Source organism: Haliotis rubra, unplaced genomic scaffold (genome assembly GCF_003918875.1).
Source record: "Haliotis rubra isolate DU_JTF1 unplaced genomic scaffold, ASM391887v1 Scf373, whole genome shotgun sequence".
Classification (NCBI taxonomy): domain Eukaryota; kingdom Metazoa; phylum Mollusca; class Gastropoda; order Lepetellida; family Haliotidae; genus Haliotis; species Haliotis rubra.
The window spans coordinates 143,992-256,291 of NW_025767050.1; the positions used below are offsets into that span (position 1 = coordinate 143,992).

A 112,300-nucleotide genomic window follows, 5' to 3' on the forward strand; every position below is an offset into this window, starting at 1 on the left:
CAGAGAAGTTGCATAACAATGTCGTTTATGTTGATATAATTCACTACATATCCCTTTATATATCTATGCCAGGCATCAAGTGCATCTTTATCTCACATACTTCCCGCTATCTTATTATTGAATCCTAAAAATGAATCAACTTACCCGCTTTTCTACATATCGCAATATCGCAATGTCGCTGTATCGCCATATCGTGTCACCATATCGCAATATCGTCTTTTCGCGTTATCGCCATGTCGCAATGTCGCGTCGTGTTATCGCCATTTCGTGTCGTATTATCGCCATTTCGTGTCGTGTTATCGCAATGTCGTGTCGAGTTGTTGCCATTTCGTGTTGCGTTATCGCTATATCGTGTCTTGTTATCGTCATGTCGTGTCGTGATATCGCTATTTCGTTTTTGTCTGTATCGCTATATCGTGTCGCCATATCGCAATATCGTGTCGTACTATCGCTTTGTCGCGATATCGCCTAGATTTCTTCAGGGCGATAAAGCGATGGCCCGATTGAGCCACCATAGATTACTATTGCATAAAATCCATTTGCATACACCGAATATTATCATTACGTGAAATCCCTAGAAAGTATTTTCTTTCTCACTTAAACTAATACGATACTAATTCAAATACAACATGGACGAATCACACGCACATACACGTACGCACATACCACATACACACAAACTCATATAAAGATGAATATATCGCTTTATCGCCATATCGCAGTATCGCTGTTTCGCCATGTCGCGTAACCATTTCGCATTATCGCAATTTCGCTTTATCGCAGTATCGCTATATCGTCATATCGTTATGTCGCACTATCGCCTTTTCGCCTGTTTATATCGCATTATCGCCGTATCGCTATGTCGCAATATCGCCGTTTCGCCATTTCGTGTTGTGTTATCGCCATTTCGTGTCGTGTTATCGCCATTTCGTGTCGTGTTATCGCAATGTCGTGTCAAGTTATCGCCATGTCGTGTCTTGCTATCGCCATATCGTGTCTTGCTATCGCCGTATCGTGTTCTCGCTATTTCGTTTTTGGGCTGTATCGCAATATCGCTATATCGTGTCGCCATATCGCAATATCGTGTCGTACTATCGCTTTGTCGCAATATCGCCTAGATTTTTCAGGGCGATAAAGCGATGGCCCGAATGAGCCACCATAGGAAAGTGTCAATAAGAAAAATCTGACAAATATTGCTGAAATGAAAGAAGAGGTGCTCCGATATTGGGACAGCATGGACCACGACGTTCTAACTTCTTTGATCAGTAGTATGCCCCGCCGCATTGAAGCCTGCATTGCTGCCCATGGTGACTTGACATAATAGTAACTGTTCACCTGTCTTTGAATCTGGAGTTATGTTCTGCTAATATTCACATTAATACGTGAGTAATGAGTGAAAAAATATATAAAATTTACAATCTTCAAATTCTCAATAATTTCTGGTTGTGCTGGTAATGTTTCCCCAGATTGTCTGGGTTTTACCGCTTGCTCCCGGTTATGTCTCTGTTTCTCAGCACCATATATACATGTTTGTGGATTTGTTCAAAGTAGTAACTGTCTGAGACTTGTCTCATTTTGGGCTCCCTCCAACATTAAGCTGACACGCCTTGATGTAACTGGAACACTGTTAAACGTGGCGGTAAACCGAATTTACTCTCACACTCATTCTTGTGTTTAATGCCTCACTCCGCAGTGTGCCAGCTTTATGAACCGTGGTCTGTAAATAATGGGATCCTGACCAATCTAGTCATTAGCAAGTAATGAACAAACACCATCGCTGTCATTGATCTATGAGACGCAATCAGCAATCAATACTTCGTGGTCATAGTTCAGGTCAGGACAGGTACTTACATAACCAGGTTTTGCCTATTTACCGATCTAGATTTCTTTGGAAATAAAAATATGTTCAAACCAAACGTGGTCAATAACTCGATCTAGTAGGTCGATTAGCCCGTCAAGCACAGGTTGGTAGGGACCTTCTCTCACCCTGAATCCCAACGCTGTAGGTCAGCAAAAATTCACTTGGGACATAGTCTAACTCGAAAATTCAGTGTTGTAGATAGATCATCACATGTTTCTGGGGACCTCCTCAAACCCGGAACCCCCAAGTTGTGGATCATCACAAGCTGCTAGGCACCTACTTTAACATGGAACTCCCACGTTACATGTCATCACAAGCTGCTAGGCACCTACTTTAACATGGAACTCCCACGTTACATGTCATCACAAGCTGCTAGGGACCTACTTTAACATGGAACTCCCACGTTACATGTCATCACAGGCTAGGGACCTACTTTAACTAGGGACCTACTTTAACACATGGAACTCCCACGTTACATGTCATCACAGGCTACTAGGGACCTACTTTAACATGGAACTCCCATGTTACATGTCATCACAGGCTACTAGGGACCTACTTTAACATGGAACTCCCACGTTACATGTCATCACAGGCTACTAGGGACCTACTTTAACATGGAACTCCCACGTTACATGTCATCACGGGTCATCACGAACTCCCACGTTACATGTCATCACGGGCTACTAGGCACCTACTTTAACACGGAACTCCCACGTTACATGTCATCACGGGCTACTAGGGACCTACTTTAACACGGAACTCCCACGTTACATGTCATCACGGGCTACTAGGCTACTAGGAACTCCCCTACTGTCATCACAGGCTACTTGGAACTACTTTTAACATGGAACTCCCACGTTACATGTCATCACGGGCTACTAGGGCACCTACTTTAACATGGAACTCCCACGTTACATGTCATCACGGGCTACTAGGCACCTACTTTAACATGAACTCCCACGTTACATGTCATCACAGGCTACTAGGGCACCTACTTTAACATGGAACTCCCACGTTACATGTCATCACAGGCTACTAGGCACCTACTTTAACACGGAACTCCCACGTTACATGTCATCACGGGCTACTAGGCACCTACTTTAACATGGAACTCCCACGTTACATGTCATCACGGGCTACTAGGCACCTACTTTAACACGGAACTCCCACGTTACATGTCATCACACTACTAGGCTACTTTAACATGGCATGTTACATGTCATCACGGGCTACTAGGGACCTACTTTAACATGGAACTCCCACGTTACATGTCATCACGGGCTACTAGGCACCTACTTTAACACGGAACTCCCACGTTACATGTCATCACGGGCTACTAGGCACCTACATTTTTAACACGGAACTCCCACGTTACATGTCATCACGGGCTACTAGGGACCTACTTTAACATGGAACTCCCACGTTACATGTCATCACGGGCTACTAGGGACCTACTTTAACACGGAACTCCCACGTTACATGTCATCACGGGCTACTAGGCACCTACTTTAACATGGAACTCCCACGTTACATGTCATCACGGGCTACTAGGCACCTACTTTAACATGGAACTCCCACGTTACATGTCATCACGGGCTACTAGGCTACTAGGCACCTACTTTAACATGGAACTCCCACGTTACATGTCATCACGGGCTGCTAGGCACCTACTTTAACATGGAACTCCCACGTTACATGTCATCACGGGCTACTAGGGACCTACTTTAACATGGAACTCCCATGTTACATGTCATCACGGGCTACTAGGCACCTACTTTAACACGGAACTCCCATGTTACATGTCATCACGGGCTACTAGGGACTTACTTTAACATGGAACTCCCATGTTACATGTCATCACGGGCTACTAGGCACCATCACGGGCACTACTTTAACATGGAACTCCCACGTTACATGTCATCACGGGCTAACACGGAACTATGTTACATGTCATCACGTGCTACTTTAACATGGAACTCCCACGTTACATGTCATCACGGGCTACTAGGCACCTACTTTAACATGGAACTCCCACGTTACATGTCATCACGGGCTACTAGGCACCTACTTTAACACGGAACTCCCATGTTACATGTCATCACGGGCTACTAGGGACTTACTTTAACATGGAACTCCCATGTTACATGTCATCACGGGCTACTAGGGACCTACTTTAACACGGAACTCCCACGTTACATGTCATCACGGGCTAATAGGCACTTACTTTAACATGGAACTCCCACGTTACATGTCATCACGGGCTACTAGGCACCTACTTTAACACGGAACTCCCATGTTACATGTCATCACAGGCTACTAGGCACCTACTTTAACATGGAACTCCCACGTTACATGTCATCACGGGCTACTAGGCACCTACTTTAACACGGAACTCCCATGTTACATGTCATCACAGGCTACTAGGCACCTACTTTAACACGGAACTCCCATGTTACATGTCATCACGGGCTACTAGGCACCTACTTTAACATGGAACTCCCATGTTACATGTCATCACGGGCTACTAGGGACTAACTCAGTCCTGGATCTCCCCAATTGTAGAGCATCATAGGTTGCTAGGGACCTCTAGTCAAACGCGGAACCCTTCGTTGTAGATCATCACAAGCTGCTAGGCACCTACTTTAACATGGAACTCCCACGTTACATGTCATCACGGGCTACTAGGCACCTACTTTAACACGGAACTCCCATGTTACATGTCATCACAGGCTACTAGGCACCTACTTTAACACGGAACTCCCATGTTACATGTCATCACGGGCTACTAGGCACCTACTTTAACATGGAACTCCCATGTTACATGTCATCACGGGCTACTAGGGACTAACTCAGTCCTGGATCTCCCCAATTGTAGAGCATCATAGGTTGCTAGGGACCTCTAGTCAAACGCGGAACCCTTCGTTGTAGATCATCACAAGCTGCTAGGCACCTACTTTAACATGGAACTCCCACGTTACATGTCATCACAGGCTGCTAGGCACCTACTTTAACACGGAACTCCCATGTTACATGTCATCACGGGCTACTAGGGACCTACTTTAACATGGAACTCCCACGTTACATGTCATCACGGGCTACTAGGGACCTACTTTAACACGGAACTCCCACGTTACATGTCATCACGGGCTACTAGGCACCTACTTTAACATGGAACTCCCACGTTACATGTCATCACGGGCTACTAGGCACCTACTTTAACATGGAACTCCCACGTTACATGTCATCACGGGCTACTAGGCACCTACTTTAACACGGAACTCCCACGTTACATGTCATCACAGGCTACTAGGCACCTACTTTAACATGGAACTCCCACGTTACATGTCATCACGGGCTACTAGGGACTAACCCAGTCCTGGATCTCCCCAATTGTAGAGCATCATAGGTTGCTAGGGACCTCTAGTCAAACGCGGAACCCTTCGTTGTAGATCATCACAGGTTGCTAGGGACCTACTTAAACGTGGAACCCCTTCGTTGTAGATCATCACAGGTTGCTAGGGACCTACTAAAAAGGTGGAACCCCTTCGTTGTAGATCATCACAGGTTGCTAGGCGCCTAGTCAGACCCGGAATCCCACGTTGCAGATCATCACAGGTTGCTAGGGACCTAGTCTGACCCAGAACCCCCACGTTGTGGATCATCACAGGTTGCTAGGCGCCTAGTCTGACCCGGAACCCGACGTTGTAGATCATCACGGGTTGCTAAGGGACCTAGTCTGACCCGGAACCCCCACGTTGCAGATCATCACAGATTGCTAAGGGACCTAGTCTGACCCGGAATCCCACGTTGCAGATCATCACAGGTTGCTAGGGACCTAGTCTGACCCGGAACCCCACGTTGTAGATCACCACAGGTTGCTAGGCGCCTAGTCTGACCCGGAACCCGACGTTGTAGATCATCACAGGTTGCTAGGGACCTAGTCTGACCCGGAACCCGACGTTGTAGATCACCACGGGCTGCTAGGGGCCTATTCTGACCCGGAACTCGACGTTGTAGATAACCACAGGTTGCTAGGGACCAAATCTGACCCGGAACCCCCACGTTGTAGATCATCTAAGGGCTGCTAGGAACCTACTCAAACCTGGAATGTGAGGTTTTTGTTGACTGCTTTATATTTGTTTTGTGTGAGTGTGTTAACTTTGAAGCCATAAAAGTAAACGAACTGAAGTAGTGCATTGTTTAACTCATCGTTTTTATTTAGTTTGGAGAAGGAAACAGTAAATGCATTAAGTGCGTTTTAAGTTTATGTGTTTGTTTTCAATGCTTCACTTAACAACACTTCTACATGACCGTGACATGTATGTGACATGTATGTGACATGTATGTATGTGACATGTATGTGACATGTATGATGTTGTTGACAGCGAGGTGCGGCAAGCCACCAGGCAGTGTTTGCTCTCCAACCATCTCTTAGTCCTTGCCTGAACTGTACCTGATTGATTATAGTGATTGCTGCCCCATTTACACAACTCTAACTGGACAAACATGATGCAATTAGTTCATTCCAGCTCAGAACATCCATACTAATATAGAGCTAATTGGATTCTTCACCACAGGGGAGATCGGTGCATGCAAACTAGTGGACGATTTTTGGTATGATTTTTTTTTCTACAATACTCTCTTCGCATTATGGCAGAAATGGACCAACGTGCGTTTAAATTGTAACTTACTTAATATGGAAGAAGACAGCTTATCCTCCCGTTGGAGGTATGACGTTATAATGTTTTCACTTAATATTTTCTGCAAATATACCACAGGAATTTAAAGTAATGCAATATGACAGAATTCCTTGGGTTGTGATTGAAGTCTGATAAGCATGCATGATGACAGCTAAGATCGATAGCACTATAAAACGTCCTTGATCTGGTATTGTAATCCTCGTTATAAACGAAGGTTATATAAGAAATGCAAACAGCATGGTTTATTAACGGAATGGGAAACACAGTCCATACGATAATTGATAAAGATGTATAACGATGCCCTGTATATTACACACTTCGATTTACCCAACATCAAGGTTTGTCCCTACACCTGCGCGGAAGTCTGGAAGTAGAACGAATGCAATTTAGTAACCCTGGTGGAATTGGTTTAGTTTCTTTGGCTTCACTGTTGGCAATTGCATAGTATCGTTGTCACATACACAAAGATTTCATATTTCTTACTCACATACTTTCACGAGCTTTAGGTGACTTATAAGCACCAAGAAATTAATCTCCGTAACGGCGATAAAGGCTTCCATAGAAATTACAAGTTTAAGTACAGAATTAGCAAACTTGATAGTCTGTCATACAGACCCTGAAGCAAATATATCCAAGAAAAGCCCATGCAAGTCTAGAAAATGTGGCAAGTCTAGATTCCCTCAGCTTCAGCTGAAAATGAAGAAAGTCTCAGGGCTCCTTTTCATTATATGATATTTTTTTTTACTATGAACTTTTTTCAGTAAAATATGTTCATTTCAGAGACTAGTTGTTAGTCTACAAACTTGATTGCAAATGGTGTTTACTGCATCATTAAAAACTGATACAAACACTTTAAACAAGGAGAACGGTTCGTGTGTTTCTTATTTAGACCTTGTTACGGTAAATAAATTTGCCTAAACATCCACTATTAAATCATATAATTCTCTCTTCTAAAAGACATATTTACATTTGCACTAACAAAAAAATGTACCCAAAATTGGATAGTTTCTTAAAGTTTTTAAAAGATACATTCAAGTTTGAAAAGTTTATTTCCAAAAGAAATAATGATTTTGATAATTTCTATCTAAAATGGTCTCCATTGTTCCCAGTATTTGAACCTGATGACCCTTGAATTTTGTATATGTTACTGGTTGCTATCTGAGAGCCCAGTTGTATCTGCAATGTACACCTGTCTATATGTACTTTGTATACTTGACTTTTCTCTCCTCCTTCTTTCTTGTTTCTTTCTGTCTTTTTTTCCTTCTCTTTTCTTTTCTATTCTGTTTTTCTTTCTTTCTTTCTTTTTTTGTTTTTCTTTAAAAAAAGTTGTACGCATTTGAAAGGTGAACATTTATCATTATCTAAAGTCACAAACCAAACAAGGAATTTTGTCAGTTGCAGATGCTGTATATTTTGGCTAATCCAATCTTGAAGGTGATTCCAAAAGGTTTTGGTTCTATCATACTCCCAGTATACACGGCATACGTCCTCATACACATCATTACTGAAAGAACATAATGCATTGTCAGCTAGTTTCATCTTCACCAATTCTTTTTTAGTATAAATAATTCCGTGTAGGAACTTATATGCCTGAAAGTTACTAGCCAACAAAATAATTCACAAGCCCGAAGGTAGAAACTAAGCAAAATGTTTAAAAATAGATGAGAATAAGATATTGTCGGCATGACACAGGTTTCATCCTTAAGCTGCTAATATGGTGAACATGTTCATCAGGTCATAATCTTGCATGATTTAAAAGTGTATTATAACTTAACAAGTCGGAGAGAGTGATATATTTACAAAATTAACCCACGAAAATTCACTAGCCAGTCGGGACAGTGACTCTGGAAATTTACTGGCCCCACTTGATTTTTACTAGCCACAGGCTAGCGGACCAGTTGCTATTTCGCACACTGCGTAGGAGGCAACTTACGGAATCGGCTGACTTGGTTGAATCCCTGAGTGACCTCCCCTGAGTAACATGCGAGAAGACGAGCTCTGAATGTTATTTTGCAAAAAGTATATAAAGAAGATCAAAAGAAGATCAAAAGCGATATGGGTGTCGACGTATACATCTGGAGAGTCAACATTGTGCCCACGAAAACCGCGCTGTAAGTTTCGTGTGGTCTGTGTATGTTTGTCACTATGCGTGGCCACAGTTTTCGTGCTCGCCATGTTGACGTTAACTCGGTATGGTGTGTGTGTGTGTGTGTGTGTGTGTGTGTGTGAGAGAGAGAGAGTGAGTGAGTGTGAGTGTGATGATACAATGTGAATGCCCCCCTAAAAATTTATGTACAAAATAAGTGACCCCCTGCATGCCATGTACAAAATCAATGACCCCCCGTCCCCTTCCCATAATTTCTAAGCATAATTTTAAACATAATTTAAACAAATTTTTATGTACAAAATTGCATATTTTCTTGGGACTGTCACCCACTCAAGAGACACTTTAAAGACAACACTCTGAAACATGAACTTTCTAAGTTCCCTTTAGTTTGTCTAACTGAGACTTGGTTCAATGATCACTCTGATTATAATGGTTGTCTCCTCTCACATGCTGTATTCCCTGTGTGTAGGGATACAGGTAAACATGGAAGGGTGTGTGTATTTGTGCATAAGTCCTATAAGGATGCTGTATTTCTTTGTCTAGATATGATATATTTTGGTTTAGGTCATGACATTATTATTGGGCTTGTGTATGTTTCACCAGAAGACTCATCTCATTACATAGATATAGAATGGGCTTTGTATGTTTCACCAGAAGACTCATCTCATTACATAGATATAGAATGGGCTTGTGTACGTTTCACCAGAAGACTCATCTCATTACATAGATATAGAATGGGCTTGTGTATGTTTCACCAGAAGACTCATCTCATTACATAGATATAGAATGGGCTTGTGTATGTTTCACCAGAAGACTCATCTCATTACATAGATATAGAATGCACCAGTTGGGATCTTCTTGAAGATGCACTGTGTGAAATAACTAATATGATGCAGAAGTCAGGATAACAGGTGGGTTTAACAGTAGAACAGGTGAGGAAGAGGAACTCATATCAGATGATAGTGCTGATTATCTACCTGGTATGATAGTGACAACTTCTCTTTACCTCGTTCGAATAAAGACAAACAAGTTAATAATTTTGGAAGACAACTACTTAACATATACAAGACCTATTCTATTCACATTATTAACGGAAGAAGTTCACAGGATCAAAAAGGAGAACATACACTGTCCGGCAAAAAAAAGTATACCAAAAGTGACCATTTCTCAAATTGTAAAGAAAGATTTTTGTAGGTAAATTATACATTGAAACATGTCGCCCCAGCGTAGAAATTTGATACCTGCAGTGAAATTCACGTGCACGTCGTGAATAAAACGTCGAAGTGGTAAATTGGATAAACCATGATTTGGGACCTCTGTCAGAGTTCCACATGCACTAAGGGTATAAAAGTTACAGGTTACACATGCAGTTTAAAAAGATCACCACAGATATGCCACGACTATCAGCAGTTGAACGTGAGAGGGCCATAGGTATGCTCCAGATGGGGTCGACACACGCCAACGTTTCAAGAACCGTCGGCTGCACCCGTGTAGCCATCTCTAGACAGCTGCAACGTTACAGGCAGACGGGCCAGACACAGGACAGACCAAGAAGTGGGAGACCGCGAGTAACAACACCAGATGAAGACCGGCATTTGAGGACGTTACACCTGAGAAACCGTTTTCTGACGGTAACGTCATCAGCGGCGAATTCCCTTGATCACCGTGTCAGTCGATACACGGTGGCTAGACGTCTTCGGGCAGTAAGTATCAGAGCCAACAGACCCTTCAAAGGACATGTGTTCACCCCTGAACACAGACGTCACAGATTGCGTTGGGCCCGAGTTGTTCGTCGTTGGCTCCGACGAGAGGAACAACGTGAACGTTCTACAGTGGCCAGTAGGATCACCAGACATGTCCCCGATCGAGCACATGTGGGATGCACTAGACAGACGCGTGCGGAAACGCCCTAACCCACCACAGAATAGACAGCACAAGCCCTCCGGGACGAATGGCGTCGCATATAGTGTTGGAAATTGGTTCAAATCTCATAATTGATGATTGGTTCGAAAATAATTGGTTAGCGTCATTTATGAAATTTGTAAATGCACATAAAAATAAGGAAAAAACATGTAGTTCTTTTAGGGGTTTTTGGCAAAATTTCACATCTTTAAAGGATGACTAGTATGTTGGGAACATAAATTTCTTGGAATCTTTAAGATAAATTCAATCATGACTTGAAACGAGCTTGCAGTGCTTGCAAAATGTAACAGACAAAACCAACCATGTGAAAAATATTGTTAATGAAAACAAGTGTTCCAGAATTGTTTGTGTTCGATTATGAGAAATTATGATCGATTGCTTGGTCGTTTAGTCACTGCGACCAATCTTCGATTATTTCAATTAATCGGACCACCACAAGTCGCATACCACGTGACCTTGTCCGACGTCTGACGTCTTCGGCTAGAAGGAGGCTGCGTGCCTGTATTGATGCAAGGGGTGGACATACAGGACACTGTTCAAGTGATACAGGATGCTATAGTGATGGTAGTGAACATTTATTGTGTGTAACTCAGTACCTGCTTATACTCTAGGTGATTGAACACTGGTTTTCAGGACCCCCAGTGAACTTGCGCATGTCTGACTCCACGTGTTTCTGTAGTATGCGTGTGATATTTAGCTCAGGTTGAGTACAGATGTCGGCAACACCACTGCATGATGTTTTGTGTGTCTAGGTAGTCTGGGTCAATGGTAGTGACCTCTTGAAAACCTTGTATACTTTCTTTTGCCGGTCAGTTTCCATGTACTGCAAATAATGGTCTCAGTGTTGTGGATTACTTCATTACATCGTCAACCATGTTTGCATATATAGAAAAATTCAAGATAATGAATTTGGATAAGTCCGATCACACACAAGTATCAAATATTCATGTTGATGAGGACCACCTCCGTGGTGTAGTGGTTAGAGCGTCCGCCCGGAGAGCGGAAGGCCGCGGGTTCGATGCCCGACCGCGTCATACCAAAAGACGTTAAAATATGGTATTTGTTGGTCCCTGCCTGGCGCTCGGCATTAATGGGTACAACAAGGACTGGTCGGCTCGGAGTCAGTATAATGTGTCTGAGTGGGGTATTCATGCTTCACTGTGGCATTGTATCTCAGTGGGCTAGCACTATAAAACCAGCTTAAGTCATGGGCTAGTACAAGCAGCCACACATACACATACACACGCATGCACGTCGTCATATGAGCGAAATATTCTCAAGCACGACGTTAAACCCAATTGATTTAAACAATATTTATTCATTATTAAATGAACGGATTGGTAAACAGGCTATAAGCCTATAGAAATACCTCTCCGAATACAATGCGATGGGAAACATTTTATATACATTCATCATTACAGACAAGAGAACCCAATTTCACCTCACCTCATGTTGATGAATCTGTCTATTATACGTTTGTTTGGAACAATGATCAGGCCACCAGTTTTATTACTTTACTTCATGATAATTCTTCTTCGAATATTGTAAATGACATAAAAGAAGCAGTCGCTGTGAACGTTGACAATGCAGTATTTATGATATGTGGACTGTATACGAGAGCAGCCGCTGCGATGAGCAGACGACACGGGTCACGTGACCCGCAGCGCGGCGGGACTCGGCCAGTGTGGTGGGACGCGGACTGTGACAGAGCGAAGACGGACAGATTGATAGATTCACAGGATTTATTCCCGGTGTGGCCCTTCCCACAGTGGCCCCTCAGTTTTCACGCCTTGTTAACGACCCTTCCCAGAGTGGCCCCCGAACGCTTAGTGTTCCCACGCTGGCCCCTCTTAATCCAATCAGCTTGTTACGTAATAGACAGAGGGGCCACTCTGGGAATACACCATTCACAGACACGGATAGGGATGAAGACTATCAAACATTTCAGCATTACAGAGAGTCTTTAAAAATATATGCAGACAGAAACAAGATGAATTTCAGCGTTTATTGAGAAATAGATTTAATGAGATTAAAAGTGATAACAACAAACTGTGGAAGGAAATATAGAAACTAAAATGTCCTAAGAAAGCAAACAGTATTAGCTCTGGGGAATGGTTCTCATATTTCCAAAAACTTTTAAACTCTCCCAGTTCAAAATCGTCCATTGAAGATTTTGTTGAATCGGAAATAATTGAGCATGACAGTGAAATATGTGAATCTTGGGAACGTGGATCGCCTGAAGAGGTTAACAGAAAGATATCAGGTGATGAAGAGACAGCCATACTTAATGTGAAAACAAATATAGCACCAGGATGTGATGGAAACCCCTTCAGAACTAATTCAGAATTCTCTTGATGTCATTGTTCCTATATGTGTGCAACTGTTTAACGAGATAATGAAGTGTGGTGTATATCCGTCATCATGGTGTAGAGCTGTTATATGTCCGCTGTATACAGATGGCGATAAGAACAGTGGGGATAATTAGAGGCATTTCTATATTACCTGTTTTGGGGAAAATATTTACTAAAATTATCAACGAACGTCTTCAAAGGTGGTCTGATGACAATAATATAATATAATATATGAAAATCAGTTTGGTTTCAGAAAAGGACGCTCAACAGTTGACAGCATTTTCACGTTGCATGGAATGATACAGAAATATTTGTCTAAATCAACAGGTGGATGATTTTACTGTCTCTTTATTGACTTTAGCAATGCGTTCGATTGTGTTTGCCATTACCTGCTCTGGCATCGTCTTATGAATTTTCCATCATAAGGGATATATATTTCAATGTTAAAACTGTTAAGGATCTTTTTAATACTATTTAATTTCATTTAATTCTTGCTTTTTTAAAAGAAATTGATTTAATTAATAAATTTTGATTAATATGTTCTGTAGATAGATGCATTTTAATGATTGGTAGTTTAGATTAGTAACTTAGATTATCAGTGGCTGTACCCTCAAAGGGGGTTAAAGTACTGTAAAATTATTGCCCTCCTGAGAGGGGACGTAAGTCCCAAAAACATTCAAAGACAATTTAAACCTACTACCATTTTAATCGTAGAATATATGTTCGTTTACTTTGTGGCTAGATTATCTAACATTGCTAATAGCTGAAGGGACGGTGTAAATCCAGCTAGGGTCCATGCAGGAAGCAAATGTACTCTAAGTCCCCATGCTCCCTAGTATGGTGATCTACCTTCAGTTGTTGGCAAAATATAGCCTGTTTTTACCTTGTATTGTCATCTATAGTTAAACTGTTTTAGATTTCATTACTAGTTTTAAATTCGAATCTGTGATAATCTAGTTATTCTACTGTCCTTCGTTGACAGGTTTTTACAATTTACCATTACTTACTATGAATAAACTTAATTGTTTTCGTCACAATATGGCTAATTATACGCCGATGACGTTGTCAACGCTGCTGACAGCACTGGAAGACTACAAGAATAAATTAACTGTATCAGTGAATTTAGCAATAAGTAGAGACTTTCTTTAAACATGAACAAATAAAAAATAATAGTTTTCAGGAATGGTGGACGTTTAAGTCATTATGAAAACTGGTTTTACAGAGAAGAGAAAATACACACAGTTTCATTCTATAAATATCTGGGGCTATTCTTCACTCCTAAATCGGTATGGACAAAAGCAACATCAACGTTGGCACAACAAGCGGAAAAGGTATGTCTCAACATCTATAAGATACACTACTTATCTGGAGATCTACAAATTAATACTGCTATCAAGATGTTTGAATCCATGGTTTTACCTATATTTCCAATATAATGAAGCAATCGAGAAGATACAGACTAAATATTACAAACGGATCCTTAACCTGCCTATAAATGCAAGTAACGACGCTGTTCTTGGTGAAACTGGAAGACCACGATTGTTTGTTTATTATATGACTAAATGTATTAAATGTTGGACAAAATTGATTTTGATGAACAATGAGCGCTTACCTAAGCAAACATATTTAATGTTGTATGGATTAGATGAAGCTGGTCGTATATCTTGGGCAACGTATACAAGGAATATTCTCTTCAGATATGGATTTGGCTACGCCTGGATATTTCAGGATGTTGGAAATCCGCCAATATTCATTTCTCACTTTAAAAATCGTATCATGGACTGTGGTCAAATAGAATGGAATGAAAATATATCCCAGAAATCAAAACTTAAAACCTATGCCACTTTCAAGTCTGTATTAGACACCGAACTTTACCTACAACTGATAGTTACCAAGGTATATAGAGAAACACTAACAAGATTTCGGTGCAGCTGTCATAAACTGATAACTGGCCGCCATCAAAACACAGAAGAAGACAAAAGATTATGCCCACTGTGTCAAATAGCAGGATTTAATTTTATTGAAAACTAATATCATTTTCTTCTTATCTGTAATTCTTATTTAGCTTTAAGACTTAATTTTATCGATAAATATTTTTATACTAATCAATCAAAGGAAAGGTTTGTACACCTAATGTCTTCTAAATGTAAACAAACTCTTACCCAACTGTTGAAATATCTTTTTCATGCTTTTAAACAGCGAGAGTTACTAAAAAATTAATGATTATATTTCGTTGTGTTATACACCATTCATTTGTATTTTTGTGTAATCTGTATGTTCTATGGGCTTGTGGCTTGAAACTTGAAATAAAGTTTTCTTCTAAAATAAATATCCCAATTGTGTGGGTCGATGCTCATGCTGTTGATCACTGGATTGTCTTGTTGACACTCGATTTATTTACAGACCGTCGCCATATAGCTGGAATATCGCTGAGTACGGCGTAGAACAACCAACCAACTAACTTTCCTCAGAGTGGCACAGGTCTAACACCTGCTGCATCACTGGGCCATTCTTTGTACACACGGGTTCTCTAAGGAAAGACACAAGCATGAGTGTGATGCCTGCAAACCTACAAACATAATCAGAGCCAACAGGGATACAAGGCCTGGTTCACTGGTTTATGGTTCGCCCCACAACTCTGCAAGGCGAAATACAGTGCATGAGAGGAGTAGGGAGTTTCACAAAACCTCAGAGATGGCCTTGACTTTGTGTAACATAGGCTTACTGACTGAGTATTGTTTTACGCCGTCTTTAGCAAGATTCCACCAATATCACGGCGGGGGACACCAGAAATGGGCTTCACATATTGCACCCATGTGGGGAATCGAACCTGGGCCTTCGGCGTGACGAGTGAACGCTTTAACCACTAGGCTACCCCACCGCTCCTTGTGTAACATAGAACCAACGTTAGATATGATCGGGTTGTAAAACTGTAAATATATAGACTGACCGGCAAAAGAAAGTATACAAGGTTTTCATGAGGTCATTATCATTACCAGACTAACTAGACACACAGACCGCCTCCGTGGTGTAGTGGCTAGAGCGTCCGCCCGGAGAGCGGAAGGTCGCGGGTTCGATCCCCTGCCGCGTCATACTAAAAGACGTTGAAATATGGTACTTGTTGGTCCCTGCCTGGCGCTCGGCATTAATGGGTGCAACAAGGACTGGTCGGCTCGGAATCAGTATACTGTGTCTGAGTGGGGTATTCATGCTTCACTGCGGCATGGTATCTCAGTAGACTAGCACTAGTCTGGGCTAGTACAAGCAGCCGCACATACACATACACACGCATGCACGTCGTCATATGACTGAAATATTCTCAAGTACAACGTTAAACCCAATTTCACCTCACCTAGACACACAAACATAATACAGTGGTGTTAACAACATCTTTACTGAACCTGAGCTAAAAATCACGCGTGGCGTCAGACATGCGCAAGTTCACTGGGGGTCCTGAAAACGAGTTTTCAATCACCTAGAGTATAAGCAGGTACTGAGTTACACACAATAAATGTTCACTACCATCACTATAGCATCCTGTATGTCCACCCTTTGCGTCAAAACAGGCACGCACTCTCCTTCTAGCCGAAGACGTCAGACGTCGGACAAGGTCACGTGGTAATGCGACGCAATTCGCCCTGGAGGGCTTGTGCAAGTTGCTGTCTATTCTGTGGTGGGTTAGGGCGTTTCCGCGAGCGACGAACAACCCGGGCCCAACGCAATCTGTGGCGTCTGTGTTCAGGGGGTCAACACCTGTCCTTTGAAGGGTCTGTAGGCTCTGACACCTGCTGTCCGAAGACGTCTAGCCACCGAGTATCGACTGACACGGTGATCAAGGGAATTCGCCGCTGATTACGTACCGTCAGGAAACGGTTTCGCAGGTGTAACGTCCTCAAATGCCGGTCTTCATCTGGTGTTGTTACCCGCGGTCTACCACTTCTTGGTCTGTCCTGTGTCTGGTCCGTCTGCCTGTAACGTTGCAACAGTCTAGAGATGGGTGCAGCCGACGGTTCTTGCAACGTTGGCGTGTGTCGACCCCATCTGGAGCATACCTATGGCCCTCAGGCTCACGGTTCAACTGCTGATAGTCGTGGCATATCTGTGGTGATCTTTTTCAAACTGCATGTGTAACCTGTCCGCACACTAACTTTTATACCCTTAGCGCACGTAAAACACACAGAGGTCCAAAATCATGGTTTATACAATTGACCACGTGCAAGTGAATTTCACTACAGGTATCAAATTGCTGCGTTGGGGCGACATGTTTCAGTGTATCATTCACCTACAACAATATTTCTTTTTGGTATACTTTCTTTTGCCGGTCAGTTTAGTTCCCCTTCTGTAGAGAGCTAACCATGCATCAGAACCTTACAATGACATAACCGTGATAGTTAAGTTTTACTAAACGATGAATGCTGACTTTGACCTTGTCTGATTTTGATACATACCTATTCAAAGCAGAGACTCATCCTTGAGAGGGTAACCAATGTCTTTATACTTTTTGGTGAAGTATTTCTTATTTGTGAGATATTTCTATTCCATTTCTTGACTTTTGGCCTTTCCCTGACATCATCACATGTGCCAAACAAATTCCAAAATGCCATTTAGAAAACATCCATGAAAAAACATTCTCTATTGTCAGTATTCTTTGGGTAGTGATCATTACAAAAGTCTCCATGCTAAAATTAAAGCAGTTCCATCCCCTTTTCAAAGGGCTACAAATTGCTACAATATATAAGTGCTTTAACATTGGCCCTTTACACCATCGTCCTAGATTATCAAACACATATTACATTAGACTTAGACTTCATCACCTACCCCTTCTTTGTAATGTGAGACGAAAAGATGATAGTTACGCCTCAACAATATGTAAAATGTGTAACAATAACATCCCAGAGGATGAAATACATTTTCTTTTTGTCTGGGATGCATATGTAATGTTACGAATTTATATTTACCACATTTTGATCAATGTCCAACTATCATTAAGTTTAATGCAATGTAATGATACCAGTTTTCTTCTAAAAAACAGTGCAGTTTATATCATATGATTGTACATGGGCCGATGGCCTACCATGACCTACACGGAAATAACTCATTCATTACACTGAGAGACTGAGAGATATCCAGAAACACACAGTATCACAAAGTTTTATTAACATGTGCAAGACACTTACAAACATTTATCATATCTGTAGTAACATTCTGCACAAACAGGTCATCATGCTGTTAAACAATATATCAAGCATCTGTTAAACAAGACAACAAGCAGTCTAAAACAACTGATGATTGGCAGGAATCAGGGTCATCAATAAGGTCATATAGTTTACAGATAACTGGCAAATGTGGGAATCACCATAACATAAATAAAACAATACACAAATAGACAGTAACAACAACAATATTCACACAGCTTATACCCAAGCCTAAGCTGAGGCTATAATGTGTGGCCTTGGGGATCGTACATCACTCTACCTGATGACATCAATCGATTGTTGCTCATGCTGTCAGTCACCTGACCTTGACCCGGCCTTGGTGTGGCCTTGACCCGGCCTTGCTGCAGTGATATGGCTGGAATATGACTAACTGGAGTTGAAACAACTCTTACGAACTGAAGACTCATGCTAGCAGCCTGTTTGGGAATGCTCAGTTCATCATGTTTGGTGCTGGGAGGAGTTCACAACTCTGGCAATTTTCAATTTAACATCAGTCTAAGGGTTTTTGCGTCTAAAGGCAATATCTAACAGCTATAATCATCACAAGTATAACTGAATGGCATCACCATGAGATTGTTCCAGTTTGATAACCTATTTGTAGATTCTGACCCAGTTCTACAGCTTGACATGTGAGCAAGTTAACCACTACAATCTGAAATGTATTCAGGACTTTGGATAAGATGAGCACTACTGTACTCAAGCCATGATGAAAACAAAAACAAAGGAGAGGTTGGTACATGAAGAAATGGATGCTGTCACCCCACCTCTTCCCCCAGAATTGCCAGTCACTTCAAGAATGCTCTGTTAGTGACTTCAAGAATGCTCTGCCAGTGACTTCAAGCATGTTCTGCTAGTGACTTCAAAAATGCTCTACCAGTGACTTCAAGAATGCTCTGCTAGTGACCTCAAGAATGCTCTGCCAGTGACTTCAAGAATGCTCTGCTAGTGACTTCAAGAATGTTCTGCCAGTGACTTCAAGAATGTTCTGCCAGTGACTTCAAGAATGCTCTACCAGTGACTTCAAGCATGTTCTGCCAGTGACTTCAAGCATGTTCTGCCAGTGACTTCAAGCATGCTCTACCAGTGACTTCAAGAATGCTCTACCAGTGACTTCAAGAATGCTCTACCAGTGACTTCAAGCATGTTCTGCCAGTGACTTCAAGCATGTTCTGCCAGTGACTTCAAGAATGCTCTACCAGTGACTTCAAGCATGTTCTGCCAGTGACTTCAAGAATGCTCTACCAGTGACTTCAAGCATGTTCTGCCAGTGACTTCAAGAATGCTCATACAATCCATAAAACAAACAAAACTGTTAAATATATGTTGTGGCAATGCCTCGTCACCGATGGCTGTAGCCCAACGGCTGGTCAGTAGTCCGTGGTAGAATGACTAATACTGAACCAGGCCATACATGCAGTCCTGTGACTAAACAACAGCCAGAAGCAGTTTAACACACTCACAACCCTCCTCCACTTCAGCTGTATAGAAGACAAGGAAACAGAAAGCTACATGTACAAGAGCTCAAGATTCAGACTACACACTACGCCAACATGATCATGAGACAAGCAAAGTGCAGAAAATAATGATAAACACACTTCTGCTGGGACCACAAGGCTACCAAAGCATGTCAATATACAACTTTTCATATGTCCATGAAATCTGAGTTATCAAAGTTTCTCGTTATCATGAGATGTCAATTATTCTCTTACTCAGGTTCCTTTGCTTCTTTTTCTCAGTATATAGTGTTATGTCAATCATAATCAAATAATACCTCAGTACGTCCTTGTAGAACATAAACATCCATATAAATAAACCTGCTACAGTAGAACATGGTTATTACACTGATATAACAATATCAGTTATAACAAAGATGTAACATACAAGCATCTATAACAAACAATTTCAAAATTCCCCACTGCTTCACTATACAGAAGGGTATAACAGTCATGCAAGTAACAAATATATAACAAATTAACAGCTATAGCAAACTTCACACTCAACAATCCTAAAACATAAACATTTCTTGTGCTGGGAATGAACTGGTCATACAGAACCAAACACTGTGCCCACAGTATACATGTCATCATCCCACTGTCTCTACACAGTATACATGTCATCATTCCACTGTCTCTATACGGTATACACGTCATCATCCCACTCTCTCTCATCCCACTGTCTCACGGTATACATGTCATCATCCCACTGTCTCTCATATACAGTATACATGTCATCATCCCACTGTCTCTACACAGTATACACGTCATCATCCCACTGTCTCTACACAGTATACATGTCATCATCCCACTGTCTCTACACAGTATACATGTCATCATCCCACTGTCTCTACACAGTATACATGTCATCATCCCACTGTCTCTACACAGTATACATGTCATCATCCCACTGTCTCTACACAGTATACATGTCATCATCCCACTGTCTCTACACAGTATACATGTCATCATCCCACTGTCTCTATGTCATCATCCCACTGTACACAGTATACATGTCATCATCCCACTGTCTCTACACAGTATACACGTCATCATCCCACTGTCTCTACACAGTATACACGTCATCATCCCACTGTCTCTACACAGTATACACGTCATCATCCCACTGTCTCTACACAGTATACATGTCATCATCCCACTGTCTCTACACAGTATACATGCGTCATCATCCCACTGTCTCTACACAGTATACACATGTCATCATCCCACTGTCTCTACAGTATACATGTCATCATTCCATACATGTCATCATCCCACTGTCTCTACACAGTATACATGTCATCATCCCACTGTCTCTACACAGTATACATGTCATCATCCCACTGTCTCTACACTGTCATCATCCCACTGCATACACGTCATCATCCCACTGTCTCTACACTGTATAGTATACATGTCATACATCACTGTCCACTGTCTCTACACAGTATACATGTCATCATCCCACTGTGTCTCTATCATCCCGGTGTCTCGTCATCATCCCACTGTCTCTACACAGTATACATGTCATCATCCACTGTCTCTACACAGTATACACCGTCATCATCCCACTGTCTCTACACAGTATACATGTCATCATCCCACTGTCTCTACACAGTATACCGTCATCATCCCACTGTCTCTGTCACGGTATACGTGTCATCATCCACTGTCTCTACACGGTATACATGTCATCATCCCACTGTCTCAGTACACAGTATACATGTCTCATCATCATCCCACTGTCTCTACACAGTATACATGTCATCATCCCACTGTCTCTACACAGTATACATGTCATCATCCCACTGTCTCTATACTCATCCCATCATATCCCACTGTCTCTCATACATGTCATCATCCCACTGTCTCTACACAGTATACATGTCATCATTCCACTGTCTCTATACATGTCATCATCCACTGTATACATGTCATCATCCACTGTCTCTACACAGTATACGTCATCATCCCACTGTCTCTACATGTCATCATCCCACTGTATACATGTCATCATCCCACTGTCTCTACACAGTATACATGTCATCATCCCACTGTCTCTACTACACAGTATACATGTCATCATCCCACTGTCTCTATACAGTATGCGTCATCATCCCACTGTCTCACTGTCTCCCACTGTCTCTATACATGTCATCATCCCACTGTCTCTATACAGTATACACGTCATCTTCCCACTGTCCCGACACAGTATACATGTCATCATCCCACTGTCTCTTCACAGTATACATTAGAATCTAGTGAATATTCCAACTATATGACAGTGGTCTGTAAATAATCGAGTCCGGACCAGACAATCCAGTGATTGACAACGTAAGCATCAATCTACACACTTGGGATACGATGACATGTGTCAACAAAGTCAGCAATCAAAAACCACAAGAATCCAAGCTTTCACTTGGAAACAAACTTGAATGAAACAAAACTCTATATCATCATAATGTGAGAATGTTTCCATATGCTTGATTGGCATTTTAGAAGATGCTATTTGATGAACATGAAGAATTTTCTGGATTTTATTCTCTTATTCTGAATATTCTTTATGTTCATCAATGTTTCCATAATTTTGGATTATTTGGGAATAAATCTCACAAGCTGAAAAGGTGAAAACCCATTAACCATTTGTTGTATATGTAACGTAACATCTAATTAGTACTAACAGTCTTGTTTCACCAAACTCCACATCCCATGGGCATACACAGACACTGGGCACTATGATAAGTCAGCTGTATATGAAGGTAAATGTGTAGCATGGACACTCAGCTGTAACAAGCACATCTATAAAGTCTTGCTAATCATTTACATGACTAAGAACACATTTCAGTAATGAACTTTGGAGTATAGTCATTGTAATATCATATAGTTGGCAGTTTCGACAGCTCAATATTTCCATCATTTCTTGCATAGGGTGTAAACGAAGACTAGTTGAAATGTTTGTAAATCTTGGGAAGAATGCTGTGTTAGATGTACTATGTACAGCAAAATGCAGTACAGAATATCTGCCTGCCAGTTATCCTGTGTCTAGTGACATCTAGATGGACTACCTGTTATTTCTGTCTCCTATTCTGTCTCCATACAAACACCTTTCAAGTGGTGAAATTATTCTCAACCAATCTGAATTTCAGTTACAAATTTTACAAACACTTCTCACACCGGTGAAAACTATGGTCACCTTGTGTTTGATATAAAGCATAGTCATCATTGGCACTGTTGACTGCATCTTGGTTTAAAACACTTGGACAATAATGCTTCCATCTTCTCGCTTACCTTTCAAGGTAGACAACCATAGTCAAAACTGTGCACTCTCTTCTCACAAAAGTGCACAAGTAGTTCACAGTAGCATAACAGTAAGTTCAATCGAAATCCAATTTGAACAGCAGTTAAATGATAGAACTTTGTGTCAGCTGGACTTGGGAGGAAGACAATGCAGGTCGTATAGGGAGACAACTCTACACCATGTGATGCAGCATCTCAAACAGCTGGGCCAGCCATGCACCTGGTAGTGTTTACAGGGACATGGTGTCAAATATCACAACCAAACAGGGTGGTCCTCTCTGTCCACCATAGTACTGGGTCATACGGGCAGTCATACATGTAGTCATACAGGCAGTCATACTGTGCAAGGGGTTTTCCCAATTGCATGTGACCCTGTCTGTTTGTTGTCTAATGCCACACTCAGCAATATTCCAGCTATATGCTGGCTAGTGATGGGAATTGGTTAAAATCTCATAACTGATTATTGGTTCATTACAACTGTTCAATCAATGAAAATAATTGATAAGCATCATTGAGCATATTTTCCCGTTATGTTAACGCACACACCCCAAAAAGATGAAAAAAAATGTAGTTGTTTGAGTGTTTTTGCAAATTGAACAAAATGCATTTGTAAATTTCACATATTTAAATTTCCTGGAGTCTTTAAAATAAATTATATCATGACTTGGAACGAGCTTGTAGTGCTTATGAAATGTAACAGACAAAACCAACCTTGTGAAACATATTGTTAAGGCAAACAAGTGTTTCAAAATTGTTTGAGTTCGATTATGAGAAAACATGATGAGTTGTTTGGTCATTTAGTCACTGCGACCAATCTTCGATTATTTTAATTAATCGGACCACCATTAATGGCGGCAATATAATTGCAAGTGATCTATACAGAATAGTACTGTTAATATTTACTTGTCTGACTAGATACATTTTGACAGAGTTAAAAGCTAATGTCGCACAGGTTAGAGCCATAACACAATTAACTCTTAATTACAAAATATGTCATCAAAACATTGAATTATATATATCACATTTGTCTCATAGATAACCTGTTTACCATAACAAAACACATTTTGTGACTACATAAGGCTGTAATGTTGACATGTTGGTTACAGGAAAAATCGTGTTAGAGTACTGGAGTATGGAAGTAATATGACAGCACACTACCATCCCAAGGAGCTATTTCCACTGTTGGAGCTATTTCCACTATTCAAGATATGTGACAAATTATTAAGTGGGCATTGAAGAAATGTTTTACATGGATTTCTGGTTATAAAATGGCTATTCAAGATATGTGACAAAAGGTTTCAGGGTATAAAAGAAATGTTTTACATGGATTTCTGGGTAATAAGTGGCTATTCAAGATATGTGACAATTTTCTATAAATTTACATTTTCTATGCCAGTTATTTTGCAGGTTGCTGAGAGAGCAGAAAACATACATAAAAATATACGACAATCTGACTATTGCCTTCTACAGTATATATGATATAAACGGCATGTAAAAGGTACACAAACACCAAATGATTACATTCTCAAATATCCTACTATAAAGCACACAGTTTAGGTAATAAGCATCACAGTATAACACTGGTCGGAATAACTGTGGCCTCAGATTTTTTAGCTCTTTTTTAGGCCAGACCAATTGTATTTCTTGTTTTATGGATTTTTGTCATCAGAAAACCTAAAGGCAGGAGGGAAATAAAAATTGAAAAAACACCAGTCACAGTAATATTCCTTTTAAATACTAAGAGTATTTTACACTTGGCAATTTATGAAGTGTATATGGGACAAAAAGCAATCGTAAAAACATTTCTTGTAAGTTTACATTTTTGGCCAATAAAAACATTAGGATTTTAATTTTGTGCGCGGAAAATTAATTTTGACTTTTATCTTATTCTTGAAAATATACCTGCGGATCCATAAAAATAAATAATAAAATTGATCTCGCCTTAACAGATTTCACAGATAAACTCAGAGGTGAAAACAAACTAACTTTTCTACGATCCCCGATATGTGTTGTTACACTTGACATAGCACTGGTTCTGATTATCATCTGATTGGCCAAACCAAGGAGACAGCTAGATGACAACAGTCTTTCCAACTGGTTTTCATCCACACTTTATCACTAGATCGAGTATTTGTTTCTTTTGGTTGAGCATTAAAGGTAGTTGGATTGAATAGCATAATCCATGTTAATAATACTGTCAACTTGCCAGTTTTCTCTGGTACATGTTACCCAAGTCACACACATTGTCCTATTGGTCCGGAGGAGGGGAATTATGCCGGATACTGTTCTATACACTATTTATAACAGTGCTGTTCCAGGTCAAGTAGCTTGACTATTATATACATGCCCTGGCCATGGGTTGGTTTACATGAATAGACCACCACACATATATCAACTATCTGTGGAACTGAAATATTTGGCTGTTAAAGATAGGGTCTTGTAACAGTATCGGGACAAGAGGGAAGTGTTGCAGGAAAAACAGCGTTTGGCTTTACATCATTCCATGTTCTAATAACTCTCATTAAGTTAGCTGAATATGTTTGTAATGCACATATTGAAAGTTTTGCATTCATATCAGACTAAACAGAGTTACCTCCCTTACACCTCAAGCCATTTTACCCTGAACCTCCAGACAATCATCTGAGCATTGCAGTATTTACTCACAATTTATCATTCACACTGGAAGTTATTAGGCATTCAGAATGTATTTATTCTCTTGGGTTCAATCAATTAGGCTTTATAAACTGATGATAATTATTTTTGTTTTCTGGATACACGATACAACCTTGCACTGGCAATATCAATAACAGTCATATCCACTCTTTAATGACAGACACTAAAAGCAGTTTTCTTGATCATAGTATCCGTCTCGTTGATCAGAGTTCATCCATACTACTAATGTGATTCATTAAACATTCACACAATTGTCAAATCAGTTAGCTCCATCAAAGTTGTTGCATTTGCATCATGTTGTATCACTGATGCTGCACGTGTAGCGATGATGTTGCATCACTGATGCTGCACGTGTAGCGATGATGTTGTATCACTGATGCTGCAGGTGTAGCGATGATGTTGTATCACTGATGTGGCACGTGTAGCGATGATGTTGTATCACTGATGCTGCACGTGTAGCGATGATGTTGTGTCACTGATGCTGCACGTGTAGCGATGATGTTGTATCACTGATGCTGCACGTGTAGCGATGATGTAACATCACTGACGCTGCACGTGTAGCGATGATGTAACATCACTGATGCTGCACGTGTAGCGATGATGTTGTATCACTGATGCTGCACATGTAGCGATGATGTTGTATCACTGATGCTGCACGTGTAGCGATGATGTTGTATCACTGATGCTGCACGTGTAGCGATGATGTTGTATCACTGATGCTGCACGTGTAGTGATGATGTTGCATCACTGATGCTGCACATGTAGCGATGATGTTGCATCACTGATGCTGCAGGTGTAGCGATGATGTATCACTGATGCTGCACGTGTAGCGATGATGTTGCATCACTGATGCTGCACGTGTAGCGATGATGTTGTAGCACTGATGCTGCACTTGTATAGAAGATGTAGCATTTGCATTATTGATGTTGTGTTGCCACATGGATCCATAATGTTGCATTTGTATCCATAATGTTGCACTTGTAGCAATGATCTTGTACTTGTGTAGAAGATGTAGCATTTGCATCAGTGATGTTGCACTTGTATCGATGATGTTGCATCAATGATGTTGCAATTGTATCGATGATGTTGCACTTGTATCGATGATATTGCACTTGTACAGAAGATGTAGCATTTGCATCAATGATGTTTCACTTGTATGTTCAGTCTTGTTCAAAGTCGGTACATGAATAAATGCAACACAGGACATGAATGACTCAAACTGGCTGGATCACTTACTGCGTGCATACACAAACACTGGCTAACTGAACAGTTTGTTAACCCTTTGACTGTGGGATCTTGGCACGGTGTTTACATCTATTGATAAATGATGTGATGATTGATCATGATTTTGGAAACACAAAAAATTAATGCCATTTACATTAGATGACAACGCCAAAGCAATCATTCCACAAGACTATTTGGGGAACTGGTATCACTAACACCTGAATACATACTTAACATAGTAAGGGTTAAATTTTTCAACAACTCTCACAACAAACATAAAACAATAAATATTCTAAAAAATAAGTACAGTAAAATAAGACGACTGTTACAAATGGGTGACTAAGTCCCAAACACAAGTATAATCTCGTATCACATGGTGTATGTACCATTTCCAGTTGACTGCAAGACTATAATACCTTCGTCAGCACTGAGGTAATCATTCAGACGGATGTATCACAATTTTTAAGCCACAGAAAACATGGTAGCGTCTATGTGACAGTCAGCATTTTAGCAAAACTTTCAAAGTTTTCATAATTCAAGTCAGGCGGGATGAGAAAGGAGTAGTGTCCGAACTGAATGGCTGTCCGAACATTTTCTTCGTCATCATCCAAAAGCATTACCTCCTTTGAACTGACGACCACATGGTACCTCTGATAAAGTTCATTAAAGATGTTGATAAGGTGAGCTTCCTTCCCAACAAATTCATCTGGACCTTGTCGTTGTAGTAGATCTATAGTGTTCGCTTGGACTAGTATTTTACTGGCAATACTGAAACAAACGAAAACAAATGTGAGATATAGAACTCATTTGCCATTTTTTGTGAAGTCACATTATGAGCAGAGCTACAGATAACGTTTTGGGTCATTGAGTTATGTACTCGCTTGTGGTCATCTCAATTGGGTATCCTAATTTTCCTTGGAGCAACCAAATGAATTGTCCCCACCTCACTCAAACTCAATTGGGTATTTTGTCATTTTCCATTAATTGTTAAAATATAATAAAGTTTAAATGTTAGTGTTTGTTATATATATTTGATCTGTAATATGAGAAACGATAAGAGAGACTGCAAGTTGCCAAGTTCATGTCCTGAAACAGAACCTCTCAATATACCTGTTATTTTATCTATCCACCGGTACGCAAGCTAAGATTTGACACTTTTGTGTGTACGCGTGTAACATCACATCTATTGAGTATTTACAAAATTTCAAGCGTACTTGTACGCAATAGACTTAATAGGAATTGAGTTTTCACATAAATATTTGCGTAATTTACGCAGATACGCAGCTTATCTGTACCTCTGATTATGATATTTGATATTTTTGATGAGACAGACCTTTTTCTTGATTACTGAGATTTTGGTGAAACTACCAATGAGGGAGTGCCATAGGAACAAGAATATATCACTTTTTATTCAACAAAATCTGCAGATAAAAAAACGGTTTAATTTCAAAGCATGATGCCAACACATTCAGGTACAAATGATCTATTTTTGGTGCCTGTAACTGGAAAAAAGGTAAATCAGTTGCAGTTGGAAAGCTATTATGAACAGCGTGTCGTTTTAACCATGCCCAAAACAAAACAAAAGAGGGAGGCTGTATATAAGATACAGTGGATAAGCTTGTATTATCTGAATCTGATAGTTCTCTTGCTGTTCTAAGGGGACTCAATTTTCCAAATTTCAAAAGAAACTATGCTTCATGGTCTGGTGTCTGGTTTTTTCCTAGTCCACAACTTAACAAATACATTGTGTCAATTTCCAAAATAACTACTAATCTGAACTAGATGGCTGGGATTGCCAACTAGCCACAGTCTTGTCACCATTTAACACATCACAAAGCATTTGATAATGGGCAGGACATTAAACTGGTGCTGAAGTAACCACCCACCATGCACTTCATATACTAGCCTGCTTCTAGTGATAGACTGGGACTAGGAATGTAATGATACACTTTGTTGCAACATAAGATATATCTGGGGAGTAAGCATGGTAAGGAGAGCTTGACACGGAAACAAATAGTGCATAAACATTTCCAAATATAAAAAGTTTTGAACATTTTTGATCATATAAACTTGCAAAATAGATGTGCCTTGAAACTGATATTAAAAACAACTTTTACATATAATTTGTAAAACAGAAATAACTTCTTTTCCAATTTATTATAATGAAACAGGGATTTACCTCGAGTCCTGTATTTGAGGGTCCCTGGGACTCATGCTTAGAATTTTCAGGGGTCCTGGACAATGAAATGGGGGTCCCAGACACTTAAATATTATTACTAATACTGTTATTGTAATCATGATCAACACATTAAATGTTACAGTAATGAAATTGCAAATGATACCATAACTCAGCTAATAGCAAACTCAGTGATAACTTATTGTTACTTGATTGGAATTTTTACAAAAGTATTTGGACTTTTTCTATGTCCCTGTGGATGCGTAAATAAAGTTCGTTGTGTCCATTGTCAATTTTTATGCGCATAGGACGCAGGAATTCGCGTCCTGTAAATCCCTGACGAAAGACTTTCTATATCCTCTTGATATATGACAGACTGATCACAGTGATTCCTCAGGACCCTAACTGAGAATGGTGAAAATGTATAGGGACCAAAGCATATCGATTTTATATATAAGCAGCTACTCTAAAAGAAATTATGACTTCACACTGATCGGATTTAACTCATCATGTCCAAATTACTGAGTCACTTAACCATTACTACGACTGACTGACTGACTGAGTTTGGTTTTACGCAAATTTTAGCAATATTCCAGCAACATCACGGCGGGGGACACCAGAAATGGGCTTCACACATTGTACCCATGTGGGGATTCGAACCCGGGTCTTCGGCGTGACTAGCCAACGCTTTAACCACTAGGCTACCCCACCGCCCCCCATTACTACGAACAGAAATGTTAACATGTCTAATAGCAAATATCTGGAAGTGAAATGTTGAATCAGGTCGGGTATTTAAACTGTTCACATTTTGATACAAAAGTGTATAAACACGATAAATAAATATCTGAGCAGTTCTGTTGCCTATACAATACCGTTTGGGGAAGACATGCTGGAGCAATTCACGTATCAACCAGGCTTGCTTGAAAAATGTGACGATGCAGACAAACAGGCCTCTCTGTATAGCATGTTGCAGTAGGTCTCGCATACACGGCCTCACATGCTGTGCAAGACTTTCCACGCCATCTCGCCATTGCCCTCCCGAGTGGATCGACAGCAATGTTTGATCAAAGTCTACAGCCAAAACCTGAATTCCTTTCACTGTCAGAGACTTGACAAAACCTTCCACCTTTTGTTTATCGCTTTTGTCAGCAGCTGACATCGTTCTCAACTTTGAATAGTTTATGTTTACACAGTTTTTCCACTGGCATTGCTGTCAAAATGAAATTGCGTCGTCCATGTTTGTTCAAGGTGACAAATGAGAGTTATCTGCCCTTGAAAATATAGACAGCAAACTTGACTGTTGGCGCATCTTCCACGTAAAAACGGTTTTACAACTCATCAACACAGCATCAAACCCAGCTAAAACATAACATTTTCAAAAATATTTTCGAACGTTGTCGTAAAAATGTTTTACTTAAGAATTGAATGTCAGTTTGTGTGTTTGCACTGAAAAATGAACGATGTCAAAGCGGTGTTCAAACTCGTGTGAACGAGCGAGTTTACGAGCCAACATTTCCCAACCAACGTTCTGGAATCTGTGTAAACTTGAAAGCACGAAATTATAACTATTTAAAGTGTTATTGAAATATTTTCAAAATGTTATAATTTCGTGCTTTCAAGTTTACACAGATTCCCGAACGTTGGTTGGTTGAGAGAGCGGACGTGTAATCTAAATTTCAAGGTTCATTACTCTTGAACCCCTCTAATCGTTCATACTTGTGTAAACACCGTTCATACGTGTGTGAACGTTTTTCGCTTCGGTTTCAAGGACCCCCAATAATTGGCGATACCAATTTCGCGAACGAACCTGTTTCAAGTCACCCCAAGTTCGGCAATGTCACTACCAAACGGATTGCCGAACATTGTTCCTTTTTACAGGAGATTAATGTCTCGCAGTTTGCGGGTTCATCCGGCGGTTTTCTGCCCCGAGGTCTGTTTAACAACTGCTCAAAAAATTTCACAATAAACAATCACAAATAAATAGAATACAACAAGATCTGTTTCCTATTCGCCACGCCGCACAACTTCGAAGTCGGTCAGTGTATTATTACGCGGTCAAACATTTAAGGTATTTACAAGTGAAAAGGTACAATGCCAGTTTGTTAAAATGGTATTGTTATTGCTTCTGATATTTGTTTCTGTTTGATACTGTTATTGATTATACTTATTAAAGCAGTTTCAAACCTCATAACGAATTTGTTGTTATATTTTAAAGATCGAATACTTTGAGAACTATTTCTTCAAGGGTTGGGATACATGTGTAAAAATAAAATCGCTGTGTATACAAACATCGCTGCAATACGTACGTTCTTGAACCAAATGGCATTACAACATTTTACAGGTATTAAAACACACTAAACAATGATCATCTACAAGTGGGTGGAAAACGTATGTGTAAACTTCAAAGTGCGAAATTATAAGAATTGAATGTCAGTTTGCGTGTTTGCACTGAAAAATGAACGATGTCAAAGCGTTGTTCAAACTCTCGCGTGAACTCGCTCGTTCACACGAGTTTGAACACCGCTTTGACATCGTTCATTTTTCAGTGCAAACACATAAACTGACATTCAATTCTTAAATAAAAAACACCATGCTACAAAATGGGTAGATCTATAACTATTCATAACGTTTTTGAAACGTTGCAGAAATATTATGTAAGAACATGTTTAATGAAATATTGTCATCATGTTTTAAAAACATTGTGGACGCATATGCCAAATCATACAAATAAGGTGTAAATGTATCACAACTAATAAAATATAATGATATTGAAACTTAATTGAAAACATCGTGCTGTAACATGGGTAAACTTTTTCTTTGACAGTTAAAACCACATGTTTACACAAAATGTTTTCAAAACGAAAACTTAGTTTTGTACGTCAGTATATAGTTTTAAGGTGAAATTAAGACAAAACAGCTTCCTCGGTTCTATCATATTAGAATGAAAATGGATCCTTTATTCTTGATCAGTGTAATGTGATCTGTTCCATACTTTATTTTGAAGATCTGATATGTGGACGAATTATGTAATGTAAAATATCGTTTAACGTAAGTGCAAGTAGTTGACCGTAGTGGGGGATGAACGTAGTAGACCCGTAGTTAGTGACCTTAGTTACGTAGTTAGGCGTAATTACGCGTAGTTCAACGTAGATCACCGTAGCTATGACCGTGCTTTGAACTTAAGCAAACCCATGATTTTTAGAAAAAAAATCAACATGTTCAAAATATCTCTACGGTCAGCTTAAATGCCAAGACCCTACTGTTACCGTAGTTTGAACGTGTTTGACCCTAGTTCTCCCGAGTAGACCGTACCTGATCCTACTGCACCATTGTGTTGACTGTAGTACACCGTGGTAACGTGGCACTACGATCAAAGTACGGTTTACTACTACTTCCAACCTACTTCGGTCTAGTTCGCCGCAGTGGTAGGCCTACTTCGGTGAACTACGTTCAAATGAGTTACGGTCAACAACGTTCATGACCGTAAGATGTGACCGCGGCTTTAGAGATTGTAACTCCGTGTCAGATCGTCACGAAAGGGAAATGGCACCAAATTGGTAAAAACAGCACCGTTTGTAGCCTGATATGTAATATGAGTTAGTATTTTAAAAAATACACGAAATATGTTTGTCGTCTTCTACCAAAACTTAAAAACAAAATGTTGGCTACAGATAGACGCCAACACTCCCCACACAAACACACACACCCATACCCACACCTATTATGCATGACCAGTCCCTTACAGCTGATTGCAATGAGATTTTTAATTCAGTTAAATATCAAAAGTCGTTCGAACAACATATGACTTTTCTCTTTCAGATAATGCTTGTGTCACGTGAACGTAATTTCACCCGTTCTTACCCTGAAAGTGATGGAACATTTGAGCCTTTTTATGAGTATGCCTCCATGATTAACCATACTTGATCGCCCTATTTAAACGCAGTTGCCTCCCTTCCTCTGTCAGCTTATCGTCTGCTGGAGCGTGACGTCATTATTGGCAACAACGCCGCGCGGGACTTGACATGCCGGTCGAAGCGAGAACCTGCAGAACTGGTTCTGTGGCCTGGCGGTATACTGAGCGAGCACTGTTGTGAATAATATCGCCAGCCAGACTATTTCTGGCAACAGGCTTTCCTCCCTTGAAAACAGTGGCTACGCTCGGGATGGGCAATGTCGGTGCGTTAACGGTGTGGTAGGGTGTAGTCGCTACCGTTTTAGGAAGGAAAGACGAAATAAGGATAGAAGGAAAGGATTACCAATAAATAAGGACATTTTACCGATCCGTCAGGTAAGAATGCACGCTCTTTTATCAGACATAGCCTGCAAATACAGTCAGTAAACTGCACTTATCCAATAATGATCGATGTCTGGGGTAAATCGGGGTGTTATTCCACCCGTGGGTGCTTCGATAGAATTATAAATACTTATGTCATAACGTTTCAGATGATATATATTATTTTCTTTTCATATTTGTTTTGAGATTGTAGTTCGTATATCAACTAGTGTTTATTATATTGTATTAACTTAAAACTTTTGTCGGAAATTATCAAAGATGAATAGAGTATAAATTATATGTGTGTATACATATTTACATAATAATAGGAATACCACGTTGGCATCCCATTCCGAAGATGTTATTATGCCGTAATATCATCAAGATATACCATTCTCAATAATTTATTGTCATATATCCACGATTCAGAAGTGTTTACAAAAACTTCGTTATACCACGCCCAGGTATGTAGTGATTTCATATATTTAACTGGAACAACGCCACATGTTTCTTCTTGCCATGAAAGTTCAGAATGTAGTCGAATGGCATTGCATTATCCCAATACTCAGCTGTTATCTACTGTCGTAAGCAATGTTCTTAATGTTCGTAGCCTTACAGCATGGTATACAAAACCGGTTGTCGTTGCGGCCATTTTTCTCATAGCGAGGCAACTCGGTGGTATCGTCTGCTAAAGACGTTTCAAGATATTTAGACTTCATACTAAAGTAATAACGCTACAACGAGAACGAACGATGTCATGTAATGCCCAAACCAGTATTTTCCCCGGTTGCAGTATTTTTATAATTTCTGGAAATTTTGTACACATAACATGTCAGTATTTCTACATGTGAACCCGTGACAAGTATAAAATTCGCATATTGGCTCTATTCATTGCACCCCTTCCCCCTCCCCTCCCCCCTAATTAACAGACTTTAACTGGCAATCAGTTGGGTAAATATGTGCCATGGCTCATTGCGTGATCTCGTTGGTCGTGTTATAAGAAAGGTGTGATACTTCTTTATTACGTTCTGATGCGACGTTTCGGTATAGATTCTTATACCGTTCTCAAGCAAGAAAATATATACCGAAACGTGGCATCATAATATAATGAAGAATTTGTTATCTATAAGTTAGCATACCTTCCTTATTATTCATTGACTTATAATATGCCAACTAAACAGGTTGTTCTCAACCACTGTCAGATCTGACTTCAGCTATGCTTGAAGAATGTTCTTTAATTCTTTGCATTAACGTACTTCCACAAATTGGAATAATCATAAAATGACATTTTTCAAAGGTGTTATAAGAATTGTTATGGCTGTTGTCGATTACTGATGCTAACAAAGCTTCATCTACACGAAATACCAGCTTAACCAGTCATACTATTGTAACCCAGAATAATCCCCTGAAGACACAGCTGTACCCTTCATCCTATATACTGTTAAACAAAGGCTAATTAAGATACACGTTTTGTAGTAGACGGTCATTGTTATGTTCCTTTGTATTGTTGCTTTCTGGATCTATTGTATATGGCCAGAATTGATGCATTTAGCTGCAGCAGACATTGTTGTAGCATTTGTGTATTATCTTTACATTCCCCACATGGGTACAATGTGGAGCCCATTGCTGGTGGCCTGTTGCATTTAGCTGCAGGAGACATTGTTGATTCGTTTGATTGGCATTTTAGAAGTTGATTCCTTCCGCCTACAATAAACTGATAAAAACAACAGAACAGAGCACTCCACCCATCATTGCTAATTAATCCCATCTGCGATATATATCTTGTACTGCCTCCTCAACAGTTGGCTTCCTCCTATTGTTACTGCATTATTACCTGTTCCATTGTTGTTGTTGTGAATCCCTTTGATGTATTCTTTCATGTTGTCTTACTCAATCCCTGTGCTGTATTACTTTACTCTTGCTTGACAACGGTATAAGGAGATATACCGAAACATCGCATCATGTACAATAAAGAGGTTGTTATCCATAAAGTATTATACAGTTCTTAGGAGACATTGTTGTTGCATATGTTTGCCACCTTTGTCTAGATCTTGTTGCGGATGAAGCATTCAGTAATACTTAGCGTCTGGCGCCCTTGTGTAGCTTGCCGTGACAGTTATAGTCTCTTCATATAGGGAGTGTTTGTTGATATCAGTTTGTTTACTCATGGATTGTTCAAGTTTAACGTTAGATCGGCAGTATTTCTGTTAAATAGCGACACCTTGCTTGTTAGAATGTATATTGCAAGGGTGAAAGGTATGCAGCACGACGGGCGATGGGGTAGCCTAGTGGTTAAAGCGTTCGCTCGTCACGCCGAAGGCCGGGTTCTATTCCCCATATGGGTAAACTGTGTGAAGCCTATTTCTGGTGTCCCCGCCGTGATATTGCTGGAATATTGCTAAAAGCGGCGTAAAACCATACTCAGTCAGTCAGTATGCAGCACGACACTTGTGACGGAACGTGGAACCTTTTTACTGTCACGTTTAAAGGTTCCCGAGCGTCGACAGCAACCTGCTGGCCGTAAAGGGCGACTAACACGATTGGGTGCTCAAGACTGGTTGGTACATGTCACCGAATATCCCAGTAGCATTGATCGTAGCTCACAATGTCAGTCGATCACGGGACTGTCTGGTCAAGACTTTATCACCGATGAAGAGTGTGGCGTTAAACAACAAATACGTTCCCCAACCATCACGTACTTTAAAACTTCGTTTACTCTTAAGTCCTACTTCCATGTAGGTAATTCTGCCCATTGTTGTTTTTAGAAAGACTGAAATCAACCTATCATTGTGGTGTGATTATGTCACCTATTTGTGTTGATGTGACATGGCGTCAGGCGTCTTGGTCATGATCGCTCTAATCCTTATGGACAATTACGTTTTGTTCCTGTGTAGCTGGGTACGTAAGTCCCGAAACATTCAAAATAAATTAAAACTTTCCAGATTTTTTAAACGTAGTATTTTTTTCCATTTTAAATTATGGCTGAATTTGACAACAATCGCCAGCGACTGAAGGGCTTACATAAATCCAGCTAGGGTACATGCAGGTAGCAAAAGTACTGTAAGTCCCCATGGCCCCTAGTATGGTGATCTTCCTTCAGTCGTTGGCGACCTCCAGGCCGTTTTAATATTGCATTGTGTCCATAAAAGTGGTTTCATTTTAAAGTTCCATGTCCGTTTTAATTCTCTCTCTGATAATCTAGTTATTTTACTGTCCTTTGTCGACAGTTTTTTTATATAACTTTATCTATTATGAATAAATGAATTGTTTTAGTCACGATATGGCTGAAATATTGTCGGTGTAACAATAATTTTAACTCAATCACTCACCAGTCTAGGTGGGGCGGTGGGGAAGCCTAGTGGTCAAAGCGTTCGCTCGTCACGCCGAAGACCCGAGTTCGATACCACATATGGCTACAATGTGTGAAGCCCATCTCTGGTGTCCCTGCTGTGATATTGCTGGAATATTGATTAAAGCTGCTAAAAAAGTCAAGTCACTCACTCACTTCTGTGAGCTATCCTTTATTAGCGTGAACCATGTGAGGTGCTGGGAGATCTGGTTAGATTCTGACTCTTATGTGACATTGAAGGTTCTGATACTTACACTATATATCAATTTAACTTCGTTCGAGATAGACCCGTGAAGAATCGGGTTAGAATTGGTCTTCAGTAACCCATGCTTGTCGTGAGAGTCGACTAACGGCATCGGGTGGTCAGGCTCGCTGACTTGGTTGACACATGTCATCGAATCCCAATTGCGTAAATCGATGCACATACAGCTGATCACTGGATTGTCTGGTCCAGACTCGATTATTTCAGAATATAGCTGGAATATTGCTGAGTGCGGCGTAAAACTAAACTCACTCACTCGTTCGAGATATGACGGAAAGCTCTGTAATATATAACATGCAATAAGTTATTGTCCTTAAAATATGCTTGGTATTTTCACTTCAGGATCACCATGGCAAAGTTATTGCTCATCGTGTCGCTGTGTGTAGCGTCAAGCGTTGCCCAGCAACTGGCACGTGAGACCTGTGACGCCAGTCGCAGAAAGGCGGAAGCGCAAGTAGCTGGAGCACAAGTTGTACTTGGCGGACTTTTTGAAATCCGACAACCGAGCACCGATGGCTATGGGTGCGGCCAGCCAGCACCAGGTAGCGTCATGTTGATTCCAGCTGTATTTCATTAAATATTGTGTTATGCAGCATAATATACATTTTTAATCCGTTCTCAAAACTTTAGATGAAGAAACGAAACCTAGCTTAAAGCACACAGAGGCAAATGTTGCATGAGTCTTATATGCATTATGTCATCCTCTCTCAAAGGTATTTTTGTAATATTTTTACCTTTTGGTTTAAAATTTTCTTGTTTTTATATGTTTTCCTGTTAATTTACAGATTTAATGCAGATATACGAGGCTGCCCGCTGGGCGATATCTCTGCTGAATAGTAGAAATTCCAACCAAGGATTTATCCCAAGTATCAGATTTGGTACGTTCCATTGATTTAGCCTGTTCGTAAAAGCGATCGCTCATTTCGTCGAAAGTAGGTGTTTATATGTATGAAGATTGTTTCAGTGTATGGGATATTGCTAGATTTCTGGTAAAAGCGACATTAAACCATTCTCGCTCACTCTCCTAAAATCGCAAATGCACTTGACATGAGTAGAGATGTACCAGTTGATCTCTCTCTCTCCCCCTCTCCATATTATCCTAATTATGGGGATGTATTTCTTACAGGTTTGCAAGCCTATGACACTTGTTTTTCCCCGGAGCAAAGTCTTGGAGCAGTGTACGACTTCTACCCACAGGCCTCGTCCAAAAGCATGTACTGCACGAGCTCAACCACTCAGGCTTTTCCTGGTGAGTGAACCATTATTGACATCCACCCCATCCCTCCATACTCACTCTCTCACTCACACTCACTCACTCACACACACGCACACACAAACACACACACGCACAAGCGCACGCACATATCATTCGGTTCTTCACAAAAAGCCAGGATGAGAATTGGGTATTAATATCAACGTCATTCCAGCGTTGCTGCTGATGTGTCATTACGTATTTTGATTTGTTTCAGGGTTCGTTGGCCCTCTGTCAAGCTGGACCTCGCTGTCGGTGGCCGGCCTTATGAAAAAACTTAACATACCTGCCGTGGCTCCTCGACCAATGTCGTCTGCTCTAAGTAACAAGAACCTCTACCCAACATTCTACAGGACGTCGCCATCGTCAGCTGCACTTGTTCGGGTAAAACACCACGCTCACATCTCACTAATCGTGTTCTTAGACTACACTTTGAATTTATGTTGAAAACCCACTGACGCCAAAAGTAGCATCGTGCGGGGCTTCAGAAGTACTTGAAATTAGCGGTTGATGACTGCTTTTATTACTGGACATCACAAGGAAGTTATGCCATCTCTGTCAAGACCCCAAAGTTAAATCTTCAAGTGTTCAAGATATAGTATCGTTTCCTTGAAAATCTGTCGACCGCCAGTAAACCTCATTCATACAAGTATGGCCAGGCAGGTTTTTGAACGCAACGTTAGTAGGTTCTATATTTAACAATATGGCGTATGTAACTGTTAATGACAAAGGTATGTTACAATGACTGTTTTGGAGAAACATATTGTTTTTGTTTGTTTTTGAATAGCCGAAAATTGAATATCATGAAGGGTTATGGAATAAGTGATTTCGGCTCAGGACAAAATAATTGAAATCTGAACTTAGATTAAACAGGCTGTCGCGGTTTTACATATTGAGAATATTGGTTGTATCTGTATGTTAGAGAGGATATGTATCATCTGACAGATGCCCACCATTTGCCCATGTATATCCTAATATCATCTATCCACATCCAGGCAACCAGCGCTCTACTGGACCGCCTACAGTGGAATAAGATCATAATGGTATACTCCGACTCAGAGTATGGCCGGGACGGCCTGAAGAACATGCTCGAGTTTGCTCTCACCAGTGGCAGATGCATAGTTCAAGCTATTCCAATTAAAAGCGGAGAAACAGAAAACCAGTTTTTCAGCCGCCTTTCAGCAGTCCAGCAATATGACGTCAACGGTGGTCTTTTCTGGGGAAGTGCTGCCGAAAGCAACGTTGCCATCGCAGCACTCGAACGACTCAACCAAGCAGCAACCTATGGGCACATCCAGTGGATCTTCACCGATCTCGATACCTCTAAATCCTACACCGAGAGAATAGCCAGAGGGGCACTGGTCATCTTACCAACATCTACCGTTATTGAGGAGTTTAGGAGCTACTGGGCAGGACTTAACCCAAACTCTCCATCAAACGAGAACCCCTGGTTCATGGACTGGTACATGACAAAGTATCAGTGTCGTCTGACAGGCGTTAACTACCAGCCATATGTCTCGCTGCCAGGTTGTCCTTCTGTGGACTTGACATCTCAGTACAACAACTACGTTCAGAACCCGTATGTTGAGAGCACGGTTAAGGCAGTTTTTGCATATGCGGCAGCTTACAAGAACGCGAATCGGGATTTCTGCACCAATCGCGGTCGAGGTGGATTCTGTGATGACCTGAAAAATATAAATCCTGTGACTTTGAATGCCTATTTGAAGGCTCTGAGGTATACCTTCACTGCCGAGGATGGTATGGCCAGCATGGTAGGGAAGTCAATCGCCTTCGATGACAACGGCGACCCTGTGACTTCCTCGTTCACACTTTGGAACTACGTCAACAACGTTTTCGAGAGGGTGAGTTTTCCCTACAACTTCATATTTCTCGAGTTATAATACCTCGAAAGATTATCTTGCAATAGCATTAAAACTATTGAGGCATGGTGCACTGTTTTCGCCTATCAGTTATGTCAATACATTGTAATAGAGGAACATCACACATAATGTGATGCATATTGTAGGACCTTACCAAACTGAGGATGGTAGTATTACTGTGAGCATACCTGACGTGGGCCTTCGCTTATGCTTCAATCTAGTGGTCCGCCTTTCCTGGAATATTTGGAGGCTTTCATGATATAGATGAATAACATGAATTACATTCTATCACATATAGATGTTACTTAGGGGTTGAAGAAATTATTTGACCATGTCTTGCTTAATGATGTTATTGTTTGCTTCAGGTGGGGAATTACACCAACAACGTCTTGAACCTTGATGTAAGCACTATCACGTTCTACGCCAGTGACCGAAGGACCCAGCTATCTTCACCTCCAACGTCCCTGTGCCCAGCCGGAGGGTGCCAGAACTGCCTCATGCCAACCAACAACATCCAGTACACATACATACCAGGTGACATTATCCTTGGCGGGATGGTGGGAGTTCGCAATACAGGAACCGATCCGATGACATGTACAGACATCTCTAGCCTTGGAAGTGAAGCTCTTCTGGCTTTGAGATATGGTCTTATGACCTTCAGAGATGCCCTTGGAAGCAATACTCTCAATGGGGTAGAGCTTGGAGCCCTCGTTGCTGATACCTGCAACAGATACATTGCAGATGCCTTCCTCAGCGAACTTCTGGGTGGAAAAAAGAGTTTCAAGGATAAATCTGGTGGAAATATTGACACAGAATTCCTTACTTCCTTCATAAACTTCAGAGAGTCATCACTGGCTGTGGCTACGTCAAACATCCTTGGACAATATAGGATGCCTGAGATAGAATCGGCGGCGACGGCCCCATCGCTAAACAACAAGATGATGTACCCTTACTTTAACAGGGCGTTACCGTCCGGCGACGCCATGAATTCAGCTATCATCAATATCTTGAAACGACAGCGTTGGAGCTACATCCAGATACTATACCGTTCTGACGCCTTCGGTCAAGAGCAAATGATGTCATTCAAGAAAGTAGCTGCAAAAGCTAACATCTGCGTTGCTGCCGCACACAGCTTAAGCATTGGTGGTGCTGCTGTTTTGGATAAACTCAGAGAACACACCGAAGCCAGGGCCGTTGTTGTATTTGGCTACGGTCCAGATATCCGCGGGATCCTCGAAGCTATGAAATTAAACAATGCAAAGGGAGAGTTTGTTCTTGTAGGGAGTGATAATTGGGGCGACAGGACGAGCATCGTCAGTGGTTACGAAGACATGGCTGATGGAAGCTTTACGGTAAAACTTGCGCCCCCAGATGCAACCGGGTTTAACAACTACTTAAGAAACTTGACCTGGAATACAATCAAAGCTGACCCTGTCATGTCTAAGCTGTACGAGAAGACGTTCAGCTGCTATATCAATGCAGGTGATAGAGGAAGATACAACACACAGTGCTTTCCCCAGGTCCTGAGTTCCACATCCCCTTACTCCCCGTTTGTGGTGAGTGCTGTGTACTCCATGGCGCTGGCTCTTCACAATACCCTGCAGGAGGTATGCGGAAACAACTACAGGGGGCTCTGCAACGACTTCAGAAACAAAGACGACGTCAGCACAAAACTACTTCAGCAGCTGAGAAACATTTCTTATGTCAACCGTAGAACTAGCCAGACATTTTCTATTGTCAACGGAGAAGGAATGGCTGACTTTGACATCTTCAACTTCCAAAATGGCGCTGGATTTGGTGGCTACATACCTGTAAGTTAAAACCAGCTTCATAGGAGTATCCTGTTTTCTTTCCTAACACGCTAGAAGCACTCATATCACATGTCATTTCAGTACGTTATGTTTGAGTTGGCTGTGCAGGATAGACTTGAAACTTATACAGCATAATGCACTTATAACGAATTAAAACTAATCATATATACATGTAGTTAGTTACGCTCATTTCGATCCATGAAGCATGTGTCTGGGAACACACAAACACAACAAAATTAATTATTTAATAGTATAGTACACAATTCATGTGAGTGAGTGAGTGAAAGATATACACATGACACCTAAGAAGTCACTGTTTCACGGATGTGTGTACATGTGTACAAATCCAGGAAGTGCTCCCGCTGTCATCCAGTAGATCCATCATGATGTATGTGGGAGAGAGGGGACAATCTTGTATAGGTAGATTTGATTCTTGTATGCTACTTGTTTCGTGTCATTATTATAATACACATTGTGATTACCTAAATAACTGTAGAAGCTTTCACTTCACACGTCCCCTTTACCTAAAGAGAAATGTTTTCTCTATTTCATAACCTACTTACCAGGTGACAACGTCTTGATGCACCATAGGCCAGCCCTGCTGAACAGCCCCACCCGTCGACTGCTCTTGTCAGAAACGTCTTGAACACTTGTAAATGTCTATTTAGAATTGCGTTATTGTTTCAGGTTGGGAAATACCAAACTGCCAGTGGCACCATCAGCAACTTCCAAGACAGTAATGTCCGCCTGCCAAATGGAGCTGGGTCGACCACTCTCACGTCACGATGCATGAACAAGTGTCTCCAATGCTATATGTACCAGCAGCAACCTTTCCTGTACATGCCTGGAGATGTCTTACTCGGGGGCATGTTCTCTGTCAGCAACTCCGGTAACCAGGGCCCATTTGTTTGCGGATCTGTCAAAACAACAAATGGATTCCAGTACACTGCTGCTATGCAGTATGCCATCGAAACAGTAAACAACAAAGAAGCACCTGTTGGTTTGAATGGCATCAAACTGGGAGGCTTGGCACTTGACCATTGTAACAACGAGGACCGACCTTTCTCCCTTCTCTCCAGTATATATTCTGGGATGATGGAGCAGTCCCTACCGATGACCGGGTCATCAGGCAACCGGAAACCCCTATCAAGATCTATTGCAGCTTGGATCACGGATAATACGGCCAGCACCCGGGAAGCAGGGGACTTCCTTCAACCATTCAACATCCCCATCGTCAGTCCATCTGCCACCTCCGAGTCCTTGATGAACTTAACGTCTTTCTACAGAACCACCCAGGGAGATGACACAGTTGCGATTGCGATAGTAAAGATTGTGAAATCTCTGAACCTCCCATATATCCAGCTGGTACATAGTGCCAACAGCTACGGGCGCGGTGGTTTGAGTGCCATACAGGCAGCTGGACAACAGGAAGACATCTGTGTTATATCATCCATTGAATTCGACTCAACCATGTCTTCAGATGATGTCATCCGGAAACTCACCGAGAGTCCTACACACGCTGTAGTCCTGTTTCTGGGTACATCTGATATGACTAAGTTAATGGAAGCCAAAGCAAGAAGCACTGTTGCCAATGTGGGCAATCTAGTGTTCGTATCACCCGAACCTTACACCAGTGTTGTTCAAAAGGCCGGATCAGCGGCAGCAAGATTGCTCAGCATCAGACTGAAGACACCAACACTCACAAGCTATAATAACTACCTTGGCAATAAGACACGGTCATACTACACAGATAATCCATATTTCGCTAAGTACTACATGGCTATCTACAACTGTAACCTGCCTGGCTACTACATGTCCAGCACCACCTGCACGTCTCCACCTACTCCACTCTCTGACAACATAAACTTCACCCAAAGCAATTTCATCCTCGCTACCATCAATGCAGTTTATGCTGCCACATACACCTTGGATGCAACGCTTAAGGAACTATGTGGTGATGACTACAATGGTGTCTGCCCTGAATTCTCGAACGCCAATGACCTCACCACACGACTTGTAGACAATCTCAGACTTACCAGTTTTGACAACATGGGCAACAGCTTCCGCTTCCTGAACAGAGAAGGCAACAGTGGTTATGACATTCTTCGCTTCGATGGAGGAAATTATCAAACCGTAAGTTTTAACGTCAAATTTTAACAACACATCATGTGAAAATATATTTATCACGTTTGATTTCCATATAATTGGAACGTGTTTTTACTTCATAAAGATAATGACAGACCTATAAAACTTTGTTTCTTTTAATGTTCCTTTCAATGGTCTTTGTTTTTTGTTTATGCACTACTGTGTTCGGAGACCGCCTCCGTGGTGTAGTGGTTAGAGCGTCCGCCCGGAGAGCGAAAGGTCGCTGGTTCGATCCCTGGCCGCGTCATACCAAATGACATTAAATATGTTACTTGTTGGTCCCTGCCTGGAGCTCGGCAGTAAAGGGTACAAGGACTGGTCGGCTCGGAGTCTCAATGTGTCTCAGTGGGATATTCATGCTTAACTGCGGCATGGTAACTCAGTGAGCTAGCACTATAAAACCAGCTTAAGTCTGGGCTAGTACAAGCAGCCACACATACACAAGCATGCACGTCGTCATATGAGCGAAATATTCTCAAGTACGATGTGAAACCCTATTTCACCTCACCTCACTGTGTACGGTTATGATTATACTTTCGTGCTCGTGTTTGTTTCAGGTGGGTAGTTACGAAGGTGCCGCCCTCCAAGTCAATGCAGGCCTAAGTGCTCTCTACAGTGATGTGACCTCCAAGTGCAACTCCGACTGTCTAGGATGCAACCAGCGTGGACTCAACTTCTCTTACGTACCAGGAGAAATACTTCTTGGAGGTAGGAACATACCATAGTCATATGCCACACTACAATGAAATCTGCAAGTTCCCGATGAGCTAAGACAATGTACTTTATGAATTTGACAGAATCCGTTAAGCAATATTGGCTCATATCGCCACTCCACTAGTTTTGAAGTGACCTTTTCATCAGTATAATTTACATAAGGGTACTGATAACGTAGGCCTGCAAGGTAGCCAAATGGTCCAAAGTGTTGTATTCCCCCATACTTATACAATGCTGGAGTCCAGTTTATGGTTCCCTCGGTCCCGAGGATGGCATAAAGCCACGTTCACTCACTCACCTAATTTAAGTAGTTCTAAAGACAATCTAATATTTTGCTGATGATTTTCAGGTATTTTTGATGTCCATGTCAAGAGTTCTAATACATTCAAATGTGGAGACATAAACACTCTACACGGGTTCCAGCTGCTGGAGGCCTTCAACTTTGCCTTGGAAAGGGTTAACAGCAAGGAGGGCATGTTTGCTAATATCCTTAGGGGAACAACTCTTGGAGGTGTTGGTCTAGACTCTTGTGAGAGCGCAATCAGGACAGGTTACCTGGTGTCTAACATCCACAATGGACTGACAAATCTTGCAAAGAATGGCTACATAGTTGATCCAGATCTAATCGACCTATACCTTGGTGGTTATTCAAGTGACCGATCGATCTATCTTGCCCGAATCCTGTCTGACCTCGAAATCCCTCAGATCAGCTATGCTGCTACCTCTACTGCCCTGCTTGATCGCTATCGGTACCCTTACTTCTACCGCACTGTTCCCGCAGACGACAAGCAGGTGCAGGCAATGACCACCTTCCTGAACTCCAAGGACATTCGATATGTTCAGGTACTCTACGCACAATCCAACTATGGCGAGTTTGGCGCGGCAGCGTTCAAACGTTTGGCGCCACTAAAGAGGATCTGTGTAGCCCAGATGGTTATGTTCCCTGACAACGGTACTGTATCCAGGGAAAGTAGTAACGATGTTGTCACACAGCTACTGGCCAAACCTGTTGCCAACACCATTGTCGTCTTTGCTGGTACAAGTTACATCAATGCCCTGCTGAGAGCTGTCCAGAGGAACCCTCGCGCCATTGGCAAGTTCCGGTTCCTGGGGTCTGAAACATGGGCGAAGAATGAAGATGCTATCCTGGGAGTTGAGCAGATTGCCAAAGGATCTGTGACGTTCAGTTTGAAGACAGTCAATTTAAAGGTGTATGACGATTATCTAAGTGGAAAGACGCCAGCTAATTCTCAGGATAACCCTTGGTTCAAGGAATATTATGAGGAGATCCAGAACTGTTACCTGACGGTCCCAGACGACAAATACACTAGGAAATGTCCCCAGACGCCAGAGAACCTCATCTCCAGCATCCGATACAAGCAGGACCCTGGCGTCCTACACGTCATCAACTCCGTCTACGCTGCTGCCTTTGCAATAGATACCACGCTCAAAGAGGTATGTTGCTTACATTTCTGTTTTCACAACTGTTCATACCATTCTGCTTTTGGTTCTTTAATTACGTGACGGGTTGGTTTGGAAACCAATTATGTAATTAATCCATTTAGTGTCTTAGCAAACAAACAAACCGGATTTTTCAACGTATTCCATTTATACTACAGTTAATCATCCATGGGAAAGATGTGCCATATTGAATCCTAAGGAGTAGCTCTTGTGTATTGATCTTGAATGAATTGTATGTTTGGTAAACCTGGTTCTCTCCGCAAAGGAATTCCTAACACATGACTCGACTGTCTCCGGGTTTCACTAGTTTTGAGATGGAATAGATAGATATATTCAATTTCTGTTAGGATCACAACTGATCTCTTTCGTTCTTGTCCTCAGATGTGTGGCGAGAACTACACAGCCGTATGCAAGGCCTATCGTAACGGACCAGACACAAAAGATGTGATTCTGAGGAATCTACAGAATGTGAACTTCCCTGATCCATCTGGCGACAATTTCAACTTCACCGACCGCAGAGAAGGGAGCAAGGGTTACGACATCTACGACATTCAGTTCATCCCAGTGGAAGGATATGTTTACAGGAAGGTAGGCCTAAGTGGTAAAGGTTAACTATAGATTGGCTTAGAGCAGTGGACTGTGGTTGGAAAGGAAGAGCACAGGGAGCATGTTCAGGGAGTCAGCCGGATCGGGTGGTCACTTGGTTTTGCCCGGTGTCACCATTTTCAGTAAATTATCATTTATACAAATTTCTGATTGGCATAAAACAACAGATACTTAATTATTGCAGAAGAAAAGGAATTGCGCAATACCAAATTATCAAAAAGGATAAGATTCACTTGACCTATTGCACAATAATTAAGTCCATGAAGTCCATGATAGTGTTTCACGTGGTGCACAGAAAATAGACTGCCATACTTCTACACAATTTTAACAGTTAACATTTCTTTTCAGATTGGTACGTACTCAAGCAGTGGGACTATCGATGTTCCAGCATACACCCCAGACTGGGATGGAAGTTGCACCCGCCAAGAGGCATGCTCAGAGTGTCCCACCATTAGAAATAGTGGCATTCGGTACGCGATCTCTGACCCACCCACCGCTATGTCCAATCCCCTTAATGTGATTGGGATCTTTGATGTCCACAACCAAGGAACTGATGCTTACAGGTGTGGATCCTTGAGAATGGATGGCTATAAACAGTTCAATGCTTTCTTCTACGTTATGCGGAGATTGAGTTCCACGTTTAACCTCAACATCAGAGCTGTCGCCATTGACACATGCTCCAACAGCCTTCGTGTTGGTCAAGACATCTATAATTTATTGGAAGGAAAGGGGCTCTGTAACTCCGACTTCATACATGTCAACGGGTCCATAAAATTAAACAACATCGGTGGTTTCATAACAGCCGGTAATGAAAACACACGTGAAGCGTCCCGTGTTCTCAACGCCTTCAAAGTCGCCTACATTAGCCCAAGTGCTCCTTCTATCATATTTAACAACACTGACCTGTATCCATACCTCGCTAGGACGACGGCTCCAAAGGGACAACTATTAAAAGGTGTAGCCGAGTTGATGAAAGAGATGGGATGGTCTTACGTTACTGCTGTTAGCTCAAGCTGGAGATTTGATGATGGGGGATACAGACAGTTCCTCTCTGTATCTGGCGGCAGGACGTGTGTGAGATCATCCTTCAACCTCCCTCCTAATCCTACGATAGAGGATGGGACTGAAGCTGTTACACAATTACTTGCAGCAGAAGGGTCCAACGTCGTCCTCCTCTTCACAACACATCAAGACACACTTATGATCCTTCGGGCAGCTAAGAACCTCAACGTGCTAGACAAATTCCTCTGGGTGTTCACCGATCCGGAAGCCACAAGTTGGACAATGCCAAGTGACTACTACTTCAAGGCTTTGATGCTGAAACCTCGTGAGGGAAACGTGCAGGGATACATTAATTACGAAACCAGGATGACATATTTGTCAAATAATAATCACAATGACAAAAGTATTCCTAAGAGTTGGTATGAAGAATTTTATCAGAGACATTTCAAATGCAGACTATCAGATGCCGATGTTGTAGTGACTGAGTTCACGAGGGAATGTACCAGGGGGGAAAATTTCAATGGTGCTTATAATGCTACACAGGACCGCTACACTTTATCAACAGTGGCAGCTAGCTATGCTCTGGTTAATGGGCTCTATGATTTCCGTGGTGCGAACTGTGGAACACAGACCACTCAGGACTGTTTGGCGTCACTTTCAACGGCCAGGGAACGTATGTTTAGTAGCCTGTTAAATATATCTTCAGTTCCATTACATGAGATAGCGAACATCAACACTGGGGGCGACTTCAACCTTTTCTTCAACAAGGAGAGATTCTGGGATGCTGGGTATGTCATCGTCGCGTACGACTCCAGAAAAAGTGCTCCAAGTGAAGAGGTGTGTTTGAAAAACTAGTTTTTTCTCCATTTTAAAACAACAAAGTTCTATGCTTCTTCTGTCTGATACGATGTATAGTCTAAGACGTTACCAGCTGGATAAAACGCAAATGCAACAGTACGTTACTGCCAAAGCACGAATCATAATCAAACATATCATAATCAGAACATCTCAGAATTCTGATACACTATAAAAACGTGTCTGATCGTCGGCGCCTCAGATAGCAGAATGTGTACATTTGTTTCTGTTCAATTTCAGATTGGTGACTGGGGAAGCAACGCTTTGACTGTAAATAACAAGGGCAGTTTGTCCACATTCCTCTCCAACTGCCCATCGAACCAGGAATGCGGCTGCGCAAAACCAACAGAACCTACAACACTTCCGCTGAAAGGACCATCCTACACAGGTCCAAGAAATTACTACAAGTATGCTGATGACGGAACAAGGATCTATGACTGGCCTGTATGGGCTATAGTTGTGGCGGTGCTCACCAGTATCGGCATACTCGTCACTATCATCATAACGCTGGTCCTTCTGCTCACCTACCCCATCAGGGGGGGTACAACCATCCTCGGTTTCATGGTCCTCTTGGGCATCTTGGGCATCTACGGGGTCAACTTCGCCTTCTTCCTCCCCGCCTCCTTCGAAACGTGTGCAGCTCGGCGGTTCTGCATGGGTGTTATCTATATGATTGTATTTGCTTCCTTACTTGTCAAAGCAGTAGACAATTGGAGGTACGGGGAACTGTCATGGGAAAATCAGAAGAAGTATCGCGGTCTAACAAGCGCCTGTTCTCTTTTCATGATTGCCGTGGGCATTGTTCTAGTACAGGCGATAATCCCCATAATGTGGATCATCCTCATCCCGCCTACAGCGTCTAGGGTGATGGACGTCAACGGGAATGTTGCAGACCTCCTGCATGACCACATGTGGTGCGACCCGACGGATATGTATGACATTGCCTTAGTCCTGTCCTTCATCTTCGTCATGTTCATCGTCCTGTTGACGTCGATATTCTCGGCGATGGCGTGGGACAGCGAGGTAAACAACAGGGAGTCCAGGTGGATCCTCATCGCCTGCATCTGCACGGCTGGCTGTTTCCTGGTGTGGATGATCGTCACAACTAGTGCTGGACCCACGTATCGAGACCCTGCTGTCGCCATTGCCAACTTCGTTAACGCTACAGCACTCCTCATCTGCCTCCCCCTCCGCAAGACTTCTCTGCTCATAGCCTACAAGAGGGACGAGAAATTAGATAAAGAAGACCCAGGTACGTTATAACTAATAAGGTACTATAATTTTACTACTTATTATGTATTTCTTCGAAATATCTTTATTAATATTTTTAAATAAATATTGACATAAAGATAAATATAAACATATTATTGTTGGTAAAATAAAGGCATTAGAGAAAACAAATAAGGAAATGATGGTAGAAGGTATCAGTTGATTGGCAGAAACTACCGTGTGTGCAGATTGTTCAACAGGTTTGTTCACATGGTTTTAGTTTGTGTCTAAGTTTGCCGACACGAAATTTCCTCTTGAAGAAGACAGTGAACAGACAGTGCATTAATGTTCCTGTGTAGTTTACAGTCAGAATATATATTGAGTCGCCAGCTGAAACACTGTTGCGCGTGCACCACTGGTGTGCAATCGTGTTAATGTTATGTAAATAAAAACGTTTGATGATTTAGACATGAATTTAATTATTTGAGGGATAAATATTGTTTTCACAACTTCTTCCCCTAAAGAACCTTGTTACAGATATATGTATACGTATATTGGTAATCACTGTTTATCTAATTCCTTTCAGGTGACTACGAAATTTACAGCCAACCCACTGTTGAATATACTAACAATGCATACGATCCAGATTATGACTTCCAGAGACAGGACTCGAAGCAAGATTCGGATGTTGGTTTCTAGACCAAACAGGCAGAATTAGGTAGGCCGCATAGGCGCAGACGACAAAGCCTAGAAATACTCTTCTTGTTTGACGACCGAAAATAGTTTTGTACAAATTTGAAACAAGACCCTGTTTGGTGGTTATTATTTGTTTATACTTACATCTCAACGGGTATAAAGATCATTGTACAACGACATTTAAGTATGTTCATTTCTGATTGGCTATTACTAAAAAATTAGTTGTGAAAATTTTTCAATAACCACTGCTGAGAGCCGGTTCACTGCGCGTTCACACGCAAGGGTAATGAGTGCATATTTAAAACACGTTTTATTCATGGTGCATATGTCAGGTAGAATGGAGATAATCCTATTGTGTTTACATTTTGGAAGTGATTATAGTTGGTTGAACGCTGCTAAATGTTTCATTTAAATGAAATTGACCACTTTTGAACCAGAAAACATTTTCTTTTTAATTAAAGTTTACCTTCTGATTGGCGTGTATACATTCAGTTCCTGTGCTGCATACTGTCTACCTTCGTCTAGTGTATAGAGCTCCTCCCCAATGAAACCCGTGAAGATCCGGGTTAGAATTGATCTTCAGTAACCCATGCTTGTCGTAAGAGGCAACTAACGGGATCGGGTGGTGTGACACATATATCATCGTATATTCTAATTGCGTAGATCGATGCTCATGCTGTTGATCACTGGATTGCCTCAATTATTTACAAACCGATTATTTACAAACCGCCGCCATATAGCTGGAATACTGCGGCTTAAAACTAAAGGGCTGTGTTTCGATCATTCGCCTCGTCATATCAAATGACATCAGTCCGGTATTTGATGTTACCGGTATCGGTATAAGGGGAGCTGGACGTCTGGGGGTCTATATACGGTCAATGTTAAGCGGCAGTGTAATATCCTCGGCAGCAGTCCAAAGTGATACGAGATCACACACGCACATGCACACATGCATGCACATCACGTGGACCCCACTTCACCTCTTACTTTTACTGCATATCACTCTAATGGCAAATGTTTTTCGTTGCAGGTTCATCCATGCGTTCGTATTGCGTTGTGGACCCAGAATACGTCACAAGAAAGGAGCAAGCGCGTGCACAACTGGGGATATGCAGCAGGCCACACATCCTGATATCACTGATTGTGTTGCCATGGTTACCATGAAACTCATGAAACTATTCATTCCATCGTTGTAGATACATAATGTAGATTTATGTGTATATAAATGTTATCAATGTACATGTACCTACAAGAGAACCTTCCCCAAATGAAGTATTTCTGAATTTGATTTGAAAGTGGCCAAACTGTAAAGTGTTTATTGCAAGTAAACTGATATTCGATAATTCCCAGCAAATCGGTGCTCGACGTATGTATATAATAAAACTTTTGTACAGAAAAGGGTCTTGATGAAATTACTTTGAAACCTGTGGCAAAATTCTTGTGATAAAATGTATTAAATTTTTGTCTCAATCTTGCATAGGAACATTAACAGATATTTATCGCTTGCATATTGATATCGTGAGCAGTTGTAAATTGCAAGTTTTTATAACACAAATCCACAAATATATAACTGCATACAGGAACGTCTGAATGGATTTTGGATGTGACAGTATAAAAATATATATATAGAAACATTTATACGTGAAAATGATTGTATATACTTACCATGAATTAAATATTTTTATATTATACTTTTGTCATGTTTTATTTGTTTGCAAACATTGGGAGACTTCATTTGGATGTGTAGTTATTGCATCCTAAATTTCCAAATAATTTGTTCTCTATGGCGTTGCATCAACATGACATCGCCACACTGCACACAGTTTGTGTCACTGTTGTCCTCCGCCATTCTAGCGGATCTGGGCGGACGGGTAAATAGCCAAGTGGCTAAAGCGTTCGCTCATCACGCCGAAAACCCGGGTTCGATTCCCCACATGGGTACAATGTTTGAAGCCCATTTCTGGTGTTCCCCGCCGTGATACTGCTGGAATATTGCTATAAGTGGCGTAAAACCATACTCACTCACTTACGGATCTCACCCCGATAGAGCACGTGGGGGATGAACTCGACATGAGTGCATAACGTCAACATAGGCCACAGACACTTGCACAACTGAAGAATGGGTGAGAATTCAATAGGACAGAATCCGTAGACATCAGTGCTAAGGAGGTGTAGAGTAGTGATAACAGAGATCAGCAAATTATGTTCGTGTAGAAGTCGTATATATAACTATCTGTCCTTGGTGCTGTGAAGAACTATGAAGAATGTGGCAATGTGACATGGTTATCGTGCAGAGAGTGAATGATGTGACATCGTTATCGTGCAGAGAGTGAATGATGTGACACGGTTACCATCCAGACTGAATGATGTGACACGGTTACCATGCAGACTGTGAATGATGTGACACGGTTACCATGCAGACTGTGAATGATGTGACACGGTTACCATGCAGACTGTGAATGATGTGACACGGTTACCATGCAGACTGTGAATGATGTGACACGGTTACCATGCAGACTGTGAATGATGTGACACGGTTACCATGCAGACTGTGAATGATGTGACACGGTTACCATGCAGACTGAATGATGTGACACGGTTACCATGCAGACTGTGAATGATGTGACACGGTTACCATGCAGACTGTGAATGATGTGACACGGTTACCATGCAGACTGTGAATGATGTGACACGGTCACCATGCAGACTGTGAATGATGTGACACGGTTACCATGGAGACTGTGAATGATGTGACACGGTTACCATGCAGACTGAAGGGTATGACACGGTTACCATCCAGACTGAAGGGTGTATATACTACGCTCACAAGGAGTAATAGTAAAACAACGATTATGTTGGTGGTTAATATGTACCATTACGAATGCCATGTCCCAAACAAATAGTAGACAGATAGTTGTATAAAAGGATTATGAAAACAGAATACACATTGCAACAATTAATAGAGTATTGGCCACATTTTAACACATGGTTTCATAATGCCTTGATAAAATACCAAATGAAAGATACAGTCTGTTTTCGCTTGAGAAATTCTTATATATATGAGAATGGCACACTTTAATTATTAGCTGGTCTTATGTTGTGAGAGACACATTGTTAGATGCGCCTTGTCAGGAGCTGTTACTGGAGGCTGACATGTATATAGGATAAGTCGATGCAGGTAGGGCTACTGGGCAGACATGCCGCTATCGTTGTTTTCATTACGTAGTGGGGTCATGCCAAAAGTAGGTAGCAGTGAACTAATGTTTAAATATATTTTATTGATATTTGAGATTTTGAATGGGTATAGATTAATTAGAGTCACCCATTAACACACATTTTACAAGTTCCCGATCATATAATTAAAGATGAGAAAGTGTCATTGTGTTACCTGCAACATGGAAATCCAGAGTTAGATTACAAGTATACAAGTATACTCAAAGGCAAATGTTATTGTGACACAAAGCCAACAAGCAGAATCCGTGTTAAATCTTCACGTGAAAAGACAGGATTCAGATGACGTCGTAAACGTCTCTCAATGCCATCCCAGACATGTCCGATAGGTGACAAATCTTGCAGGCCAGGGTAGTGACACATAACAATGTTCTGATTAAAATACTGCTGTACAGCTCGTCTCGGTACCATACATCATTCTCGTTTATCTCAATCACAATCAGTGAAGCTGTAGATGTTATCCTACCCCAGATCATAACGACCCCACCCCCAAAACACTCCCCTTCCTGGAACACATGGCCTCATAAACACCTATTCTCACGAAATGTGCACCATTTGTAATTTTACGTGTCTATAAAAAATTACGTTCCTACTGATTTCACCTGTTCATTTCATGTTTATATTAGTCGACAGGCTTGGTAGGTATCCGAGACATAGAAATTCTTAATGGTCTGTTATTCATGTGCGTGACTCAAGGTAAAAAGTTAGTCAAAATCACCAAAATGTGCATGTCTCCAATGATAGTATAACATTTTGAGTGAATATTTCAAAGTAATTATGTATCTAGTGTGAACAAATCAGAATTCATTTTCGACTTAAGATATTGTCCCTTCCGTCCATACCCAGAGCTTATTTTCATATGGTTTAATTTTTTAAGAATTTATGTTTAATGTGATGTCTCCATAAAGATGTAATCCACGCTACCCCATTATAATGACCATATCATTATTTTTTAAATTATATGTATTCATTAGATAGTATGCCTTATTTACAGTTTTAGGTTGGGACAATACAATATCAGTATCCTTGCCACTAAATTTCAGCCGATTTTTCACCATGAACTTTCACACGTTTAAAGTTAAAAATATTTAAGGATGTAATCTACGTGACCACCATAATATAAAAACGGTACATCCAGTGTCACCAAAAAGGTTTTAAAATGAGTGGACCTATTCAGTACTAATAACTAAGTGAAGGAGATGCTGTTCCTTTACACTTTATACGTTTGGTGGGAGCTAAAGGACGTCTTTGTAACTTACGTTATGTAATCTACGTGACCGCATTTCCAAAGGAGCATCATCATTGCACACATGAGTAACGTACATTTGGCACTGACCGTCCACTGGTTCCAGAAGTAATATTGGCGCAGTCATCCAAGTACCAAAACACATGGCATGACGGACATTTTATTCAGTGGCGTGATTGTCCAGTGACACTTTACAGTTTATCACACACTATCAGGGCTACTCAGGTAAGACAGATTATGGATCTAAAGTTATGGCATGAACTCTTCTAAACATTAAATTATTATTTACTTTTAATTGGCTTATCATGGTTGATATTCTACATCAAACTAAGCAGGTAACGTGATTACAGTTTGGATGGGTTTTCACTGTGCTTCTATACTGTCTGTACTTTAAACAGTTGATAACCTGTGTACCTGTCAATGTAAGTCTGTGTAATAGTATAGCAACATTTCACCAATAATATTTCTAAATTTTATATAGATATGATCGTGTTTCGGTAACGTAGATTGCAAGATTTGTATATAATGGCCAAGTTTTGTTGTTTATCACAATATAATACAGATGAAACTGATGTGAATTATATCTCCAGTAACACTTAGTTAAAAATACCCGTATGTATAGTAAGTTTGATGATCAGTTTATGCAAATAAGTTTAACCAATCATGATGGGGGATCTTCGTTTTTCCTTGACATCTGACTTTTGATAGTTTGAACATTGGGAACAATAAATAATGTTCTAACAATAAAATGACTTATCATATATTCATCGGAATATTTTAGCAGTGCAAGTTATCAGTTAGTGCACATTTCGTGAGAATAGGTGAAAACGAGTACCTGTGCACGTGTAGACAAATGTCCTGTCGTCACCTCTGTGAAGGAGAAAACGTGTACCTGTGCACGTGTAGACAAGTGTCCTGTCGTCACCTCTGCGAGGAGAAAACGTGTACCTGTGCACGTGTAGACAAGAGTCCTGTCGTCATGTCTGTGAAGGAGAAAACGTGTACCTGTGCACGTGTAGACAAGTGTCCTGTCGTCACCTCTGTGAAGGAGAAAACGTGTACCTGTGCACGTGTAGACAAGTGTCCTGTCGTCACCCCTGTGAAGGAGAAAACGTGTACCTGTGCACGTGTAGACAAGTGTCCTGTCGTCACCTCTGTGAAGAGAAAACGTGTACCTGTGCACGTGTAGACAAGTGTCCTGTCGTCACCTCTGTGAAGGAGAAAACGTGTACCTGTGCACGTGTAGAAAGTGTCCTGTCGTCACCTCTGTGAAGGAGAAAACGTGTACCTGTGCACGTGTAGACAAGTGTCCTGTCGTCACCTCTGTGAAGGAGAAAACGTGTACCTGTGCACGTGTAGACAAGTGTCCTGTCGTCACCTCTGTGACGGAGAAAACGTGTACCTGTGCACGTGTAGACAAGTGTCCTGTCGTCACCTCTGTAAGGAGAAAACGTGTACCTGTGCACGTGTAGACAAGTGTCCTGTCGTCACCTCTGTGAAGGAGAAAACGTGGCTCATCGGTGATTGGTTTGTTGGTCTGTTGTTTAACGCCACACTCAGCAATATTCCAGCTATATGACGGCGTTCTGTAAATAATTGAGTCTGGACAAGACAATCAAGTGATCAACAGCATGAGCATCGATCTACCCAACTGGGATACGATGACATGTGTCTACCAAGTCAGCGAGTCTGACCACCCGATCCCTTTATCATGTACAAGAAATATAAATACATGTAGATGTCTCGGCATGTTTAACACCGACCTCGCTAAACTTCCTAATCCTTGCAACTTCAACGAAACGATAAAGGGTAGAGTTTTTTTTAAAGGATTTTAAATAAAATTCACAATTAATTGACGTCTTCAATTAGACGTAGCATGACATTCTAGGACTTGCCAATAATTCATTATCCCGGATTTGCTGAATATTTCTCTTTACCGTTTTTGAAATTCACATATAATATATTCTTGTTTGCATATATTTGGAATGACAACACACCCGCAAATCCTAATCTACAAAAACAATGGGTCTTCGGTTATCCTCAGCATTTCCAACTAGTATTTTACATATTTCCTGCACTCATCTAGTACAGTGATCCTCGATAATCTCCAGGGTATACGTTACGATAACTCTCGTGTGAAGCCCATTTGTCTGGTGTCCCCAGCCGTGATATTGCTGGAATATTGCTAAAAGCGGCGTAAAACCATACTCACTCACTGGATGCATCCACGGCTAGGCCCGATGATTTTATTACCTCCCTTTGCTGGCTCCGCATTCTCACAGTAGCCAATCAGATAAGCCGCCATTACAACCGAGCTTGCCAGTGTCAACAAAAACAGCGGTCGCAGCCGCAAAACTTTAATTTGTTCGCAGTGCGACTCAGATTTGGGGGGAAAACATGCAGACAAATTTACAGGTCTGAAACCTAAAAAAATATATTCAAGAACTCCTTCTTTCAGAGTATCTGCAACAATATATTATTGTGTTGAAAAGTTTAATCGGTTAGATAATTTAAAAAGCGAAAGTGAGTTGCGGTACGCTCAACTTCCCAGCGTAGACACCTGATTGGATAAAAAGCCAACCAAGGGAGGTAATAAAGTCATCGGGCCGAGCCGTAGATGCATCCAGGGTATAGTGGAGAGTTATCGTAACGTATACGCTGGAGATTATCGAGGATGCTAGTACAGCATGATTGGAAACTGAGGGTCAGGCATAAACGTGAGCCATGTCTAGCTTTTCCGTATTTTGAAAACCCCATATGTCTGCGCCATAAAAAAGGGCAGGCAGTGTTTTGCCATCAAACAGTTTAAATTAGAAGTGTAGGATCTATACGGCGTTAATGTGGCCATATCTGGCAGCGCATTTATTCATGTGAACCTGTGTCGGAGGTGCGTGGTTCGGTTGCGAGAGCGGCCACTACGGCTTGGGGAGTTTGCTGAATGGTGTTTCTATGGACGTTGAATCAACGAGTATACACATGCTGCGAGCTTCCAGACTGACGCATAACTCTCAATCTGTCATTTACTCTAATATAAAGCGTGGCGTGTCATACTTGTTCCAGAACGATGAGTGAGAGAGTGAGTAGGGTCTGACGCCGCTTTTAGCAATATTCCACCAATGTCACGGCGATGGACACTACAACATTGGAGCTACAATACGTACAGCATGTGCGTGAAAATGCTAACCAATGACAGTGAGTGAGTTTAGTTTCACGCCGCTTTTAGCAATATCACGACGGGGGACGCCAGAAATGGGCTACACACATTGTACCCATGTGGGGAATCGAACCCGGGTCTTCGGTGTGACGTGCTGACGTTTTAACCACTAGGCTACCCCAGCGCACCAGAACGACGAATACAGTTGTTTTACTTCTTCGACCAATTTAACACACTCTTTCCGTGGACCCGTGAAGATCCGGGTTAGAATTGATCTTCAGTAACCCATGCTTGTCGTAAGACTCATGAATCCCCACTCTTTCCGGGATCGCAGTAGCCCATGGGTCAGGCTTGCTGACTTGGTGGACACATTCCATCGTATTCCAATTGTTCATGCTGTTGATCACTGGATTGTCTGGTCCAGACTCGATTATTTACAGACCGCCGCCATACAGCTGGAATATTGCTGAAAATATTCTTTTGTTTACACATATTATTGTACAACTTCTTGATAAAATGCCCTGCCATTACCACCGTTCCCTTCTAAAACAATGATACACGCAACGTTTCCATTGTATATTTTGTTCCGATTTGATATGAAATAAGCGAGAAAGTAATGTGATTGGCTCTTAAGTACTTTGTCACCAAATTAACGAAGAGTCATCCTTGCAATACCTTTCTGATCTTACGAACATGAAAGTGATTTAATATTCAGATGACACTCTATGTGCGAAAGAGGTGCAGAATAATTGTTTTTAAGCTTTTTTATTTAAACTGAATGTGGTGGGAAAACTGGGCAGAAATGAGCTTACTGAAATATAGAAGTAATTATCAGCATGAATACACATTTCTTTTTTAAGTGGTCAAATGCAACATATATGTTTTAGGTGAAATCTTTGAAGGGCATTTCGAAGAGGAATGTATAAGAAAAGCAGGATTTATGAATGTCAACTTCTTATTGTGAATAACACGACGTTTTGCAGTGTATGCACCTGATGAAGGAGCCAGCATACACTCCGAAACTTCACAATAAGAAGTTGACATCCATAAATCTTAAAGTCCTGGATGGGATCAACCCAAACAATACTAGAATCTGCACTACACCGAAAAAATGTAATCTCAAATAAAACATATGTTATTTTTACAAGAACATCCACAATATTAGTTTCAAATCATCTCGACAACAACATTGTTGATGTTCCAGTTTGTCCAATATGTATTTGTGTAAAAGAAGCATCTCATATACAAAAGTGTTCCGAGTCGTAGTGAGGTTTTTTGTTAGCGGCTGATGGTAGAGTCTTTGTGCAGAAAATTGAGAGTAACGTCCCCTTCAACCGGAACAACATTTCTGCCATCCCTTGACGTCGGCTAAAAATAGACGGGAACTTGTCGGACTGGTTTGAGAACCGGGAAACCACGGTATAATGAGCCGATATTGTCAACAGCATGGGCAGGTTATTTCTGGATGCAATCATAGAGCATTCTACACCCAGCTCACAACCTGTTTTATCGGGGAAGGGCCAAAATCGCTGGGCCGGTTTGCGGGTGGAACGTAAAGGATATCCAAGTATTAACGTCAAAAAGGAGGCAGCAGTTCTTCGGATTCAATCGGACCGTTTGGTCCCAGTTTCTGGATTTAATGTCAGAGTGAAAATAAGGTAATTAATTATATGGTGGTTGTATTTTGTAATGGCAATTATGAATGAGGTCTACAGAAACAGGTAGCCTACCTGTGCAAGGTAATGGGTTCGGGAGGGGCATACGAGTGTAATCACTGGGTAAATATGATGTGTCTATATGTTATTATGATCATGTCAGTTGTAAATATTTTTTAGAATTTGAATTCGGAGCTGCATTTTGTTATTTGACTTTGTGGAATCGGCGAATAATTAACGAAAATTCTGTAGTGTTTACGTTTTCAGTTTGCACGTTTCTGTATGTAACTCACTACATAACCCATCATAGGTATACAGGCAAGTTTGAAATTCCAATTTGACCTCATGATGTTAAGCACTTAAAATACCCATCTAATTTTTTAAATTGATAACAGTTATTCCATGACCATCTGATAATCACAAGGAAAATAATTCTACATACATTTTCACACTTTCAAAAAAATGCTACCTTTCACCATATTGGATTATGGTTGACACCCAAGACATATTATTTAAAGATAGGCCTATTTATTTTTTAGGTTTTGGTTCGCAAAATAACATCATTTCAAGAGGATGTTCTTTGTAATATCAAAAGAAACTACCTACAATGCAATACCTGACCATAGTTATAGAATCTCATTTCAAGAAGTATTGTTGCTGCAAAATAATCATGATTACAGTGTTGAAATAAGAAAACTAAGGTCCTTGAAAATTTCTCCTATAGTCTTTTTTGTAGGATCCCCCTAAATCTTGACAATGTTAGATTTGTATGAAAGGACTCTTTGACTTTCATTTTTAATACTGAATATTACTTTCTTAATATGTAGTTGCACAGAAGCTGATTTCCAACAACAAAGGCTTTGCTATACATGCTGTTCTGTGTGAAGAATTTAGTTTGTTATGTTGGGTGTGCTGTTTTCAATATTTTATAAAGGAAGAATGTTCTTTGAAAATGTATAGAATAGTTTGTCCAAAGCACAGTAAACTGCATATATATATTTTTTTCTAATTGCTAAAACAATTTATGATTCCATAATTTCAATTTGTTTTCTCAGTGGCTGAAAAATGGTTTCACTATATGGAGCCCTGGTGATGACAGTGACCTGTCTGACGCTGGTCGCGAGTCAAGGGCTGAGTCGACAAAGCTGTGATCCCGCCAAGTCACAGGCGTCCATACAGTCCGGTGCTGATGCTATCATTGGAGGGGTCTTTTCGATGCATGAAGAAGGAACAAATGGATTTGGCTGTGGAAAGATTACTTCAGGTGAGACATCTTTCATGTGTGATGAAAATGATGAAGAGAATAGAAGAGATTCCCAATACATCAGATGGGACCAGTTAATTGATATATAGGCATGACAGTGGCAGTTACAATTTATGGTAAAATCATCAGAGGTACAGATATGCTGTGTATCTGCTGTAAATTACGCAAATATTTATGTGAAAACTCAATTCCAATTACGTCTATTGCTTACTAGTACGCTTGAATTTTTGTAAATACTCAATAAATTTGATTTTATATGCATACAGACAAAAATGTCAAATTGTAGCTTACGTACCAGTGGATAGATAAAATAACTGTGGTATATTGAGAGGTTTTATTTCAACACATTAAATTGGCAATTTGCAGTACTAGTCTTCCTTATCGTTTCATATATTACAAATCAAATATAAATAACAAACACATAAACCAACATTTAAACTTTATTATATTTTAACAATTAATGGAAATGGCAAAATACCCAATTGAGTTTGAGTGAGGTGGGTAAAGTTTATTAGGTTATTATCCAGGATACCCAATTGAGATGAACAGAAGTGAGTACACAACTCAATGACCCAAAGTTGTCTGTAGCTCTGAATCATTGATACTGTTTTTGAAATCAGTTAATAGCTATGATTATTAGCACTCCTCAGAATTGTCAGTTAGCAACAAGATTTAGCAATGTATCAGGGTTTATATGATTAACAGATAGTTAGCATTCATGACATACCTCATTACCATTGTCGAGATAACAGTAGTACAAACTAATTTGTCTAAATGACTCTTGTCACTGTAAATATTACAGAATTCTGTAAGTATTTGACTGTGGAAACCTAAACCAAAGTGTTCTGATTTAGAATAAGTTTACAATAACCTACCCTTGCTGTACAAACTGAGTACATGGCTCGTTCGGTCATACTCTGTGACTTGGATACCCATGAAGATCGGGTTAGAATTGGTCTTCAGTAACTCATGCTTATCATAAGAGGCGACTAACGGGATTGGGTGGTCAGACTTGCTGACTTCTCCTACAGACAGGTAGGCACAATGACTAGTCCATGCTGTTGATCACTGGATTGTTTGGTCCACTCATTATTTTCTAATAGATATGAATATTGCTGATTGCGGCGAAACACTAAACTCACTCACTCACTCACTGTGACTTGGATGAATGTGTTTTGCCATATCCTTATCATGTCATTGTGGGGAACATTGATCAAAATGTTTATCTCCTGCTTGTTTGAGTAAGTTTGATTATTAAGAGACTGTTGTTATTTTGCAGAAATGTTGATGAGTGCTTCTAACATAAACTCACAAGGCTATGATTAGTCCTGTTTTAGCGTGTATAACAGATGGCTTGGCAGAATTTCTGCAGTTGTGTGCTGTGATTAATTGTTGAGGTGATGAAAAAAATTCACTCTGCAATTTCTGGAATATCTATTGTTAAATGTTTAAATTCATCATGTTTATCGGTCATTGTATTTACCTGTCTGTAGGACTAGTCATCATGTCTACCTGTCTGTAGGACTAGTCATCCTGTCTACCTGTCTGTAGGACTAGTCATCCTGTCTACCTGTCTGTAGGACTAGTCGTTCTGTCTACCTGTCTGTAGGACTAGTCATCCTGTCTACCTGTCTGTAGGACTAGTCTTCCTGTCTACCTGTCTGTTATGTATATATTTGTTGCAATTGCAGTGAATGTTTGTCTGTGTTCAGATATGCAGGCCTATGAAGCAATCCGGTGGGCGCTGGATCTGATCAACAAGAAGGACCAGAAGCTGAACGGTGAAAACCTCACCAATACTTACATCCCTGGCATCAAGTTAGGTGAGTAGTTACATCTTCAGTTGTCTTATTGTCAGAAATATTGACATTTATTGTGAGTGCTATGCCAACAGCTTTCTGTCGAACACTTCAAGAATCAGACCATAGCCACTGCCAACTCTTGAAACAAGTTTCAGACCACAGCCACTGCCAACTCTTGAAACAAGTATCAGACCACAGCCATTGCCAACTCTTGAAACAAGTATCAGACCACAGCCATTGCCAACTATTGAAACAAGTTTCAGACCATAACCACTGCCAACTCTTGAAACAAGTATCAGACCATAGCCACTGCCAACTCTTGAAACAAGTATCAGACCATAGCCACTGCCAACTCTTGAAACAAGTATCAGACCACAGCCACTGCCAACTCTTGAAACAAGTATCAGACCATAGCCACTGCCAACTCTTGAAACAAGTATCTGACCATAGCCACTGCCAACTCTTGAAACAAGTATCAGACCACAGCCATTGCCAACTCTTGAAACAAGTATCAGACCACAGCCATTGCCAACTATTGAAACAAGTTTCAGACCATAACCACTGCCAACTCTTGAAACAAGTATCAGACCACAGCCACTGCTAACTCTTGAAACAAGTATCAGACCACAGCCACTGCTAACTCTTGAAACAAGTATCAGACCACAGCCACTGCCAACTCTTGAAACAAGTATCAGACCACAGCCATTGCCAACTCTTGAAACAAGTATCAGACCACAGCCACTGCTAACTCTTGAAACAAGTATCAGACCATAGCCACTGCTAACTCTTGAAACAAGTATCAGACCATAGCCACTGCCAACTCTTGAAACAAGTATCAGACCACAGCCACTGCCAACTCTTGAAACAAGTATCAGACCACAGCCACTGCTAACTCTTGAAACAAGTATCAGACCACAGCCACTGCCAACTCTTGAAACAAGTATCAGACCACAGCCATTGCCAACTCTTGAAACAAGTATCAGACCACAGCCACTGCTAACTCTTGAAACAAGTATCAGACCATAGCCACTGCCAACTCTTGAAACAAGTATCAGACCACAGCCACTGCCAACTCTTGAAACAAGTATCAGACCATAGCCACTGCCAACTCTTGAAACAAGTATCAGACCACAGCCACTGCCAACTCTTGAAACAAGTATCTGACCATAGCCACTGCCAACTCTTGAAACAAGTATCAGACCACAGCCACTGCTAACTCTTGAAACAAGTATCAGACCATAGCCACTGCCAACTCTTGAAACAAGTATCAGACCACAGCCACTGCCAACTCTTGAAACAAGTATCAGACCACAGCCACTGCCAACTCTTGAAACAAGTATCAGACCACAGCCACTGCCAACTCTTGAAACAAGTATCAGACCACAGCCACTGCCAACTCTTGAAACAAGTATCAGACCATAGCCACTGCCAACTCTTGAAACAAGTATCAGACCATAGCCACTGCCAACTCTTGAAACAAATATCAGACCACACTCTCAGTCCCTACGCAAGGATTTGGGGTTGACTGGTTTGAAATTATTATGGTTATGTATTGGCAACAATTATAGGGGGTTATATGCTATGTTATATTCTTAACAGTCTTTACTAGACTCCGACTGTGGACCAGTGACTAAAGTTGCAGACTGTACTGACGTTCCAGTATGATATTGATCTGTGATGCTTGTCCCTATTTGCAGGTATGAACATCCGTGACTACTGCGGCTGGAGTGAGGGGGCGCTGTCAGCAGCGCAGAACTTCTATCCCCAGTTCTCCTCCAACTCCCGGGCCTGTAACCAGACAACTTCAGGAATCACTCTAGGTAATTCCACCATCATTCTCTACACAGATTACACCTGTGAAGATCCGGGCTAGAATTGATCTTCAGTAACCCATGCTTGTCATAAGAGGCGACTAATGGGATTGGATGGTCAGGCTCACTGACTTGGTTGACCACATGTCTTCGGTTCCGAATTGCACAGATCAATGCTCATGCTGTTGATCACTGGATTGTCTGGTCCAGACTCAATTATTTACAGACAGCTGCCATATAGCTTGAACATTGCTGATTTTGGCGTCAATCTAAACTCAAACTCACCCTCTCACTCTACACAGAGTACACACAAGTCTCCACAAACATTATACACAAGATAGATCCTATTCATCTCTTGTTATGCTTTTTTATGTAATTGAACTTGGGCAGAAATAGCAGAGTTGGTTTTTGGCATGTATATTATACTGAGTATTTATTTTTCTCATTTTCAAAGGAACATAATTTTGAGGTATGACTTAAGGTACTGGGCCCCGTTTCACAAAGCTATCGTAGCGCTACAACTGTCGTACCGCCTATACTGTAGCATAGACTTACAACTGTCGTACCGCCTATACTGTAGCATAGACTTACAACAGTCATAGCACTTCGATAGCTTTGTGAAGCGGGGCACAGATGTGCATAATGTATGACTTAAGCATCATAAACCAAATAGGAAAACTCTAAAAAATAGATGTTAGCACAACTGCACTGTTAATACTTTGCTAACAATAGAAAATAAGAGCATTTAGTTTAAAATGTCAATGGATATTGTTGTTCTTTGTTCTATAAATTAGTGTTGCTGGTGATGTTATTATAACATTGATTTAAATCCCTTTACGACAAACCCCCAAGTTTTCCTTTATACATTTTTAGACAGAATACATACCCATTACAGTATGAAGAATTTACAAACTTCACTGAAGATTTGATGTAACTACAATATATGATTGCTCCACCACCAGGTATTGTCGGGGCTTCAGACAGCGATGCAAGTAAGGAAGTATCCAACTTAGCCCAAAACTTCAACATCCCTGTGGTGTCCTTCATGGCCACTGCCCCTGAGCTGAGCAGTGCCCAGCTGTACCCCACCTTCATGAGGACAATCCCCCCAGACGGACCACTCATGGATGTAAGTAGTGAGAAACTGGGGTAATGTCAGTAAGATCTAGCACTCCATGGATGTAAGTAGTGAGAAACTGGGGTAATGTCAGTAAGATCTAGCACTCCATGGATGTAAGTAGTGAGAAACTAGGGTAATGTCAGTAAGATCTAGCACTCCATGGATGTAAGTAGTGAGAAACTGGGGTAATGGTAGATCTAGCACTCATGGATGTAAGTAGTGAGAAACTGGGGTAATGTTAGATCTAGCAATCATGGTTGTAAGTATAGAGAAACTGGGGTAATCTTAGATCTAGCACTCATGGATGTGAGTAGTGAGAAACTGGGGTAATGTTAGATCTAGCACTCATGGATGTAAGTAGTGAGAAACTGGGGTAATCTTAGATCTAGCACTCATGGATGTAAGTAGTGAGAAACTGGTGTAATGTTAGATCTAGCACTCATGGATATAAGTAGTGAGAAACTGGGGTAATGTTAGATCTAGCACTCATGGATGTAAGTAGTGAGAAACTGGGGTAATGTTAGATCTAGCACTCATGGATATAAGTAGTGAGAAACTGGGGTAATGTTAGATCTAGCACTCATGGATGTAAGTAGTGAGAAACTGGGGTAATGTTAGATCTAGCACTCATGGATATAAGTAGTGAGAAACTGGGGTAATGTTAGATCTAGCACTCATGGATGTAAGTAGTGAGAAACTGGGGTAATGTTAGATCTAGCACTCATGGATATAAGTAGTGAGAAACTGGGGTAATGTTAGATCTAGCACTCATGGATGTAAGTAGTGAGAAACTGGGGTAATGTTAGATCTAGCACTCATGGATATAAGTAGTGAGAAACTGGGGTAATGTTAGATCTAGCACTCATGGATGTAAGTAGTGAGAAACTGGGGTAATGTTAGATCTAGCAATCATGGTTGTAAGTATAGAGAAACTGGGGTAATCTTAGATCTAGCACTCATGGATGTAAGTAGTGAGAAACTGGGGTAATGTTAGATCTAGCACTCATGGATATAAGTAGTGAGAAACTGGGGTAATGTTAGATCTAGCACTCATGGATGTAAGTAGTGAGAAACTGGGGTAATCTTAGATCTAGCACTCATGGATATAAGTAGTGAGAAACTGGGGTAATGTTAGATCTAGCACTCATGGATGTAAGTAGTGAGAAACTGGGGTAATGTTAGATCTAGCACTCATGGATATAAGTAGTGAGAAACTGGGGTAATGTTAGATCTAGCACTCATGGATGTAAGTAGTGAGAAACTGGGGTAATGTTAGATCTAGCAATCATGGTTGTAAGTATAGAGAAACTGGGGTAATCTTAGATCTAGCACTCATGGATGTAAGTAGTGAGAAACTGGGGTAATGTTAGATCTAGCACTCATGGATGTAAGTAGTGAGAAACTGGGGTAATGTTAGATCTAGCACTCATGGATGTAAGTAGTGAGAAACTGGGGTAATGTTAGATCTAGCACTCCATGGATGTAAGTAGTGAGAAACTGGGGTAATGTTAGATCTAGCACTCATGGATGTAAGTAGTGAGAAACTGGGGTAATGTTAGATCTAGCACTCATGGATGTAAGTAGTGAGAAACTGGGGTAATGTTAGATCTAGCACTCATGGATGTAAGTAGTGAGAAACTGGGGTAATGTCAGTAAGATCTAGCACTCCATGGATGTAAGTAGTGAGAAACTGGGGTAATGTTAGATCTAGCACTCATGGATGTAAGTAGTGAGAAACTGGGGTAATGTCAGTAAGATCTAGCACTCCATGGATGTAAGTAGTGAGAAACTGGGGTAATGGTAGATCTAGCACTCATGGATGTAAGTAGTGAGAAACTGGGGTAATGTTAGATCTAGCAATCATGGTTGTAAGTATAGAGAAACTGGGGTAATGTTAGATCTAGCACTCATGGATGTAAGTAGTGAGAAACTGGGGTAATGTTAGATCTAGCACTCATGGATGTAAGTAGTGAGAAACTAGGGTAATGTTAGATCTAGCACTCATGGATATAAGTAGTGAGAAACTGGGGTAATGTTAGATCTAGCACTCATGGATGTAAGTAGTGAGAAACTGGGGTAATGTTAGATCTAGCACTCATGGATGTAAGTAGTGAGAAACTGGGGTAATGTCAGATCTAGCACTCATGGATGTAAGTAGTGAGAAACTGGGGTAATGTTAGATCTAGCACTCATGGATGTAAGTAGTGAGAAACTGGGGTAATGTTAGATCTAGCACTCCATGGATGTAAGTATAGAGAAACTGGGGTAATGTCAGATCTAGCACTCATGGATGTAAGTAGTGAGAAACTGGGGTAATGTCAGATCTAGCACTCATGGATGTAAGTAGTGAGAAACTGGGGTAATATCAGATTCTAGCACTCCATGGATGTAAGTAGTGAGAAACTGGGGTAATGTTAGATCTAGCACTCCATGGATGTAAGTAGTGAGAAACTGGGGTAATGTCATGATCTAACCATGGTACCATCTACATTAACAAACCAGTAATTGTGTAAATCTGTTACCCTTTTGTCATGCAAATGTCCTGAGTAATGATATGATTACTCATGTGAATGTTTATTCCAGGTGCTTATTGAAGCTATCAAGAAATTCAACTGGAAGTATATCAGCATAGTTTACACTGACAACTCTCATGGCCGCCAGTCTTACGAAGCAATACGCCCTCGCTTGGTGACTGCTGGTATCTGTTTGACTGCTGCCATCTCCACATCTCCATCCGACACCCAGGACGTCACCATCGACGCTGTCTTAGACCGTCTGCTCCTCACTAAGACAGTAGGAGTCCTGTATTTCGGTACACCCTCAGTAGCGTATGCTCTCCTTGAGCGAAGCAATACAGCTGCATATGCTAACATGGGTAATCTGCAGTGGGTGTTCACAGACAGTATATCACTAACCAAACAATTTGGAACAAATAAATACCCTCGTGGAATTATTTCCATTGTACCTACATCCAGATATATTGTGGAATTTGAAGATCACTGGGTAAGAATAAATGAAAACAATCCATCAGCAGAAAATCCATGGTTCCAAGAATGGTACAGTGAACAGTACGAGTGTTCCTTCCCAACAATTAACAACGCTCAGTTCCCCACACCCTGCAGCAGCAAAATCCAAACAGAGAGCCAGAAACGCGAATCTTTCATCCAGGACCGATTTGTAGAACCAGCAGTACATGCAGTGTATACCTATGCTGTTGCTCTCCGTAATGCACAGAAGGCAATGTGCGTGGGAGCTGAAGCGAACACGTCATGCTCTGCCCTCCGCAGCATGACCTCGAAGACTTTCTTTGAGAACTACCTGATGAAGGTGAACTTCACGTACGGAAAAGAGGAGCGGGTGCCCAGTCTGGCTTCTGACCAGTACGCACCTTACTTCTCAGCAGCTAAGGTCCGCTACAATGAAAATGGTGACATCGTTAACCCTGCCTATGATGTTTGGAACTTCAACGATGCACCAGTCGGTGGGGATAGCCCAGGATTCAAGTTCAGAAGGGTATGTAAGATATGTTTATTGTTGCTTTGTTGTCATTTTCTGATTAAGTATGACACATCTTTGTTTTGTCGAGAAACTTATTGGGAATAATTTTTTGATTTCTACTGATGTCTTCCTCAACATCTGATTAATGATTGCTTATGCTGTTTACTATGAAATACATGATGAAAACAGAAACATTGATTGTTTTCCACATTTGAGGCTTGTCTTCATTATGTTCTATGCTTGCAGGTAGGATCTTGGATCAATGGTATTCTGTCTATGAACATGGATCAAGTGAAGATGTACGACCTTACTCGTGACAATGCAGTGACCCCCCTGCCACCTTCTCCCTGCCCACAGGCTGGATGTACTCCCTGCCTGGGCATGCCTTCCACCACCAAGTATCTCTACATTGATGGAGACATCATCCTCAATGGCATCTTCAGTGTGCACAACCCTGGAGAGGGGCAGTACTCCTGTGGAGCAATGGACCTGAATGCCCGGTCAGGAGTGCAGTACACGGAAGCCATGGTCTACGCGTTGAGAGAAGTTCCCCGCAGGTTCAAGGCCGTCAATCCTCAGTTCCTCAGAGATGTCAGTCTCGGCGGTCTGGGTATTGACGACTGTAAGAGCCGAACGCTGTCTAGAAACTTCATCTCAGATGTTCAAAGAGGCACACTTGTTGTGAAAGATTCTGCCGGGAACACTCTAGACCCTCGAAATGTTGATGCTTATGTTGCTGCACACACCTCAGGCTTGACAATTCCCATTGCTGACTTGATGAATGATGTGAAGAGGCCAGTGTTGGGGTACTCCAGTGCATCAAGTGTGTTGTCTGACCGTAGAAAATACCCCTACTTTCTAAGAGTACATCCTGGAATCGATGAGGAAATGGCAGCCATCATCAATATCTTAAAGAAACAGGGCTGGAACTTTGTTCAAACTGTGTATGTCGAGGGGGATGCTTTCTCATTAAATGGAAATGAAGTGTTCAAGAAAATGGCAGCTGCACATCGTATTTGTGTTGTCGCAAGTCACAGTTACGGAAGTGATATCTTCACCCGTCTCCGAACCCGACCAATGGTCAAACCAGTTCTCGTCATTGCTCATGAAAGTCAGTACAGAGGCTTGCTTGAAAACATGATCAGTTCAAATGCAACTGGAGAGTTTGTCATCCTTGCTAATTCTCCATTTGGGAGGAAACAGAAATTGGTTCGAGGTTTGGAGGAAGCTGCTGATGGTGTCATCTCACTTAAATGGCGTGTCCCTGACCTGACATTTTTCAGCACCTACCTCAGCAGTCTGAGAGTAGATAGTAACCAGCGAAACCCTTGGTTCACTGAATGGTATGAGAACTTGTTTGACTGTTACATCGGACCTCAAAATCCTAACGGAAAAGCAGCGCTATGTGCAGATCGCAACACACCTATTACTCAAGCACCAACTTTTGAGCTTACTGAAGAAAGCATCTTTGTGATCAACTCAGTGTATGCAGTAGCTACTGGACTCCATTCAACCTTGACAGAATACTGCGGTCCCAACTACAGTGGCGTATTGCGGCAACTTCACAAGCTCAGGAACACGCGGAAACCGTTTGTTTGAGAATATCCGAGCTGCAAGGTTCAGTCTTCAAGGATCAAACCCACCAACAGACTTTGCATTCATTGGCTATGAGGGTAACGTCATGATCGACGTGTACAACTACCGACGGAACATTGGCTATATGCTTGTAAGTACACCATAATGTGCAATCACCAAATAGGGACTGCAGCAGTCATTAGGGGTAGCCAGACAATCTGTTTTCAGTTTTACATTTGTACACTTTTAAACAAACATATTTACTGATGTAGTATACACATTCAGCATGTTCACAGGTGGGGGAAAGGTGGACATATATCCGCTTTTCAAAATCCTGAAACCATTCAAAATCACTGAGTGCCAGTGATGAAAGTTGCCAATATTCATTGTGCAAAGTTACCTCCCTTGTTTGTGCCAGAAGCCTATGATTATGGGTTCAAATCCCAGTTCACTCCAGATATGGTTATATATTTGTATGTAAACATCTGAGAACTGCATTAATTCAGGTGGTATGGTAATATTTACCAAGACATTTTCTAAGAATTTTGCTACGTATGAACTACAGTTTATACATTTACCAAAACAGTGACAATATTCTATTTTAAAATAAATGAATAGTTAATTGGCTGTATAATCTTATTAATGAAGTGTTAACTATGTTAAACGTTATTTAAGATTGTTCAGCAATGTGAGTTGTTTGGCCTGCTTCGGTAACCATAACACCTGCACCAGTGATGTGTGTTCTGCTTTTGGTTAGTTGTCATTGTATGTATCTATTTTTTTCCTTAGTTTTCTCATCATACCTTTATTTGTTCTTTTGTAGATGGGAGAATTCAATCCAGAGACATATGGCTACACTGAGAGCATCAGTGCCCTGTTGAATGGAGGAATGGTCCCTTCCAGTGCTATGTCCATGTGTCCTGGGACCTGCATTGAATGTCTGTACATCTACCAGGAAATGAAGTACCAGTATATTGACGGTGACATCATCATCCCTGCCATTTTCGATATCCACATGGGAGGTCTGACACGTTTCACTTGTGGAAAGATGCGTGTACACAATGGATTTCAGTACACGGAAGCCTTCGCCTATGCCCTCCAGCTGATCAACAGTGGGTCCATGTTCAACAATGTCCGCCTGGGCGGTCTACTGTTGGATAGCTGCAGCAGCCCCTCAAGGTCCAAGGCTTTAGTCAACAACATCTACTCTGGTCAGCTGATGCTACAGGACAGCAACATGATGAACATCAGGACCCAGGACTTTCTGTCCTGGATGAGTTATGACAGCAAGAGCACCATTGAGGTCTCGGATATCCTTAGCCGCATTGGTGTTCCCATCGTCAGCCCTGCAGCTACAGCACCTCTGCTGAATACCAAGGAACGGTTTTCCACTTTCTTCCGTACAGTCAAATCTGATATGCATGTTGCAAAAGCCATGGCCAAGCTTACGAAGCAGTTAGGGTTTAATTACGTCATCACTCTGAACGCACCTGATTTCAGCAGTAGAGAGTCAAGGGACGAATTCCGTAAACTTGCTAACGATGAAGGTGTGTGCCTCCTCGCTTCCTATGAGTTCGATACTGATGGCAGTATGGAGTTAATCCTCAGATCAATAAATGAATCCACAACACAAGTTGTTGTTGTATTCACAGAACCAGATTCCTACATTTCTGAACTGCTCCGTGCAAAACAAAGATTATATCCGACCAACCATTTCGTTTTCATCGCAAACAGACGCTGGACCCTCCCGTCTGATATCACTCGACTGCAGCTGACTATCAATCAAACAGTCCTCAACTCTATAACATTCAACTTCAATTCTCCCCCCAGTGCCTGCGTTCACGACCTACCTTGGAAGTAAGAGGCCTACTATGACTAACCCCAATCCTTGGTTCAGAGAGTACTATGAGGAACGCTATCAATGCAACCTACCCGGAACATTCCGCTTCAATGTTAACTGTGGCCAGAATTACGCCAGTGTTACACAATCTGATTTCGTCCAAGACCTGCGAGTCTTGTCGACCATGAACGCTGTATACGCTATTGCTGAAGGAGTAAAGCGTACACTTGAGGAGAAGTGTGGCAGCCAGCCTGGCGTCTGTAGGAACTTCACTAACAGTGCTGATACATACGAGAAAATCATGGCATATATGGATGCTATGAACTTCACCGATGTGGTGGGTGACTTCTTCCGCTTTATCAACAGAGAGGCAGATCGAGGGTACACCATTCAGCAGTTCCTGGAAGATGGTTCTCAGGTTCAGGTAAGAATCATCCCCAGTCAACGTTTGACTGATAACGTACAGAGTAGAGGAGGCCCAAGTGGTCGTATGACATCATGTCATTTGCAATACAGAATTATCTCCCCTTGTTATGGCAGGATCCACTTATTATGGGTGTTAATTCTTTCTGCATTATGAGCATCATGTTTGTGCCTGTAGTTTCACAAAGTAGTAAATGTCAGTGAGAGAAAATAAACCTTCATCACCTTGGTTTTCTCTCTGTGATGTAACTGAATCCAATCACTTCTAATCTAATCTGAATCTAATCATGTTCTAATCTATCAGTGTCTATTCTAGAACACGCTGATAATTATCGAATCACCCCTCAGTAAAACAGCATAGCGCAAACTATCGCGTATGGTAATTTTATTCCTACCTACCTTTAAAAAAACATACGTAAAAGTCTAGTTCAATCCATAACAACAGGAAAACACGACAGAGTAACATCCCTTTGTTAAATCCATTATCGGCACTGTGGGGAAACGAAATTCCATTCACTTCAGTATGAAAGTAGATCAAACTTTTCAATAAGATTATGATTTGACTAATTAATAAATTGAAAGCTTAGATTAAAAACTCTAAGCATATTGTTTGTTATCCCATATTCACATGAGGCTACAGGTACATTATTTTATAAGAAGTAATACTGGTTCTCTTCCCCCCACACACACACGTTTTCCACTCCCTCCCTCTTTTTTACGTAATGGGTGGTCACTTTCACTTTCTTTCTCTCCTCCTCCTCCCTCCCCTTCCCCAGATTTTCAGTTCTAGAATAGACACTGATCTATTGCATAGAAACAAATTATGGTGCAAGATGAAAATACCTGCTTACTATTATACTAATTCTATGACCAGGTTTTAAGTTCATATATTGCCATGAGACTAAAGATTATGTATGTATTGGACGACTGATGACAGCTGACTACAGTACTGTGCTAACTCCTACAGGTGGGGTCCTACAATGGCACAAGTCTCTCTCTGGTGGATGAACGGAATCTTCAGTTAAAGTTCCGTTCAGTGAAGTCAGCATGCGACTCAACCTGTCTTGCGTGCCAGAGGTCGGCCAACAACTTTGATGATTTCACCTACATCAATGGCGTCTTCAACCTTGTTGGTGAGTTGCCTCCCTTTGTTTGACATCACTGAAGAGTTAAAATGGGGGACAGGAAATGTCAGGTTACATGAGGTCAAGCTCAGATCACAGCAATGTGAGGTCAACTTGGGTCATATTGGGGCCCAGGTCAGTTGAGATTGTGGCAGTTCAAGTGAAGTCATTTCTGTCAAAGCATTATTAGATCAGTTTAGTGGGGTCACTTGGGGCCAGATTAGTTGAGATCACATCACTTTAAGTGGGGTCTCATGAGGCCAGATTAGTTTAGTGGGGTCACCTGGGGCCAGATTAGTTGAGATCACATCAGTTTAATGGGGTCACCTTGGGCCAGATTAGTTGAGATCACATCAGTTTTAGTGGGGTCACCTAGGGCCAGATTAGTTGAGATCACATCACTTTAGTGGGGTAACTTGGGGCCAGATTAGTTTAGTAGGGTCACCTGGGACCAGATTAGTTGAGATCACATCAGTTTAATGGGGTCACCTTGGGCCAGATTAGTTGAGATCACATCACTTTAGTGGGGTCACTTGGGGCCAGATTAGTTGAGATCACATCAGTTTTAGTGGGGTCACTTGGGGCCAGATTAGTTGAGATCACATCAGTTTAATGGGGTCACCTTGGGCCAGATTAGTTGAGATCACATCAGTTTAGTGGGGTCACCTGGGGCCAGATTAGTTGAGATCACATCAGTTTAGTGGGGTCACCTTGAGGCCAGATTAGTTGAGATCACATCAGTTTAGTGGGGTCACCTTGGGGCCAGATTAGTTGAGATCACATCAGTTTAGTAGGGTCACCTGGGGCCAGATTAGTTGAGATCACATCAGTTTACTGGGGTCACCTGGGGCCAGGTTAGTTGAGATCACATCACTTTAGTGGGGTCACTTGGAGCCAGATTAGTTGAGATGTCACATGTTACTGCTGAGTGAATTCTGTTTTGCAATTTGCATTAAACTGAAACTAAAACCATGTGCAACACAGTCCAGAAATATACCTCGCACACAAAAGTTCGAAATGGTGTGAAATGTGGTGCAGAACACAATGGATGACCCTGTTGAGACGCACAACTCATGGCGCTTGTGAACAATTCAATATAAATGGACAGATTTAATTATCAATTATGAATTGTGTATTATTAATTCCACATAGTTATTTTGCTGGTTTAGTGTCATTGTGATCATATTTGTCAATTTATAAAGCTTATTAGGATCAAATAAATTTAAAACTGTTTGAAACAGGACGAGAAACTAGTTGAACAGCATGACATTTATTCTAAATATTTTCTCCGTAGGTTTGTTTGATGTACACAAGAAAGGTGCCACACCCTTCACGTGTGGAGACATCAACACGAAACACGGCTTTGAGCTCCTGGAAGCATTCAACTATGCTGTTGAGTATGTCAACAAGAAGCAAGGAATCTTTGAAGGCAAGCTCACTGGGATTGGTATTGGCGCCATCGGTCTGGATGTCTGTCAGAGCCCAACACGTGCTGCCAATCTTGTAGCCAACATCCACAGCGGCAATATTAATCTGAAGAAGGATGGTGAAACCATCAACCCCAAAAACTTTGATGTTTATATTGGCACATTTGAAACCAAGGCATCAATCAGAGTTGCTGACGTTCTCAACAGTCTGTCCATCCCTCAGATCAGTTATGGGGCAACCAGCTTGGAGCTCCGGGATTCCCGGTCTCATCGGTACTTTCTGCGTACGGTTCCAGCTGATGATAAACAAGCCAGAGCCATCATCTCCTACTTGAAGAGGTTTAAGATTGACAATGTTCAGGTGATCAGCACATTTGACAGTGTAGGTGAAAAGGGTAAAGATGAGTTCCTGCGTCTTGCATACTTGAATCGTATCTGCGTGTCACAAAACATTATCATAGGTAGGAACGGTACTGTGTTCCGGTCTGAAGCATCCATGACACTTGAAAAGATAGCGGGAAACATTAATGCGAAGGTGGTCATACTGTTTGTAGATGATCCACGTGCTATCCTCTTAGCTGCAGAAGATGATGACAAGATTCGAGGAAATTATTTTTTTATCGGGACAGACAAGTGGGGCATGGATATTGACCTCCTGGATGGGCTTGACAGACTGATTCAGGACAGGAAAGCTGTGACGTTTGATGTGGAAACAGCAGATTTGCCTGGGTTTGATCAGTACCTGGAATCAAAGACCCCTTCCAATAGCAAAGACAATCCATGGTTTGATGAATTCTTCCAGGAGATTCATGACTGCTACCTCAACAACCCAACATCAGAGTTTTCCAAGCCTTGTACTGCAAGTAATCGTGGCATCCCCCGAGCTAACGGCTACATACAGGATCCGTATGTTCTCTATGTGGTGAATGCAGTGTTTTCAGCAGCTCTGGGGATCCATTATGCTGTGGCCGAGGTGTGCGGTGCTGACTACGGCTTTGCTTGCAACCTCTTCAGGAACAGCGGTGAGAGGAGACAGAGGATCTACCGCAATATCAAACAGAATGCAAGATTTGAGGATGCCACAAGGCAACCGTTCTATTTCACAAATGGAGGGGAGAGTGACCGCGGCTATCACATCTATGAGCCAGTCCGCAACCCTGTAGGGCCGGGATATGTCTATAAGAACGTAAGTAGCACACATCATATACAGCTGTTTGGTGTAAAGTAGTGCCATGTACCTAAGTACCATTCTTTCTGTTAAGTCATATATATTGTTAAAGCCACATGGAACTCACTCACCCACTGAAATATTGATTTGCTAATAATGCCAGTGTGTGGAAACTGTGTATGGAAACTGTGTAAATAATTGACTGACTGACTGAGTTATAATTACGCCGCTTTTAGCAATATTCCAGCAACATCACGGCAGGGACACCAGAAATGTGTGTAGATAAAGAAGTCTGTTCTTGTTATCACCATGCACCACAGTTACTGTGTGAGTCATAGAGACAAAGCCACAGTTACTGTGTGAGTCATAGAGACAATGCCACAGTTACTGTGTGAGTCATAGAGACAATGCCACAGTTACTGTGTGAGTCATAGAGACAAAGCCACAGTTACTGTGTGAGTCATAGAGACAATGCCACAGTTACTGTGTGAGTCATAGAAACAATGCCACAGTTACTGTGTGAGTCATAAAGACAATGCCACAGTTACTGTGTGAGTCATAGAGACAATGCCACAGTTACTGTGTGAGTCATAGAGACAATGCCACAGTTACTGTGTGAGTCATTGAGACAATGCCACAGTTACTGTGTGAGTCATAGAGACAATGCCACAGTTACTGTGTGAGTCATAGAGACAATGCCACAGTTTCTGTGTGAGTCATAGAGACAATGCCACAGTTACTGTGTGAGTCATAAAGACAGAGCCACAGTTATTGTGTGAGTCATAGAGACAAAGCCACAGTTACTGTGTGAGTCATAGAGACAAAGCCACAGTTACTGTGTGAGTCATAGAGACAATGCCACAGTTACTGTGTGAGTCATAGAGACAATGCCACAGTTACTGTGTGAGTCATAAAGACAATGCCCAGTTACTGTGTGAGTCATAGAGACAATGCCACAGTTACTGTGTGAGTCATAGAGACAATGCCACAGTTACAGTGAGTCATTAAGACAGAGCCACAGTTATTGTGTGAGTCATAGAGACAAAGCCACAGTTACTGTGTGAGTCATAGAGACAATGCCACAGTTACTGTGTGAGTCATAGAGACAATGCCACAGTTACTGTGTGAGTCATAGAGACAATGCCACAGTTACTGTGTGAGTCATAGAGACAATGCCACAGTTACTGTGTGAGTCATGAGACAATGCCACAGTTACTGTGTGAGTCATAGAGACAATGCCACAGTTACTGTGTGAGTCATAGAGACAATGCCACAGTTACTGTGTGAGTCATAGAGACAATGCCACAGTTACTGTGTGAGTCATAAAGACAGAGCCACAGTTATTGTGTGAGTCATAGAGACAAAGCCACAGTTACTGTGTGAGTCATAGAGACAAAGCCACAGTTACTGTGTGAGTCATAGAGACAATGCCACAGTCACTGTGTGAGTCATAGAGACAATGCCACAGTGACTGTGTGAGTCATAAAGACAGAGCCAGTTATTGTGTGAGTCATAGAGACAATGCCACAGTTACTGTGTGAGTCATAGAGACAATGCCACAGTTACTGTATGAGTCATTAAGACAGAGCCACAGTTATTGTGTGAGTCATAGAGACAAAGCCACAGTTACTGTGTGAGTCATAGAGACAAAGCCACAGTTACTGTGTGAGTCATAGAGACAATGCCACAGTTACTGTGTGAGTCATAGAGACAATGCCACAGTTACTGTGTGAGTCATAGAGACAAAGCCACAGTTACTGTGTGAGTCATAGAGACAATGCCACAGTTACTGTGTGAGTCATAGAGACAATGCCACAGTTTCTGTGTGAGTCATAGAGACAAAGCCACAGTTACTGTGTGAGTCATAGAGACAAAGCCACAGTTACTGTGTGAGTCATAAAGACAGAGCCAACGATTTGTGTTTTGGAGATAAGTATGAAACAATCTTTGAATAAATTGCAGGAAAGACAGACATTTTCAAACATCTTGTCACAACAAAGTACTCAAGTATATGATGATAATGTTGAAGATGTTCTGGACATATCGTCATATGGACTAAACTTGTGGACCTATCCGTTATCTGTATCATGTTGAGGGGTTGCTTATTATCCTCAATCACCTCAGAGGAGGTTGTTAAGGCCAGACCAATTTTATTTCTTGCTTTTACGGACCCGCCAGTCATATTTTTTCAAGAACAAGAAATAAAATAAAAATTAAATTTCCCCGCTCAAAAAATAAAATCCTAATGTTTTTATTGGCCAAAAATGTAAACTTACAAGAATTTGTTTTTTTGCCCATATACACTTCATAAATTGCCTAAAGTAAAATGCTTTTAGTATTTAGAAGGAATATTACTTTGATTGGGGTTTTTATTATTATTATTATTATTCCTCCTGCCTTTATGTTTTCTGTAAAACAATAAATAAAATTGGTCTGACCTAAACTTTGAAAACAATCAAGTCTTACATGTAATTGAATGAGTGGTTCTCTAAGCATACTGAGATACATCCTGGGCAATGTTTTAGTGTACAATCCGTTTGAGACAAAATGATACCGATGAATTGCAATCTAACACAAAAACAAATAGACATAAAAGAATCAAACCAACGCAGACTGCAATAAAAACAACAGACCAACTCAAGAAAAAATTGCATAATTTGTGTCACAAAAATAAAAAACTTGTTTACGAAACTGTCATCATTTATTTGTGCGTTTTGTTTTAAGGGCACATTGGCAACTAAAGGAACAGCGCGAAAAGTGAGATGGACGTGCATTATTATTTACAAAGTCTATGATTTTTTCAAGGATGAAAATGACAGGGGTGACCCAAGTCTGCAATTACTAAGTACATACAGCGCACTGCCTGTGCAGCTGGGGTCCGTGTCATCTTGCCAGCTCAAAAGTGTGTTGAAAACCCGTTAACGCATGTGCATCTCGGTTTTCGCGCTGTTCCTTTAGTTGCCAATGCACCCTTGTAACAAATGGGAAAATGCACAAATAAATGATGACAGTTTCGTAAACAAGTTTTTTTATTTTTGTGACACAAATTATGAAATTTTGTTTTAGAGTTGGTCTGTTGTTTTTCTTGCAGTCCGCGTTGGTTTGATTCTTTTATGTCTATTTGTTTTTGTGTTAGATTGCAATTCATTGGTATCATTTTGTCTCAAACGGATTGCAGCAGACTTGTGTTGTTTGCAATGCTCTTCATTTGAGAAGGTTGTTTTACCTAGTTTCGACAAGGATGTTTTGAGAAGTGTGCATGTTATGTATACACATCTGTTTTGAGAAAATTCATACCAAACTGACCAGTGCTATTGTGTATCTTGTTACATCCCTAACATTCTTGAAAAATGGCAAAATGTGTATGCTGCACGCATTTCTTCCAACATACACTCTAACTGAGTTGTTCCATCCATTTTGCTGATTGCAGGTGGGCAGTTATAATGACACTCATTATCTGAAGTTGGACATCCGCTATGAAATCACTGAAAGATCCGTCTGTCAACCAGAGGGAGTGTGTCAGTGTGTCTTCCCAGACTACCAACCATCTCGATACATGTTGAGAGATAATCAGAATGATTTAAATCTTGTCTACGTCGCAGATATACACTCCAATGATCCGAAGAACTTATTCGGCTGCGGTGCCATCAACACTGGCTTCCAGTTCCAGAATCTCATGGCTTTCTTCTACGCTATCGAGTCAGTGAACAACAACACGAACCGACGCTTCCCAACATCACTTCAGCTTGGAGGCCTGGCTCTGGATACCTGCGACCAGCAGTATCGACTTGGGCAGGACCTCTACAGCTTGATGAGTGGAGAGGGCCTTTGTGGAACAGGTCAGCAAGGACAAGTTATCCCCCCTTCAACAATTGTGGCCTTTATTGCCGATGGCAGCTCAACAGCTCTCCCGGTCAGCAGTATGTTGTCCCCACTGAATGTTACAACTTTGAGTCAGAGCGCGACAACTGTTGAGTTGAGCAATGAACAGTTCCACCCCTACTTCCTGAGGACCGTTCCTCCAGATAACATTCAAGCTATTGTCATGCTACAGATTATGAAGCAGTTCAACTGGGACTATGCCAGTGTTGTCTATTCAACTATACCATATGGAATCGCAGCTAAGGATACTCTTCTCCAGCAAGCCAATGCTGTAGGATCAACTGCCTGTATCTCTGCCCTCGAGGGCCTGAAGGTGGGAGCCACCTTGACAGATGCAGAGCGTATCCTTGACAAGCTTAGTCAACAGGTTGGGTCAAGGGTGGTCATTCTGTTCACAACCCCTGAGCACTCACGTCTCCTTCTACAGGCCACAAGGTCCAAGGGCCTCGCCGGACGGTTCATCTGGCTGGCTAGTGATTACTGGGCCAACAGTCAGTTTATTGTAAACGGGTACGAAGCCGAGGCTAGTGGTGCTGTCACAATGCAGATCCGGTCAGAGGAAGTCCAAGCCTTTAAGACATTTATGAAGTCCTTGACCTTAAATAACCGTCATGGAATTCCCGATGACTGGTTCGAAGAGCTGTACCAGACTCTCCACAAGTGTCGTCTGCTCAGTGCTACTTTGAAGAAGGATTACTCCAGCATCTGTACCGGGCAGGAGAGGATCACAGATGACATGATTCCCAGTGATCCCTTCATCCTCCATACCATCATCTCTGTGTACATCACTGCCTATGGACTGAACAACCTGGAAGAGTGTCGCAATCTTCCCCAGCTCAGCATCTCGGCCTGCTTGGCTCTCCAGGAGGATCGGAGAAGGCAGCTGATCTACAATAGCATCCTCAACTCTCAGCTGACAGTGCCAGCCCGGGAACTAAGTGGGACTTCCTTCAGCTTCAAGTTTACAGAAGGGAGGTACGGTGACGTCGGCTATGACGTCCTCAACTACTACCGGGATGCTGGTGTCAAGAGGTACAACTACAACAAGGTGAGTTTTGGGGGTTTCCACAGCATCATATTCTTGTTATACAAGGCAATGGAATAAGTTGGTTGGTCAGACCCGTTCACTTGGTTGACTGAGTTTCACCATACCCAGCGTCAGTGGGTGTTGCTCATGATGTTAATCACTGGTTTTGTGTGGTCCAGAGTGTACTATATGTGAAGAGAGTTTCAAGTATCCAAAAATAGCTCGTTTACTTCGCCTATCTTTGGCAAATTCCGTGAGCTTGCAACTTACAAATCATTAATTCCAGTATTGTTTTTGTAATTTTCCTCATATCTTTTGTAGTTACTAATATTTGGCTACAAATCGATTCCTCTTTCACTAGAATATTTTAAATTGTAAACTATCTTGCGACAATCGTCACGACATGCGGCAGAAGTAAGCACGCTTTTGCCGAGGCAGGTCGCAGAACTATCGCTCACGTGTATCCGTCTTTCAACCTATTAATTCATGTAACCTGAACGCCAGTGGTGACTGATGTAACTCCGTGCTCGTCCTCGCTGTTGAGCAGGTCACCTGGGGGGTTTTCTTCTTCGTTGTCTCAAGTTGAGAGGATTAAAAGATGCATTGACCACTCAACCTCCTTGTGTCATATTTTCCACCCCACATACATACAGGCAACCTTCATATAGCAGGGGTGCAGCATCAAACAATACACAGATGCTAGTGATACTTCTTACATTAGGCTCGGTGATGGTACAATGTTTAGCAAATGCCCCTGTAATGACACAAATGTTTTACTGATGTTAGGTACAAAAGGTAATCATTTCCAACTTCTGCTGTTCCAGATTGGGTCTTACCAAGGTGTGTTGACCCTTGACAAAAGTAAATACACTGGGTCTGGTATCCTGGATACCAGCGGAGTTGTGCCACTGTCCCGGTGCCCAGCTGGGAACCCTTGTACCTGCCTCAACCAGGATGGTGTTGGCACCCACATCTACGCCCGCCAGGCATCCACCAGCTCCACCTCCTACACCAGCGCCATCTACATCCTGAAGGAGGATGGCAACTACTACAACTCCCTCACTGACCAGCTGGTGGAGGTCAGCAAAGTGCCCACTGTGGTCGGGCGTTTCACTGACATCTGGGCAATCATTGTGGCAACACTTGCAGCAATTGGGTGCTTCATTGCGGCATGCATGTTCATATACCTCCTGGTCGTCTACCCGAACCGTGGCGGCACATCCATCCTCGGCTACACCCTATGTTTTGGCATCATCCTTCTCTACGCTCTTGTCTTCGCCTTCATAGCTCACGCCAACCCGGAGATCTGTGGGCTGAGGAGGTTTAGTCTTGGCTTCGTGTATGCATTATGCTATGGTTCCTTGTTTGTGAAGTTGCTGGACTGCTGGAGAACTCAGGACAAGGAGGAGATGGACAACGTGAAATATAACAAGCTAGGTCGCCCGTGTGGACTGTTCCTGGTGGTGGTCCTCCTCGTCCTTGTCCAGGTCATCATCAATGCAGAATGGCTGATCCTCGTTCCTCCAGAAACCGTTCATGTCCTCTACAACAACCAGCTATGGCCCAGATGCACTCCAAATGACTTTTACGATGAGAGCCTCGTCTTGTCTCTCGTTTATATCATGCTCCTTATAGCTCTGTCTGTTATATTTGGCTTTGCAACATTCAAAAAGTCCAAGAATCATTACGAGTCTCGCTGGATCCTGGGTATTGCAGTGCTTAGCATCCCATGTTGGGTGATCTGGTGTCTGGTTGCGTCCATCGGTGTGTACAAGGTGCGTGATGCTGCTGTGGCGGTGGGGCTCCTCATCAATGCGACGTTCATGCTGCTGCTAGGTCCCCTGAGGAAGCTGTATCTGCTCAACAAATACCAGACCTTGATTGAAGAGGAAGAAAAAGAATACCTGGCCAGTCACAGACAAGGTAATGCTGTAGTCAGTAATTATGATCATGATAAGAGGGTGACATTTTAACTTTATGGGGCAATTCTCTCTTGAGTTTCTACACGAGACACTTAAAGACATGCTATCAGAAAACCAGCATGATAAGCAAATCATCTTTTTGGGGTGGGGAGGTAAAATTAAGATTAACGAGCATGATCAGATTATGTCTCTTGAGTGTGATTTTACGTGACATTGTTGTCTATTAACCTGTTGTACGACCTGTTGTCTATTAACCACGCTGTAACAGTAAATGGGATCTGGTTCCAGAGTATGCCTCGTATGGCCGACAGTATGACAACGTCGGCAGATTCCATGAGGGGTCAATACATGGTAGCTCACATGGCAGCACGTACCCACGACAGAAATATGCTGCTAGTCTGAATGGAACACAGCGGTCAACAGGCTCTGCATATAACCCATACGCTGACCCCAACCATAGAGGTGAGTGTGTAGACAGCATGTACTTGTGATAGTTGGGCTCAGCTGGTTGGCTGTATGTGTGGGGTATGTAGATTGGTTCCATGTTTTCAGCTTACAAGACATGAGTTCCATGTAAATTTACAATATGTTGGCCACTAACCCTAACCCTGTCCAGTGTAGGTATGTAAAATGGTTCTGATACATTTTGGGTAATAATATGATGGAAAACATTAAAATCTTACTATTAGTGGGTTTGATGAGCTGCTGTCGTATTGTAAAGGTGTATTTATGGTATGATGATCAGGTCTTGTCAGGTCCTGTTGGTATGCTTGTCAGGTCCTGTTGGTATGCTTGTCAGGTCCTGTTGGTATGATTGTCGGGTCCTGTTGGTATGATTGTCAGGTCCTGTTGGTATGATTGTCAGGTCCTGTTGGTATGATTGTCAGGTCCTGTTGGTATGATTGTCAGGTCCAGGTCCTGTTGGTATGATTGTCAGGTCCTGTTGGTATGATTGTCAGGTCCTGTTGGCATGATTGTCAGGTCCTGTTGGCATGATTGTCAGGTCCTGTTGGCATGATTATCAGGTCTGATTGTCAGGTCCTGTTTGTATGATTATCAGGTCTGATTATCAGGTCCTGTTGGTATGATTATCAGGTCCTGTTGGTATGATTATCAGGTCCTGTTGGTATGATTATCAGGTACTGTTGGTATGATTGTCAGGTAAAGTTGGTATGATTGTCAGTAGGTAAAGTTGGTATGATTATCAGGTTGTGTGGTATGATTATCAGGTCCTGTTGGTATGATTGTCAGGTAAAGTTGGTATGATTATCAGGTCCTGTTGGTATGATTGTCAGGTCCTGGTGGTCAGGTCTTGTTGGTATGGTTATCAGGTCCTGTTGGTATGATTATCAGGTCATGTTGGTATGATTGTCAGGTCCTGTTGGTATGATTATCAGGTCCTGTTGTTGGTATGATTGTCAGGTCCTGTTGTTGGTATGATTATCAGGTCCTGTTGGCATGATTATCAGGTCCTGTAGTTCCTTTTGGTATGTTTATCAGGTCATGTTGGTATGATTATCAGGTCCTGCTAACCTGTGAATCTGACCAGGCATTTAACTGTGCTGGTGGCTCCAGATGGAAGGAACTTTGTGTGGTTGCTATGCAGAGATGAGTCCAATATTGACAAAATCTGAAGTTTTGATCCAATTACATGTATCAGGATGATGTGATATTTAAGTCTGTCAGCACTATCGTTATAACCTGCTTGTTGGTTTCACCAGAGTTTGTTTTTCAAGAGTTGGGAAACATTAATATGGTAAACTTTATGTTTCTTGACATTGTGGAAGAATTTGTTAAAGGCAGCTTTAAACCCAGCTCAGTATCTCCGTGAAATGTTCAAACTGGATTGGTCTTCAGTTCCAAAATATACAGCATCGGCTCTGTAGTCATGTAGTTGTCATCTTGTAACATTTCATCACTTGGTATTTCAGAGGAGAGAGAGATTCAGCATTGGTTCTGTAGTCATGTAGTTGTCATCTTGTAACATTTCATCACTTGGTATTTCAGAGGAGAGAGAGATTCAGCATTGGTTCTGTAGTCATGTAGTTGTCATCTTGTAACATTTCATCACTTGGTATTTCAGAGGAGAGAGATTCAGCATTGGTTCTGTAGTCATGTAGTTGTCATCTTGTAACATTTCATCACTTGGTATTTCAGAGGAGAGAGAGATTCAGCATTGGTTCTGTAGTCATGTAGTTGTCATCTTGTAACATTTCATCACTTGGTATTTCAGAGGAGAGAGATTCAGCATCAGTTCTGTAGTCATGTAGTTGTCATCTTGTAACATTTCATCACTTGGTATTTCAGAGGAGAGAGATTCAGCATTGGTTCTGTAGTCATGTAGTTGTCATCTTGTAACATTTCATCACTTGGTATTTCAGAGGAGAGAGATTCAGCATTGGTTCTGTAGTCATGTAGTTGTCATCTTGTAACATTTCATCACTTGGTATTTCAGAGGAGAGAGAGATTCAGCATTGGTTCTGTAGTCATGTAGTTGTCATCTTGTAACATTTCATCACTTGGTATTTCAGAGGAGAGAGAGATTCAGCATTGGTTCTGTAGTCATGTAGTTGTCATCTTGTAACATTTCATCACTTGGTATTTCAGAGGAGAGAGAGATTCAGCATTGGTTCTGTAGTCATGTAGTTGTCATCTTGTAACATTTCATCACTTGGTATTTCAGAGGAGAGAGATTCAGCATCGGTTCTGTAGTCATGTAGTTGTCATCTTGTAACATTTCATCACTTGGTATTTCAGAGGAGAGAGAGATTCAGCATTGGTTCTGTAGTCATGTAGTTGTCATCTTGTAACATTTCATCACTTGGTATTTCAGAGGAGAGAGATTCAGCATCAGTTCTGTAGTCATGTAGTTGTCATCTTGTAACATTTCATCACTTGGTATTTCAGAGAGAGAGATTCAGCATTGGTTCTGTAGTCATGTAGTTGTCATCTTGTAACATTTCATCACTTGGTATTTCAGAGGAGAGAGAGATTCAGCATTGGTTCTGTAGTCATGTAGTTGTCATCTTGTAACATTTCATCACTTGGTATTTCAGAGGAGAGAGAGATTCAGCATCCGTTTCTGTAGTCATGTAGTTGTCATCTTGTAACATTTCATCACTTGGTATTTCAGAGGAGAGAGAGATTCAGCAGTAGATCAACTGGTGCCTGAGAGATACTTCAACAGTGAGACTCCTGGGAGCAAGCTGATGTGAGACAGACATATAACAAACTGTGATGGGGAGAATCTTTGGAATATTAATAAACAAGTAGAATGCATTATATATTTAAACTTGACAAAGTTGTCTCTTGAATTAAGTTTTGAATTCAAAGTGAACTTGACACTGAATATTGCTGCTACTAGAACCGTCCTACGGTCTTGTAGGCCACAATGTGTAACTGGAAACACTGACATGACTTTCCTGCAGCCTTGTGTAAAGAATGACAGGGTTACCTTGTCTTTTCATTTGAAAATCTTTAAAATGTATGACAGTGTCTCAGTTGTCAGAATCAAACTTGTTATGAGAAATTCCCTCTTGATATGAGGAGTTGAATGAGTGCTGAAGTTTGTAAAGAATGTTTTGTTAAGGCCAGACAAGTTTAATTTCTTGTTTCGCAAAGTTTATTCAATTGTCCTAAAGCAAAATAGAAACATGTATAATTCCCAAAATCCCTCAAGGTTAGATTTACAATTTCTCTTATTTTGTTTTTGTTGACTTACTTAAGTAAAGACATATTCTTCAGACAAGAAAATGAGTTGGTCTGGCCTTGTCAATAATATATACATATAAATAACTGTACATTTGTATTTGTGTCATCCGCAAGGACTTTGTACTATGGCATATAAGTCTAATTATACATTACTGCTCATACAGTCGTCATCAGATGTAATGTTGTAGTTTGTGAATATATTTGCCAAATTATATTAGCATATGAGCGATTATTCAAATTTTGTATATACACTGATTTTAAATTGTAATAAACATTTATATTTTGTATAAGTAATTTGTCTCGTTTTACTCAACATTCTGTCAACAGAAGTGGCCTAGTGGTTCACGTAGTCACTGATATGCCCCAAAAGCCCCTATGAAAATCTGGGTGATAATTGGTTTTCAGAAAACAGTGATTGTCTTAAAAGGCGACTAACAGGATCAGATGGTTAGACTCGCAGACTAAGTTGATGCAAATCTTTCTCTCAGAATTTCATAGATGATTATGAGTTAATCATTTGATTGTCTGGTCCAGACTAGGGTATTTAAAGACCTCCATCGTATAGCTCGAATATTCCTGAGTGCTGTGTTAACCAACAAACATCATATGCCTAAGCCTGTGATGATTCGCATCGTGATGTGTGAATCTATTTTGGTGCCCATACAGAACTTGGTTTAAGAATGCTGCAATCAGTGGCCACCAAACTCTTGGCGGAACCCATGAAAAGAGCAGCAGCTACATTCCGAGTGTTTGGGGATTTGCTGCACTGCAGCTTGATTCAGCTGTTGATATTAACCTGTAAAGAATGTACCTGAACTAAACAATCCAGTGATTGATAGTGAGAGCAATGATGGCACAACAACATTACTATGCTGACCACTGATCCATTAACATCCCGCTTACTACAATTGGGATCTATTAAAACCAGCATTCGAAATACTGCCTGCCCGACCACCCGGGACGGGTTATTTTCAACACAGGCTGCCATATTCCTCAAATTCACCTGCCCATCGGTCAGGTTAAAATTTAGACATGTATATCAAGATATTCATCATATTTCAGGATAATAGATCATAATTAATTCACTCATAAGAATAAATGATGAACACCAATTGGATGATAAACTACATCGCTTGTCAAACCTAAATTATTTGCAGGCAGGTAAGTTTTGGTTAGGGCTGGCACGTTTTACATCTAACCAGCCCTGTGGTCTGGCTGAACTTTTTGGGAAGTTCATACCCTGTAAAACCCATCATCTCCAGAGGGTTCATACAGAGCAATTTGTTGCCCAATGCTTGCAGCAGTCTATATTAAGCAGACCCACAAATGTTATTCATAACAATGTGGGGGAAAGCTAGCAGGTATCAGTGTCATATCAGCCAGTGTCCAGTTTCCATGCATGTCACTGTGGTCAGTATCCTTGTCTTGAGTGATAAATGATGGTGATGCAGACAACAATGTTCCAGCTATATCATGAACACCAAAACACATGATCCCCAATCACTGGATGTTCAGGACAGGATGAAGGACATGGCACAGAATCCTTGTGCACTGAGCTATGTCAAACTAGTCTCTCCAGGGATATGATCTAGAACAGACACGAGGTCAGAGACTCGGACTTCTTGGGCAATAGTTAGGTAACAGTGGGACAATGGCTTGCTGAGAGGGACTTGTCATGAGCTGGGTCACAGACTGGAGCAAAGTTGGAAAACATATTGTGAGACTGGGATCTGTAAGACATGAGCTAGGCTACACTGGGACCTCCAGAGGCACACGCTAGGTCAGACCAGGATGAGAGATTGGGCAGAGGTAAGGTCACAGACAAGAACCTCCTCAGACAAAACTGGGTCAGATTAGGGTCTTCATGAACAAGAGCTTGGTCCGACTGAGACCAGATTCGGGCAGACTCTAAGTCAGACTATGACCACTAGCTAGGCCGGACTGTGAGACAAACTGGGTCAGACTGGACAACAACTGGGTCAGTCTTGGACCACCTGCGACACAAGCTACTTCAGTCTGGGACACAGACTCTATCAAGCTAGATCACACTGGGACACCATCTGGATCTCACTGTGACCTCATAGAACAAGGACTGAAAAAGACGCTAGGTCAGTGACCGAGGCTTCTGGTACATCAAAGGGGTAGCAGACTGGGTTCTCACGGGACAACAAGGGGGTTACAGACTAGGACTTTCTGGTACAGACTCCAACTTCCTCTCACATGAGCTAGGTTAGACAGGGATGAGGTGGGACAAGCTAGGCCAGACTGGGGTAACCTTGCACAAGAGTTAGGACCTCCTCGGCCTTATGCATCAGGTGGGTCACACTATGGTAGAAGCAGGTTACTGGTCTTGGACCCGCTTGGGGACATGAAATGGTTAAATTTAGATGTCCTGGGACACGAGCTGGTTCAGACTGGGACCCTCGGGCAAGAACTAGGACCTGAGAGCTTACTGTGATAATCTGCCTCTTTGTTTGTCGGGGTGAAATCTGATCGGCCAATAACAAAGCTGAAAATCAAAAACGGATAACGCATAAACAACCATGCAACTTATTTTGACTCATTAAGTCAGCAAAGTGTTTGAAGGAAGGTTAGTTGTATACGGATGACCAACAGTGGGGATCAAGTTTTGACCAAGGCGACCGTTTAATTGGCAAACTAGTGTTGAACCGCTCAGTCTCACAGCCACTGAACCGCAGTATTTTCCCCTCCGCCCAGTTCTTTCTGCGATGCTGACGTCGGACTTCTCGCAGATCATGTTGTTATTTTGGAAGTTGGAAGAACTACCGGATACACCACGGACCGAACTTACGGCCCTCCTCTGTTCGTACCAATACCCGCCATGTATGGTTACAATCACCAGACCCGTGAAGATCCGGGTTATAATTGATCTTCAGTAACCCATGCTGGGCGTATGAGGCGACTAATGGGATCTAGTGGTCTGGCTTCTTGACTTGGTTGAAACATGTCATCGGTTCCCAATTGCGCAGATCGATGATCATGCTGTTGATCACTGGATTTTCTGGTCCAGACTCGATTATTATTTTTACATACCGCCGCCATACAGCTAGAATATTGCTGAGCGTGGCGTAAAACTAAACCCACTCACTCACTACCAGCACCAGTGGGAATACTGTTGTGTCTGATGACTGACTGACTGACTGACTGTGGTTTTACGCCGCTTTTAGCAATATTCCAGCAACATCACGGCGGGGAACACCAGAAATGGGCTTAACACTGTGTCTGATGAGGCAACTGTGCGAAAACAACAAGTCTAAACGTCGAGTAAAAGATTAGAAGCGTGTAGTGTTGCCCCGGGACAATTCACCCGTGTAAACGTCATTGTACATCCTCCGCATTCACAAACTTCGGCAATCAGGTGTCCACCCTTCCCAAACTTAAAAGAAAGAGCTGTCAGAAAAGCATTATGCAAATGATAATTACGTGATTACGGATGACCATTTCTTGATACCCACAGGAGGAACTGAAGCCTTGTCCGTCTGTGACATCCGGTATTGTTAACAGACATCCGTTGAACCCGGAGAGGATTGTGTTGAAAGATAATTAGCAGCAAACTCCATACACGCAATCCGTTATAGTAAGACCCAGAACATCTAAGCCACCCCGAACGTTGTCCGTAAGAAAACCACATGATGTCTGGAAGTAAACTTCAGCAGGACTAAACAATAATACAACTACATTTGTATGGGAAGGGGGCCTGTGAAGATTTGGGTCGAGACCAGAAAATCTGTGACCTACTGCTTTCAGCTGAAATAGAGGATGTTTTTATTTTATTGGGCTTCAGTTTTAACTAAGTTTTCAACACTTCAGTTTCAAAACTACAGCTTTTGAAACAACGACTGGATCCGGACTCGTGAGACGCAATGCGTGTCGTCCGTCGGTAATATCTCTTCCTGAGACAACACGGGCCACAGAACATGAAACGCCACAGGCATGTTCCTACCAAGACTGGCATTAGTCCCATAAAGTTTTGTCATTCCTGGAGCAAAGGCAATCTAGATTTCCACAGCCATTATAGACTTGAGTTAAGACTCCTGTTATATTTAATTCTCTGTGGTCTAGGAGACAGACTAGTTACCCTATCGTCGTACATGATCCGTAAATCTTAGGTTCATATTCAAGGGTCCCATTGCACAAAGCGATCCTAGCGCAAAGACCGTCTAAAGTTTATGTTAGACCATGGGAGTAACGACCATCATTGCACAAAGATCACGTTGGGCAAGAGGGTCTAAACTGTCTTCGGGTGTAGTGCCTTTGTTATAAGTGACACACTGAAGAACCCCAACTCACTCACCGACCTCGACACGCGCCGACTCTTCTGGCGACCCCCCAGGCGCAGTCTCCACCAGGTGTTACTTACACAGTCGTCGTCAAACCGCCTACATGTTTATAAACATCCCTAAATCGTAAACCTGAGAACCGGTCATGTGAGTGAGTAAACGAATCAGAGGGAACCCATGTATTGTACGGGAACCTTCCATTGTATCGGGCTGTTCTCAAATAGATGTATATATCCATGCAATGAACTTTCACAATCCGTATCACATAAAAGCCACATCTTTTGTAACTGATCGCTGTTAAAACAAAACAAGGCGTAATATCTGGTATGTCTGAATAGTTTAGAGGCTATGTGTGTAATCTAAGAAGGGCGTCTACAGTGTATTCTGTTACAAACGTTCACTTCTCAAGGTAGCTCTCCGCCGTGATATTGCTGGAATATTGCTTAGAGTGGCGTAAAACCAAATTCACTCACTGATTCACTCACTCACTCAAGGTAGTCAGGGGCGATGGGGTAGCCTACTGGTTAAAGCGTTGGCTCGTCACGCCGAAGACCCGGGTTCGAATCCCCACATGGGTACAATGTGTGAAGCCCATTTCTGGTGTCCCCCGCCGTGATGATGTTGGAATATTGCTAAAAGCGTCGTAAAACCAAACTCAGTCAGTCAGTCAGTCAAGGTAGCCCGTTGTCTTAGAGTTAGTGAGTGTGTCTGGAACATCAAAGCAACATCGATGCGAATTGGGGCGGTGGGACAACCTAGTGTTTAAATTCAACATACATAGTGAAGATCATTTTCAGATAATGCTGAAATAAAGCTCAACTCGTTTGTTAGTTGTCACATATTTTGTTTGCTGGGAATTATTTATATTGTAGCTAAAATATAGGACTATCACATTCTGAACAGGACCAACAACTTTGTATTGTTATGGGTCCTTAGGGCCTGCAGCTTTTTATGGTTAAGGAAAATTCCAATACTTAAGAACGTCCAGTAAGAATATATAAAATGCTAGGCAGAATTTAAAATTAATTCTGAATGTGTTCATGATACATCATTAAGAGTCTTAAACATCCTATACTAGCACTTTTTAAAATGTCTAAGGAAATACAGCAGTTTTTAGCTATACTTTTGCTAAAAATATCAAAATATGATAAAACAAAATATGAGAGTTACTTCTTACTTTGAACACAAATGTATATATTTCAAGGGCGGTGGGGTAGCCTAGTTGTTAAAGCGTTGGCGCGTCACGCCGAAGACCCGGTTTCGAATCCCCACATGGGTACAATGATGAATATTGTCCCCGCCGTGATGTTGCTGGAATATGCTAGCGGCGTTCAGTCAGTCAGTATATATTTCAATGTACGTTCCGCGGCAATGCTAGTCTCTGTGATGAGTAGTGGAAGGGGGATAACTCTGTGTCTGTCTACTGTCCCTCGCATCTGCATTATACATATTTTTCAAAAGATAACACACAAAACAGAATATCACATTTTCACAGATATCCACGTGGGTGTATATAATTTAAAAAGTCATGAACTTTGACTAAATATTTAAAAACATGCATGTGTCGTTACGTACGTTTCTCCCTTTTACAGCTTATTGCTTTTAAGTATACCATGTAATGTATTATCTCAGCAGCTGGCTATATATACGAGTTGAGATCATTACAGAAATCATCATTACGTTTTTATCATGATCCTTACTTGTGCCCGTATTAGCGAGCAGTCCTGTTTAACCGCGTCCGTTTTATGCAGGTTTAGGCTGTATCAGCGTCTATTAGCGAAGACAGGCTCTCCGAATCAGCACATTAACACGTTCTGTAACACTGTGCGAGAAAACCCACATATTTATCGAAAATGCCGCTCAGCGGGTTTTGTGTTATCCAGCGTTCGCGACGAGCCGTGTGTTCCATTGTGACAACTATAAATAACCCGTAGAACCAGTTTTACAGGTGAGCCGAGCGCGCTAGCAATATCGGGACCGGTCCAACGTTATATTGTATACGGCAGTGGTCGTGGTGGTGGGTTCTTGTGAATCAGGGCTGTTTTCATTGGCAGTGTATTTATAGTGTCCTCAACCAGCCCAGGGTTGGGTTCTGTGATATCGTTGGGTATACACCAGTACACAGGAAAGCGGGTAGATTCATAATTTCATTTTCGAAACCCGAGAGGATTTAACTTCATTTTCAATGGTGAGTTACGATTGTGAATTTTATAACGCATTCCAGTGTAGTTTTCTGTTCTGTCCGCGACTATTACAGGGGAAACAGGCGTGTGTGTTTATACTGTTGTCTCCATTTATTGCACATAGGATAGGTGGCAACATGTGTATTTATTGGTATAGTTTGCCCCATTATGTTTGTATATGTTTTCTGTATGATGATACACTAATTGTAATACTTGTTTAATATCGCCACACTAGAGTAGCAACACGCCTTACAACCTCCTATGGGCAACACCCAATAGAAAAACGTCTGGTCGTTATTACCTATAATGTAGTACAATCCGTGCCCCTCATGACAAGGCATGTAATGACACTGGTACTCGTCGTTCACATAAAAATCACACATTTCATGAATCGTCTTGTAAAATGTGTCATAATAAACAATACATGCACTGCAGCGAACATACGTACCCCTTCAACCCACATTCCTACCGTGGTTAGCAATCTCCACACCTATAATTAGTTGTTTTCTACCAGATGGTATTTCATCTCAGAATCGTCAAATAATATTCCATCTCTGGTATCGATTAAAAATATTATTCCACCCTTGGTATCGATTAATTACCTGTGTTGTTTCTGTGTTGTACAATGTGCAACACAATTCGATATAAACAAGATTGCAATATTAAGGTGTGGTAATTTTACTGCTCGAACCAAACATGTCTATATTATGTAAACTATTTTCTGCATATAAAAATAGGTAGAACATTCACATTATGACAAGTTCAAGTGATTTTCTCGACTTAAAGACAATAGTACCTCTTTTTTTATAAAAAGGAATATGAAATTCTTCAAATTCCCCTGATAGTCAGAATTGTTAATGTAGATTGTATTGTACATAACATGAGCACTGACATCAATAGGGTGCAAGAAAACCCACCCACGGTGTGCTCTCTGTATATTTGAGGGGATATCACTGGTATTCATTACCTACACTAATATGTATATTTATTACGATTTTTCCTTACCTCGTTGAATACATTATTCATGTGCAGCTTTAATGTAAACATTTATAGTTTGCATTGTCACGGGAATCTTCTCGTGGGAAGACAAGCTTGTCAGTTAAACATATCCAGTAAATATACCATTATAAGTCCTAAATAGTAATACTGGTTGCCAATGCTACTTCAACATTTTAAAGTGTGAAATATATTCAAATATCAGATGAATACGATAAAATCAATTGCGTCAATGAGATATTAATTGTTGTGGATGCAGTTATTTCTAACGTAATCACATAGCTGTTGGTCAAACTGTGAAAATGGCACCAGAATTTTCACGTGACCTTTACATGAAACTACAATTGCCTGGAGACAATATAAGGGGCATGTGTTAGACCTATACAATGTGATACAATAATACAAGGTGTTTACAAGGAGGTTGAGTTTTGTTCCTTTTATTAAACACGAGCTGGAGACAATGGTGTTTAATTCGTGACCAATCTTGTTATGTAACAATCCAACCTCAATACCTGGCGTTCCTGTGTTAAGAGGGATTATGTCTGTCCTCATGGGGTCAATCTTGAATACGAGTGATTAGGTTTTGCAAGAGGTCAGTTTAGAAATCATGTATTGATTAGGAAGATGAAGAAACAAACTGACAATATGTTGTGTCACATGTTGGGTGGTATAAATGCAGTAGTGCAAGTTAAACCCCTGAGGCACGATGTCTCACGTGACCAAGTGACCACTTACGTGAGTGAGTGAGCATGGCTTTACGCTGCTTTTAGCAGCGGCGTAAAACTAAACTCACTCACTCACTTTTCCAGAAATGTCAACTTCAAATGCCAATGAAACGATGTAAAGATTCAAATTCATAATCGGTTAGTGCCCTTACCCTTACCAAGAACAACTGAAGAGTCACGTTCATATCAGTATCGTGGATGGTTAATATTGATAAAGGGGTTGTCTTGTACCTCAAAGAAATATTCAAAGTAGACATAAAATTCTTTGTTCTCCGTCACAATTTTAATTCCGTTAATGAATGCGTTTACATGCACACAACACGTGCATGGCATCTACAATAATAGCATAAGTTATTTCGTCAGTGACACGAACACAGAAAAGGCTGCCTCTCCCATCACAGTGTACACACGAAAATGTTCAGTCCTCTCCCATCACAGTGTACACACGTACATGAACATGAGAATATCCTAAAATGTTATATGGATAGAAGACTTTGGTTTGGTATGTTTGAACAACCAATCATGTAAGTCTATTGAGTCAAAACATCAGACTGAGGAAGTCATTGATAATTAGGATATCGACATGTTTGTTTAGGTGAGGTTTAGGTTTAGGTTGGGTTCAATCATGTAAAAATTCAAATCAAAAGTGTAAAAACAGTTAAAAATGGGTCCAAATGATATTGTTTATGATGATAATGCATGCACATTCACAAAGAGTGATACAGTTGGGTTTTGGATGTGAAAGAATGGTTGTTTACTGATGTTTTGACTCAATAGAGTTACATGATTGGTTGTTCAAACATACCAAACCAAAGTCTTCTATCCATATAACATTTTAGGATATTCTCATGTTCAGAGGTGTAACATTTCTTTTGGCGTTCAGTTTATATTGCCTACTAATTCCTTTTAATGTTGAGTGACAAATAAGAACGACAAACAAACACACGTACTTTCCTAGGTGAGTGAGTTTAGTTTTACGCCACACTCTGTAAATACTACTAATCGAGTCTGGACCAGGCAATCCAGTGATCAACAGCACGAGCATCGACCCGAGCAGTTGGGATACCATGTCATGTGTCAACCAAAATTACTCGAGATGGCATGCCGCCTAGACGCTGGCCTACTATGTACACGCCCCCTCTTTCGAAATTCTCCGTGATTCTATAAAGCCGAGTTAGGTTGACAATTGAGTTTGTAGGAGACAAGAATCTGTTTTTCCGAATTCGTCTTCACCTTTGCTATTTTTACTTCTCATGTATAGTTACATCTCTTAAAAATAGATATCAAAATCATCATGAGTTTAGTATGGCCGTTTTTCAAGATGTGAACTATGTTATCAAAGTTTTTAATCTGAATTCACAACCAAACCGACCAGACAGGTGAAGCCATCCATAGAACCGCCTTAGCAAGCAAGTCATAACAACATTTCGCACGCGCCTGAGGCGGTACAGATTTAGAGTTATCTCCCCTGGTACACAACGCGGGGCAGACTCAACATTGCTTCAAGCCTTTTCTTCTGGTTCTTAATATGATTGAATTAATCACCGCTAACTTCACCGGGAAAATCCTGGCTCTGTATGACACTGTTAAATAAACATCAAGTTTGTTGTAGAATGTTGAAAAGCAGTTAATGAATTGTTGGTGTGAATTTGTTGAAAGACAAAAGCCAAGTAATAAATAATATCTGTATTTAATGTTACGACCAGACGTTTTCATTTGTTGGTGTATGGATTGTTTGTGACATATTCTGGCCGGTAGGTGGGGTAAAGATTCATATCTGAAAGATCTCGAGCCTGTTTTGATTAAAGTGCTGCCCATAGGTTCATGTCTGATTCGTCATTGTCTGGTTAGTTCTTAAAGAATCCTTTTTATTGGAAAAATTCTATGAAACACATAAAATAATTAGTCAGAAACCGCTCTAGTGGTTGTGTGGGTTCTTGTACCCGACTCAAGTGGGTAGCAGGTAGTCAGAGTCACTTTACTCTTGCTACTCGTTATTCATGCCGTAAACCACTGTTTTACCTTATATTGAAACACAGAGATGTGATATCACGATATCTTGATGTCTGCGGCGTAAAACAACAATCATGGCGCTGTTATTAACTGCATATAATCTCCAGGGGTATTATTTATTGATATTTATCTTGAACACATTTTTCACGTGATCTTTTGTTTCAGATGAGGGTCCTGCCGGGGCTCGCAGTTGGTCTTCTGCTGGCTGTCTCTCTGTCGTCTGCTCAGGAGACCTGCCCAGCAGCAAGCGGCGGGACGTGCCAGGAGATCCCTATGGCCATTAAAAAAACTACTAATACTGCTCCAGCCGCTCATTACTATATCGGAGGCCTGTTTGGTATCCACGAGAAGGGAACCACCGCCTTCTCCTGTAGTGATAGATTCAGACTTCGCGGGATCATGAACCTCCAGGCGTTCCTTTGGGCAATTAACTATTTCCAATCACGACTCCCAGCAAGCGACAGAGACAGAGTATCCATTGGAGGTGTTGCGTTTGACAATTGTCAACGCACAGAGCAGGCGATACAAAATATCTTGGGTTTTGAACAGTGTCGAAACAGGTTAGCAGGCGTCGACAGGCGACAGGTTTTGGCTTTTGTAGGTCCAGACACAAGCGACGAAGCCCTGGCTGCAGCTGCTCTCATGAAAGACATGTCACTGACTACAGTCAGTCATGCGGCCACGTCTCCGGAACTGAGTGATGGGAACATGTACCCATACTTCCTCCGAACCGTTCCATCAGATGCTAATGACGCTGCAATCCTGGCTACCGTTTTGGCTAACGAACTGAAGGCTAAATATACACAGCTTGTGTATATAGACAACTCTTATGGGAGACACGGAATGGAAGAATTCCAGAAACAAGCCAAAGCTAGAGGTATCTGCATCATACAGAGCATCAAGATCACTTCCGATGTGTCGACGTCCGAGGACAGCGAGGTTCTACGTAAACTCATCAACAAGCAGAACGTGAGGTTTGTTGTAATATTCGCAGATGGCCCGACAGCCAACAGAGTCCTTCAGTCGTCTCAGGCATACAACGCCCGTTTAAACGCCCAGAATGCTGTCAAGTTCACCTTCCTTGGTACCTCATCATGGGGTACCTCCGACCTCTATCTTAACAACGCCTACGCCGCTGCCAACAACAGCATTGTCGTGTCTCTGTCTAGGGATTCTTTATACACAAACGCCATCAACGCCTTCAAGGACTACTGGAATAATTTAAAGCCAAACGACAAGAGCTCGGGCATCGACAACACATATCTGACGGAGTACTGGGAAGCCAGGTTTAACTGTAAGGTAGACGGAACCTCCAACGCTTGCGTGCTAACTACCCAGTCGCTTCGGGACGACCTTGACGCCTACGTACCATACACCATCATGGCTGTTGACGCTATTATCAGGGGCGTTTATGCTGCTGCCCAAAAGGCCTGCACTGTATACGACCTATGTTCCGATCTCCTCAATATTGGCAATAGAGGCACCGCCATATTTAATGGTATTAAGCAAGTAGAGGCTTTAGGAGATGCTAGTAGGGTCTTGTTCAACCAGACCGTTGGGGCAAACAACAAATATGTGACAGGCGATCCTTCTAATGGCAACGGCGGCTTCACCAGCTACAAAGTACATGCTGTGGTCAAGGGCGTGTACACGGAGGTATGTATAATTTTACTGATATTTGACGCATTGACCATTTGACGCACGTACCATTGGCGCACTCGTCTCGCCTCGTTGCAGGCGTGTCGGCGAGTATCGAGTTTGTTTCTTGTTGAACGCCACACTCAGCAATATTCCAGCTACATGGTGGCGGTTTGTAAATAATCGAGTTTGGACCAGACACTCCACTGATCATCTTTGTGAGCATCGATCTACACAAATGGGATACGATGATATGTGTCAACCAAGTAAGCAAGCCTGACCAGTCAGTCGCTTCTTTCGACAAGCATGGGTTGCTGAAGACCAATTCTAACCCGGATGTTCACGGCGAGGAACTGGAACAGTATTGTGAGGAGACTAGATATCAAGTCGGCTACAGATGTATAACAGATATTTCATTTATCAAAACTATCTGTCTAAATATGCTTTTGAAATAACACCTTGCAACAATGTATTTTTGCGGCCGGCCATTTCTCTTTTTTTCAACAGTTTTAACGCATAATTATTTTTTAAAGCATCTGAGGGAGAATTTCTTTATGTTTTCTATAATTCCCTGCCAACACTCCCTGCCCATCTGCCACCCCGAATATCAATATGCTCGACGTCTGAATGTTGTTCGGGTGTTCGATATAGAAATGAATGCTAATAAGGAAAAGAATTCTTTAGAAAACGACAGTTATGACATTCCTATCATATTAAGGCGACATATACGATGTTGGCTGCTTTTGTCCCCTGTCCCCATAGCTTTCATGGAAGTGGTAAATGTCTGAGTTTGGTTGGTTTGTTGTTTAACGTCGCACTCAGCAATATTCCAGCTATATGGCGGCGGTCTGTAAATAATCGAGTCTGGACCAGACAATCCAGTGATCAACAGCATGAGCATCGATCTACGTAATTGGGATATGATGACATGTGTCAACAGGGCGGCGAGCCTGACCACTAGATACTATTAGTCGCTTCTTATAACAAGCATGGGTTGCTGAAGACCAATTCTAACCCGGATCTTGACGAGACCAGCATCACGTATGTCCAACCCTTTCACTCCAATATATAGCGGGTTGTCATTTACATAGAGGGACTACACCCGACTCACTGTCTGTTATGTAATGAAGCGGCTCGGCTACCCATCCCACCCCCATATAGTTACTGAACTGGTTTTTATTGTACCCCATTTACACCAGTCAGCTCTATGTAGAAGGAGAGCCGTGAGCGAAACAGGTCTCATTCAGACCCACTCCCTGGAATATGTGTTATTTTATTCAAGAAACTACAGGGACAAACGAGTAACAGGAAGTGGAGCGAATAGGGTCAAGCCAGTATAATGTAGACGGGCATTGAACAATAGGGCACCAGACAAAACACCTCGCGTAGCCTTGTACAGGTTACATGGTGAATCCGACATGGAAACACGAGGGGATGTACATGCAGCGGGGTGAAAATATTGGAGAGTGTTGGGATATATATAGCCATTCATTCATGTACAGGTGACCTACATTCATACCTGCAGGAGATACACACACGGTCACTGAAGCTACTCACGCTTATACAAACAGGAAGTGTAGGTGTTGTTGAGTTTAGTCCTACGCCACACTCAGCAATATTCCAGCTATATGGCGGCGGTCTGTAAATAATCGAGTCTGGACCAGAAAATCAAGTGATCAACATCATGATCATCGATCTACGCAATTGGGATATGATGACATGTGTCAACCAAGTCAGCGTGTATCCATTCGTGTTGCTGTTGGATTATTCATATAATCTCAAATAATTATTATCTTTAATATGATTGCCATTAATCGATATTTTTGTCATAACAAATAAATCTGTACGTTCCTTTGAAATCAACACCAAGGTCAGTGGAACTGCCTACAAGAGAAGCTCTCGCTGGACTGTCCCAAGACCCTGGGTAGCATCCCGACAAGGGTGCACTAAACGAGACCCTTACAGAGGTCACAAAATGGCTATGTTGTTTGATACTTGTATTTAGGATGGGGATTGTATTTTCCCAGCGAATACATGGGATAGTCTTCATTCTGTTGTAGATCGGCAACATCAACTACAGCCCCGGAGCCAATGTGACCATAACACAACCGCTGGATATGAGGTTCTATCAGAACCAAGCTGTCTGTAACTACCCATGCACCGACTGCGGCGAAGTGGCCACAACGCCAGCTCCCACAACTGCCATGACGTCCTCCCCCACGGTAACGAGCACCAAGGACCCAACTGAAGGCGGGAACTTCACCTTCGTCAAGTTCCCAACCACCCAGGAACTGACCGGCGCTTACTTCAAGTCCCCCCGCAGTGGGGAGATGTGGATGACCAGGTACTTGACCACTGCGATGAATTATACTTAAAAATTAGGGGAGGGGGTAATTAATTTTGTACATGACATGCAATTGGAGGCCCCATGAAATAGACTTTATACTTTATCAAAGGAGTTACCTTTGAAAATTGCTTATGAATTCAGTTAACGATTGGCAACGCTTTGATTTGATATCGAGGTGTAAGAGCTGATGCACAACACAGGTGAGAACGTTGCCTAAATAGCAGGAGGCATTGACTGCCTGGATGTCTGATTTAGAGCGATATAGTCAATATAGACAGTTGACAACTCCAGTTCCCTTGGTGAAGTCATTGATCTGTCGAGACCACCCGTCCCTTATGCACTGGTTACATCAAAATGGTAGCGTTAACTGTTCGAACCCACACTAATCTGTCGTAATTAGTCAGTGGTATAACAGAAATTATGTTCACAGAAACAAAAGCCGCGCACACTAAACGTAAACATGTTTGTTCCAGGTTTGAGATTGGACAGAGATGGATTATCGCCCTTGGAGTGCTGGCTGGCCTTGGAATCTTGGCGGTCATTATATTCGAGATCTACATCTTGTACAAGCTTCTGGGAACACGCATGGGAAGTCGCTGGAGGACAATGTGGCTCGGGCAGCTTCTCCTCTTCGGCATCTTCCTAAGCTTCCTCACGCTCTTCGCATTCATCCCCGTCCCCACCAAGGCCACGTGCGCCCTCACCAGGTTTGGCGTGGGCGTGTCCTACTCCATCATGTTTGCAGTGCTGTTGGTGAAGCTGATGGTGATTCTGACGTCCAAGACATCGGAGTCGTCCCTCCTGCCCGGCGACATAGAGTCCCCCAACTACCTGAAAGGAATCTACCAGTTCCTCATGTTTATGTTCGCTGTTGGCGTCCAAGTTGTTATTGATGCCCAGTGGTTGATCACGGTGCCACCAGAAGCTGTTCTCGTGACAGACAACGGGGGCAACCAGGCCTGGGTGTGCAACCATTACACCTGGAAGGTGAACACCGGCATGCTCAACATGACAACGTTTGTCCGCAACGACTTCGAGAACCATCTCCTTTCTCTCGTCTACATCATGTTCCTCATCCTCATCACCACCGTCCTCGCCCTCAACGCCCACGGGATCATCACCAACCACAGAGAGAGCATCTTCATCGGTATCGCATCAGGGTTCACCATCCCGGTATGGTTGGCGTGGGGCTTGGTGGGAGGTCTTAACAGAGACCACATCGTTGCTCAAGAGTTTGGCGACGCCTGCATAGCCTTTGGGCTGTTCCTAACGGCGACGCTGATCCTGTTTGCGATGTTCCTCCCCAAGGTTCGGCAACTTGTCAACATTGGCGTCGAGGGCATCTACTTCGAGGACGACAGAGAGACCTACTACGCCGGGTCTGTAATTATGTCACCTCCCAGCTACAAGAGCAAAGCCAACTCTGTCCTCTACGTCAACAACTCCGGCATCTACTCAGAGCCAGTAGTCGTTGGCAACGGTGACCCCAGTAAGTATAGAATGTTGAACACTATCTGAGTGTAGAACACGTTAAAGTGTCCTCTGTAAAGAAACTGTAGGTACTATTGAATCATTGGATAATAATGTAAATCATGTGTTGGGTGTAGCAGCCTCTAATGTATCTTGCTGGGCGTGTCGTTCTACAAAACAACCATAGTGCTGAGATTGTTGTAAGTCTATGTTAGACTACTATCTAAGAAAATGGACAATATTGCTCGTACCTTTTCTATTGTTATTATTTACGCTTCAGAGTTCATCAGCGCGCAGTCTCGAAATCTCTACATTTATTAACGAATTATTTAATGACAAGTAGAGCTCTTTCAGTTTACATAGAAAGTGTCTTTGAGGTTCTTGGCAAAGTATTTGGACCAGTCGATCTCTCAGACCCTGAACCAGAATATTCCCCCTTCCACCCAAGAATGTCTGCAATGCAAAAGATCTAGATGAAGCAAACGTAGATTTCTCCAGGTTCATCATCTCTAAGCGGTATTTCGTCCCTTTTCAGTTCAATTTGACTTAACTGTTTGCATCAGAATTATGTATATTCTGAGAATAAGCTTTAGTCACATATTTCTGCATGAAAACGCCTAAAGCAACAAAATAAGGGGGATGAAGAAGTCGGAATGCATAACAAGTTGACAGTGTGTGGTGTAGAAATTGTGAGTTATTGTCTAATCAATGGATATGTATACAAATATTGTATCTTCTTTTCTTCCAGTGGCAACCCATCTAAAACATCCGGGTCATCATTCTGGGCCATATAGTACATACAGTGCACCTGCTGGCTACGCGAAGAAGAGCGAGTCCGGAAGTAAAGTGCTTCGGGTAACTCCGGATCTAACCGGAAAACATCCCACTGAGAGGCGACGACCTCAGTCTGAGTACGCCTATGTGCCCCGGTCTGTTAAAGGAACTTTGAAACGTAAGTTGGTTGAGAATATCCAGAATATACGAATATGAAGCTTCTTGAGAAGCTGAAAGATATTCATTTCATCTAAACAAACATCAAACTTTAGTTGATTTGTTTTATGTGAAAGAAGTGCAATATTTTATGTATGTTTTTACATTTTGTGTTATATTTGTACATGTATGGTCATTTCACCTTTTAATCTTATCTGAACCAATTTTAACAGCCCCAAAAGTTTTTTATATATTTTCAATTCCAAACAATTTGAGGGACATTACTACATCGGCTCTAAAGTTACGTCCCTTTAACGTGACAGGATTTGGCTGATCTCATTAAAATCTGATCTGAGAAAATCTCAAATAAACGTGAATGGTCAAAACGCACGCTTACGATGCTATATTCATATTAAGTTTATTTTTCTTTCAGGATCTAGGTCACAACAAAATCTAGGCGCTCTGTGAGAGGGATTGAAACATATCGAACATATCTAAATGTTGGACTCTGTTGTGGAGACATTTTGAGCGGGAGACTGTTTGAAACAAGTATTTTGCAAAGAAACCATCTATAAATCGTGATTGTTGTAGTAACGTAATAAGGAGTGTTTACAGCCATGTCTTCACACATGTACAAACCCCAAACTCTGTTATATCTCCTAGGGTTCAGAGAAGACTTTCAGACTATAAGTTTATCAACCATGAACCAGCTAAATACGACTGCGCTTGAAAGGGCTCGCAGTGACGTGCTTGAACGTCGTTTGGTAATGAGACAACATCGTGTACATACATAGCTATACTATATACGCTTCTGAGCCGCATTACGATTATACACATCGTCGTTAGTTTAAGTCTTCCTAATTGATATTATATCAGTCAATCAATCAATCAATCATTTGTATCTATATAATAAGAAACACTTCGTGTCTGATCGTATCTAACAATTTCCTTGATGTCTTTTTCGTCTGAAAATATTCCCTTTTTCTAGTGTATATATTTGTAAAATTAAGTTTAATTTCGGTGTTGAAAGACAGGCTGTCTCAAATTTTAGCGATTAAACCAGGTGGTATGTCTTCCCTCAATTCTCCAAAGAGAACTGAATAAAGATTTGTATTCATCACCAGACTACGAAAAGAGCCGAAATGTGCCGAGTGTATGCTTACGGTTCACTGTTTCAGAAGAGTGCGTGCATGATATCTGCTATTTGTTTTGAAGTGAGCGATACGTAAAAATGAATTGATAGTATGTACATAGTTTGACCCAAATTAAGAAATCACTTATTGAGACTTTCCGGAAAAGTAGGGTTTCCGCTGACTTAGTGTCATCTACGTAGGCCGAATATAGTGACATATCAAACTGATCTCCAATAAATGAATAAATACGTTTGAAACCGTGAAGAGCGTCACAATGTTTCTGGAACTTTCTCCCCTCCCAGCCACGAGGAGAAACGTCATTCTGTGATACAGCTGTCCGCGCGTTCAGCAGAAAAAGATAAAAATCAAAATGTATCGAAGCACCATTTCACATTAACATGTCATGGCTGTACATGATATCCGAGATGAATATATAGCTGCTTCGAGTGTGCCCCGATTGTGCAGAGTGTACACCTCAAGTAGACCTGTACAGCGTATCCAACCTGTGTTATATAAGTAAATGTACGGAAACACGAGATAGAAGTCCGTTATTATCTAACGTACTTCACCCTTATGTTATATATATATACATGTATGTGAATAAAATTTTACATTTATTTTTTCCCCGTGTGTCAACGTTTCTTTGTGTTAAGGTTATTGGATTCATACAAACGTGTGTGAAGGAAGTTACCAAACGTGACAATGAGAGAATGAGTGAGTTGGTTTTATCGCTGTCAAAGTTCCCTTTGTTTCAAATCAACTGGTTATCCGTGAAGATCCGGGTTAGAGTTGGTCTTCAGCAACCCATGCTTGTCTCTCCCGTGAAGATCCGGGTTAGAGTTGGTCTTCAGCAACCCATGCTTGTCTCTCCCGTGAAGATCCGGGTTAGAGTTGGTCTTCAGCAACCCATGCTTGTCTCTCCCGTGAAGATCCGGGTTAGAGTTGGTCTTCAGCAACCCATGCTTGTCTCCCGTGAAGATCCGGGTTAGAGTTGGTCTTCAGCAACCCATGCTTGTCTCTCCCGTGAACATCCGGTTAGAGTTGGTCTTCAGCGACCCATGCTTGTCCCCCGTGAACATCCGGGTTAGAGTTGGTCTTCAGCGACCCATGCTTGTCCCCGTGAACATCCGGGTTAGAGTTGGTCTTCAGCGACCCATGCTTGTCTCCCCGTGAACATCCGGGTTAGAGTTGGTCTTCAGCAGATCCGGGTTGCTTGTCCCCGTGAAGATCCGGTTAGAGTTGGTCTTCAGCAACCCATGCTTGTCTCTCCCGTGAAGATCCGGGTTAGAGTTGGTCTTCAGCATCCCATGCTTGTCTCTCCCCGTGAAGATCCGGGTTAGAGTTGGTCTTCAGCAACCCATGCTTGTCTCTCCCGTGAAGATCCGGGTTAGAGTTGGTCTTCAGCAACCCATGCTTGTCTCTCCCGTGAAGATCCGGGTTAGAGTTGGTCTTCAGCATCCCATGCTTGTCTCTCCCGTGAAGATCCGGGTTAGAGTTGGTCTTCAGCATCCCATGCTTGTCTCTCCCGTGAAGATCCGGGTTAGAGTTGGTCTTCAGCAACCCATGCTTGTCTCTCCCGTGAAGATCCGGGTTAGAGTTGGTCTTCAGCAACCCATGCTTGTCGTAAAAGGCAATCGGGTGATCAGGCTCGCTGACTTGGTTGATACATGTCATCGTATCCCAGTTGCCTAGATCGATGCCCATGCTGTTGATCACTGGGTTGTCTGGTCCAGACTCGATTATTTACAGACCACCGCCATATAGCTGGAATATTGCTGAGTCCGGCGTTCTACAAGAAACCAACCAACCAAATCAGCTGGTACTCTACCACAAGGTATCAGCCAGGAGAATGCTACGACCCGCTTCCTCTCAGCAGCAGCAGCAGCTAACTGTGCCCCAAGCTTGAACATCATCCTAGTATACTGGGGCGGTGGGGTAGCCTAGTGGTTAAAGCGTTTGCTCGTCACGCCGAAGACCCGGGTTCGATTCCCCACATGGGCACAATGTGTGAAGCCCATTTCTGGTGTCCCCCGCCGTGATATTGCTGGAATATTGCTAAAAGCGGCGTAAAACTAAACTCAGTCAGTCAGTCCTAGTATACTTGCTCCAGCTGACCATTATAGTGTGAATAAACGTCAGGAAATAGGTTTGCCACACCTGAACATAAACAAATACAAAATCAGTAAATCAGTGTGTGTGGGGGTGGGGGTGGGGGTGTTTGCAGGGTGCGCACCCCCTTTTGCCCTGAAAGTTTATTAAATGACCATTGAAACTCTGGTGAAAATGAAGTGTGCACCTTTTCTCAATAGTGTGCACAATCCCCACCCCCACACCCCCTTTCTCAAAAAGCTGTATCCGCCCCTGAGGTTAGATAACTATCCCGTGAGAATGCTATTTAGGTTTAACTGTATTAAACTTACGTGTATAAATTACACAGACATATACACAATGAACTTAAGTAAGCACCCCTGTATTTTAGCAATGATAGGTTTTCAACACATACATGAAACATAAAAACCACGATGGAAATACATGGTTCTTTTATTCGTATGACCCTTTGACTCATAAAGAACGACTAAATGATTGGAATCCATGTTGATTTTATGATGATAATTGCTCATTTTAAAGAACACTGATTTTCATACAAAACCATGCCTGTACAAGTATGGCCCTGGAATGTTTAATTTTGAATTCATTGGTGAATGTGAACATTCAAAGTGTCATTTTGCGTGTCTTACACGATTCAAGATCAGCACCAAGTGTAACCTCCAAGTAACTGTATGACAGCCAGCACTCTCCTCCTCATACCCCCTGATCCTCTGAAGGGGCAGTCTACGCCATTCCTCGTGTAAAGCAGCTTCCAATTGGGCCAGGTTCTGTACAGGAGGATCCCTTTGTTGCACACGACGACCAATCATTCCCAGATGTGCTCCAAAGGGTTAAGATCGGACTCATTGAAAAGTGAGATATGTCAAGGGGTGCTTAATTAAGTTCTTTGGGTATATTTATGCTACATGTTTCAGATAGTTATATTTTCCACACATAACACGATACATGCTTTAAAAGAATATCAGATGTAATACATACACACTTAACATGAAGACATAAATAAACAATCCAAATGTTAACTGACCTCGATGTAGTGACCAGACAGACACAAGTGGAAATGGAAGCTGACCCACAAAGACCCTTCTATTAAATATCAGGGGCTGGGGCTGAGACAAGACAATAGAGACTGAACGAAAACAATAGTGTATGCTGGCGCGAAGGTGACTACTACTGTAAAGGTGTACAAGGTTAGATTTGAGTGGTTAAGGTCGGACAAGGCTTAGTTATTAAAATAGAAATACACTTGCTAATATATATACATAATTACATACTCCTACATCCATTGTTTGTAGACCAGTTTAACAGGGATACCCTGTCGAGGGGCGGGCCTCTAAACTCCAGTTACATCGTGTGTTTTCGATGAAGTTAAAGTGTCAGTACGACCACCGTGACATTATAGCACGACACTACCGATGATGTCTACATCACGTCAGGAGTACCTCAGGGTGATGGAAACTGCTACCCCACCGTGTGCTTCGTGTGGATTTTATCACCATATCTCACACCATGTGACTGCCAACTGTTCACGTAGATCAGGGCTTATGTCATAATATGCGGCAGTTAAAGTTCACAAGTGTTTAGATGGTTAGATTTACCTGAACATTGAATAACGCTGATTATCTGTACGGTGTCACAATGTCCATGTAGTGTCGTCTCAGTTACCACACGTTAACATTTACACCATTCTGTCACAGTAGTAGCTGTTCCGTTAAAGATGCATAAGTCTCCAAACAGATCAGAGCAGACAGTCGAGAGTGGGCTGTGTTGCCAATATTGGGGAGTGAATATACAGTTACATACAGGGTCAACACACATAGACATCAGGTTACTTGTATGCATCCCTTATCCTCTTTGTAGTGTTCCAGATTAGAATACGCGCTCCTCTACATCCAACCTATACGCTCCTCTACATCCAACCTATACGCTCCTCTACATCCAACCTATGCGCTCCTCTACATCCAACCTATGTGCTTGTCTACTTTCAACATATGTGCTCCTCTATGTCCAACACAGCTAATTCCAACCAATGAGCTTGTCTACATCTAACCTATGAACTTGTCTATATCCAATCTATGTGCTTGTCTACATCCAATCCACCTGTGCTTGTCTACATCCAACGCATGTGCTTGTCTACATCCAACCCATGTGCTTGTCTACATCCAACCCATGTGCTTGTCTACTTCCAACCTATGTGCTTGCCTACATCCAACCTGTACTGTTTTTGATGACCGATGGGTAATCAGGGCACTTGATTTCAATAAATCAAACGTGCATTGGAATTCACGTGCTTTTATTCCCGTGTTTTTTTACATTCTCCAGGGAGGTAACTCCCTTGCTCTTAATTGTTTTTGCAAACCGTTAAACAATAATACCGCTATTAGCGTTATAACACTACACAACCCATGTGCTTGTTTACTTCCAACCCATGTGCATGTCTACATCCAACCCATGTGCTTGTCTGCATCCAACCTATGTGCTTGTCTACATCCAACCCATGTGCTTGTCTACATCCAACCCATGTGCTTGTCTACATCCAACCTATGTGCTTGTCTACTTCCAACCCATGAACTTGTCTACATCCAACCCATGTGCTTGTCTACATCCAACCCATGTGCTTGTCTACATCCAACCCATGTGCTTGTTTACTTCCAACCCATGTGCTAGTCTACATCCAACCCATGTGCTTGTCTACATCCAAACCTATGTGCTTGTCTACATCCAACCTATGTGCTTGTCTACTTCCAACCCATGTGCTTGTCTACATCCAACCCATGTGCTTGTCTACATCCAACCCATGTGCTTGTCTACATCCAACCCATGTGCTTGTCTACTTCCAACCTATATGCTTGCCTACATCCAACCTGTACTGTTTTTGATGACCGATGGGTAATCAGGGCACTTGATTTCAATAAATCAAACGTGCATTGGAATTCACGTGCTTTTATTCCCGTGTTTTTTTACATTCTCCAGGGAGGTAACTCCCTTGCTCTTAATTGTTTTTGCAAACCGTTAAAAACAATAATACCGCTAATAGCGTTATAACACTACACAACCTATGTGCTTGTTTACTTCCAACCCATGTGCATGTCTACATCCAACCTATGTGCTTGTCTACATCCAACCGATGTGCTTGTCTACATCCAATGTGCCTCAATATGTGCTTGTCTACATCCAACCCATGCTTGTCTATCCAAACCCATGTGCTTGTCTACATCCAACCCATGTGCTTGTCTACATCCAACCCATGTGCTTGTTCACATCCAACCCATGTGCTGTGCTTCTACATCCAACCCATGTGCTTGTCTGCATCCAACCCATGCTTGCTTGTTCACATCCAACCCATGTGCTTGTCTACATCCAACCCATGTGCTTGTCTACATCCAACCCATATGTGCTTGTCTACATCCAACCCATGTGCTTGTCTACATCCAACCCATGTGCTTGTGTTTACTTCCAACCCATATGCTTGTTCACATCCAACCCATGTGCTTGTCTACATCCAACCCATGTGCTTGTCTACATCCAACCCATGTGCTTGTCACATCCAACCCATGTGCTTGCGATGCCTACATCCAACCCATGTGCTTGTCTACATCCAACCCATGTGTGTCTACATCCAACCCATGTGCTTGCCATTTCCAACCCATGTGCTTGTCTACATCCAACCCATGTGCTTGTCTACACATCCAACCCATGTGCTTGTGTCATGCATCAACCTATGTGTCTCACATCCAACCCATGTGCTTGTTGTACATCCAACCCATGTGCTTGTCACATCCAACCCATGCTTGCTTCCAACCCATGTGCCACATCCAACCCATGTGCTTGTCTACATCCAACCCATGTGCTTGTTCTACATCCAACCCATGTGCTTGTCTACATCCAACCCATATGTGTGCTTGTCTATGTGCTTTCGTCTACATCCAACCCATGTGCTTGTCTACATCCAACCCATGTGCTTGTCTACATCCAACCCATGTGCTTGTCTACATCCAACCCATGTGCTTGTCTGCATCCAACCCATGTGCTTGTCTACATTCCATGTCTTGTCTACATCCAACCTATGTGCTTGTCTACATCCAACTCCATGTGCTTGTCTACATCCAACCCATGTGCTTGTCTACATCCAACATATGTGCTTGTTCTACATCCAACCTATGTGCTTGTCTACATCCAACCCATGTGCTTGTCCAACCTATGTGCTTGTCTTTACATCCAACAACCCATGTGCTTGTCTACATCCAACCTATGTGCTTGTTCACATCCAACCCATGTGCTTGTCTACATACAACCCATGTGCTTGTTACATCCAACCCATGTGCTTTTGTTACTTCCAACATATGTTCAATCCAACTATGTGCTTGTCTACATCCAACCCATGTGCTTGTCTACATCCAACCCATGTGCTTGTCTACATCCAACCCATGTGCTTGTCTACATCCAACCCATGTGCTTGCAATTCTTGCATCCAACCTATGTGCTTGTCTACATCCAACCTATGTGCTTGTCTGTCATCCAACCTTCCAACATCAATGTGCTTGTCTACATCCAACCCATGTGCTTGCTTCACATCCAACCCATGTGCTTGTCTACATCCAACCCATGTGCTTGTCTACATCCATGCTTGCAACCTAATATTGCTGTCTACTTCTATGTGCTTGTCTCATCCAACCCATGTGCTTGTCTACATCCAACCTATGTGCTTGTCTACATCCAACCCATGTGCTTGTCATCCAACATCCAACCCATGTGCTTGTCTCACATCCAACCCATGTGCTTGTCTACATCCAACCCATGTCTACATCCAACCCATGTGCTTGTCTACATCCAACCCATGTGCTTGTCATCCAACCCATGTCTACATGCTTGTCTACATCCAACCCATGTGCTTGTCTACTTCCAACCCATGTGCTTGTCTACATCCAACCTATGTGCTTGTCTACATCCAATCCATGTGCTTGTCTACTTCCAACCCATGTGCTTGTCTACATCCAACCCATGTGCTGGTCTACATCCAACCTTTGTGCTTTTCTACTTCT

General features: G+C 41.8%; 4 protein-coding genes across 4 annotated transcripts; 3 read left to right on the top strand and 1 right to left on the bottom strand.

Annotated features, from left to right (window-relative positions):
- Window positions 1–26,573: 26,573 nt before the first annotated feature.
- On the bottom strand, window positions 26,574–30,271 carry LOC124286047. The gene is made up of 2 exons (XM_046722366.1): window positions 29,894–30,271; window positions 26,574–27,613 (listed from the first exon to the last, which is right to left on the bottom strand). Exons 1-2 carry the CDS (start codon window positions 30,178–30,180, stop codon window positions 27,334–27,336), a joined length of 567 nt encoding a protein of 188 aa, XP_046578322.1. The 5' UTR covers window positions 30,181–30,271; the 3' UTR covers window positions 26,574–27,333.
- A 2,885-nt stretch (window positions 30,272–33,156) lies between these two features.
- LOC124286039 lies at window positions 33,157–52,225 on the top strand. The gene is made up of 15 exons (XM_046722358.1): window positions 33,157–33,309; window positions 37,248–37,447; window positions 37,691–37,783; window positions 38,032–38,154; window positions 38,375–38,541; window positions 39,153–40,019; window positions 40,403–41,848; window positions 42,536–43,981; window positions 44,551–44,701; window positions 45,057–46,162; window positions 46,550–46,756; window positions 47,123–48,613; window positions 48,872–49,883; window positions 50,427–50,558; window positions 51,567–52,225. The coding sequence occupies exons 2-14, from the start codon at window positions 37,255–37,257 to the stop codon at window positions 50,537–50,539; spliced, it is 8,415 nt and encodes a 2,804-aa protein (XP_046578314.1). The 5' UTR covers window positions 33,157–33,309; window positions 37,248–37,254; the 3' UTR covers window positions 50,540–50,558; window positions 51,567–52,225.
- Window positions 52,226–59,654: 7,429 nt separating this feature from the next.
- LOC124286046 lies at window positions 59,655–85,962 on the top strand. The gene is given in 16 exon segments (XM_046722364.1): window positions 59,655–59,825; window positions 60,878–61,086; window positions 62,799–62,909; window positions 64,586–64,708; window positions 65,662–65,828; window positions 68,403–69,332; window positions 69,564–70,911; window positions 70,913–71,043; window positions 71,716–72,751; window positions 72,753–73,156; window positions 74,123–74,288; window positions 75,574–76,892; window positions 80,305–81,804; window positions 82,608–83,706; window positions 83,994–84,167; window positions 85,637–85,962. Coding segments are annotated over 15 exon segments (8,760 nt in total). The 5' UTR covers window positions 59,655–59,825; window positions 60,878–60,887; the 3' UTR covers window positions 85,690–85,962.
- A 7,755-nt stretch (window positions 85,963–93,717) lies between these two features.
- Window positions 93,718–105,776, top strand: LOC124286045 (metabotropic glutamate receptor-like). The gene is made up of 6 exons (XM_046722363.1): window positions 93,718–93,905; window positions 97,800–99,290; window positions 101,333–101,616; window positions 102,093–103,108; window positions 103,838–104,041; window positions 104,453–105,776. The coding sequence occupies exons 1-6, from the start codon at window positions 93,903–93,905 to the stop codon at window positions 104,485–104,487; spliced, it is 3,033 nt and encodes a 1,010-aa protein (XP_046578319.1). The 5' UTR covers window positions 93,718–93,902; the 3' UTR covers window positions 104,488–105,776.
- The last annotated feature ends 6,524 nt before the right edge of the window (window positions 105,777–112,300 follow it).

Coding starts and splice junctions, on each gene's coding strand:
- LOC124286039 (XM_046722358.1), top strand. CDS start 37,255: ATGGCAAAGTTATTGCTCATCGTGTCGCTGTGTGTAGCGTCAAGCGTT. Junction 43,982..44,550: donor ATGGAGGAAATTATCAAACC/GTAAGTTTTAAC, acceptor TGTTTGTTTCAG/GTGGGTAGTTACGAAGGTGC. Junction 46,163..46,549: donor TAGATACCACGCTCAAAGAG/GTATGTTGCTTA, acceptor TCTTGTCCTCAG/ATGTGTGGCGAGAACTACAC.
- LOC124286045 (XM_046722363.1), top strand. Junction 99,291..101,332: donor TCAAGGGCGTGTACACGGAG/GTATGTATAATT, acceptor ATTCTGTTGTAG/ATCGGCAACATCAACTACAG. Junction 101,617..102,092: donor GGGGAGATGTGGATGACCAG/GTACTTGACCAC, acceptor TGTTTGTTCCAG/GTTTGAGATTGGACAGAGAT.
- LOC124286047 (XM_046722366.1), bottom strand. CDS start 30,180: ATGTCAGCTGCTGACAAAAGCGATAAACAAAAGGTGGAAGGTTTTGTC. Junction 27,614..29,893: donor CAGCATGTCTTCCCCAAACG/GTATTGTATAGG, acceptor CGTTTGTTTCAG/TATTGCCAGTAAAATACTAG.